Here is a 108,440-nt window from a genome sequence, read left to right as displayed (position 1 = left end):
ACTTTGATAGTCTTTGGCTGCTAGTTTGATTTCACTATTTAGAGATATTTATATAAATATACACTAAAAAAAATATTCAAAGATGATTCCTTGGATTTACTCTTTTTTTTACGTTAAGTGGTTGTAAACAATTTATTTGGGCTGAATTTAAACAAACAAATTAAGATGAACATTATTAAATTTAATTTGATTGTTTAAATACAACACAAATAAATTGTCTGCCACAGTTCTGCAAGCAACACTTTTTTCAGTGTACTATTAAGGAGAAAATCTAAATGTGTGAATATAAAACCAACTTTACCTCATTTACCTTAATTTTTTTAGTGTATGCCGTTGTCATCCACACCGCGGCTGGCTTGTTTTGGTATTGAGCATGAGCAGGCTACATACAGTATACAGTAGTGAGCAGGGCAGGGGGTGGTCCTCAATCCTCAAAGCACACTACAGTTAAACACTTGTCCTGTAGGTGTAGCCCGTCTGGATACACGTTCTTACGGGCAACTTCTTGTGGAGTTCCTGCCAGCACGGAGATCTAAGAGGCCAAAAAACAGACACTTAATTTAACATTACCTCAGAAGACGAGTCACAACAACTTACCTCAGACTGAAGGGAACTAAAAGCGGACATTATGCGAGTTTTGTCGTGAATACGCCGACATGTTCACGCGGGGCTCGAAGAAACGGCGCTCCAATCGTTCGGTAAGTTGCTCTCATGTCGTGGCATCCCGCTTTTAACGAAACCACAAGGCGTTTTTATCATTTCCCACAGTTTCTGGTCGATTATCTGAATGAACGCCGCGTGGTTTAACAGTCTCTTTAAAGCTATTGTGCCGTGTTGATGGCGAAAGTTATTGTTTGTTTGTTTGTTTGTTTGGTTTCTCGCACTTACTTTACCTGAAGTTGAAGACGCTTCAGTTCACACACACATACATTCACCTTCTTTCTGTAATACCAATGCGGGGTTTTTTTCTGCAGAATTTACATTTTCAGTCATTACTTTGCCCTTAAAAAGTATCAAATAATTCGTGAACTATTTTATTGGGGGGCGTGACTTATGTGGCTACGTCAGCTTTACCTGTGCAGGTGACGTCATCGGTCTAGGTTACAATTTCATTGTAAAATAAATAAATAAATATGTGTTTGTCCCATGACCAAAATAACAAATAAAGCTAATGCATAATAGTTATTCCCACTTGAAAAATCGATTAAATGCTGTAAAAAATGCAGGGTAACATAAAACATTTACGTTATAATTAAGATATATAGAGTGAATAACTCTGACATGCTTACAGCATGCCTCTTTACAGCTGAAATAATGTTTAAACTTATTCAAGCACTTTTCTGTACTTGTATAAGCAAATGCTGAGCCTACAAAAGTGCTTATATACAGTGCTCAGCATAATATGAGTTAAAGTTGTTTTTATATTCGCACATTCGTTCATTTAGCAGACTCTGTATTGTTTACCATGTTACTTTGAATATTCGATCGGGAATTAGCATGCAAGTATGACTTCAAAACAACATTAACACTATCTAATTTACTATGAACAATGCTGTACTTTGATAGTCATTTACTGCTAATATAATAAATACTTTTCTGAAATTATATTATTAAGAAGAAAGTCTGAATATCCAAACATAAAACCAACTTTACCTTTATCTCAGCATATAAGAGTACACTCAGTGTGCGAATCATACATTTATGATTGAAGGGGTCAGATTTTTCAGTAGTAGTTTGGTAATACATGCTTCAGTGAACCAGATTTTAAAAACATTTAAATTACATCTAATTTATTCATAAAATGTATACATTTTCGAAAGTTGCTTGGGAAGAAGACTTGGGGATTTCAATATCTGAGACTGATTGGGATCACTGACTTTTATCTGTGTATTCATGTTCTGTAAATTCAAGACACCGTCTTATTCAGTACAAAGTATTACACAGACTTCACTATTCTAATACAAAGCTTAATAAATTCTATCCCTCGATTTCCCCCACATGTGACAAGTGTAAAGCTGCTGAGGGTACTTTAGCACATCTTTGTTCTTGTGTTGAAATTCAGAATTTTTGGTTAGAAATATTTTAGTTTTTTTCTAAGGTTTATGATTGTGTTTTACTCCCTGACCCAATGATAGCAATTTTTGGCTGGTCAGATTTTCTTGAGACCCTCAACTGAAATGTACAATTACCTGTTCAGTATCATAGCTAAAAAAAAGTTATGCTTTGTTTTCGGAAGAAATATGGTAGGCCTCTTTTTTCTGACTGGCTTCTCGGACTCACCTCCAGTTAAGTTAGTTTAGTTTAGTTAGTTAGTTTATTTATAGCACATTTTTTACAACACAACTTTGCCCAAGTTGCTGAACACAATCAATACTAAACAAAGTAAAACCTACATCACATACATAACAATTAAAATATAAGGCAAACCCCTCAACATTAAAAAGGCTCAAATGCTAGAGAACAAAGATGGAGTTTCAAACGCTTTTTAAAAACAGATAGAGTTGGAGCATGTCTGATGTGGGGTGAAAGCCTGTTCCAGAGTTTTGGGACGATAACAGCAAAAGCCCGATCCCCACTTCGCTTACACCGGGACCATGTTACCAAAAGAATAAACTGATCAGAAGACTTCAGTGCCCTACCAGGGTTATACACATGTAGGAGGAAAGAATAAGATATACCACCTCTGGGGAACTTTGCGAAATTTGATAAAATGTGGGATCCAGTCTTTATCCAGTCTGATACACCATAAAGACTAATTGAGTCATTTAATTTCTGAAGATTTGTAAGTTTTTTTTTCTACATCCATTGCTGTGTCTTTTTGTAGGTCATGTATGTTTTGTATGTCGCCATTTTCTCTTGTTTCTTGCTTTATTTCACATTTTGCTCGAATTATTGTTTCATGATGGGTTTGTCTGTCTGTTCTTAGTTTTTTTTTTGTCTGCAAAAATTATAATAAAAATATAAATAAATATATACATTTTCAGTGAGGCATATTTAAAGACTATTTTAGAGGTTACTGTAGGTCAAACTATACAAATTATGTGTCTAATTTTTTTTTTTATGCTACATGCAGATATAAACACCTGTTTTACACGAAACGTGTTTTGTGAATACTTAAGATTTCTACCAGTGCTCTAGAACTGCCAGTTTCATATTTATCCTGCATTAATTGGCACGATTATGCATTCACAATGGTATGAACTGTTATGAGGGGGGTCAAATATTTATTTTATACATTTTTTATTATTAATATTTAAGATATAGATCAGAGATCAGAGAAAGCTATTTCTTAATATTAAAGGTCTGACCTCACTTATACATCTTGTTTTGATGTCCTTCAGGAGGGATCAAGTGTTAATTAGGGGCGTCAAACCCCCTGTAATCTGCACCATGAGTACACTCCATTTTGAAAATGAATATTTTTATCTATTTCTCAGTGACTGTGGGTAATATATATATTGTCGCACAGATTTATTAAACAGATATAATTATTAAAATAATATTTTAGTCACAGAACATCTTTAGAAATGGAAAGATAATACATTTGAATTCATGCAAAACATTTCAACAAAATTTGATATATTTTAGTTTCTCTTGATGTTTGCTTTTTTTGTAATTAATGAAATGTAATATTTTTGCCGAACATGTACATTTGGGCAAATGATTTTTTAAGTTGTTTTGTTAGATTAGCTCCAGATTTGGCTTCAGTACGGACTAAACTAAATGTTGATGCACAAATATAATATTGTGAAGCTTCTTTTAGAAAATATTACTTTAAAGATTTGTGGGTTGAGCTCATATATGCTGAGCACTGTAGATAGATAGTATATTCCTGAAGAAATAATATATGAGCAATTCCAGCGTTATGGAGGTGACATTTGAAGTAATAACTCAAAACATAAATGCGCATAGAAATTGTTAACATTAAATTGAAGAATCTGCTTATATTTTCCAGAACAACTGACCACAGAGTTAAGGGATCAGAAAAATATCGTTCTGTAAACATGTTTTAGACTTTAAATAAGGAAAATAAACTTGCGTTATGGATGTGACAAAGGCTGCGGGCTTACAGTATACAACATACTGTGAAGAAATTCTGTGAATTAAACTCCACAGCCCAAAAGAAGTAATGATAATTAAAACGACAAGAGTTAACTCACTATCAAACAGAAACAATTGGTTTTATTTAATTTAATATTTTCACATTTATGTGGAAAAAGTGTCGTTATGGATGTGACATCTCTCCGTTATGGATGTGACAGATGTGAAATAGCGACTTCTGTGACTTTGGTAAATCAAATAGAATATTTTAAAAACATTGACAGATGCAGTTTTGAGTATTTCTAAAGTACTGTAAAACACTTGCTTACCCAAAAAAACCCAGAAACAGTTTCTGTATTTTGGTGAAAACTTTTTTTTTTCATGGCAAGGTTGACATTTGCATAGAAATGCTCATATATAGACATATAGGGGTGATTAAAAAAATTGGGCCTGTAAACTTTCCAAAAACAAAAACTGAGAATTAAACAAACTATAATGCTGTATGTCATATCTTAAAAAAAAAACAATGTTTGCATGTGTATTTAGAAACATTTTGTCTCGAAAATATTACCTTAAAGACTCTCACTATCTGTGACCGTCTCTGCAAGGGAGTGAAGACGTCTAAAAATACAATTTAATGATTACTTTAATAAATAATATAAATCATTCTCATAATAACTACATTACTGTGAGGGCGAGCATAGGAGTAGACGTTAATAAAATACAATTCATGGATAATTTCATAAATAATACTGCATTACTATATACTGTAAATTACTTGCTTCCACAAAAAACCCAGAAATGGTTTCTGTATTTTAGTAAAGACATAATTTCTTTCATAGCAAGGTTTACATTTGCATGGGATTGCTCATATATAGAAATAAATCTGTACAATAACAGAAAAGCTACTGCTACCTTTAGTTTTTGTACACTAATTTACGTGGTCAACTCAGACAACATATTGTTTCAGTTGAGTAAAATGCATATAAAAATCACACAAGTTCGACTTTTCAACTTCAAAAGTTCATGATCAAGGTCCCATAACGCAATTCAGAAGCATAAATAAATGCAAAATATGGGACAGGAAGCTGTTACTTCCCTCACTTTTATTTACAGTGAAATATATTCATAGTTTAAACATATTCTGGAATATCACTGTAGAACAAAATAAATTCGATTTGACATTTCTTTGTTATTTATGATATTATCAAATGTTAGGCGTCTGAATCAGCGCTTCACACCGCTTTTGTGACTTCCTTCCTTTAAGGAAATGTTCCACAAATGTCTGGAAAAGGAAGTTGCTGGCAATGCAAATAGACAAAAAAAGTAAACACGAGATAAAACATCAGGACAGGCTTATATTCCTTGAAGATGTGAATTGAATTAAATGATGTTGAATGGATTAGAATACAACAGAGGCGCTCTTTGTTTCCTGAATCTGCTCTCTGGTCATTCACATGTGTACCAGATGCTCCTATACATGGAATGAATCTCGTTCAGCGCTCAGCATAAATTAAAATCTCTCTTTTAAATCCATATTTTCTATAGGAGACCTTACTTTAATAGATTTGTTGTGCATATACAGTGGTGGAAATAAATATTGAACGTGTCACCATTTTTCTCAGAAAACATATTTCTGAAGGTGCTGTTGATTTGCCCTGGATGATGGTAACAAACAAATAAACCCATATATGCAAAGAAAACCAAACAAAGCGAATTAGTTTACAAATGAAGTTGTGTAATATAATAAAATGACACAGGAGAAAAGTATTGAACACATGAAGAAAGGGAGGTGTAGAAAGGCAGTGAAAGCCCAGACAGCAGCTGAAATCTCTGAGTCGTTCCTAAGCAACCTTCTGCCTTTCGTCAGTGTAAGTGAATATCAGCTGCTTCAGTCCAACATCTACATTAGCAGGATGATGAAGATGAAACCAGGCTGGACATTTCAGCAAGACAATGATCCAAAACACAGCCAAGGAAACCCTCAAATGCTTTCAGAGAAAGAAAATCAAGCTGTAGAATGGCCCAGCCAATCACCTGACTTGAACTCAATAGAAAACACAAAATACAGATCAGATTTGATAAACGAGACCCACAAAACCATCAAGATTTCTACACACTTTTTAAGCTGCCATCACCAATAAAGTCTTATATAAAGTATTACACATATTTCAGTAGTTCAGCACTTTCTCCTTGTGTAATTGCATTGTTAGTACACATTTGTTTTGTTTTATTTTTATGTTTGCATTGTTTGGGTTTTTACCAAAATCTGGTTTAACTCCACGTCAACGGCTCCTTTGGAAATATTATTCCCAGGACAAAACATGACCCATTCAGTACTTATTTCCCCCACTGTGCATTAGATTAGTCTGAATTAAAGCCAAACTGGAACTAATATAACCAAAACAACATACTATGTCACGTCCAGAAAGTTGTACCAAAGCCAAAGGTAATATGTTGTGGGGAAAAATATCAAATAAAAATGTAATATACTGGAAAAATCAAGAGAAACATAAAAAACAAAACATGTAGTACATTTTTTCAGCAACTTGAGTTAAAATTATTTTTCAGTTAAAGTTATTTTTCAATTCCTAAAGGGGTTTAGTGACAACTCCTATTTTAATTCCACTGTTTTTTTAAGTGCGATAAAATGTTGCCTAAATTTACTAAGATATGGACAGAAATTTTCTAAACCTATTTATGCTTAGCATATATTAAAATGACATGAACGTCATCCTGAGATCGTCTGATGTTGCCCTTTTAATTTTGACCTGGAGTCACAGGAAAACAACTTGGCGTACAAGAACACACTGAGAGCTTTTGACATTCAGCAGTGGTGTTGTTGTTGTACACAGGTTATCCTCGAGGTCTTTAAATGTCTTAAATCTCGAAAGCTATTTCTTAGGCCTTAAAAAGGTCTTAAATGTACTGAAATATTGTGTTGTAGGTCTTAAATCTATTTTTAACAGGTCTTAATTTTCCTTTGTTCATGTATAGCTACCCAATCTAACACCCATACAATCCCCAACAATCTCAATAAAACTTTTAACTTTTTATAAAAAAAATGGCATTTAATTACTTTTCTTACTGTAACATTTGCTTAAAAGTTTTTCATTTATATGCTGTTGAGAATACTGACCTGGCCAGATTTTTATTATTATTAAATTATAATTATTTTAGACTGATGTAATTGGCAGCTTTGTTTTGTTCTGTTCTTGGTAAGAGTTATAGGGTTTGTAAATAAATATATTTGAAAATGTTCATTCATTCATTAATTTTCTTGTCGGCTTCGTCTCTTTATTAATCCGGGGTCGCCACCGCGGAATGAACCGCCAACTTATCCAGCAAGTTTTTATGCAGCAGATGCCCTTCTCTTCCCAACCGCAACCCATCTCTGGGAAACATCCACACACATATTCACACACACACTCATACACTACGGACAATTTAGCCTACCCAATTCACCTGTACTGCATGTCTTTGGACTGTGGGGGAAACCGGAGCACCCGGAGGAAACCCACGCGAAGGCAGGGAGAACATGCAAACTCCACACAGAAACGCCTACTGAGCCGAGGTTCGACCCAGCGACCTTCTTGCTGTGAGGCGACAGCACTACCTACTGCGCCACTGCGTCACCCAGATTTTTATTATTATTAAATTATAATTATTTTAGACTGATGTAATTGGCAGCTTTGTTCTGTTCTGTTCTTGGTAAGAGTTAAAGGGTTTGTAAATAAATATATTTGAAAATGTATTAAAATAAATATTCAAACTAAATTATCATTATTGTTGTATTATTAAATGTATTAAATTGTAATAATCTTTTGGATAGGGCAGGTGCAAATCTATTTGAACTGGGATATTCGAGAGAAAAAAATCCTTAACATTTCACCCTGACGATGTCTAATTTCCTTCATATACCGGTCTTAAGACTCTTAAAGTGTTAAACTTAACTTGGTGAAACCTGCAGAAACCCTGTGAATAATACACACTGCAAAAAATGCAGGTTTCACACAATTCATCGATGTCTCAACACAAATCGATTAAGTTAACATAACAAATTTAAATGGATTGAACATAAAACAAATAGGTTGACTCAAATAAATCTCAACAATTGTTTTATTTTAGCTCATTTTAAATAAGTAGTTTGAACAAACCGCAAAAATCAGTTCAGTGCAGTTAAAAATCTTCTTTCCATTAAACAGAAATGGGAGGGGGGGGTATAAAGGGGGGCTAATAATTCTGACTTCAGCTGTAGCTTGAGGAAACAGTGGCGCTGAGCCTCATAAAAGGTTTTGAAAGTGGATTTTGAGCTTTTGACCTCTTGTAGCCATTGTGACGGTCACTCTGGACAGGAAGTTTCCCCTGAGGGTGTGGACAGGAAGACACCCTGAGGCCGTCCTGTCTCATTGCCAGAGACGGGACGTAAACATGACTCACGCAACACATTTCTGCGTATAACCCTCAGGTCGTCCTGTCCTTGCACTATATCATGACTTCGTTCACATTGGTCTTTTTTTCTCTGCAAACATATGTGTGCAGTTATGGTGGCACAGGGGTTCAGTGGTTTGCACTGTCGCTTCAATGCAGGAAGGTCACTGGTTCAAACCCAGAGCTGGGTCGATTGGCATTTCTGTGAGGAGTTTGCATGTTCTCCCAGTGTTCAGGTGGGTTTCCTCCAGTTGCTTCGGGTGCACCCCTTCAGTCCAAACACATCCACCTTTTTCCTGGCTGCTGCATGGAGGGTGCCATAGCGACTAGCATCATCCGGTAGAATGGTTAGAACTTCCGTTTACAGCGTTTACAACATAGATATATACATTAGATGTCGCCTACTCTGTTGTTGTCTATTGGAAGAAATGCGTCAATAGAGCCGCCATTTTGGAACAGGGTAGCGCTCCTTTGAAATGAATTCGGGACCAAGGTACAGTGCAGGACTGTGGCCATCCAAAGCCAGAGATATACACATATACACATATATCTATGATCGGGAGTTTTCCTGGATGTTAGTGTGCTATTTTTTTTTTTAATTACGAAAATTTAAATTTTACATCACTTTTCTACATTGATGGATCAGTAATCGCACAGGCATTCCTGACAAAAAGCTTGTGTTTGTGTGTACAGAAATGTACTATCCACCCTCCCTGTTAAATTTGATCTAATCTGTGTCCTGAAACACAGCTCCTCTCCTGCTTTCACTTCTCATACTGACAGAGGGAGCGATTCACTTGTGAATGAATCTCCATTATGAACGACTTGTTCACTAGTTGACAATAATAATAGTCTGGCAGCGCAGCATCTCGTTGTCATATTTCTTTTGCATTGTTTGCTGATTTTATTCAACAAAACTAGCATAAGCCGAGTGTTTAGTGCAAGTTGGAGCTGCTTTGCCGTATGGTGAATGCAGTAAGTGACTGTTATCATCAATAACGTTACCTGTTGAGCACAAAAGTTCAGAACATACAAAAACTTAAAAAACGAAATATTACCTATGGAATGTTCTGCCTTTGTGCTTTGTTTTCTTTGTTTGCTCGTTACTACACCCGTAGACAGCGCTAAAGTCCCGCATCTTCACGTAATAACACTGTCTTGACTAGTGCGGTTGAATGACATTTGTCCTGGGAGCACTGTACCAATGTGGCGGAGCTTTTGACGCATGCTCAGGGTCCCTATGCAATATCTAGTGTATATATCTATGGTTTACAATAGGTGATTTTGCGCTCCGAAAATGGGTTTCAATAGCGCTTTTAATGGATTACGGAGTGTTTTTCAATTAAATAAATCTCAACTATTTTATACCTTAGAAAGGTGTATGTTAAAACCATTATATTCTGTCAGATGTGGTTCAAGCGTGAGAGAAAAACGTTCTTCTAGTTCAAGTGTCTGCTGTCAGAAATACAGTGTGTGTGTGTGTGTGTGTGTGTGTGTGTGTGTGTGTGTGTGTGTGTGTGTGTGTGTGTGTGTGTGTGTGTGTGTGTGTGTGTGTGTTTCCCCGGCTTGTCAGCTGTTAGCTCAGCTGCTCTTCAATACACACACATGCACGCACAATACTTCACTGCATTATAGAGCAAACCAGATTACTGGCATAAAACTTAACAGGTATGTCATGCAATTTACAAAAATGACCAATAAAAGTCTGTGACTGATCCTCTGCTGGCTGATTTGCTGTTCATTGTAATGACGAGCCGTTTATGTTTCATTTAGTGTGTTGTTTTTACCACAGTATGTGTTTTTCTGTCATTTCGAAATGACACTAGCCTTTATTTTCACTTTGTCACAGTTATTAAATCAGTTATTAAAACATTTTGGTGAATTACATTTGTTTGGGCTGGTTATATATTTGAAAGAAAGAGAAACTGTTGACTTTAGCGATGACGAGGCTTCATTTAAACTGCAGAAGATGCCGCCTGAGGAAAAAGGTGCCTCGCAGCAGCTGTTTTCCATCCTATTAGATCACATTTTTTGAAATGATCAGTCCAGGAGGTGGCGCAGATCGACAACCGTATTAGTTCAAAGATGATAAAAGCAAGTGAAACAGATTAAAACAATAGTTTCAAAGCTGTCCAAATGTGACTGTTTACACGCATCAGCTGCCGAGCGGATTACCTTAGCATTCTCCTTACGCATGCACGCAAAGCATAATGGGTAATTTTGCGTTTTACGAATAAGGTCTATAGATGAATAAGCTAAATTGGCTGTGGTGTATGACTGTGAATGATTGTGTATGGATGTTTCCCAGTACTGGGTTGCAGCTATCCTATATGCTGGATAAGTTAGGGGTTCATTTTGCTGGTGGCCTCTGATGAATAAAGGGACTAAGCTGAAGGAAAATGAGTGAATGAATCGATAATTATTTACACAGTTGGTATTAAGATGGAATATAGAAACTTTATCTGACTAACATTCAGCAGATAATTGTGTCTGGAAAAATATTCAGAGGCTTTTATTTTCATAAACCGCGAGGACGTCCAACTTAGCTTATTCAATTTACCTGTAGCGCATGTGTTTGTACTGTGGAGGAAACACTCGCCAACACGGGGAGAACATGCTAACTCCACGCAGGAATGCCAGCTGACCCAGCCGGGGCTCGAACCAGCGACTTTCTTGCTGCGAGGCGATCGTGCTACCCACTGCGCCACCGTGACGCCCCACATACAACACAATGAACACAAAACCCGAATGTGTTTTTATTTTCAGACCGACTTTGATCATCCCTCCGTCGCAGTCCTGCATTTTTCCAATTCACGGAGCTGCAATAAATCAATCTCAGACTTGCATAGCAGGTTTCCCCGTCTCTAACTAATGCTGTTTGATGCCAGATCTTAATTTGTGAATATGACTGTGTTGTTTTTCTCAGAACTCTTGGATTATCTCTCTCTTCAAGGCGACACAGAAAGCGTCTGCGTGAGGGAGGGTTGTTTTTTTCTCATACCTCCAGTTTCCTTCTTTTCTATTCATTCCTTAAACAGGCTAATGCAATTAACTATTCTGCAAAGAAAACAGCACTCAGAGATCCTGTCCTCTCTCTCTCTCTCTCTCTCTCTCTCTCTCACACACTCTCTCACTCTCTCTCAGCAGTGAATAGCATCGCTCTGGTCTCGGTTCAGTGAAGTGTTAGAGTTCACTGATCTCACAGGCGCTGTTTGTTTTAGCACGCGTGTTTCCATAGATCTTTCATTGCTGGCGACAAAAGGCCGCCGTCCGGGCTAAGTTTCTCTCACAGACTCGCTCATCCTGATTTTTTTTCATAGGACAAAACGCTGAATTGGTCACTCTTTAAAATATGGTTTATTACTTAAAGCATTTACTGACATGAACTAATTATGAACAACGCTTGTAGAGCATTTATTAATCAGCATTTACTCATGCATTATTAACATCCAAACTCATGCTTGGTAACATTAGTTATTGCACAGTGAGTTAGTGAGCTAATAATGAACAGCTGTATTTTCATTAACTAACATGAACGAATACTGTAATAAATGTGTTAATACCCAGGCTCATTCTGAAAACGTAGTCCCGTGGACGTTTCTGGAGACCGCGAAATTAGTCCCAGGAGGTACGTATTTTTGCAGTTTTTGTTTTCTCGAATGCGCAAGAGATAAAAAAAGGCTGTGTGCACTTTTTCGTATCTCAAATGTCTCTCGTGAGTGCCGTTCGCACCCGTGTTGTTCTCGCATAAACCCACCAGAGGCCGCTGTCTGACTGACTGACTGAATGATTGACTGTGCGACTGGCCAATCAGCTGACCCACCCTCCTCCTTCTCTAAACCCAACCAATTTTACCGATTGACCCGTCCGCTCACTTACTTCCCTAAACCCAACCAACAATTTACAAAAGCCGTCCAGAAAAAGAAAAGCCCTCGTCTGATTTTTTTTTTTACCATGTTTTCAGATTTTCACCACATTCTCACCCTGTTATGAACTCGTTCACTTTATTTTTTGGATTCTGTTTTTGTCTTACCTGATTTCTGGAACCGCTCTTCGCCGGACTCAAACCTGATCGTCGTGGTCAAGTCCTCTCTAAATCTCAAGTCTGCCGACGTACACGATGAGCTGACTAGACAAACTGGTTGCAGCGGGAAAGCCCTCCACATGGACGTAAGTGTTCACACGGACGTAAGCTTTCACCCGGTAAGCGCGAAAGGGAACAGCGTCACACCGCCCTGTAGCGTTTGCTTTAAAAAATTAAATGCAGCCATACATACCTCCTGGGACATATTTTGCAGTCTCCAGAATTGTCCACGGGACTAAGTTTTCAGAATAAGCCTGTGTTGAATGTATTGTTCCTTGTTTGTTCATGTTAGTAAATGTATTAACTAGCATGAACTAATTCAACCTTATAAAGTGTTACAGCTGAATCTTGACTATACTGATTAAGCCTGGTTTATACTTCTGCGTCAAGTGACCAGCGTAACCCACGGCGCAGGCAACGGGCGCAGCTGTGCATTTATACTTCTGCGCGTTGTCTCTGTTGGTCTGCATTAACACTTCCGAAACGCTAGTTGGCAGTGAGGTGTAAATGTTCCTCTGTGTCGAGTTTCTTCGCTGTTGTTTTGCTTTTCCTGAACACTTCCGGGATGTACAAGTGGCTAAAAATAGTCCTAAATATAGTCCTGAATAACTTACAATATAAGTGTGCAAGTAGGTGGAACATTTTCAGGTGCTGAACTATAATATGTAGCAATTACATGTAGCATAGCTAAAGAGCAAAAAGCAGCATGCTAAGACTCAATGATCCCCCTCCTCAGTTTTGTTTTCAGGTTGGTTCTCAGACTTTCACACTCTTTCTCCAGGTTTCTGTCTGTATGTGTGAGAGAGCAAACCAGGTGTTAAAGTTTTATGGCGTTGTCTTGCCATATATAGGCACGCCAAAGATTTCAAACACCCAAACCACGTCACTTGTAGGTTTTGAAGAACAAGTTCTCAGTTTTATTGCTTTATTTGTTCCCACAAACAAGCAGAAGAGCTTGAGGCTAAACTAAGCCTGGCGTGGAGTTGTAGTATAGAGCATGGACACTTGTACATGCAGACTTGTTGTGCTTTAACATTATTTGTGTTGGATTGTTGGACTTGCGGAATGAGTAATCAACTTATTTGGGATTAGGGTTGTAACGGTATGAATTTTTTAGGGTATGATAATCGTCTAAAACAATACCACGGTTTGACGGTTTCGCGGTATACGATATTAAATAGTAATTCTCATAGCAAAGACCCTGAAAAGAATAAGAACACGTTTTCTGACTGAACAAAGGTTTTATTTCAACAAACTTTTGAAAGAACCATTTTAATAGAACTATAGAAGTCTTTTATAAAAATAAACTGAAAAATTTCCCATTTTAATAAATTAAATTAGAAGAAATAAACAAGCAAGGTCTTTTAAGATTAGACAAAAATAAACTTAAACTGTCCTTCCTTATAAGCAGGATAAATGGGAGACCAAAAGTGCAATACCAAGTTTATGGCTGTAAACATGTATTTAAAGCGTTGTTTTTTTCAGTCTAGGTTGTGATGAAGAAATGTAAGCATGTTGAGATTTTCAGGACTTAATCTTGACCGCTGAGGTGAGAGAATGTGTCCACTTGTACAATGAACAAATAAAAAAATAAGAAAATAATAAATAATGTGTCAAAGTCCAAATAAACATGGTGCAAATCCTCAGTAAAAAAATAGATATAAATATTTACTATACTATAAATAGTTACATAACGAAACTAGATGTTTCATGTTTCTGTGCTGCTGTGCATGCAAAAGTAATTAGTATGAGAATTATTTCATGCAAAACTTTTTTTTGCGTTTTATTTAGCCGCGCAGAAATGTATGCCTATCTCTCATTCCGTGTTGTTCAAAAAGCTCATTGTTGGTCCACAAACAAAAGCGAAACCTATGCTTATTGGTTGTGATATAGCGAGTTTGAACCAATCTGGGCATGGAGGAGGGACAATGCATCAATGTATCATGTCTGGTTTGTCCGGAGACACAGTGACGAGCGTTTCTTTGTCAAATCAGCGTTGTCAAATTTTGATGACGTAACCACACTGATTCCGGAGCCTCTGAAAGTCCGCGAATGTTATGTGCACTGTAAAGCTGAGATTCTCTTCTTTATGTCAATCTTTGAATTGTATGAATCGGATCAGCGGATCAAAAGTTATTAAACATTTAAGAGCAATACTTATTTTTAGCCGCGGGCGGCTGTCTCGGTCTTTAAGGGTTAAAACCGTTGATATGCAATTGTTCATGGTATGATAATCGTGCACGTTCAAATCGTGGTAGACCGTCATACCGGTATATTGTTACAACCCTATTTGGGATATTTAATGTCAAATAAATATTGTAAAATAAACAACATGTCTTCAAATCAAAGACGGCTTTATTGTCAATTAGGCCACATGTACAGACCTACAGAGTGCTGAAATAGTCAAATCCCTGGGCGTAAATTTCATTTAACAGTAGGAGAGTCGTGCGTGCGTGTTGAGTAGGTGAAATGAAATGGGAAAGCAGGCATGGGTCAAACCACTGTGAGGAAGAGGAGGGGGAACTCAACTGTTTCTAAATGCATTTTTTGCGTTTGTTTTGTTTCTACTTACCCTTCCAGCTGCAACCCATCACTGGGAAACACCCATACACACTCATTCACTTTCGACACTTTAGCTTACCCAATTCAACCATAGCTCGTGTCTTTGGACTTGTGAGGGAAACCGGAGGAAACCCACGCCAAAACGGAGAGAACATGCAAACTCAGCTGAGACCCAGCTAAGGCTACAACCAGTGACCTTCTTGCTTAGAGGCACTCATGACACCTACTGCACCATCGTAAACCCTATATAGTTATTTATAAATTTATTATATTATTATTTTTTTTATACAGTTTTAATGGGCGACGCACTGGCGCAGTAGGTAGTGCTGTCACCTCACAGCAAGAAGGTCGCTGGTTTGAGCCTCGGCTGGGTCAGTTATCGTTTCTGTGTGGAGTTTGCATGTTCTCCCCACGTTCGCGTGGGTTTCCTCCGGGTGCTCTGGTTTCCCCCACAGTCCAAAGACATGCTGCAGGTGAATTGGGTAGGCTAAATTGTCCGTAGTGTATGAGAGTGTATGGATGTTTCCCAGAGACGGGCTGCAGCTGGAAGGACATCCGCTGCATAAAACATATGCTGGATAAGTTGGCGGTTCATTCCGCTGTGGCGACCCTGGATTAATATAGGGACTAAACCAAAAAGACAATGAATTAATGAATACAGATTTAATACAGACTGTAGTTTGCTGTTCTTGTTTGCAAAATTTTCTCTAGATTGACTCCATATGTTCCGTACACATTTGCTGAAATTACTCTGCTTTAAAATCAACCCTTACAGCTTTCCATGCAATAGTTGCCACTCTCTTGTTCAACAGCAGCTGCTCCTGACATGCGAACTAAAGCTCAAAACTAAATGGACGTTCGTTTAAATGCAGGGCCTTGGAAAAGAGAATCGGCCAAAATGAAAGCAAAAAAGCCTCATTTTCGAGTCTTGATTGATCACACCTGGTGGTGAGGAGTTCCATAAGGATCTATTGTTTTGATCTGAATGCATCATCTTTGTACATTCACACGGTTTATTCATGCTCAGTGTGAAAGGGCCTTTATTTGTTGTCGCACACTGTGTGTTTGTCTGTAATTGTGACTTGGCACAGATCAAGTTTAATGACCAGTTTATGCAGAAATCCAGGTAAATGCTGTAAATACGGGGTACATTTTGTTACAGCCTTTACTGGAAAAACCACCTGAGCAAAAACATGTTAAGATCACATTGTGAGAAACATACGTGAAATAGGATATTAGGGAAAAAATCAAACATTGCGATATATATATATATATATATATATATATATATATATATATATATATATATATATATATATATATATATATATATATATATATTAGGGATGTAAAGGTATCAGAATTTCACGGTTCGGTAATACCTCGGTATGAATGTCACGGTACGGTATTTATTGAATCATTTACAGGAAAAAACAAAACTTATGAAATTACTCTACAAAAGTGTCAATGACATACAAATTAGTCATCTATCTGTAAGCTTTGAAACAGGAACTTCAATTTTAATAACAAAAAAATATTAAACCATGTAAAAAAATAAAGTTTCAATTTAGTATTGTTGAAAACTCATCACATTCAACATTTAATCACTCACTCACTTAGATAGAGATGGGTTTAAAGGAAAATTATCATATAAATATAATCTGGTAAAAGCTGGTATCTCTGGGTATTTACAATGTCCCCTGCAACAGAAAAAAACCCTCCCATTTGGGACTGAGGTTTCTGGGACAAGAGAGATATGACTTGGCCCAGGTTGACAGCAGTGGGTAACGTTGTGCATTGCCTTTCCCCCACTTGAGAGGACAAACCATGAGTGAGATAGAGGTCTCATGTCTGCATCAATCTGAACAGTGTGCTGACAACACCGCTATTCAGTACGCGCGCGACAACACAGCTGATAAGAACTCGCGCGAAAACACCGCTATTCAGTACGCGCGCGGCGACAACACCCGCTTTAGAGTTTTCCAGCTCTTTTTCATCCCCGCTTCTAGCAGCACACTCCATTTCCGCATTACTGGATCTGTAGCGACAACAGACCGCAAGGGATGATGGTCAAGCATGGGCTGATGGGAATTGTAGTTTTCGCTACCTCCCGTTCGCTTCATTCGCCTTAGCAAATTTTCTCAGAAGACCTATAGTTTTACCGAGTCATGCGACTACGGTAATATCGAAAAAAATTAATATTGCGGTATGACGGTATTTACAATACCGTTACATCCCTAATATATATATATATATACACACACACACACATACATATATATATATATATATATATATATATATATATATATATATATATATATATATATATATATATATATATATATATATATATATACACAATTAGTCTTGTTAATATCACATTTGCACGCATATAGGGTCATCCTTTTAAGAAAACCACAATTTAAAAATGATTTTTAATTAGCCAAACAGGCTTTTGGGAGTGTCTGTCTAACCCGGCAAAGCTGAAATCTAGCGGCATTTGGTGGGTTGGCGGGTGTTAATGTCAAGCCCTGTATATACATGTTGATATGAAAACAATTACACCAAATAACTTAAATATTTGAAAAAAATTCATTCATTTAGATGTATTGTGCTGATTTTGTATGGGAGTGAATCATGCATAACATATAATAAAGACATTACAAGCGTACATAAATGCAATAGAGCAAAGATAAAAGTTAAATAAATAGTATTCAGGTACAGAAATTTACGTATCAAATGCATAGTAACACTGAAAAGTCTTTGTTGGATAAATAATACAATACAATTCATCATTATCAAAGCTCCAAATGGTACAATTTATTGTGCCTATATGCTTTATAGGCCTTAAAAGCACATGAAAATTAGAAACGTTCACTGCGTTATGGTTCAACTCTGCAGTGATTCCATAAATCATGCATTCAGACCTGTGGCTCCTGGTCAACTGTATAATCCTGACTCGACATGTGGGTCTGCACTTTGCGATATCGATGCTAAAAACGATGTTTTGAAGCCCTAATTTTAAACATGATCACATTTTTGACTTTTAAACATGATAAAGTTCCAAAACCAAAAATGTTGTTCAAGCAATTTAGACACATATTTGTACACAAAAAGCTTATGTGATGTTTTTTTTTTTTATATAAATGAATTAATAAAAATGTCTGTGTTTCTCTCACAGACTGAGGCTGAGGATCCGGACAGAGGTCAGCCATGTATGCGCTGTGGAGAACAGTGTCCTGGCTTCCGCATGCATGGATGGAGGTAAGACTGAGGCGATGAAACACTGTTAAAAGCTGAGGGAATTTCTCTGTCCTCTCTTTTTAGTGTATTTTCTTTTTACTTTTAATAAAATAAACACATTTGCCATGAGCACCACAGCTGACTGTGTCAAAGAAAAGTCTGCAAAAAAAAAATCTACATTAACAATAGTTTGTTTTACTGGTGCTGTATGAATAATTGGATTCAGGTTAGGACTTTGGCTAGGCCACTCCAAAGTTTTATTTTGTTTTTCTTCAGCCATTTAGAAATATACTTGCTGATGTGATTTGGATCATTGTCATGCTGCAAAACCCAAGGTTTGTTCAGCTTGAGGTCACTAACTGATGGCTGGATATTCATTTATTTTTGAAATCATGAAATCAAAATTTACAGTAGTTATTTTGCTAGTCCAGCGATGCGGTGTGGCACAGTAGGAAGTGCTGTCTCCTCACAGCAAGAAGGTCGCTGGGTTGAGCCTCAGCTGGGTCAGTTGGCGTTTCTGTATGGAGTTTGCATGTTCTCCCCGCATTCGTGTGGGTTTCCTCTGGGTGCTCCGGTTTCCCCCACAGTCCAAAGCCTTGCAGTACAGGCGAATTGGGTAGGCTAAAATGTCCGTAGCGGATGAGTTTAAATGAGTGTGTATGGATGTTTCCCAGAGATGTGTTGCAGCTGGAAGGGCATCCGCTGCGTAAAACATATGCTGAAAAAGTTGTCGGTTCCTTCCGCTGTGGCCACGCCAGATTAATAAAGGGTCTGAGCCAAAAGGGAAATGAATGAATGAATGAATTTTGCTAGTGCGCATTGTTAGGTTTAAATGTGTTGTATGTAAGTTTTTGAAGTGTTAAAGCACAAAAACACCATCATATTTTTGCAGACGTTTAGGAAACATGCTAAGTGAACATGCTAAGGAAAAAATATAGCATGAGAATTAATTGCTTCAAAATATCTTCTTTTGTGTACCACAGAAGAAAGAAACTAATTTGGAGCAAATGGAGGCTTAAAAATTAGCTAAATGTTTGGCTGAACTAATTCTTCAACTGAGATCTGACTCTTCTTGACTTTCTTTTACCAAGGACATGCATCCCAAGCTTGACAATCTGCAGACGGAAACACAACATTCTCAGACACAACATCTCGGAGTATTGTTTTAGGTTTGCGTTTTTTTTTTAAATGAAGTTGCTAGAGGAAAAGGAAAGGATGGAAGACGGCGTTGATAACCTGCAGTCTGTGAGGTCTAGATATGCTTGTGTGAGTCCTGAGATCTCTCATTGTAATGCGAGACGTGTAATCATATGTCAAGAACAGGTAATAAGAGCCGCACACTGTTTACACTGACCGCACTTTACTGTTACACCATTACGCTGAAGATCAGTGCAGCTGTAGTGTGTTCTTTCCTCTCATGGTGACTGTTCAGTAATGTCCCTTTCCAGGATTATAGATTAGTATTTCTCTCTTTCTAAGTATGAGGCACTCTTTATATTTATATGCAGTGGTGTGAATAAGTGCTTGCCTCCTTACTGATTTCTTCTTTTTTGCATGTTTAGTACACTTTAATACTTTAGATGAATGGTTCTCAAAGTAGGGGTCGCGGGACAATGAAGGGGGGTCGCCTGGTGATTTCCAAAAATCTATTTATTTTTATTAAACCATAAGAATTACCATATTTTATGCATAACCTACTGAAGAGAAAAAATAGTCGTTTATACCATATAGTTACTATAGTAGCTACTACTTCTATTGGATTGCAACCCCTGGGGTAATTACATTATATTAAAGACACAGCAATGGTGTCAGATGCAGCAGATTTCATAACATCTGGTAAAACTTTGTTGCCCATTTACAGCTCTCATACATTAAAAAAATTAAAAGAAGAATAGACTTGGGTTCATTGGTGTGTGTGCGCTCAATTGCATGCAAGGTTTCTGTATTTATAACCACCTCAGAATATATTGGGGGTCGCGACTCACTGGCATTGTCATTTTGGGGGTCGTGGCCTGAAAGTTTGGGAACCCCTGCTTTAGATGACAGAGCAAATTTGAATATTAGTCAACACATCATACAGTTTTGAAACGTTTTTATAATTATGAGAAAACAAAATACAAAACTACATAGCCCTGTGTGAAAATGTATTTACCCCCTAAACCTAATAACTGTTCGGGTCACCCTTAGCAGCAAAAAACTACAATCAAGCATTTTCGATAACTTACAATGAGCCTGTTATAGCGCTGTGGAGGAATTTTGGCCCACTCATCTTTGCAGAATTGTAGTAATTCAGCCACATTAGAGGGGTTTTGAGCATGAACCGCCTTTTTAAGATCATGCATCTCACTTGGATTCAGGTCAGGACTTTGATAAGGCCACTCTAAAATCTTCATTTTGTTTTTCTTCAGCTATTCAGAAGGGGATTTGCCCAAGTTCGCTTCAGCTTGAGGTCATTAACAGATGGCCAGATATTCATTTCTTTTTGAAATCATGAAATTAAAAATTACTGTAGTTATTTTACTAGTCCGCATTGTTAGTTTTAAAGGTGCTGTATGTTTTAATGGAAATATTTTTGCAGATATTTAGGAAACATGCTACAGTAGGTCCACATTAATAATAATACTATACAACATTTAGCAAAATTTTTTTTAAGAAATCCCACACTTTTAAAATCTTTCTAAAGTTCTAATATCTTTCTAAAATATAAATAAAATAAGTGCATAGCAATTTTACTTGAACAAAAATACACAAATAATTATAAAATAAAACAAATTTGATATCATCAGTATAATAATGTAGTAATGTCATTATGTTTACATAAAAATGAGCCCTGGTTTATTCGAAGAATAAAAAAAAAGTGTTAATACAATTCAAAATTTGCTTTATGTTGTTGTTTCTAATGTTGTTTACCAACAAATGACAGGTAAAGCCAAATTACACAAAATTTTGGACTTGTTAGTAGCCTTTAAAAAGCCATTTTTTCCACACTAAAAACATATATATTTTCAAATTAACTTTAATTTAAACTTGCATCAGTCAAATCAAACAGACTAAAAATAAAACATTTAAACATTTTTAGTTGAAACCTGATTAACTTATTAAAAGAGTTTTCGGGCATGAACCACCCTTTTAAGGTCATGTCACAGCATCTCAATTGGATTCAGGGCAGGACTTTGACCAGGCCACTCTACAGTCTATATTTAGTTTTTCTTTAGCCATTCAGAAATTGACTTTCTGGTGTGCTTTGGATCATTGTCCTGCTGCAGAACCTAAGTTTTTCTGAACTGATTTTGTATTTTGTTTTCCCTTAATAATAAAAACCTTCATTTAATAACTGCATGATGTGTTCACTTGTGTTATCTTTGACTAACATTTAAATTAGTTTGATGATCTGAAACATTAAATTGTGTCAAACATGCAAAAAAAAAGAAAGAAATTAGAACATTTTACACCACTGTATATTAAAACAATTCAGGCATCAGCTGGTAAATGTGACTATTTGGCTGTCCAAATTATTAACAATTCCATACTTTTAAAGTCTTTCTAAAGTTCTAAAATCTTTCTAAAATTTAAATAAAATGAAGTGCATAGCAAGTTTACTTAAAAATACACAAATAATAATAAAATAAAACAATTTGAGTATTATGAGTATAATAATGTCGTAATGTCATTATGTTTACATAAAAATGGGCCATTGAAAGTAAAAAAAAAAATGATTAATGCATCTCAAACTTTGCATTATGTTCTTGTTTCTAATGTTATCTATTAATTATCAGTAAAGCCAAATGACAATTTTTTTTGGACCTTTGGACCTGCAGAACATTTTTTGGTTGAATCAAAAGAACTTTTAAAGTCATCTCAACTTAAATCAATCAAACTGACTGAAATATTAAGTTACACTTTATATATCTTGTATAACCTGATCAACTTATTAAAATAAGTTAAAACAATATAATTAGTTGTCTTGAATTTTTGTCATTGCATTGTTTATAGTGGAGTAGATGCAATATCTTTGATATCTACTGAAGTGTAGATTTTGAAATATTTCTGTATTTCAGAGCTGTAGATTATGTTTCCATCAGATTAAGTTTAGATGGCAGAAATAAGAGTCCAAAGGACAGTTTGTGACATTACCATATGCCAGCTGTTGATCCTTCTTTCTGTGGGCATTAAAAAAATCACCATGTGACTGCCATGTGTCATTCAGATCTTTTGGATTTCCCTTTTTTTCTGAAAGATGTAATATAGTCTGTAATAAAACTGATTGTTTTGATTGATTGATTGATTGATTGACTGACTAATGAGCTGGCTAATTAATTATATTGAAACCTGTCTAAATACACACAAAGAAAAAAGGAAATAAAATAAAATAGCAGTTGCTGAATAAACCAACACAGGCTCTGTGTCTTACATACCCCTGTATACATGTCTGGAGAGCATGAATTATGTAGACTGAGTAGATATGGGACGATAACCGTTTATAAGGTATACTGCGGTTTGGAAAAGTCAAGGTTTTAAATCCGCCAACATTTTCTGTAAAGCCATTCCTAAAGTATGTGTACGATTAATTTTTTTACTTTTTTTTTATTTAGGACAACAGCATCTCCAGCAGAAAAAATATCCAAGGTGCTGTTTTAAATTATAAGGAAAACAGTCAATCAGTGCTTTTGAAAACACTGTCGGTTGGGTTTAGGGAAGGAGGTGGATGGGTCAATCAGTGCTTTTGAAAACACTGTCGGTTGGGTTTAGGGAAGGAGGTGGATGGGTCAATCAGTGCTTTTGAAAACACTGTCGGTTGGGTTTAGGGAAGGAGGTGGACGGGTCAATCAGTGCTTTTGAAAACACTGTCGGTTGGGTTTAGGGAAGGAGGTGGACGGGTCAATCAGTGCTTTTGAAAACACTGTCGGTTGGGTTTAGGGAAGGAGGTGGATGGGTCAATCAGTACTTTTGAAAACACTGTCGGATGGGTTTAGGGAAGGAGGTGGATGGGTCAATCAGTGCTTTTGAAAACACTGTCGGATGGGTTTAGGGAAGGAGGTGGATGGGTCAATCAGTGCTTTTGAAAACACTGTCGGTTGGGTTTAGGGAAGGAGGTGGATGGGTCAATCAGTGCTTTTGAAAACACTGTCGGTTGGGTTTAGGGAAGGAGGTGGATGGGTCAATCAGTGCTTTTGAAAACACTGTCGGATGGGTTTAGGGAAGGAGGTGGATGGGTCAATCAGTGCTTTTGAAAACACTGTCGGTTGGGTTTAGGGAAGGAGGTGGATGGGTCAATCAGTGCTTTTGAAAACACTGTCGGTTGGGTTTAGGGAAGGAGGTGGACGGGTCAATCAGTGCTTTTGAAAACACTGTCGGTTGGGTTTAGGGAAGGAGGTGGACGGGTCAATCAGTGCTTTTGAAAACACTGTCGGTTGGGTTTAGGGAAGGAGGTGGATGGGTCAATCAGTGCTTTTGAAAACAGGGAAGGAGGTGGATGGGTCAATCAGTGCTTTTGAAAACAGGGAAGGAGGTGGATGGGTCAATCAGTGCTTTTGAAAACACTGTCGGTTGGGTTTAGGGAAGGAGGTGGACGGGTCAATCAGTGCTTTTGAAAACACTGTCGGTTGGGTTTAGGGAAGGAGGTGGACGGGTCAATCAGTGCTTTTGAAAACACTGCCGGTTGGGTTTAGGGAGAGCGGTGGATGGGTCAATCAGTGCTTTTGAAAACACTGTCGGTTGGGTTTAGGGAAGGAGGTGGACGGGTCAATCAGTGCTTTTGAAAACACTGCCGGTTGGGTTTAGGGAGAGCGGTGGATGGGTCAATCAGTGCTTTTGAAAACACTGTCGGTTGGGTTTAGGGAGAGCGGTGGATGGGTCAATCGGTGCTTTTGAAAACACTGTCGGTTGGGTTTAGGGAGAGCGGTGGATGGGTCAATCAGTGCTTTTGAAAACACTGTCGGTTGGGTTTAGGGAGAGCGGTGGATGGGTCAATCGGTGCTTTTGAAAACACTGTCGGTTGGGTTTAGGGAGAGCGGTGGATGGGTCAATCAGTGCTTTTGAAAACACTGTCGGTTGGGTTTAGGGAAGGAGGTGGACGGGTCAATCAGTGCTTTTAAAAACACTGTCGGTTGGGTTTAGGGAAGGAGGTGGATGGGTCAATCAGTGCTTTTGAAACACTGTCGGTTGGGTTTAGGGAAGGAGGTGGATGGGTCAATCAGTGCTTTTGAAAACACTGTCGTTTTTGTTGAGAGAAGGTGGTGGACATGTCAATCGTTGCTTTTAAAAACAATATCGGTTGGGTTTAAGGAAAGCGGTGGGGTGGTGGGGGTCAGTCAGTCAGTCAGTAGTCGACATCAGCCTCTCATGGGTTTTTGTAAGAACAGCAGGCACGATTGGCATTTGCGAGAGAATTTTAAGACCTGAAAATCTTACACAGCGGCCTCTGCTGGACTCGTGAAAACAAAAACTCCTAAAAAGTGTACCTCCCGGGATCTTTGCGCTCTCCAGAAATGTATACAGGGGTATGTATCCATAATGAACCTGGGTTGAAATAAACAGAAGATTTATCTGCTTTCCTTGATTTAGCTTGACTAATAAACACACAACAATGGAATCGTCTCACAGAAGGATTTATTTCAAACACTCAGCTGTAGTTTTGAGGCGATTTTGGAATAAAAACATGCTATTATATGTTGTAATTTCACGTCTGGGATTTACTACAGCCGTAGTTCATTGAGAAGCGATGCCAATTGCTGTTAAAATCACAGAATGACTATTTGTATCGATTAAATCAAATTGGAATTTAAACCGAATTATTGTATAGCTTTTAAGTGTACTATGAGTCTCTGTATTAAACTCTGCTTCATTTAAACGCAGATGTTTACCAGAACCAGCTTTACTCTCATACCATATGTTGTAATGTTGTAATGTAACATATCTGTAATTATTTCTCCACATTATGTTCATCAAGATCGGTCATAAGATGAAGAACAGTCATGTCAGTGATCATCATAAGTTTTACTTTATATAATAGAGCAGTGGTTCTCAAACTGTGGTACGTGTACCACTAGTGGTACGCAGGCTTCCTTCTAGTGGTACGCGGAGGAATGAAATATGTCATGTACATGCTACACGCATTTCAAAATTTATCAAAAATGATGTATATAATATGCCATATATGACATATATCCTATATTTCTGATGTAATCTGCCACATTTTTTAACTGTGTAGAGTTGTAGCTTCTTTACTGGGCGTACTGCGCTACTGTATTTCAATACTTCTTATTTTGGTGGTACTTGAAGAGACTATTTTTTTCTGAGGTGGTACTTGATGAAAAACGTTTGAGAACCACTGTAATAGAGGATTGTGTGGCCAGCCCATATGCCCCTGGTTTTCTCCCATTAATAAGATAAATCTGAATGCAGCATAAGGTGAATGTATGCGTTTAAACAAACTCACACACATAAATATACTTAAACAAACACACACATGCTTCAGGATCACTTGCCTTCAACTGCCAGCGGGTGCAGAAGCCAAACATTGACCTGAAACAAATGCTAAAGGACATGACACATTCCTGTGAGTTCAAAGGTGTGTGTGTGTGTGTGTGTGTGTGTGTGTGTGTGTGTGTGTGTGTGTGTGTGTGTGTGTGTGTGTGTGTGTATGTGTGTGTGTGTGTGTGTGTGTGTGTGTGTGTGTGTGTGTGTGTGTGTGTGTGTGTGTATGCATAGCTATACAATGAAGGGAAAAGTGCCTCGAGTAGTTAGATTAAACCTTCAGCTGAGGTTGAAAATGATTCTTGAATACAGTAAATAATAGTCATACTATATCAGTCTGGAGGAGTGTTGCTATTATTAACTAAAACTATTCAAGTGTATTTTAAATTCATTTTAGTCCTAAAATTTAGTACTAAAATACTGAAAACTGACAAAAAGAAATGGCAATTTATTTTTTGATATTAAAATTGAAATAACTAAAACAAATGTTACTTTAATATATTATCTACTGAATAGTATCTTAAATAGTATCTCAGTAACTATTTTTAAAACTGAATTGAAGTATGATGATAAAATTAAAAAAAAAACAGCTATTTTAAGAGCTAATGGAAAACCAAAAAAATATGTTAAATAAAAATCTAAATAAATACATAATAATAAATGAATAATAAACATAATATACATAATAATAAATTTTATATATGATAATAAATATATAAAATAAAGATATCTACATGAAAAAATGTGTTACATGTATTTTAATGAAATATTTTAATATATTTATTAAATCTAATAAATGTCAAATAAAAATCTTAGTAAATATATCAAATATCTATGTAAAATGTATCTAAATAATATACATTTATTAAATGCCGATATAAACATTCAATTAAATAATATATCAAATACAAATCTGAATAAATATTTAAAATAAAGATATCTACATTATCAAAAATAATATCTGTGTATTTTGTATAAAATATTTTAATAAATTCCAATATAAACGTTTAATCTAATATATATGCTAAATAAAAACCTCAATACATATATCAAAATGCTATTTTACAAACTATCCAAAATCACATCAATTCATTTATTAAAATGTGTATTTTTTACATAAATAGCTAAACATTAAATCAAATAAATATATCAAATAATTTTTTTTATAAATATATAAAAGAAGATATGTAAACTATCAAAAAATTTATCAAAATATATTTTCATAAATATTTTAATGAATGCCAATAAAAATATCTAAATAAATATCATATAATTATATATAAATAATCCAATAATACAGCAATTTATTTATTTAAACGATTATTTAAAAATAAATATCTATATAAACATTAAAAGAAAAATGAATGTATTACCTAAAAATCTTAAAAGATTTATAAAATAAAGAATATATATTATATAATATAATATATAAAATATTTTAGTAAATGCTTATATAAGCATTAAATATAATAAATATGCCAAATAAAAATCTGAATAAATATATAAAATTATCAAATATATATATATATATATATATATATATATATATATATATATATATATATATATATATATATATATATATATATATATATATAAAATGTCTGTATTATAATTTGTGTTTTATAAAATCAAATTAAATGAAAATATATCAGTTCATTTATTAAAATGTGTATTTATTGTTAAATAAATGGCTATATAAACATTAGATTAAATAAAAATCAAAAAATCTATATTAAATGAAGACATTTAAATCATAAAAATGTATTATTATAAAACATTTTAATAGGTAGGTATATATATATATATATATATATATATATATATATATATATATATATATATATATATATATATATACATTAAAAAACTAATACATTTCAACTAAAAATCTAAATACATTAAAACACTATATGCAAATTATTAAAAAATTATTTACTTAATGCGTATATAAACATTAAAACTAATAAACATGGCAAATAAAAATCTAAATAAGTAAATTAAATCAAAATTATCAAAAAAACATTTATTAAAATGTGTATTTTTTCAATAAATGCCTATATAAACATAAATAAATAATAAATGTATCAAATTAAAATCATAACAAAAAATAATATAAAGATTTCTACATTATCAAAAAATACATCAAAAAGTGTTATTATAAAATATTTTGATAAAGCCCTATATAAATATTCAACCAAATAATTGTACCAAATCAAAATCTTAATAAATAAGTTATATATATATAAATGAAATAAAAATTTTTTTAAATCGTAATAAAAATATAAAATAAACATTAAATAAAATAAATATATCAAATAAAGTGGCCTTTAGACTCTATACTAATTCTGCAGAGTGAATGAAATGAAAATGAAATGAAAGTGTGTGTGCATGAGCTATTTTCTCACCTTAAACTAGTGAGACAACAGTAGCTTTTGGCATTGTCGGTCTGTTAAACTCCCCTGTGTGTGTAACTAAATTTACAGAGCAGAAAGCAAGCATAAATCTTCCCCGTGCTTCTGTCCAACATCACTCCAAATCTAATCTGTTGGCCATTCTTCAGGCGAAACGCTATTCATACGCCACAAACTAATCCAGAGCGCTGAAACAATCACTTCTACTTCTGCAACAACACGACTTTAATCTGACAATGTGTTCTGTAATCTGCGCTCAACAAGCTCTTCAGCGTTGCGTAAAATAATCATCGATGCAGGGATGTTACTGTCCGTGCAGCATTTACTTTTCAATCCTTTCTACCTCGTTTTTTCTTTCCTTTCGCAGACTCTTTCCTCCATGTCCACCCGTCTGGCCCCCTATTTTGTGTCCTAATCCCTCCTGTCAGACTAATAAGATTAGCCCTTTCAGGTCCTGCTGCCAAGACTGCAGGAATAGAGCCATCAGAGAGTCTCTGTTTGTATTTCACTCCTCTGTCTCACTGCTTTTACTCATTAGCTGCGTTTTCATGCACCTATTTTTATTTTGCAATATCGCATTTAAAAAAATCTTGATAAAAACGTCAAGACGCGCATCATTTTCGAAAATGCGCATTAAAAAGTTATGTAAAACCAAGGTGGACAATGAGCCAATCAGAGGACAAAACAAACAGTGACGATACACACAGGCCATCTATCGGCCTCTTTTATCATGTTTTTGTATAATTCAGCCTTTATCCACATCTCGTGAGCAAAATAGGTTAACATTACTCAGATTGGGTTTATATTCGTCCATGTTCAGCATACATCATGCAAGGAAAGGCAAGTTTATTTATAAAGCGAAGTTTTTTTTTCCCTCTCTGCTGTCGCCTCTGGCTTGCATAGTTCAGGATCGGTTGAGCTACGCATCGACGAATTTGCTCTTCAGTGTTTGGACTCTCAGTAATGATTTAAACCACACTGAACTGAGCTAAACTGAACTGAACTTAAACACTAAAAACTGAACTGCCCTGATCCAGTGTGTGTGTGTGTGTGTGAGTGTCAGGGGTGGTGGTGTTTGACAGGGTGCACGCGACGTGTCTGTAGAGCGTGGAAGGATGCGGTGGGGAGGGGTGAGAAGGGTGCGCGATGTATTTGAGGACCGGGAGGGAGACGCGCGATTTCCGGGAGATTTTATCACTCATTTGCGGGCATCCTGGAGTCTGTGTGCATTTGCGGGAGACTCCCGAAACTTCTAGGAGACTTGGGATGTCTGTTGAATGACCTCCCGCCCTACTCATAATTCTCTCTTCATATAGCCGTATGCCTATTACATATCCATAAAACACAATGATATAACCGGGCTCGGATCGTATTGCTTTCTCACTACAATCGATCCGCTCCAGAGTTCGTTTCAATCGAGCAGAGGCCACCTCATTCAAGCGATCTCGGATCGATTGATTTGCCACGGATTCGAGCGCGATTGGTGGTTTCACATATGCCAAACGAACCGTGCTAACTGAGCAAACGAGAGGGGAATGGGAGATGAGTCTCTGATTGGTTTAATGCATGTTATTCTCAAAACACACCCAGAACTGATTAAGAGAATAAGCACAACCCTGTTAGACCATGCAGCAGAGCATAGAATGTATTTTTCCATCCTTAAAATAGCAGAAGTGATTTCGGGCATGCCTTTTATGCTTTTGCGCCATGTGCTTTAGACTTTGCACCTGGGTTGTTAAAATAGAGCCCAATGAGTCAAACTTCCTGATAAACTGGTGCAAAACCATCCAATGAAAAATGGAATTTGCTGAGGGCCTTTTTTCTTATATAATAAATTACTTGTGCTTCAGAAGACAGAGATGAAATGCAATGAATGCTGTTATAATTGGCTTTCATAGGCGTGACACGGTGTCTTGTTTAAATGAGAGCAGAAGACAGAATATACACTTTCCATGCATAATACATATGTTTTGTTGCAAGATATGCACTTTTATTAGTCATTTTGAACCTGATTTGTTTAATGTATTTCTTTGTTTGCTCAGCGTTAGTAATGAAACCCCTTTTTAACCCTTGTGTACTGTTGAACTTGACAACCCTTTCGTTTTGTTTGGGGCTGTTTTTGCCCTATTGACTCATTTACAATTACATTTTTTGATCGGAAAGCCATGACTTATTATGATCATGCATTCTTGATCGTTATTGGTTTAAAGAGGTAAAATGTGTCATTTTTATTGTTGATCGTCAATTGCCACCATTAACTCTTTAGATGGGCCTGTGCAAATAACTTTCTGGCTTTTACATGGAGTTCTATGTAGAAAAACAGCAGATAGTATGTGTGCATAAATACACGTACAATGTTTACTATGTTCTGAGAGCTGAGCTGCATATTTTGATTTTATTTTGACACTACACTCGATATGGGAGGCAAAAACTAAGCTTTTTACACTGCAACTGATGATCAACAGTAAAATTGTAAAATTCAACCTCTTCCCAATAGGGAAAACCACCAAGAATCAAGGATGCAGGATTATATGGTGTCATGGCTTTAAAAAATGTGATTATAATGGAAGTCAGTGGGGCAAAAACAGCCCCAAACATAACGAAAGGAAAGTGGATTTGCCCTGTGTATTGGTAATTTTTTAAAATATTTTCAAAGCATTTCCCCAAAATATGTATCAAAATAAGATTTGTCACTAAAAATCATTCTATTTGCTTAAATACAGAGAAGGTTGTGACCAAATTAGTCTCGAAATCACCTCAGAGTGAATGAAAACATCCCCAACAGACTGGAACTAGTCTGGCCATTCTCCTCTGACCTCTGGCATCAGCAAGGCATTTGCACCCAGAGAACCGACGCTCACTGGATATTTCCTCTTTTTTTCGGACCATTCTCTGCAAACCTAGAGATTGTTGTGTGTGAAAATCCCAGTACATCAGCAGTTTCTGAAATACTCAGAGCAGCCCGTCTGGCAACAACAACTATGGCACGTTCAAGTCACTTAAATCACCTTTCTTCCCCATTCTGATGCTCGGTTTGAACTGCAGCAGATCATCTCAACCATGTCTACATGCCTAAATGCTTTGAGTTGCTGCCATGTGACTGGCTGATTGGAAATAGGCGTTAGCGAGTAGCTGGACAGGTGTACCTAATAAAGTGGCCGGTGAGTGTATGCATGCGTTTATATATACATACATATTCACAGTAGACGTAAATGATTATGCAAACCGAAGCTATTATTTTGAATGCGATTAGTCGCAATGAATCGTTTAACTGCACTATATCTACACAGTGAGACCGGGCAGCTTATTTTGTCATGCACATACATTTTCTTCGCGTAAGCATTCCGTGTGAAGCACAAGCACTAATGCATAAATGAACTCATGTTGTGCAGCTTATGGGTGAGAAAGTAAGTGAATGATGGCATCTACATTTTGATTTGTAATCTGTGTGTTTTTTCATTAATCCCACATAAAATAGGAGTAGCTTGAGTTGATGCAGCTTAGTTCTCACAACACATCTTACGACAGTCGCATGTTTGGTCAGTAGGAAAAAATACACGCTTAGAGCAGATCCTCGAATCAAATATCTTGTTTGTCGCGAGGGGCATGAATGAATTCCCTGAATGAAAGAGCCAAACTGCAGTTAAAGTCCAACATTTAATAATTTGGCAAATAATTCGACTACAGATGTCCATGTAGGTTAAACACCATCACTTTCTCCTGTGTGTGTATTTTGACTCCGAAACTCAGCGTGCCCAAATAGACACTCCCACACCCTCCCACTTTAGTTCTTCCGACACTCCCCCTAAACAGAGCTGGACACGCCCACTTTTCTGACTTTTTCCAAAGTAGAGGTGTGAAAACACCCTGCTGAAACGAGGGGGTTTCATGGCCCTTTAATAAACACAATTATGCCATCGAACTGTTGCATAAACGCAATATCACAATCGTAGCAGTGCTATAGGGCTGTATATCATCACTGGTGTGGGGCACTATATTTTATTATATATAATATAATTTACTTATTTTTTATAAGTAATAAGTATAAGTTTTTTTTATAAATATATCAAATAATTCAGACATTCATTATTCAAATGTGACTTTTTCAGAGTTTTTTCTTTAGTTTTTCTAACATGGAATATATATGTAAAACCTGACCTATATATATATAAACCTATATAGGTAAAATCTGGCTTAAACAAAATCCAATATGCAGCCACTGATTTGATTTCATTTTATTGATAATGATGTATTGCATGTGTTGTATTGTAAGTGTATAACGTATTATTATTTTTTTTTACGGTTAAATTTGTTACAACTTCCTACCAAGGGACTATAGATGTAAATTAGCTTTAAAGCTAACTCTGGCACAACATGTCATGTTGTACATTCTCCCTGTATAAATAAATAAAATAAATGAAAAAAAAAACTGTATAGTTCATTTTATAGAATGTGTTTTGTATTATTTTATAGTAAAAATACTTTGACGATAATAATAACACATATTGTACTTTGGGGAGCAAAGGTGGCTTCACATTAACGTTTTCTGTAATACTTTGCAAGAGTCAGCATTTAATTATAGCCAAACAATTTTAATAAATATGCAGCATCTGTGTGGAACATTGATTTTGGCTCAAATGTGACTTTTTCAGGGAGTTTTCTAACATTTAATGTATATTTAAAGCCGGTATAGTTCATTTGTGTCCTCATTATCCTCCAGAATTCTCCAGAAGATATGACTTAAAATGTAGCCGTTTAAACTAGAATTGTGTGTTTGTATAATAACTGTGGGATGTTTTTTATAGCTTGCAATCTTGTTTTGCTGTAGTTTTGTCTTCCATTATTTTTTCCATCTGCCAAACACTGGGCTTGGATCACTGTCGCCAACTTGTGGACAAACTAGTTAGTGCAGGAGGAAAAAAAAAATCATTGTCCATGAATGTTATGTGTTTTTATATAAAACACTTGTGGTTAGAGAAATTGGTCTGCGTATTTCATTAAAAGTGCACTTAACACTGGACTTATCTGATTATAAATGATCCTCTTCTTGGCTTGTTTTGACTTGACTGGAGCCACATCAGAGATTCAGAAGATTGACAAGAATGAAGAGACCGCTGACAAACGCGCTGACAGAGGCCTTGTTAGAACATTACAGTTGACGGATGCTTTATTTGCTTTGATTGACAGGTGTATTATAGCGTTCTGCTTGCGTCCTGTGGTTTTGGCACAAGGTAGATTTCTGAAAATTCTGTCATCATTATCTCGCCCCATGTCAGATCGGATATTGTCCCCATGGACTACATTTACACTGTACAAGCATATCTGTAAACTTTCATTCATTTATCTAGCTTAGTCCTTTATTTATCAGGGGAAACCACTGCTGAATGTACTGCCAAACTATCCCAGCACATGTTTTATGCAGTGGATGCCCTTCTAGCCGCAACCCAGCACTGGGAAACACCCATACACTTTTACATTCACACACACTCGTATACTACAGCCAATTTAGTTAATCCAATTGACCTATAGCACACACAGAGAAATGCCAACTGGCCCAATTGGGACTCGAACCAGCCACCTTCATGCTGTGAGGTGACAGTGCTAACCACTGAGCCACTGTGCCGCCTTTGAATTGTCTTGTGCAAAAAAAAAACAAATGTAAATATTAATCCTGCTTGCTTTTTGACCATGGTCGGGTCAGTTCTTAAGGGTTCTTTCACACTTGTTTCAATTGCCTGGTCCGAACCCAGGTTCGATTTTTCCCTCCTTGCCATCTTTTTGGCTGGTTGGTGTTCACACCATCTTTTTCCCTTCTGACTCCTGGCAAAGAATACACAAAAGACATGTCACTCGAATAGTTTTGAATGGGGAAAAGTGTAATGTCAATATGGGGAATGAAGCCTCGTCTATTAGTGCAGAAGCCAATCATCTATCCCCACAGACTGACGTTTCTCCGGGGGGGAAAGCTCGGATCAGACGTGTGCTTTCATGACAATATGGTGGTCAACAAATGCACTGGAAGCTTAGCGGATACTTGCTTCACAGACAAGAAATATATCCAGATAAAGCTTAAAATCTGTACTTTTAAATGAACTAACTGCACTTGAAAGCACAAGTTTTCTGTGATCTGTATGAAATGAATGCAAGGTACAGTCCGTCCTGTCAAACGCATATAACATGACAGCAACTACTCAAACGCTTACTGTCACTGTCAAACAAAGAGTCGCTGTCATTTCTGAAGGAGATTCGCTATTAAGACCAAGTTGTGAATCACTTCAGAAGAGCAGCGTGATCTGACAAAGCATTATTCTGAGGATGATAATGGGTAGAATGGGTGTAAATGAGGTTGGTGTCGTGATCTCGTTCCTTTCGAGTGTGCATGCGTATCGGCTCTGACAACCTGAAAATAAGCATATTTTATTTGATTCGAACGTTTAGAAAATAAACTTATGCAACAGTCGTTGTTTAATTATATTGGTGATTCCAAATATGTAATGTAATCTTAAATTTGTCTTACAATGTTGGAGAATTTGATGTTTCCTCATTCAGACGGAATGCCTGAGCGTACTGCCCGAGAGGCGTTTCAGAGATGGCCCCCAAGTGAAATGACATTTCTTAAAGGGACTTTGACCTTTTATTTATTTTATATAATTGCAGACGTTACTGTAGGCTATTTCTCAGTGTCATTGATCTGCATTTATAATCAAGTCATGTTCATAAAAAGGTTAGTAATAAACATTTATACACAAGTATTTATGTGTATGAAGCATCTGTTTTGTGAGAAGTGCTTCTCATATGATATTTGAACGGCCTGTACAGCTTGACTGTCGACATTTATACGAGCGAGAATGACGTCGACTGAAACTCTGTCGTACATCATGCCCACCAAAAGGATACCCTTGCTAGTGGAAATGAAAGCCTGATAAAGGTGACCCGTACCCTACCGTATTGTGCCACTCAATGGAAACGAGACATAATGGTCAGCACTGTTTGCCAAACAGTGACACTAGCCGCGGTTATCACAGACAATCCATGACAAACATACCCAGTTTTTTTACATTTTTCGTATTTACTATTATTAATATTATTATTTATCATTTTATTAATGCTTTTGAGTTAACTTATGGGACCTTAATCTTTGGCCCCGTTTACACTAATGCGTTTTAGTTTGAAAATACGTAAGTTTTGCTACGGTTACGCCATCCGTCCACACTACGCCGGAGTTTTCGAGCGCTGAAAACGGAGTGTTTTGGAAACGCTGGAGAGGCCGTTTTCATTCTAAAACGCTGCTGCTCCATCTCAGTGTGGATGAGGGAAAACGGAGACATCTAAAAATGGAGGCGGGGCTGCTGAGATTCGCTAGCTGATTGGGGCTTTTGTGTCATTGCGTATCCTTCCCTTATTCGTCAAGCCCCTATCACATGACTATAACACACGGCTTTAACACTACCGGAAGACAGCAGACCAGCCTTCACCGTAAACAACAACATTGACACAGAAATTTGAGCTTTTTTTGCACTATTGTCTGTTTTAGGCGCCATTGTTCAGTTATTTGTTTGTAACGTTTAATAAAAACTCGACTTCGTCATCTGTCCACAAAAATACCTCTCTTGCTTTCTTTGCCATCGCGTTCATTGTTCAACTGACGTTTGTTGACTAACAATAACCAAATGCCGAGCGTGACGCATGCTTTCTGTTTATACTAGAACGCTAGTTCTAGTTCTAGTTTATACTAGTTTCTTATATATTATATTGTTTCAAATGACTAAAATAGTTCACTTTGTTAACATAAAAAGGCCCAAAATGCAATACATAATCCTAAATAAAATAACAAACAAACACGAATCACAATATACTGAGGCAGATTTTTTTACAATGTACGATATGAGTATTTAAATGTATTTACCCATATCTCACTGTAAGCCAGATTTAGTTTTTAATAAAGAACGTGAAGGACAAGTGGAAACACATTTGATAATCATATTAACCCATATTAACTTCACACTATTGTTTAGATGATTTGAATAGAAATGAAGTGGTGTAAACACTATACATAAAAGCTTCATACTGTACATATAAATCCCATGATCTGTAGTGGATGAGAACGTGTTTGAAGATTGAAATGTGAGCCGTGTTGTTGGTGAGGGAGGAGACAGAGGGCGGGACTGTGAAGGAAATCACCTTTTGTTTGGGTCCTGCGTTGGCCTGAGGCTCAAGAGTCAAGCAGAGAGCGAGAGTGTGTGTGAGTGAGAGAGAAAGAGAGGGGGGGGAGCCGTCATTTGACTCGAATTCACCGCCATGACGTTTTCTTCAATGCTGGCTCATCGAATAATGGCTAACCTCTTTAAAATGCCTTCGGTTTGAGGACGTCTGTGAGTCATGACTCTTAAAACCTAAGCTGGATTTTGCAGAGTCACGGACTGTGCTGTGATCAAGGTAATGTTTAACTTGATGCCGATCGCCTGGTGTTTGGTTACCTAGAGTACAAATGGTATGTATCAGCAGTGGAGTTTGAAGTTGTGCTGGAAGTAATCTAACAGGAAGTTCAGACTGACAGGCGTAAAGCAACAGGAGTGATGATGATGGTGATGATGATGTTGATGAATTGTCATATTGACTTTAGTTTGTTTAGTAGTTTGTTGCTAATGTTTAGTTCGTAGTTGCTTTATTTTAAATTGTTAATTCGGTTTTAACAGAATGTTAAAATTTTTATAAACATTTTACCTGGTATTTTTCTGACGAGTAGCTTTTCAATAAGTTGAGTTGTTGTAATTTAATGATAATAACCCACATTGTACTTTGGAGAACAAATATGAGGAAAATGTGGGAGAAAGTGTCATTCACATGAACATTTTCTGTATTACTTTGCAATTTATTTAGTTAAAGCTAAACTGTGTAAATAGATATGCAGTATTTGTGTGCAATGCTGATTTTGGTGAAGTAAAAGTGCTTTTTTTCTCCCTAAAATGTTTCATTCCTTAATAGTCTTGTATAATAATCTTATTATAATCTGATGCTCAGCAGTTTTATGGTTTTTTTGTTTTGTTCAAAGAGAGGAATAAAATGGCTATTGTGTTTATATTTAGCTTATTAAAATAACATGTAAAATAAAGTAAATTAAAATATAAAAATTAAAATAAATAAATAAACTAACTTACTAAATAAATAAAACATAAAATAAATAAATAAAACACTAAATAAATTAAAATTAAAACATTAGAAACAAAAATAAAACTTTTATATCCCTTAAGGGCCTTTTAGCATTGAAATAAAATGTAATTACATTTAAATAATAAAATAAAAAAGATGAATGAATTAATAAATTATATAAAAAACTAAATAAATAAATTTGAAAATGTAATCAAAATAGCACTAAAATAATAAATAAATAAAATAAAATAAATATAAAATAAAATGTAAAAAAATTATTAATTAAAAAAATAATAAATTAAATTAAATTAAAACATTACAAACAAAAATAAACTTTTATATATATTAAGGGCATTTTAGCATTAAAATGAAATTTAATTAAATTAAAATAATAAAATAAAATAAATAAAAAATAAAATAAATAAAAAAACTAAATAAATAAATTTGAAAATGTAATAGAATTAGCTTTAAAATAAAATGAAAAATAAATAAAATGATTAAATAAAAAAGATAAAACGAATACATTAATTAAAAATAATAATAAATTAAATGTAATTAAAACATTACAAACAAAAAATCAACTTTTATATCCATTAAGGGCTTTTTAGCATTAAAATAAATAAATAAATAAATAAAAATAATAATAATAATAAAATAAATAATAAACATAAACTTAATTAAATAAATAAAAAAATTTATTTAAAAAAAATTTAACATTACAAACAAAAAACTTTGATATCCATTAAGTTTCTTTTAGCATTATTTACTTGAAAATTAATTGCTTTATTTAAACTTTTTTGATTCTGGTGAGCACTATTATTTTAGCTAAATAATTAATGGGAATAATCATATATTAATCACTTTTTATAGCTTGTGACAAACATTAACTGACACATTAATATAAACATTAAGACATGAAGGACACCTAATTTTAATTTATTTTTTTTACATTTGCAACAATATCTTAAGCCATCTGAGAAATTGCAAAAATGTGACTATTAAAGTCAGGGAGAGTTCACCGATTTCATACCTAGATTTTTTTGTTAAGCGCATTAGTTGACATTAAAGCTTATTTCTGTGTAGGTGTTTGCATAGGGTGAATTACGGCACTGGCAGCTGTGTGTGGCGTCATCATGTGCAGCTATACAGTACCATCTGCACACACGGCGTGTATTGTGACGCATCCGCTGACAGATTGTTGATGTTGATCTGATTTCAGGATGGCTTTTCCCAGCAGAGCTTAACCAGCGTTGGTGAACCTGCTGACCAGTGCTTCTGCCCGAGTCTTAATGTTTCCACGCTGCTTTTGTAGCGCGCTAATCTTTGTTTGACCCTTTCTGGGAACAATAGGACAGAATACCCTGATTATATAATCTGTCTTGAAAGTTGGCATTTAAAGCAGAATTTAAAACCCACGGTAGCTGTTTTTGGGCAGACATGCTTTAGATTTCAGTTTAACTAGTCAATTTGTACGTCTATTGTTATGTAGAAAACTGAATAGGTGTCATAACAATTAATAAACAATGTTATAATGCAAATATTAACATAGCACACATGTAAAATAATCTGTTAGCAAATATGCAATTGGTTTATCCACAATAGTAAATGTGTATAATACAAGCTAACAACATATTAGAACATGCTACATCATGCTAGCTCTATGCTAGCGCTTACAACAACTAAAATGTTAGCTATGAGCCAGAAATGCTAATTCTACTAGCTAGAACCATTGTTTTTAATTTAGCATTAAAAAACATATAGGATGCATCCGAAACTGCCTACTACTCAGTAGATACTGCATTTGAATTTAAACGTACTACTCGGCCGTTAGAAAAGTACGTTCTATATAGTATAATTGTGGAAATTATGAATGGAATTCGGACGTACTACATCCGCCATTTTGCCATGGTCACGTGACCTACCTGCGTCAGCTGCGTCGCTTCTGTTCCATTCAAAAATTCTCTCGCGGGGCATCATGGGATAGCATAGCGTGCATGGAATGCGCACTTCAGAATCTCTCCGGAAGCACTTCTCGCATACTGATTTTAGCGTACTGTATAGTATGGAAGTATGCGGTTTCGGACGCAGCCAGAGTTAAAGCTAACAATGTATCAGAACATGATTGAAACATGTTACTTCATGCTAGCACTGTGTTTAACATTATAAGCATAACTACATCAGCTAAAATGTTTTATGCTGGGTTCACACCAGACGTGGTACGCACGGATAAATCGCGATATTCGCAGGTAAATAGATGCGTGAACATTTAGAGTTTACTCGCTTCATTCCCACATCAAATCAGCTTCATTCGCGCGTCAAATTCACTTCACAACAGATGCGGATTCGGCTCATGGGCAGGGCTTCTGTCTGCCCGGTGACTCTAGCTTTGTTGCTAAATGGCTAACATGGATTTTATTGAGAGAATAGCTGTGTTTGTGTGCTTTATGAAGGCTGAAAAGGCTAAGTCCAATAGATCCTTTCAGAGGTGCACCCAGCTCTGTGAGTTCAGCTCCTCCAGAAACTATACCTGGATGATGGAAGCTTTCAGATGTGCTTCTAACTGAGCTAAGCCCAGTTTGATCAACTGTTGTCGTCAGGAGGATTTTACCCCGGGACACCAACAACAGGCGGTACGTCATAATCACGCCCCCACAAGAGCAAGCTCCTAAATGGTTAGGGTGCACGAATGTTCACTAAAGTTCAGATTTTCGAACTCCAGCGATTTGTACAATACATTTGTTAAGTGCATCAATCGCGCAAAACGCTTGACTCGCACCACTTCATTTGTGCGTATCGCGTCATTTGCGCTGCCTCATTCGTGCGTATCGTGCCGCAGGATGTCTATTTGCGTCTTTGCATTGACTTAACATGTAAATCATTCACGCTTGATGCTTCTTCCACCTCTGATGTGAACGCAACATTAGCAAATGCTAATTTGTTTAACAAGCTAGAACCATTGTGCTTTAAATTTAGCATGGAAAAACAGTTTGTTAATACAAGCTAACAATGTATTAGAACATGTTAAAAACATGCTAAATCATGCTAGCACTGTGTTAAACATTATAAGCATACCCGAAATAGCTAAAATGTTAGCTATGAGCCAAAAATGCTAATATTACGAGCTAGAACCATTATGTTTTAAATTTAACACTGAAAAACGTATATAGTTAAAGCTAACAATCTTACAATGTTAAACATTATAAGCAAAACTACATCAGCTAAAATGGGATTTTAAAAAACTGCTAATTCGTTCTACAAGCTAGAACCATTGTGTTTTATATTAGGCATTGAAAAACATATATAGTTCAATTGTTAATAAAGGCTAACAATGTATTACAACATGCTAGAAACATGCTACGTCTTGCTAGCACTGTTAAACATTATATGTATATCTACAACAGCTAAAATGTGTTAGCCATGTGACAAAAATGCTAAGTTTTTTTTACAAGCTAGAACCATTGTGTTTTAAATTTAGCATTGAAAAACATATAGTTAACTATATACGTTTTTCAATGTTAAATTTAAAACATAGCCATGTGCCACAAATGCTAAATTGTGTTAATTTAATGTAGTACAGTGTAAACATGTTAGCAGCGTGTTAAACATATTAAAAACATGCTAGCAACATGCTCATTAATACTAAACATTTTTTCTCAAGTGAAGTGAATTATGGGTAATGTTGTCCGGGAAGCAGTATAAATGACTGGGTGAGCTTAGGGGAGAAACGTTTTGTTTTCTCTGTTTTTTTCTACCAAAGCCTAGCAGCTAGGGTAGAATATAAAAACTTTAAATCATGCTAGCACCATGGTAAAACAGGATATCAGCATGTTAATGCTAGCTAGGTTAGTATGCTAAAAGTATGCTAAATTAGTATGCTAATACTAGCTAAGAATGCATTAGCACATGTTAAAACATGCTATACCTGCACTGTGATAAACATTATATCAACAACAGCTAAAATGTGTTAGCCATATGCCAAAAATGCTAATTTGTGTTAATTTAGAGTAGCCTAGGATTAATATGCTACCAACACATTAAACATATTAAGAACATACTAGCAACATGCTAATTAATGCTAAATATTTTGTCTGTGACTAAAACATGTTGAACTACGCTAGCAGCATTTGACTTCATTGTAGAAACATGTTAAACATGTTAGATGATAGTTTTAAGCTAAAACATGCTAAAAGTTGCTATCAACATGATTAAACATTATTAAACTGTTAGGAGGTGTAAATTAAAAGGAGCAACACATTAAAACATGGTCCTTGTGTGTAAAACATAGCTAGCAACATGTTAGTGAGTGTTAGCATTGTTAACTCCAAATTAAAATATGTTAGCGGCATGATTAATAATCCTAGCAATGTGCTTAACATGCTAGGAACTTTCTATAAGTAAACTTAACCATTATCACTAATAAAAAATGGAATTAATGGGAAACATATATTAAAACAATGTGGTAAAACAGGGTAGAAACATGCTAGCAATATGTTATAAAGCACTAGCGTAGTGTTCAAATTAAAATAGTTACCAACTTAGCATGCTTTTTTTTAATGCTAGCAATGTGTTAATCATGCTAGAACATGCTAGCTTCATGCTTTTTTGTTTTTCCTGAATTTTGGATCATAATTTTGGAACATAAAAGCCTTGTTTACATACATTCTAATACACATGCAAGTTGTCCTGAGGACGTGGAGCATCAGCTTATCCAGGGAGGGAGGGATTGGTAGAACAGAGCGATGAAGGAAAAGAGTGAAATCAGTGAAAAGCAGCTTTTGTTTTCCATCTGTGCTTGTGAGTTTCTATCCAGCCACCAAAAACCCGTCTGAGGTGTTACGCAATACTGAAACACACACACACACAGACTTGTTTCTATATCCCAGTGAGGACTCTCATAGCCATAATGATGCAAACAGTACACTAAATAAAACGATTCATTGCATTTACTGAGTTTATTTAAGCTAACTAGTTGCAAACAATTTATATGGGATGAATTTAAACTATTAAGTTAAATATATTACTAATTACTAATCTGTTTGTGTACATTTGGGACAAATAAATAGTTTCCTACAGGTTAACTGAACAAAATGAGTAAATCCAATGAATAATTTTTAGTTCTGTGTGATTTATAAGGATGTTCAAGGATGTGACCTCGATTTTGGTCCCCTCTTTGACTCAAGTCCCCATGAGCCTGTGTGTGTTCAGGTTTAAGTCCCCACTTGGATATTAAATCAAGCACACAAACACACAGACATGCTAATAAAGTGATGTATTTTAGCATCCACTCATCCGCTATCTGTTTCTCTGTCAGACACTATGGTTATTACTGTCCATTAATGTCCGACTTTAAGAGAACAGCAGTGTTTATCCCATAACTGTACTGAGAAGGATTAAACCCCCATTCAGTCCACACACACACACACACACAATTCCCACTTCACCTCCATGTGGATGTAAAGACCAGGCTTTGACCTGATTTTCAGCTTCAGATGAAACTGAGCTGAGGTGTGTTTTCATCAGCGATCGACCGTTCCGACAGCGGAGATCAGACGCAGCGGGATGTTTGTTTTCAGTGTGTTGTGGGTCAAAGTCAGGACAGAGGATTAGCCAAAAGTGTGTCGCACCTGGATGTTTTCCGGCTAACTCGTATCCAGTAGGTATAAATTTATTCTCTTTTATCGCGTGATGTTTGTTGTTTTCCGATTTAAGGAGGTAGTGCTCTAATGCTTTTATTGAGGATAGTTCACCAAAAAAATGCTGATTTTCTCATTTACTCGCTCTCAAGTGGTTCCAAACCTTTGTGAGTTTCTTTATTCTGTTGAAAACTAAAAGGAGATATTTTGAAGAATGCTGAGAATTGGTAACCATTGACTTACATAGTTGGAAAAACACAAATACTACAGAAGACAATAGTTACAGATTTTCAGCATTCTTCAAAGTATCTTCTGTGTGTTGGCGCCAGTAGCCTAGTGGTACTGCACGCTGACATATAGCACCAACGTGCCCACTGCGACCCGAGTTCGATTCCCGGCTCGAGGTTCTCTGCCGATCCTTGCCCTCTCTCTGCTCCCAATGCTTTCCTGTCTGAATTCTCTACTGTCCTGTCATAATAAAGGTGAAAAAAAAAACCAAAAATAATAAATAAATAAAAAAGTATCTTATGTGTTCAACAAAATAAAGAAACTCATGTAAGTTTTAGATGAATTACCCTTTTAACTTTATAAAGCAGTTACTACATGTATTTTTTTTTTATCAGGAGAAGAACCATTTGGTAACTTCACTAGCATTGAATTCAATATACACTCACCGGCCACTTTATTAGGTACACCTTGCCAGTACAGGGTTGGACCCCTGTTTGCCTTCAGAGCTGCCTTAATCCCTCGTAGCATAGATTCAACAAGGTACTGGAAATATTGCTCAGAGATTTTGCTCCATATTGACATGATAGCATCACGCAGTTGCTGCAGATTTGTCGGCTGCACATCCATGATGTTAATCTCCCATTCCACCACATCCCAAAGGTGCTCTGTTGGATTGAGTTCTGGTGACTGTGGAGGCCATTTGAGTACAGTGAACTCATTAGCTTCGTCCCAAATCGCATACTTATGCACTATTTTATGCCATTTTGTAGTATAAATAGTGTAAGTAGTGTGTTCACATTGAAAACTCTCAAAATAATAAGTGCACTTTAATTACCCGGATGACGCACTCATTCAGCCGCTAAAATGAAGTGTGTAATGATGGAAACTTCACGCACTCAACGACCGCAGGTTTGCTTACGTAGCGGAAGGGGCGGAGCGATCAGACGCACATGTTGAATAACTTTATTATTTTGGATGGTGAAAGCAAAATTCTCCTACGAGAGTGATTACAGCGCCTCCGGATGGTAAATGCGGCAATACTCACGGCAGGTATTACTTGATAATTCAGTCGTTTATTTCACTGATTTGGCAACAGTCAAACGTCATCAGGGAAACAGTTTGAATTTCCGCTTAGTAAAAAAACATTAGTGTGCCATTTGGGACAACACTACATACATATACTATCCTGTTGAGTGTGTAAGTGCATAAGTACATAGTGCATGAGTGCATAGTGTATAGTGTGCCATTTGGGACGCAGCTATTGTCATGTTTAAGGAATCAGTCTGAGATGATTTGCACTTGGTTATCCTGCTGAAAGTAGAAGATGAGTACACTGTGGTCATAAAGGGATGGACAGGGTCAGCAACAATACTCAGGTTGGCTGTGGCGTTGACGCGATGCTCAGTTGGTAATAATGTGCCCAAAGTATGTCAAGAAAATATCCCTTTACACCATCACCACCACTAGCCTGAACCGTTGATACAAGGCAGGATGCATTCATGCTTTCATGTTGTTGACGGCAAACTCTAACCCGACCTTTCAAATGTCGCAGCAGAATTTTTAATAAGTTATGCTTTTTTTTTTTCAAATTTTGTATTTCATTGAGTCCCCTAGAAAGGGGTAAAAATATAAATTGTAAATGCATTTTATTTCATGAAGCAAAAGTATATGTTTAAATGCTTGAAGTTGTATAGTCATTTGAAGTAAGCTCAGCTCATGCTGCCGTGACTCCAGCCATTGTTCCTGTAGTTGTCACGGATTAACCTGCTGTGCTTGTCTTCATCAGCAACATTAGATCATGATGTCCTTAATAGATGCCCAAATTAGTGTGACAATGCCAGGGTAATTCCGTCAGGGTGAGGTGTCAAGCCAATGCTTGTGGGTTTATGTTTGCACTCTGTGCCTTGTTGTTACTCATTATCTGATCATTTGTGTCCATGTCTATGTGTTTTACCTTATATTCCTTACCAAATTTCCCCACAAGTAAAGAAATGCCAGTACATTTTGACCTTTTGGCGACATTTTTTTTGGTCCCCATAATGAACACGGCTCATAAATCACACAGAATGACATTTTTTTAAAGTGTAAAAAAGCTAAATGCTTCCTGTGAGGGTTGGTTGAACTTACTTTGAAATGACTACACAACTTGAAGCTTCATAAAATTTACAATAATATTTATGCCACTTTCTAGGGTGCTCATTGAAATACAAATTGGAAAAACCCTGTACTACTGGAGGTTATTACAAGACTTTTTTTAAACGCCTTTAAATTATATTGTAATCCATGTTTACCATATGGTTCTTCACCTGATTAAAAAAAGTACAGTAAAAATCATCATGTCTTTGGGTAGTCCCCACAAAGATGGTTACAAATGTGTGTGTCGCCTCACAGTAAGAAGATCTTTGAGTCCCAAGCCAGTTGGCATTTCTGTGTGGAGTTTGCATGTTCCCCTGTGTTTGTGTGGGTTTCCTCCGGGTTCCACCACATTCCAAATACATGCGCTACATTGGCCGTAGTGTATGAGTGCTTATGTGGACGTGAGTGTGTATGGGTGTTTCCCAGTTGACACTAGAAGGGCATGCTCTGAGTAAAACATATGCAATAGTTGACGGTTCATTCCGCTGTGGCGACCCGTGATGAATAAAGGGACTAAGCTGAAGGAAAATAAATTAATGAATTAATGTTTTTGTCCGTTTTTTTTAAATTGATTTTAACTTTGAATTTGTTTGATCGATCAGTTTTATTTTATTATGATTTTAGATTATTTGTTCACCTGAATGTTATAAAATTTCTAGTATTTTATTAGAATTAATTTATTCATAATAGTTTTATCATTTTATTAGTTTGTGACTTTTCTAATAATTATTTTTCATCTTAACATGCTTAGTTCTTTTTATTAATGAATTATTTAATTTATTAGTTATTATATATTATTTTTTAAAGATTTATTATCGGGAATTTTTTATTGACAGGAAATGAAGTTGGGAGAGAGATGGATGGGATCGTGAAAGGTCTGCGTATTGGGACTCGAATGTTTGGTGCCTGCAGGACAGTTGTGCTATATACCGTGCAACAATTTCACCTTCATTCAATTCTATTGTAGTTAGCATCTATTTTGTTGTTGTTGTTGTTGTTGTTGTTGTTGTTGTTGTTGTTGTTGTTGTTGTTGTTGTTGTTGTTGTTGGTAATGCTACCCTGTCCACATTCTGTGAGGTCTCTATGACGATGATTTAAGGTTTTGCGTAGTGGCCCAGAGGAATTTGAGCACCAGACCCAGGATGAGAAGTACAGCGCTGCGTCATATATTTAAAATTAAAAAGTGTTGATCACGTCACCTACAACCGTCTTATCTTTTGTTGTTCTGAGTAAAACGGATAGTTGGTGATTAAAAAAAAAGCACAGACAGAACAAGTTAACATTTTGGTTTGGATGATTTAGAAGAAAATTGGAATCTTTGATTTTTGGAAAATTGAATGTACAGAATGTAAGGAGGGTCAATTTTGAAACGTCGACAGGAGTAGATGCAACACCTTTTATACAAGCACGTGTTTTCAGTTATGAATCACCTGCCTGACGTTATTCTAGTTATTATTAATAATAATATATATTTTGAGGAGTAATGATAGTTATCATGAACACTGGTTTCGTGTTCAGGAATGTTGGTGACAGGGTTTGACCAAAGTCAGAGTCCAACAACTGGATTCCTTCTAAGTCACAAAGTTCATGTTGAGTTACATTTGAATGACCAAACACGTCAGGATTCTGTCGTAATGACAAGAAGAAAAATTTAGTCATTGAATTAATCTCTCTAATTGATTTTTGTGTTATTTGAATCATTTAACAGGGCATATCGGAACTGATTGCGTAACAAATTATGTTACATTTATTTTTTGTTGTACCGTCAAATTTTCGCAACACAGGCTCATTGGAAATACATAACACACTTTAACATATGTTTGACAGCAGTTTCTAGGTAAAACAAACAGTATGACACCAGCAACTTTTGTTTCTTTTCACACTAATGATATTTTCAGGGACAGATTGTTGACGAATAAAGGGTTATTTTCATGCAGTATTTTTTTTTTTTTTTTTTTTGCAAAATACCAAATAAATACCACAAAACAACTTAACAATGGTTATAATTTGTAATCAAATACTTTTCTGCCCTGCTCAGAAGTTTACTTTGTACAGTGTTGCACATGAGTACACTAAACAAAGTATTTAAAGATGATTCCTTGAATTTACTAAAACATTTTAAGTGAAGTGGTTGTAAACAATTTGTTTGGGCTGGATTTAAACAAACAAATTAAGTTGAACATTACTAAATTAAATTAGTTTGCTTAAATTCAACACAAATAATTTGTTTGCAACAATTTTGCAGACATTTTTTTCAGTGTACCGCGTTTTTAGATAGTGTGTCGAGATAAAACAGTTTCAGCTTTTACACGCAGTGGCGTTCGTTACTGTGAGTTCCAGAGCAGTGGACCAAGGGGGACAATGTGGGACGAGGGTTGCACACTTCTGTGTACTGTAGCTAGTTATTACGAAACAGCAACATGGCGGGACCATTTCTAAACACTGCATCTTGCGTTTTCAGAAGCAAAGATGTGCTCTTTCTTGTCTTTTCTCTCTTACTCCAGTGATTGCTCATCTGGACTGCAAGGTTATTATAGTTAACGAAAACTAACGAGAAAATGAAAACTACAATTTATAATAATTGTCGTTAACTGAAATAAAAATAAAAACGAGTTTAAAAAAAAAATAGAACAAAATGAAAGTGTGTGGTGTACATACAAAACTAATTGAAATTAAATAAAATTATAACAAAAACCTCCTTTATTTTCGTATTTGTAAATGTATTTAATACATAATATTACTGTAAGCTTTTTAGAAGTAAATTTATTTACTGCGTGCTGCAGATGTTTGACTCGTAATGTTACGGCACCTGAGTCTGAAGTCCTGCTGCCATTGGCCAGATCGAGCCGGTTCTCTTCCAGTCATCCTCGTTGTTGCTCCTGCGACAAAAACAATGAGTGGACATGACAGCAGCACGGTAACAGAATTACAGGGATTTATAACTATTACTTTAACAAATTTGTGCCCAATAATGGGTTTTATTTCTGTATCGCAATCGCAAACGAATCTTCTAAGTGAACCGGTTGCATCATTTGAAACGATTCGCGTCTTCAGTAAGCACTTATCTGACTTACTTTATAACAAGCCTAATACCCACCTCTGACTCGAAATAATCCAATATTTATTCTTATTCAGTTATTAGAACAGTAACGTTACACAGATTATATTTGAGAAGCGATGAACCGATAGCACTGTGCATGTGTAATACAGTGAACCAAACACAAACAGTACATGACAGGCTGCTGTGACTGAATTAAACTTGAACAACAGCAGCACTGGTAAACCGAGGGCTTAAATGACAGGATCTAGTGAAAAACGTTTATTTCATAACAGAGAATAGTAATAGAATTTAAATAAGGGAATCATGCTTCAGTTGGGTTGCAAAACTTTACTGTAAGACATTTTTCAGATCATAGTGCTGTTTTAACTGACTGAAATTATTATTGCTGACTACATAATTTTGGCATGTTGAGTCCAAACATCAGCGTTAAATATCTGAACTTCCCATTACTACTGTGTATTTAACCTCCGAAGCAGCCTTGCATTGTACTTAAGGCTGCTACTGTATCTTGGGGTTGTATTTGAATTAGAGGATGGGTAGATATTAGTGGTAGATGATAGTGTTCATGTATCCTTTAAATACAGGTTTCAAAAAATGTATGGCTGAGTTTTTTTAATTTATTCGACTTATTTTGAATCTTGATTCAATATGCTGATTTAGAAAAAAAAACTAAAACTAATACTGAAACTAATAAAAAACTAAACGAAAACTAAATAATTTCGAAATATTGAAACTAATAAAAACTAGTAAATCTCCATCTAAAACTAATTAAAACGAACTGAATTTGAAAACAAAAAGTCAAAATGAAATAAAAACCAAAACTAATCAAAAATCCAAAACTATTATAACCTTGCTGGACTGACTGTGTTCATTGTGGCAGTGCATGAACCGAACCATGACGATACAAAATACAAATACCATTGCAGTCCTAGTATAAACGTATTGTTTTTCCTGTCATTTAAGATGACCAATGACCATGTACAGTGGCGGAAATAAGCATTGAACACGTCACTTTTTTTTCTCAGAAACAATATTTCTAAAGGTGCTGCTGAGTTGAAATTTGAACCGAATGTTGGTAACAACCATTGAAAACAATATATGCAAAGAAAACAAAACTAATAAGTTTACAAGTTAAGTTATGTGTAATAGAATGAAATATCGCAGTGAAAAAGTATTGAACACATGAAGAAAAGGAGGTGTAGAAAGGCAGTGAAAGCCCAGACAGCATCTGACATCTCTCAGTTGTTCTTCAGCAATCATCTGCCCTTCATCAGTGTAAATTATTATCAGCTGCTTCACTCCAACATCTACATTAGCAGAAGGATGAAGATGAAACCAGGGAGGACATTTCAGCAAGACAATGATCCAAAACACAGCCAAGGAAACTCTCAAATGCTTTTAGAAAAAGAAAATTAAGCTGTAGAATGGCCCAGCCAATCACCTGACTTGAACCCAATAGAAAATAAAGCTCAGATTTGATAGACAGAAAAAAATGCAGTGATTAGCAAAGTGGTTTGGGACAAAAATATGATATATAATGAAATATCAAGCCATGTGCTTTGTAAATGCAGACTAGTAGATTCCTATTTTAGATTTTGTGACAACATTCTCGGCAACACATTCATGGCCTCAAATTATTTGTGAAGTGCTCTTGCAGTGACCTATAAATCTTGTAATCTTTTTAATCTCCTAGTGTACAAAGCTATTCTTGTTATGGTGGTTTTTAGGAGACATTGCTCAGACATTACACATCTTTAGAGCACCCTGTGTTAACCGTGTGTGTGTGTGTCATTGCCTGAGAATTTTCTATATTTTAAAATACAGAATGTAGATGCATTTACAGAGATGCATTTAAAGTGTATTTAAAGGGATAGTTCACCCAAAACTGAACATTCTGTCATCATTTACTCTCCCTTCACTTGTTCAAATCCTGTTTGAGTTTCTTCATTCTGTTAAACAAAAAAACAAGACATTTTGAAGAAAGTCTGTTAAAATTTTGAGTCGATAATGGTGTCAAGCTATTTATCCCAATTGCGAGACAAAGAGGGGGTTGTTGCTTGGTGATTTCCAAAAATCAAATATATATTTTTTAAACTATTAGTATCACCATATTTTACGCACAACCTACTAAACATACAAAAATTGTAGTTAATACTTACATTTAAAAACAACTGCATGCAAATAAAAAGCCATCCGTTTCAGTATTGACTATTCCGACAGTTCAGTACTTGTTATAACACATAACATTAACACTTTATCATTACCACACACTATGAATCTTTTATTAAGCATTACCATATTAAGCATTAAGCATTAACTCTAAATTAATAGATGTTAGTAAGTAGTTTATAACTGCAGATACAAATGCTCTATTCTTGACTTTAAAACACATTTAAAATGTGCTTAATAATTGTACCTTAATACTTTGTGACTGAATAAATTTTCATTACTAAGTTCTAGGGGTGTCACGATTTAGATTTTTAATTGAAATCGGTCGAAATTTATGCTCAATTTCGATTATCGAATCAAAAAATAGAATCGTCGATGCTGCCACGCCCCCATGTCACGTCAGCTTGGCTTGCCAAGCGGGAAAAAAACAGGCTTGTTGAAGTGCTTGTTAAACTGCAGAAGCAGGAGACCCGTCGACAGAACTTAAACCCTCTCCTCTTTCAATGAAGTCGCCGGTGTGTAAGCATTTTGGATTTCCAGTGAGTTATGTTGGCAACGTTCGTGTTGTCGACAAAAAAAAAAACACAGTTTTGCAAGCTCTGCTATGTAGGTATTACGTACGGTTCGTCTGATAGACAACACCGGCATCGTGATCCTCCGCCTGCCCCTGTTGCAAATCTGCTCGCGAAAAGTACACACTCAGGCCCTGTTTACACTGTCTTTGTTTAAATGGCATTTTAGAACGACAACGATTTGACATCCACAGTGGCGTGTAGCATTTCTGAGCAGCCCTCCTTCCTCTCTACCTCTGAAAATGCACATCACATGATCACAAAGACACAGACGCACACACAGCCATGCGCTCGAGACAGCAGGTCCAGGCAGTCAGAGGACTGCTTCAATCTTTCACTCACTTGTACTTAGTCATTTTAGCGAACACTTCAGATACTGTTGGCTGGTTCCTGTTGGTTGTGCGTCTTTTTTTACCGACGCCATTATAACGACACAGATCACTGCCTATTCACGAGTCCCGCAGAAAAAGTGATTGACAGGTGGTAATTATATTTGTATCTTGCCTTTATTCATTTACTGTATGATTTGTTTATGGGTAAAACAAAGACCATGCAGGTCAGGTAGTTTAAACGGTAGGCTACGAATAATTAATTGTTCAATAATTAATTATTCATAATCGAAAATCGAATCGTGCCTTTAGAATCGAAAATGTAATCGAATCGAGGATTTGGAGGATCGTGACACCCTTACTAAATTCAGTTACGCATTATTTACAAACCTTTTGTGTTTCGGAGTATTTTTTTATCTTTTATTTTTAGATCATTCAGCCTGAGTTAGTAAATGATTAATGAACTATTGAAATCAACATTTATATATCTCATTCTGGCATATAATGACAGTTACTATTCAATGCTTTTTTAACTCAGTTTTATGCAGTTTTGTGACCTAAAGCGAAGACCATTTATGCTTTATAAATCTCTTATAAATTACAGTTAAAGGCTCAGTATTAAATGGACATTAAATCTAGGAAATCTTATTTAAAAAATAAAATAGCTGTAAAGTTTAACCATTGCTGAATAACAGGAGTGTCATAAAATTGAACATAAAACTGGATAAAACAACAACAACAATATAATAATTCAACAATATAATATGATACAACATTTCAGTGTCATTTAGCAATGTTTGAACTGCACAGTAATTTTATTTTAGATAGTTGCAAAGATTTGTTTTTCATTTAGTTTGTGTGTCTTCAAATAAATAGAAATTAATAAAGTCGTTTAATTTCTTTTTTCCTGTTTAGAATAAAACTGAGCGTTTAATTGTCATTTATAAGGGATTTGTAAATCATAAAAAGTCCTTACTTTAGGTCGCAAAACTGGATGAAGTGGAGTCAATAAAGCATTTATTAACATACAAATTCACTATTAATATATGCCCGAATAATAAGAATTATAGATGTTCATTTGAATAGTTTATTAATCATTTACTAACTCATTCTGAATGATTTTTAAAAACCACCAACTATTCTTAAAAAAACTCGTTTGTAAATAATGCAGTACTTAATTTAGTTATGCAAAATAATAAAATAACAAAATTTGAAAATACAATCATCAAGCACATTTATAATATATGTATATATTTATAAAATATGCTCTTTGTAAAGTCAAATTAAAACAACCTCAGTTTTTCGCAATATGATGGTGACACAATGTTTTATTTAGGGTGGACTTTCCGTTTAAGGAAATGCTGACTTTGCACAATTGTATTATGGGCATTACCATCTATCCTTTGCATCATGAATATAAAATCGCTTTCCTTTTTTAACCACAAATGCATGATTTACCTTGTCTGGAAACTTCAAATGTCTCTTTTACGAAACTTGTATATTTATTCATACATTTCGTTGTTTTCCAGATCATAAATGCGAAAAAGTTGTGTAGAAAGAGTGAGTTTGTGTCTGTAGTTTTCTCTCATCGCTCCTGTGCCTGTGTGTTTCCTCAGGAAGATCTGTGTGCACTGTAAGTGTGTGCGTGAGGAGCATGTGGTGCGCTCGGTGCCCGGCCAGCTGGAGAGAATGATGATGAAGCTGGTGTCCGACTTCCAGAGGCACTCCATATCAGACGACGACTCGGGCTGCGCCTCTGAAGAGTACGCCTGGGTGCCGCCCGGGATCAAGCCTGAGCAGGTGACCAACAACAGTCTGTAGATACGCTGACATATAATGATATAAGTTATATATCATATATATATATATATATATATATATATATATATATATTTCCCCAATTTCTGCTGATAATCCAAAACACACCAACAAGTCCACTTCTGAACGGCTGAAGAAACACAAAATTAAGAATTTGAAGTGGCCTAGCCAAAGTCCTGACCTGAATGGAATTAAGATCCTGTGACTGAAATACAACAATTCTGCGAAGATGAGTGGGCCAAAGTTCCATCACAGCCCTGTAACAGACTTATTGCAAGTTGTTAAAACCACTTGATTGCAGTTTTTGCTGCTACATGTGGCCCTAACAGTTATAGGGCTCTATTTTGACGGTCCAAACGCAGGGCGCAAACGCTTTTAGGGCGTTTTTTCTCATTTAAGGAACGGGAAAACCTGCTTTTCGCCAAGGTGCATGGTCTAAAAGGGTTGAGTTTATTCTCTTAATGAGTTATTGGTGTGTTTTGAGAATAAACCAATCAGAGTCTCATCTCCCATTCCCTTTAAGAGCCAGTTGCGTCGCGCCAAGGGCGCATTCGCTGTTTACAGGACGCAAAGTAAGTCTAAGTGGAAAAAATGAGCATTTCACTAGCAAACAGTTCACAATTGACAGTTTTTTAACACAAAACTGTTAAACAGAGCATCTACTGCGTGAGAATAAGAGAAAATGGATCACTTTCGCTCTTGGATAGGGAAACCTTTACGCACAGACATCAATTAGTCTATAAATAAATACTTTTGTTTGTTAAGCGCAAATATTCGTTTCAAAACTATTTCTAAATTCAGTTCTAATTTCCAGCAAACGAATAAATGAATAATAATAGCAAAATGTGCTCTAAAACCTGAGTTATATCCTAAAACACATGCTGTGCCCCATATAGTCTAAAACCTGACAGGTGGGCAAATCTAAGCTTGTTTTTAATAAAACAAATATAAATATGGATATAATAAATAATACTGCTAATAATAATAACATTATACAAAAGCAAATTGTTATGAATGAACTGAAAAAGCCTCCCGAGATGAAGAAGACATAAAAGCAGTGATTTTTCATATTTATGTAGGCTAGAAAATAATATGTTTTGTAATATTTTAATCCTTTATATTTATATCCTATATCTATTCTTATTATATCCTATATATATCCTTAATATTTTCATTTTTTCATATGTAAAGATATTTACCTATTGCTCTCTTGTGTGTATTAAGCAGTGTGTAAGCGGTGCAACTCTGCGCTGGAGTTAAGACCGGGTTTGTTTTGGTCTAATGAAAAATCTATTATAGTTTCTCAAAATAGCAACGCGCCAGCGGTCCACCTCAGAACGCCTTGCTTTTTAGACCAGAACGCCTATGGGCGCACAAATGAGCGCTAATGCATTTGCTATTTAAACAGCCTAGTGCAACGCCTCAAAACGACTCTTGCACCAAGCTGAAACTACCAAAAGACTATTGTGCTGCGCCTTGCGCCACACTTTCCCCCGGTGTATGATAGGGCCCATAATGTTTAGGGGGTAAACTCTTTTTTACAAAGGGCTATGAGTGTTGGATTTTAATAATGAAAACCTTTATTTCAAATCAGGATGATGTGTTTATCTTGTGTTACTCTCTGCGCTCTTGTATGTCCAGGTTTATCAGTACTACAGCTGTATTCCTGAGGACAAGGTTCCCTACGTCAACAGTCCAGGAGAGCGATATCGTATCAAGCAGCTTTTGCACCAGCTGCCGGCCCATGACAGTGAGGTGAAACCCCTTACGTCCTTACACTCATGCTCTTCATGAGAACTACAAACTCAAAGACATCTTCATTGAGAATTAGATAAAAGCATGAACCCTACAAACATCATGTTCTTTTTAAGAAACAATGCACAGCATATTTTTAGTGTAGTTATTATCTGCTTTATTTCTTAGCGGATTACAGATTTAGCTCATTTTTAAACATAATAGTTTTAATAACTCATTTATAATAACAGGTTTCTTTTAACTTTGCTATGATGACAGTAAATAATATTTGACTAGATATTTTTTCAGGACACTTCTATACAGCTTAAAGTGACATTTAAAGGCTTAACTAGGTTAATTAGGCAAGTTAGGGTAAGTAGGCAAGTCATTGTATAACAATAGTTTGTTCTGTTGACAATCGAAAACAAATGGTTATCATAAAAATAATAATTATTATAATAACCTTGTTTTGCTAAAATGTTAATAAAAAATTTAAAACTGCTTTTATTCTAGCTAAAATTAAACAAATAAGACTTTCTCCAGAAGAAAAAATATTATCAGACACACTGTGAAAATTTCCTTGCTCTGTTAAACACTTTATAGTTATTTATTTTTATCTACTTATTTAGCTTGCCAATAATTTGGCAAGTGTGTATATTAATAAAATATTTTACAGTTAATATTAACAGTTCTTACTTTATTTGCCTTTATATTTACACTTTAATTATACAAAAAATGTACAATGTGCCAGAGATGGTTGAAAGGCCATTTTTCATCTACAGTCCCTGGACTGATGTTAGAACAGTCACCCTAAAAACAACATGATTAATCAATACTTAATATACAAACATCAAAATACATATAAACTTACAACATTCCTATAAATTAACAATGCATTAAAAAGTACACTATACCTAAGACTAACACATCTACATCCACATCCTACATTTTTATTGTCTTATTTAGCTAAAATAATGCTCAAAATTAAAAAATAAAATCTAAATAAAAAATTTAATCTTCATTTTTTTTTCTACTAAGTAAATTCTCTTAAAAGAGCCTTAATAGACAATTTTGATTTGTTCAATAAATATGTTTAATTGAATTTAAATCAGTCATTCATTTTCTTTTCAGTTTAATCCCTTTATTAATTTGGGGTCGCCACAGTGGAATGAACCGCCAACTTATCCAGCATATGTTTTACGCAGCGGATGTCCTTCCAGCTGCAACTCAACACTGGGAAACACCCATACACCCTTGCATTCACACACATACACTACGGCCAATTTAGCTTATTTTATTAACCTGTAGCACATGTCTTTGGACTGTAGGGGAAACCGAAGGAAACCCACACCAACACAGGGAGAACATGCGAACTCCACAAAAAAATGCCAACTGACCCAACCAGGACTCAAACCAGCAACCTTCTTGCTGGCGACAGTGCTACCCATCGTGCTGCCTAATTTAATTTAATCTGTTTATCTAGCTTTCAGCAAGTTTTGCCTTCTATATTTGATCACAACATACAGCGGGGAAAATAAGTATTGAACCATTTTTCAGGTGCCTTGAAAGCTTTTACCAAATGTTGGTAACAACCAAAGAAATTAAAATATGCAAAGAAAACAATCTAATCTTATAAATCAAGTTGTGTGTATTAAAATGAATGACGCAGGTAAAAAATATTGAACAAATGAAGAAAGGAAGGTGTAGAAAGGCAGTGAAAGCCCAGACAGCAGCTGAATTCTCTCAGTAGTTCTTTAGCAACCCTCTGCATTAATATCAGCTGCTTGAGAAGTTCAGGACTTTTTCCTTGTGTCATTCCATTGTTTTTGTTTTTATTTTATTTTTTAATGTATGTCTTGTTTGGGTTTTTACCAAAATCTGGTTCAATTCCTTGTCAACAACTCTTTAGAAATTTTATTCCCAGGATAAAAACATGACGTGAAATTTCCCTGCTGTATCAGTGAGCTTAAAAAACAATGTCATGTTTGCATTGATCCTAACAGCTTTTGTAAATGTGTTTCCAAAGCCTCAGTACTGCAACTCTCTGGATGAAGAAGAGAAGAAAGAGCTGCGGTTGTTCAGCCAGCAGAGGAAGAGGGAGAATCTGGGCCGCGGCATCGTCCGGCTCTTCCCGGTCACTATGACTGGAGCAATCTGTCAACAGGTGAGGAACAGAGACACGAGAATACCAGACTGTCCTCAAATCAGTCCAAACAGCTGCTTTTCAACTGACTGCATGCTTAACCAGGAAATCACAGTATACTGAGCTCAATAGCACACTTGACTCATTAGTAGGGCCAGACAGAATCTGCTGACATTTTTTGCTATTTCTGCACAGAATTTTGTTTAAAATCTGCGGATTTATCCGGAATGATTTTAAGAGTATCATAACTAAAACCTTAATATATAAAATAAAAAATAATACCTTTTTGACTTTTATTTAATGTTTACAATGCAAATCCAATTAGATCCACTTATTTGGTAAACAAAGCCAGTCTCTCAAATAACAAATCTACTGAAAGGCAGAAAATATAACTTTACAAACTATATTGTGCATAAATCATATAAATATTATCAAATTAGTCTAATAATTAGTGTAAAAAATTAAACATTTTACAAAGGCCTCTCTGAAAAAAAAAAAGATTTTAGATATTTTCTAAAAACAATAAACACCGGAGGAGGTTTAAAATATTATTTAAAAAGTATTTGGATACGATGATATTAATCAAACCGTGTAAACAGGGCATTTTTGGGGTGAGTGAAAGCAGAATCTAGCCTACCTTTTTTTCTGTCACTCAGTCATGCTCAGCGCCGCTTTAAACGCATTGGGGAAAAGTCTGAACACAAAATGTGTCCTATATCCTTAAACAAGTGTTTATATTTTTTATATGACGTGGTAAAATTGATAAATGAAACGTTAAATGTAGAGCTTTATTAGTGAATAGCTGCTGAGCGCAACAAATATTGCTATATTTTATTAGGCTACTTGCTTCTTATGTTCTGAAACACTTAAAGTCTATCAAAACAAGGATGTTATGAAATACATTTTATACCGAGTTATTAACGAAGAATATCTGTGGTGTTATATTATGTATGGGTGCGCTCGCTGCGCTGGGTCCCTCCGTTAGTGGCGAGAGCACTCGATGCCAACAGTCGGTAGGTGAGTAACCGTATATAATGAATGGAAACACACAGGCCCATGCGTATAGACATATAATGTAATGCTGTACAGCACAGGTGTCAAACTCAGTTCCAAAAGGGCCGCAGCACTGCACAGTTTAGTTCCAACCCTAATTAAACACACCTGATTAAACTAATTGAGTCCTTCAGGCTTGTTTGAAACCTACAGGTGAGTGTGTTGGAGCAGGGTTGGAACAAACTGTGCAGGGCTTCGGCCCTCCAGGAATTGAGTTTGACACCCCTGCTGTACAGTAACGTGTCATTTGTTTGTTTCGGTTGTCTTTATTTTAATGGTTTTGTGATGGTGTGCTTTAACTGCCTGATTCCCGCTGAGGTGGGCGGGTTGTGTGACGTTTGATTCGGGGAATGTTCTGGGGGCGGGGTTTGTGTGATGCGCTGCGAGCTACTAGCCTGACAGTGGAAACGCGACATGATTTCGGCCTCACTGCTCAACCTCCCGGGCGATTGGCCCAGCCCGATAAAAGCCCAGGCTCGTACTGGTCCGATAGTGGAAATGCGGCTAATGACAAAGTCTAACGGGACCTCTGATTCTGGAATATATTTTATCTCAATACTGGGAAACACCCATATAATCTTACATTCACAAACATTCACTTCAACCAATTTTACTGTAGTCGATTCACCTATTCACCTTATTCTCCGCCGACGAGCGGGCGCAGCCATTTGAATCTTTTTGGCTCGAGACTTCCGGTTTGATTCACTTCCATTCATTTTTAAAAATTGCTCGTTACGCTGCTCGATGTTGCAAACTGATATTTCCTTATTATATTATTCTACTTGGTCTGTATAGTCATGCAAACATTTGTTTGTAGAGCAAGTAGTTTGACCGTTTTCTGCCGTTTATTATTCCTAGTCATTTCTCCCATAGCCGACTGAATCGGACGTTCTAAAACAATCGCAAAAACAGGCGCAACTTCCACATATAGAATTCAGAATTCATTCTGTGTGATATTAAAAAAAGTCTTAAATATAACTCTCAGAAACCTGCAGATATCCTGATGCACTTATCACAGTATACTCGGCTCAATAGCAAGTATGGAGTGTTCGGAAAACTACTTGAGCTGAAGAGGCACTCGTCTGGCTTCAGGAAGCTCAATTCAAACTCCAGATATCATATGTACTAGATAAAAGCGCATACTTTCCATAAACCGCTGCCATATTTCAACACCCATAATGCACTGCAGCTGATGAGTGGCTGCCAGCAGGGTGTGACTGGCGGTTTGTGTCTCGTCGAGTTGATTTATGTGAATGCTTAAACATACAGAGACGTAGCAAAGTTAGAACGCAGTCTTTTTCATATTTCTACATGCCATGTTTCTCATTTGGACTTCATTATAGCTGTTTATGATGAAGGTGTGGCTCTGCTGGAGAACAAGATGTTAAGATGTTAACTAAAGGGTGGTAGACGTGTGGTGAAGAAGATTTATCTCTTCACTTGTGGTAAAATCACTGCAAACCCTACATCTTAGAAATCATACACTGTGAAAAATGCAGGGTGTTCCACACAATTCCGTCATGTTGTCCCAAAACAAATGAATCAATTAAATTGATAAGTTAATGTCATCGTTTTTACAAATTTAATTGGATTTATCATAAAACATTTAGGTTGTCCCAAAAACTCATGAATTGTTGTTTTTTCAACTCATTTTAAATACGTTGTTTGAACAGGCAGCAAAAGGCGTTTTTAACGTACAATTTTTTTCTATTTTTATTTATTTATTTTATTTATTTATGTATGTAATTATATAATTATTTTAATCAACTTATATTGAAATTATCAACTTTTTTTTTTTTTTGAGCAATGTGTTTATTCTTTTTGATTATGCAAGACAGGTAACAGAAAAACACAAAGACATTTCGTTGTAATTATTTCCCAGCCCATCAAAAGAACGTCACTCTTTTCTCCCCTAAATAAATACACAGAATTCTCTTACAAGAGACAATTTAAATGCAAAACAAATATTGCTAGGCACCCAAAAACCAAGTATACATAACTGAACTTTACACATAAAAGTTACATTATCCAACAAAACAAAACGAAACACACACAAAAAAATAAAAAAATATAGATAAAAACGCTATACTTGGTTACACCTCTTGTAATAAACTACGAATATTATTGTTGTTAATGTAGTAATTAAATGGCTTCCATATTTCTTTATACTCATCCATTTTGTTTTTGAAATTGTCAACTTACTGAAGTAATTATTCTTCTTATTATTATTTTATTCAACTATTTTTATTGTTAAACAGCCAAATACAAAGAACGCACTTCACACTACACATACATGATAGATGTTACATATTCAGCCACCTGTCACACCAAGAAAATTCTATTATTATTATTATTATTATTATTATTATTAGTTGCTCGCTTCCAAAATAAGTTCATATTTACTAAATATATTTGTGCGTATTTTTGTGTTTAAATATATGCATGACTATATTATATATGACTATATATCTTTACACAGTTGAAGTCAGAATTATTAGCCCCCTGAATTATTTGCCCACTTTTTTTCCCCCAATTTCTGTATAACGGAGAGTGGATTTCTCCAACACAGTTCTAAGCACAATAGTTTTAATTACTCATTTCTAATAACTGATTTATTTTATCTTTGCCATGATGACAGTAAATAACATTTGACTAGATATTTTTCTAGACGAGAAGAGCATGCAAACTCCACACAGAAATAGCTTGAACCTGCGACCTTCTTGCTGTGAGGCGATTGTGCTACTCGCTGCGTCTTTCTGCTGCAGTTTCCCCCACAGTCCAAAGACATGCTCTATAGGTGAATTGAATAAACTAAATTGGCATTAGTGTATGAGTATGTGTGTGGGTGTTTCCCAGTACTGGGTTGTGGCTAGAAGAACATACGATGTGTAGAACGTGTGCTGGAATAGTTGGCGGTTTATTCCACTATGAAATAAAGGGTATTACAGTAGAACATAAAACAAATACAGTAGAGACTGAGCCAAAGGCAAACGAATGAATGAAAATTCTATAATTATTTTTTGAAATGGTTAAAATGGATCATAAATGATAGAATATGTGCTGGGAAAAGGTTTATTATGGTTAATTGCATCCAAAAAAGGGGGTTGCAATGACTAAAAACGTGTCTTCTAGGGGAATTTTAGAAAATTCATTATTGATCAAGTTGTGATCTAATGACTTTTTATCATGTTGTTGTGTTTGTATGTTGTTTTGTGCAATGCTTGATTATTAACAAACAGTTCTGACTGTAATTTATATATTGAATATAATATGTCTGCTGGAGAACAAGATGTTACTATATGTGCATAGACACCTGGTGAAGATTTGACGTTTCACTATCGAATACTTAGTACGTGGCGCCATGAATATAGTCAATGCTGTTCATAAGATAATAAGCATACGACGTCACAGTACTCATCCAGGATTCGCTCAGGGCTTTCATTAAAGGGAACACCCCCCACTTTCGGTTCAGGTCTACCTCAGAATATTTTTAATAGATGCATCATAAGGGGCGTGGAGCTCCGCGAGCAACGGGCAGGAGTGGGCGTGGCCAGCAGCAGGGGAGAAGGAGGGGACCGAACTGTTGTCAGTTAGCTCACAAAATGAGACCCAAACCATGAGGAGACCCCAGATTTTATAGTTTACAAAGTTTACATGCAAATAAACAAACAGTAATTTTATGTCTTGCTACATTTGTTATTTGTTATTTCATATACAGATAACCACAATTTATATCATTATAAAGATAAGCATGTTCATATAAACACTATAAATGAGGACTTTTCCCTCAATCCCCGGGTCTGAATGCAGACTCAGTGCAGCAGGTCTCTTGCCCTGTCTATTTTAACAATTAGCCCTGCTGGTAATCTAGAGAATTTAGACAAACACAGCAGCACGGCGATGTGTCTAAATGTGAACAAACTCCTGATAAAAGACAACGTCCACCATTCTCCAATTCTCGTACTGCTCTCCCGACAAAAATGCTTGCTGCACAGAAACCGCTTTGCTGACCCTGATAGGTTCACAGGGAAAAACAAGCAACAAACCCCGTAGATCATAAAAACAAACACATACGAGCCTTCATGAACAGCTAAATACTGTGTGCCGTGGGTTCGTGAACGCGGTCTCTCCCATCAACGTAGGATCTCACAGCTTGGCACTGGCAGGTCTGTCTTGCCTTCGGAAAGCATGTGCAGTCATGAATAATTAAGAAGCCGGGTCTTCTCATAGGATAAGAAAACTTTGCTATGAATAATAATGAGAAATCGACGTGTCATCTTTGCACTTGCAGTTTTGCGCTATGACGACGATTTGGATCCCACCCCAAAAATAATTTTAAACCCGGAAGCTGAAATTAGCTGACAAAATCTCAAAATTATGCAGTTTTTCCCACGATTAAAGCTAACAGATGCTAACATTGTCTTAACTGATGCTCAATACACACAAATCTCTTAAAATCTCAACAACAAAAAAATACTCGACGGTTTCGTGAACCTTTAAAGAGATAGTTTACCCAAAAATGAAAATGCACTTACTATTTACTCTCCCTCAAGAGTTTCTTTATTCTGTTGAACACAAATGAAGATATTTTGAAGAAAGCTGAAAACCTGTAATCGTTGACTTCCATAGTAGAGGAAACATACTGTTGAAGAAGTCGATAGTTGCAGGTTTTCAACATTTTTCAAAACGTCTTCTTTTCTCTCATAAAGATTTGAAAGACGTAAAGAGTGAGTAAAGGATGACAGAATGTTCATCTTTGGGTGAACTTTCCCTGTAAATATCGATTTTTCCAGCTTGTAATCATGAGTAATCGTTTCCCTCACATTTTGTTCCCCCTTTTGCTTTCAGTGTGGCAGGCAGATCTGTGGCGGAGACATCGCCGTGTTTGCGTCACGAGCGGGTCACGGCTCTTGCTGGCATCCGCAGTGTTTCCAGTGCGCCTCCTGTAATGAGCTGCTGGTCGACCTCATTTATTTCTACCAGGACGGACACATCTACTGCGGACGGCACCACGCAGAGCACATCAAACCCCGCTGCCAGGCCTGCGACGAGGTAAACGCTTCACTGCAGCTCATTAATTTCCCCCAGTTTAATGTTTGGTGTCACATGCACCACTGGTCTGATGTTAGAATTCATTAAAGTGACATGAACTCAACACAGGCTCATTGGAAAAGAGTGCTTCAGCCTATATTTTTTAAACCCGCAAAAAAGTACCAAAACATACATTCGACTGTGGTTTCTATGTAAAGTGAACACTAGGGGGCAGCAGCTTTTGCTTCCTTTTCACACTAATGATATTTACAGGGACATAATATTGACGAATAAAGGATTATTCTCATGCAGTTCTTTGCACAACACCAAATAGATACCATAAAATAAAAGAGTCTAGGATTTGTAATGGGATACATTTGCCTTTTATTATATCTCAGTTTACTCGGTAGTTTACTTTGTACTGTGTTGTACCTGTGAGTGCTAAGGTTCGAGTCTACTGAAGCATTGTTCAACAAAAGAGAAAAAAAGCTATATAAAATCTATACAAAACTATATCACAGGGTGCTTTTCTCTATGTAAACACTATTGGTTGGGTTTAAGGAATGGTTTAAGTCAGTGGTTCCCAGGGTGATCTGTACAACAGGCCGGAACTGGAAGCTTCAACAAAATATACACTAAGGCCCAATCCCAATTCTACCCCTTAGCCCTTCCCCTTAGCCCTACCCCTCGTTTTGCGAGTTCACGTCAATGGGTAGGGGTGTACCCTCTTTAGCTTGACTGTTTGAAATGCCTATTTTTTTATTATGTTTTACTCTTCACCATTTATATTTTCACGAAGATTGCCACATTAAAAAAACATTGTCATTTAGAACCATAGGGCTATTTTCTGTTCTGTTTCATCCCTTTGCATCTGAACATACTGTTTAAATAGGTGTGGATTATAGACGCAGAAGTAAATGCCCACTGGTCTGTTTGGCTAAACGTTGGAATAATTAAAATGTTCAAAACTTGTTAGGAAGAGCTGTGCATATATTGCCACTTTATTAGGTACACCTGTCCAACTACACGTTAATGCAAATTTCTAATCAGCCAATTACATGCCTGCAACTCTACGCATTTAGGCTTGTAGACATGGTCAAGATGATCTATTTCAGTTCAAACCGAGCATCAGAATGGGGAAGAAAGGTGGTTTAAGTGACTTTGGTTGTTGTTTGGTTGACATGGTTGTTGGTTCCAGACAAGCTGGTCTGAGTATTTCAGAAACTGCTGATCTACTGGGATTTTCACGCACAGCCATCTCTAGGGTTTACAGAGAATGGTCCGAAAAAGAGAAAATATCCAGTGAGCGGCAGTTCTGTGGGCGCAAATGCCTTGTTGATGGTCAGAGGAGAATGGCCAGACTGGTTCCAGCTGATAGAAAAGCAGCAGTAACTCAAATAACCACTCGTTACAACCGAGGTCTGCAGAAGAGCAACTCTGAACACACAACACATCCAATCTCGAGGCAGATGGACTACAGAAGCAGACCACACCGGCTTCCACTTCATCTTCTGATGGCGACTTCCAGCAGGATAACACTCCATGTCATAAAGCGTGAATCATCTCAGACTGGTTTTTTGAACATGACAATGAGTTCACCGTACTCAAATGGCCTCCACAGTCACCAGATCTCAATCCAATAGAGCACCTTTGGGATGTGGTGGGATGGGAGCTTCGCATCATGGTTGTGCAGCCGACAAATCTGCAGCAACTGTGTGATGCTATCATGTCAATATGGAGCAAAATCTCTGAGGAATATTTCCAGTACCTTGTTGAATCTATGCCATGAAGGATTAGGGCAGTTCTGAAGGCAAATGGGAGTCCAGCCCAGTACTTGTAGGATGTACCTAATAAAGTGGCTTTTTTGTTTGATCATTTGTTTACTTTTTTCCAACAACAAAAAATTTGACCAGAAGTGTAAACACTGTAAAAAATGTTAGGTTTCATACAATTTTCTTTATGTTGTCCCAATACAAATCGATTAAGTTAACTTATTCGTTTTTACAAATTCAAGTGGATTCAACATAAAAACAATTAAAATTAGAATTGTGTTGTGTCAGCTCATTTTAAATAAGTAGTTTGAACAAGCAGCAAAAGTCATTTTTGGGTGAATTGCTGTAGCAGTGAAATTCTGATCAAATCACTGCCAAAAATTCCACACCATCCTATTTACTTGACTAAAAATGACTGCCTATTTTTTAAATATGTTCAAACAGCAAACAGTAGAAGGCTACATAATTTAACGTGTGATGTTGTTGATCAGATCATCTTTGCGGACGAGTGTACGGAGGCGGAGGGCAGGCACTGGCACATGAAGCATTTCTGCTGTTTCGAGTGTGAGGCAGCTCTGGGTGGCCAGCGCTACATCATGAGAGAGAGTCGACCGTACTGCTGCCGCTGCTACGAGTCTCTGTACGCCGAATACTGCGACACCTGCGGAGAGCACATCGGTGAGTGCACGAACACATGGAGATTTCCATTTCACTACGACAAGAGAACTAAAAATACACTGCCTGGACTAAAACGATTTTTGTGGTAGACTATTATGGCGTGTGTCCACCGAAGCATTTTTGCACTGCAGAAATGCTAGTGCTGTTTTAAAATTGCTAAGCTGCGAGTGTTATTTGCAGTGCAGTTGCTATGATACGGATACAGTGATTAACATATAGGAGTTCACCCCTTACAATTCATTCATTCATTTTCTTGTCGGCTTAGTCCCTTTATTAATCTGGGGTCGCCACAGCGGAATGAACCGCCAACTTATCCAGCAAGTTTTTACACAGCGGATGCCCTTCCAGCTGCAACCCATCTCTGGGAAACATCCACACACACATTCACACACACACACTCATACACTACGGACAATTTAGCCTACCCAATTTACCTGTACCGCATGTCTTTGGACGGTGGGGGAAACCGGAGCACCCGGAGGAAACCCACGCGAAGGCAGGGAGAACATGCAAACTCCACACAGAAACGCCAGCTGAGCCAAGGTTCGAACCAGCGACCTTCTTGCTGTGAGGCGACAGCACTACCTACTGCACAACTGCCTCGCGCCCTTACAATTCTCTCATTTAAATTCATTTCCGGCTTAGTCGCTTTATTAATCTGGGGTGGCCACAGCGGAATGAACCGCCTACTTATCCAGCATATGTTTTACGCAGCAGATGTTCTTCCAGCTACAACCCATCTCTGGGAAACACCCATACACTCTCATTTACATTAATAGACTACGGACAATTTAGCTTACCCAGTTTGCATGTTCTCCCCGTGTTGGTGTGGGTTTCCTCCGTGTGCTCCGGTTTCCCCCCACAGTCCAAACACATGCGCTTTTGGGGAATTGAATAAACTAAATTGGCTGTAGTGTATGAGTGTGTGTGAATGTGAGTGTGTATGGGTGTTTCCCAGTGCTGGGTTGTGGCTGGAAGTGCATTCGCTGCATAAAACATGCCAGAATAGTTGGCGGTTCATTCCGCCGTGGTGACCCCAGATTAATAAGGGACTAAGCTGAAGAAAAATGAACGAATGTATGAAATAACACAGAAAAACAACAACCTTAATATAAAAGCTGCTACATTTTTATCCGCTGGAACATTTGCGATTATATAATATGCCACGCCAGGCAGCATGTGATGAAGTAATGACATAAAGTACAGTTCAGAAGTTTGGGATCAGCGAGGAAGATTAAATAGAAAGTGACAGGAAAGACTCTTACATTGTTACATAAAATTCTGTTGCAAGTTAATGCTGCTCTTTCCAATGTTATATTACTCTAATCCTGAAAATGCTTTGTAATATCCACAAAAAGGCAATGCCGTGGCGCAGTAGGTAGTGCTATCGCCTCACAGCAAGAAAGTCGCTGGTTCGAGCTTCGGCTGGGTCAGTTGGCGTTTCAGTGTGGAGTTTGCATGTTCTCCCTGCGTTTGCGTGGGTTTCCTCCAGGTGCTCCGGCTTCCCCCACCGTCCAAAGATAAGCAGTACAGGTGAATTGGGTAGGCTAAATTGTCTGTAATTGTATGAGTGTGTGTGAATGAGTGTGTGTGGATGTTTCCCAGAGATGGTTTACGGCTGGAAGGGCATCCCTTACGTAAAAACGTGCTGGATAAGTTGGCGGTTCATTCCGCTGTGGCGACCCCGGATTAATAAAGGGACTAAGCCGAAAAGAAAATGAATGAATAAATATCCACCAAAAAAAAAAACTGAGCACCTGGAGGAATCCCACACTAAGACGGTGTGAACATGCAAACTCTACACAAAAATGCCTCCTGGCCCAGCCGGGACTCGAACCAGCGACCATCTTGCTGTGAGGCGACAGTGCTAACCACTGAGCCACCGTGCCGCCCTTCAAACTACATAAATATGACTTTTTTATATTTATACCTGATGATCTACCCATATAGACTGTATGTGTTGTGTTTGCTGGGCTTCACCATCAACCCATTTCCCTGTGTTTGTATTTCTGGACTGGAGCTCTGGTGGAAGTGATTTTGTGTGAGAGTTGCAGCTTTGCTCCAGATGTGCTGCTCTGAGCTCAACTCACATTCCTGTCGATGATGGCAGCGAAAAGCCCAGTAATTACTGAGAAATGCTGCACTTCCTGATGGAGATGTTCCATGATTGAAGGGCTTGTCCTGTGCTTTATCTAACGCTGTGTGTGTGTGTGTATGTGTGTGTGCTTCATCTTACTCTTTCTCTCTCTGTGTGTGTGTGCAGGTATAGACCAGGGTCAGATGACGTATGAGGGCCAGCACTGGCATGCGTCTGAGCAGTGTTTCTGCTGCGCCTGCTGTCGGCTCCCTCTGCTGGGTCGTCCGTTCCTGCCGCGGGGAGGACTCATCTTCTGCTCCCGCTCCTGCTCGCTCGGTGAAGACCCGGAAAACTCTGACTCCTGCGATTCAGCCCTGCAGAGCAAATCAGCAACACACAAACCGCTTCAGAGTCAGCAGCGCAGCTCCACACCACGGCCACAGGGGGGCAGCAGCGACATCAGCATACAGAGGACACCAGCAGCTAATGGAGGACAGATTACACTCCAGACCAAGGGTACACTGCTATTATGACTCTTTTTTTACCTTCATTATTTATGGTGCTTGCTTCACACAAATGCATTAGTACCTAATTTATTCAAAATGTAGAATATGTAAACTAGAAAGCATGGTTATAAAATGTACAATAATAAGCAATAAATAAGTATAAGTGTATATGATTATATGTTAAATAAGTATAAGTATAATGTAAATATTTGCTGTATTTACTTTTATGTTGACTTTGATTTAAAGAAAAGTGCTTTTCTGTTTCTCAGGGGTTATTTAAATACAATTAAGCATGTTTTCGCCATGAATTTTTGTTATTGTATTTTTAAATATTAGAATATAATTGCAACTATTAATACTTATTGATAAGGTTCTAATTTCCTCTGGAAAATATCTTATTTCTTTTACTTCCTTAAATATATATATATATATATATATATATATATATATATATATATATATATATATATATATATATATATATATATATATAAGGGATGTAACGGTATCAGAATTTCACGGTACGGTAATACCTCGGTATGAATGTCACGGTACGGTATTTATTGAATCATTTACAGGAAAAAACAAAACTTTTGAAAATACTCCAAAAAAGTGCCAAAAGTGTCAATGACATACAAATTAGTCATCTATCTGTAAGCTTTGAAACAGGAACTTCAATTTTAATAACAAAAAATTATTAAACCATGTAAAAAAATTAAGTTTCAATTTAGTATTGTTGAAAACTCATCACATTCAACATTTAATCACTCACTCACTTAGATAGAGATGGGTTTAAAGGAAAATTATCATATAAATATAATCTGGTAAAAGCTGGTATCTCTGGGTATTTACAATGTCCCCTGCAACAGAATAAAACCCTCTCATTTGGGACTGAGGTTTCTGGGACAAGAGAGATATGACTTGGCCCAGGTTGACAGCAGTGGGTAACGTTGTGCATTGTCTTTCCACCACTTGATAGGACAAACCATGAGTGAGATAGAGGTCTCATGTCTGCATCAATCTGAACAGTGTGCTGTGTTTCTGCAGTCCCCATGACTGTTATTAGTCCTATTCCCCAACTTGCAGGCACGTGCACACACAGTGCTCAACCTGTGCAGTGCACATGCCCTTTTTAGTCTTGGATAAAAAGTTCCCTTCCAAAATGATCAAAAGTGCCCCCGCGACGCGACATACCCTCCGTCCCCGCTTTACAGTACGCGTGCGACAACACAGCTGATAAGAACTCGCGCGACAACACCGCTATTCAGTACGCGCGCGGCGACAACACCCGCTTTAGGGTTTTCCAGCTCTTTTTGATCCCCGCTTCTAGCAGCACACTCCATTTCCGCATTACTGGATCTGTAGCGACAACAGACCGCAAGGGATTATGGCCAAGCCTGGGCTGATGGGAATTGTAGTTTCCGGTACCTCCTGTTCGCTTCATTCGCCTTAGCAAATTTTCTCAGAAGACCTATAGTTTTACCGAGTCATGCGACTACGGTAATATCGAAAAAAAAATAATATTGCGGTATGACGGTATTTACAATACCGTTACATCCCTAATATATATATATATATATATATATATATATATATGAGCAATATCACACGAGTAGCAGTGCGATATGGCTGTATAACTGCAAACTGTGTCAGCAAACTGTGGTAAGTGTACCACTAGTGGTACGCAGACTTCCTTCTAATGGTACACGGAGGAATGAAATATGTCATGTACATGCTATATATATTTAAAAATGGATTAAAAATTGTGTATATAATACGCCATATAGGATATATAGCCTAAATTTCTGAGGTAATCTGCCAGTTTTTTTAACTGTGCAGAGTTGTAGCTGCTTTACTGGGCCTTCTATGCTACTGTATTTCAATACTGCTCATTTTGGTGGTACTTGGAGAGACAATTTTTTTTAAGGTGGTACTTGATGAAAAACGTTTGAGAACCACTGATCTACAGAGTTTTCCCAGTATTTCTCTGTTGCAGTCAGGAGATCAGCATAAGTAACCTCAAAAAAGCCAAAGCAAACACTGGCAGATTACAATGGTATAAATACAGCACTATAACATACAAATGAGAGAGATCGACTTAGAATGTCACGCAACTGTTCTGTAATGATTTCTTCAGCTGTAGTTTGAAACATACACTGAGAAAAGGCTGTTTTTCTCCTCCGAGGACGTATTATGTGGTCTCTGTCACCATCTTGTGGCGGAACGTCAACCATTTTTGCTCTGCTCAATATGGCAGGCTGACTGCCAGCGCACTGAATTTATGAATATTTTAAATAGGCACTATCCATATAAACACACTGCGTAGTTGCAATCTAAACAACTTTGTAGGCGTAGTAATACAGAAGGGTGAAGAGTTCTGATATTGCAGAATATTGCACTGCTGTCAGCCAATCAGATTCGAGAACCAGACAGAACTGTAAGCCAGGACTGCACTGGATTGACAGAACAGTTGCAAAAGTCAACATTATTAACCCCTTTAGAATGGTGTTTTTTTTTTTTTCGATCTGCTACTGAAAACAAACCACTGTTGTCCAATAACTGGCTTAATCATCCTAACTAATCAAAAATCCCCGTCAACATATTAAGATTTATTTATATATACATAGAAATATACAGTAAGTATACAGTAAAATATTACTATTTCAAATAAATTATGTTCTTTTGAAGTGCATTTTCACTAAAATGTCATAAAGAAATATTGCCCAAAAATGTTAACAAGCATGACTGTTTCAGACATAAGGAGAAATGCTTCTTGAGCATAGAGTCAAAAAAATTACCTTTTTATTAAAAATTTCTGAATAAAAGCATTGTGAGTTTAAGACTCTCAAAAATTTTTGCAAACTCATATAATTTTAACTCTATGATTTTATGTGTATTATATATTATTACATTATTTCATGTCTTACTTTGTCTATGAATTTTGTTGTTAAATATGTACTCACCGGCCACTTTATTAGGCACATTTAGTACCAGGTTGGCCCCCTTTTGCCTTCAGAACTGCCTAAATCAGTCATGGCATAGATTCAACAAGGTACTGGAAATTTTCCTTAGAGATTTTGGTCCTTATTGACATGATGGCATTATGCAGTTGCTGCAGATTTGTCGGCTGCACATCCATGATGCAAATATCCCGTTCCACAAAAGGTGCTCTATTGGATTAAGATCTGGTGACTGTGGAGGCCATTTGAGTACAGTGAACTCATTGTCATGTTCAAAAAACCAGTCTGAGATTATTTGCACTTTATGACATGACGTGTTATCCTGCTGGAAGTAGCCATCAGAAGATGGGTACACTGTGGTCTTAAAGGGATGGATATGGTCAGCAAAAATTCTCAGGTAGGCTGTGGGGTTGACACAATGCTCAATTGGTACTAATGGGCCCGAAGTGTGCTAAGAAAATATCCCCCTCACCATTACACCACCACCACCAGCAGCCTGAACCGTTAATACAAGGCAGGATGGATCCGTGTTTTCATGTTGTTGATGCCAATTCTGCCCCTACCATCTGAATGTCGCAGCAGAAATCGAGACTCATCAGAGCAGGCAACGTTTTTCCAATCTTCTATTGTCACTTAAATCACTTTCTTCCCCATTGCTCAGTTTAAACTGCAGCAGATCGTCTTGACCATGTCTACATGCCTAAAAACATTGAGTTGCTGCAATATGATTGGCTGATTAGAAAGTTGTGGCTGGTGTGTGTGTGTGTGTGTGTGTGTGTGTGTGTGTGTGTGTGTGTGTGTGTATATATATATATATATATATATATATATATATATATATATATATATATATATATATATTAGCGCTGTCAAAATTAGTGCGTTAACGCATGTGATTAATTTTAAATAATTAACGCAGTTGCAATTGCCGGATACTCCTAGTCTTAGCAACTGGATGAATGTAAAGGAGGGTTAAGCAAAATTGTTTCTACTCTATAATTAATGTTCTCAACTCACAGCAATAAAACTTTACAATGAGTGCAACAGTTTGTATTCTATACTTTATTATTATAATTTTAAATTTTCCATATCTGCATTTCCTGTATTTTGGCATTTTTTTGCAGTCCACTTAGAATCCAACATGGAAATCAATGTTTTCTTTATTTAAATGTCATTAACTTGCCTGTGTTTTAATTTCTGTAATAAATATGGCTGTCAAGCCAGGATTTTGATGGTTTATTGTGGGTATGTTGTTTACATGAAGAAATCTGTGTTACAAGTTAAATAAAAATTCTATTAAAAAATTATATTTAGAATTTTAATTCTGATAAACAATTATATTTTGAATTTAAATAGTTTTTGTCTTGCGTTTATAATAATTTAACATTTGAAAAGCCAAAATGACAAGTTTCAGTATTTTAAATGCGATTAATCGCGATTATTTTTTTTAAAAAGGTGCGATTAATTAGTTAATTTTTTTTAATCGATTGACAACACTAATATATATATATATATATATATATATATATATATATATATATATATATATATATATATATATATGAATTTCTTTGTGTAATTCACCTATATGGTCTAGAACTGCTAAAAATAGAGTTGATATTATACTAATAATTAATCTTTAATTTCTAATTGAATTGCTTGTTTCACAGGCGTTCACACATCATTCCCTCCTCTAGTGAATGGAGACCCTCCCCCATACGGACGAACAAGCACACCACACCCTCTTCCTTCTGCTCAGCTCTGTCCTGTAGCCAATGACAGAGCAGGGTCACTCAGCAAGGACCAATCAGAGACTCCCAGTGCAGACGGTCCTTACAGCGCTCTGGAGTTTACAGTGGAGCTCAATGGATACGCTGAATTCGGCCCTTTCCCTCCAAGCTGCACGTCTAGAGGCACGTCAACTGTAAAGGACTGTGGGAACATCATCGAGAGCAGCTGTTCAGGTGTGCTTAAGATTAATCAACAAGGACGTTTCAAGGAATATAGTATCAAAGCTCATCCCAGAAAACATGCAACATTGGTTATTTCATATAGTTTCTTCTGGTAAACACAAAAGAAGATCTAATGCAGAAGACAGGCAGACAAAGCCATTTTTATAGTTTCTTTGATTCATAAAAGTGTTCTTGGAGCTTCATATGAATACTTTGAGCATTTAAATCATAGTAAACATCTGGACAATGTTTGAATGTGTCAAAGAGAGCTCTCGGATTTCATGTAAAATATTTGTGTTTCAAAGATGAACGAAAGTCTCATAGGGTTGATACAACATGAGGCTGAGTAATTAATAATAGAATTGTCAATTTGAGTGAACCAACCCTTTAAAGGGCCATGAAACCCCCTCGTTTCAGCAGGGTGTTTTCACACCTCTACTTTGGAAAAAGTCAGAAAAGTGGGCGTGTCCAGCTCTGTTTAGGGGGAGTGTCGGAGGAAGAAAAGAGGCATGGTGTGGGAGTGTCTATTTGGGCGCCCTGACTTTCAGAGTCAAAACACACACACAGGGGACAAAGTGACTGTTTACTTGGACATCTGTAGTCGAATTATTTGCCAAATTATTAAATGGTGGACTTTAACTGCAGTTTGGCTCTTTCATTCAGGGAATTCATTCATGTCCCTCGCGACAAACGAGATATTTGATTCGAGGAACTGATCTAAGCGTGTATTTTTCATGCAATGTTTGATACCGCACGGCGAATGAGAGAAAAAAACCCTCCGCATTTCCCGGAAACTTAGATGCACACGGCAGGTAGCGTCAGAAAGCCGCGAGTGTTATTCCGGTCACAAAATGCGGTGAAAATCCTACACGAGGTTAAAGTTTGGTTGTAGTGCTAACATGTTTACACTCTGTGCAATAGTTAACTTAGTTCGATACGAACAAACTGAATAAACAAAGAGCACTGCTCGCTCACTTACCAAATCTGTAGAGACAGGACAATCACCAGCAACTAGAGCCGCGTCTTTATGAAGAGAACACTACAAGCGAATCCGGATTTCAGCGTTTGCAGATGAGAACAGCTCTCAGGTAAACAATGTTCCTCCTTAGACACGTAAGTTATTGTTGTCGAGCGTCGCGTACACTGTTAATCCACACGTGACTCCAGCTGAGCTCTCACAGAGAAAAAATGAAAACAAAACTTAACGGCAGCAAACTGTAAAAGCAACACTTCACGCTTGTTTTGCCAACACAACGTGGCATCTCTGTCGTCTAAACACTATTACAGTAATGAATATTAATGAAGTTGCACAATAGAGTGCGCTGATTGGTTTGAACCAAGCCTTACTCGTGCATTAATGCATCACACTGTAAGACGTAATAAGACACACTCTGGCACAGACGTCCAGTCTGCACGCTGGAATACACGCTATTATCTCATGGCCGTGACGCAGCTTCAAAAATTAGTTTCAAACCGGAAGTACGAATTTGCTTGAAATAACGCAAAAACAAGCAATTTCCACTTTTTAGTGAAATATAGGTGTCCTAATAGTGTTTTTAGCAGTGTGGGACACATATACGACTGTCAACAGCTCAAAAAATGTGTTTTGGTGTTTCGTGACCCTTTAAATTATGACCTTTGATTGATCTGAAGCTGTATTTCTTACTTTGCGCTCTCTGTTATAGGCATTTCCTCTCAGCTTGCGTCATTGGACGATCTGAATGACTCGGACTCTTTCCCGCCTCCTCCGCCACCTGTGTTTTTCGACCCTTCTGATTCTCCGGACCCTCTGGCCTCGGTCACTGAAGCTGAAGATCTGCCAGCAGCACCGGTACGCAGCAGCACAGCCAGAGTCAGCTTCAGAGAGCCCATCAGCTGCAGCTACTCAGTGGAGGAGAACGAGTGGGAGGACGAGGACCAGCCGGAGATGCAGAGACGAGACAGAGATGAGGACGAGCAGGAGGAAGATGGAGAGGAAGCGGAGGGGAGTCTGGGACACAGGCTGCGCATTTGCAGTCAAGTACCGTCTCGAATGGACCTGCTGGGTAAGATCATAATGCACTTTTAAACTGTTTGCTGCTGTTAAAGGAACACTACACTTTTATTGGAAATAGGCTCATCTTACTAGTTAAACAGTTTTAACATTTTTTTTTTTTGTATATTCAACTGATCTCAGGTCTGAGCAATTTTAGCTTAGCTTAGCATAGATCATTGAATCAAATTAGACCATTAGCATCTCCAAAAAGTCAAAGCTTGACTTTTCTGTAGTTGCATCATGTAGTAAGACAGATGTTAATGTAAACTGTGTAAATATAACTATTTGTTCTGTTAACTAGAAATAATAAAACTGAAAGTAAATATATTAGGCTAAGTAGAGACGTGTTTACACAAAAAGCTAAACTAAAACTAGCATTATCATTAATGATAAGCTAAAATGAAATGAACAGCAAGTTTTAATGTGAAGGAAAACTCCACTTTTAATCCATTTAATTCAGTTTTTAATCCATTCAACTGATCTCTTGGTCTGACAGGGGAGCACTTTTAGCTTAGCTTAGCATAGATCATTGAATCTGATTAGACCATTAGCAACTCCAAAACAGAGGTTTGATAATGTTCCTATTTAAAACTTGACTTTTCTGTAGTTGCATTGTGTAGTAAGACAGAGGTTAATGTAAACTGTGTTAATATTACTATTTGTTCTGTAAACTAGAATTAATAAAACTGAAAGTAGATATATTAAACTAAATAGTAACTAAATATAATAACTAAAACTAACAAATCCATTAATGATACAATCTAAAACTACAATGAAATGAACAGCAAATATTAATATGAAGTTAATATGCAACTGAAGTTAATATTCAACTGATCTCTAGGTCTGACAGGGGAGCACTTTTAGCCTAGCTTAGCATAGATAATTTAATCGGATTAGACCATTAGCAACTGCAAAAAATTTTTAATTTTCCTATTTAAAGCTTGATTCTTCTGTAGTTACATCATGTACTAAGACAGAGATTAATGAAACTAGTAGTGTAAATATTACAATTAGATCCGGTCGGCACTGCACAAAAAAGCTGAACTAAAGCTAACAAAACCATTAATGATACAATCTAAAACTAAAAGAAATGAACAGCAAACTTTTATATGAAGGAACACTTTTATTGGAAATAGGCTCATTTTACAAGTTGCCTGAAGTTAAACAGTTGAGATTTAACTTTTTTTTTTTAACCATTAATCTGATTTCTGGGTCTGACGGGAGCACATTTAGCTTAGCTTAGCATAGATAATTGAATCGGATTAGACCATTAACATCTCCAAAAAAGAGTTTTGACCGTTTTCCTATCTAAAGCTTGACTCTTCTGTAGTTACATCGTGTACTAAGACAGAGATTAACGTAAACTGTGTAAATCAGGGGTGCTCAACCCTGTTCCTGGAGATCTACCTTCCTGCAGATTTCAGTTGCTAGCCATTTCAAACACACCTGCCTGTAATTATCAAGTGCTGTTCTGGTCCTAATTAATTGGTTCAGGTGTGTTTGATCAGGGTGAGAGCTCTGTTTTGCAGGAAGGTAGATCTCCAGGAACAGGATTGAACAGCCCTAGTGTAAATGCTACTATTTGTTCTGTTAACTACAAATAATAAAACTGAAAGTAATTATATAAAAGCTAAATAGACACGTGTTCTGAACTAAAACTAACTAAACCAATAATGGTACAATCTAAAACTAAAATGAAATGAACAGCAAATATTAATATGAAGGAACACTCCACTTTTAATCCATTTAATCCAGTTTTTAATCTATTCAATTGATCTCTGAGACTGACGGGGGCTCGTTTAGCTTAGCTTAGCATATATCATTGAATCGGATTAGACCATTAGCATCTACGAATAAGGAGTTTTTTTTTTTTTTTCCTATTTAAAGCTTTTCTTCTGTAGTTGCATCATGTAACTCTCAGGTGAAATGAAAATTTTCAGTTTTCTAGGGCAATAGGAACTATATCTGGCATAAAAATCATGGGACTGCTACCGTACCATGTCTGCAGAAGAGCCAATGAAATTACACAGCGCTAATACTATCAGTCATAGTAAAAGAATTGTCACAACCAGGGTTATTTTAGAAAACTAAGACTAAGGGCTCTATTTTGATGGTCCATGCGCAGAGCGCAAAACGCAGGGCGCAAATGCTTTCAGGGCGTGTCAGAACGCATTTTTGCTAATTTAAGGATGGGAAAATCCGCTTTGCGCCGTAGCGCATGGTCTAAAAGGGTTGAGTTTATTTTCTTAATGAGTTATTGGTGTGTTTTGAGAATAAACCAATCAGAGTCTTATCTCTCATTCCCTTTAAGAGTCAGCTGCGTCGTGCCAAGAGCGCATTCGCTATTTACAGGACGCAAAGTAAGTCTAAGTGGAAAAACTGAGCATTTCACAAGCAAACAGTTAAGAATTGACAGTTTTTTTAACAGAAAACTGTTGAACAGAGCATCTACTGCGTGAGAATGAGAGATAATGGATCACTTTCACTTTCGCTCTTGGATAGGGAAACCTTTACGCACAGACATCAATTAGTCTATAATTAATTAATTTCGCTTGTTAAGCGCAAATATTCATTCCAAAACTATTTCTAAATTCAGTTCTAATTTCCAGCAAACGAAAAAATGAACAGTAATAACAAAGTGTGCTCAAAAACCTGAGTTATATCCAAATACACCTGCCATGCCCCATATGGTCTAAAACCTGACAGGTGGGCAAATCTAAGCTTGTTTTTAATAAAACAAATATAAATATGGATATAATAAATAATACTGCTAATAATAATAACATTATACAAAAGCAAATTGTTATGAATGAACTGAAAAAGCCTCCCGACATGAAGAAGGCATAAAAGCAGTGATTTTTCATATTTATGTAGGCTAGAAAATAATATGTTTTGTAATATTTTAATCCTTTATATTTATATCCTATATCTATTCTTATTATATCCTATATATATCCTTAATATTTACATTTGTTCATATGTAAAGATATTTCTCTATTGCTCTCTTGTGCGTATTAAGCAGTGTGTAAGCGAGGCGCAACTCTGCGCTGGAGTTTAGACCGGGTTAGTTTTGGTCTAATGAAAAATCTATTGTAGTTTCTCAAAATAGCGACGCACCAGCGGTCCGCCTCAGAACGCCTTGCTTTTTAGACCAGAACTCCTATGGGCGCACAAATGAGCGCTAAAGCATTTGCTATTTAAACAACCTAGTGCAACGCCTCAAAACGACTCTTGCGCCAAGCTGAAACTACCAAAACACTATTGCGCTGCGTCTTGCGCCACATTGCGCCGGGTGTATGATAGGGCCCAAAACCTTTTTGTCAAAAAACATTTTTGTTAACTAAAATAAAATTTAAAAAAAATACAATAAATGTTAAATAAAACTGATCAAAACCAAACGTGTTCGGTTAACTCACAAACTAGAATTACTAAAACGAAATCTAACATAAAAACCTATACAGAAAGGTGTTCACAAAATAAAAGCTAAACTTTAACAAACAAAACCACTATGGAAATAAGAGTAAGCTGAAATATACGGCAAATTTTAAAATAGTCAAAATAAAAATGCCAAACTATAATAACCTTGGTCACAAAACGCTTATGTTTCCTCCAGATGGGTCGTACCACTGCAATTTTCGGCGGGGGAGCGGAGGACACCATTCCTCAGAGAAGCGCTACAGACGATCGCGGGGTTCACGGAGCGACAGGCCTCGTCTGGAGACTCTGGATGTGGAACGACGGCGGTCCAGTAACAACGCGGATGGAAGCAGAAACACCAGCCTGACCCTGTACTCCAGCCGCTCCAGACACGAGGACTCCTGCTCCACCTGCTCCTCTTCCTCAGACTCAGAGGAGGAAGGCTTCTTTCTGGGCCAGCGCATTCCTCTGCCGCCCCAACTGACGGGACAGAGAGCAGATGAAGGACAGACTGAGGATGAGGAGAAGAGCCGGAGAGGAAGCTTCAGAAGGAGGAGGAGGACGCAGAGTCTCGGCCAAAAAGACAAGGACAAGAACTGCATACTGTCCTGAGAGTGGGACGTACAGTCAAACCAAAATTCATAATATCTAGTGTCTGATTAATTTTTGGTTTGGCTGTATGTGTGTGGGAATGACTGTTAAAACCTGGAGATCAACAACTCTCTGGATTAACCAGCTGCTCTATCAAGAATAAAGTTTGAGTTATATTTTCATGATAAACACAGACCCTATCTTACCGTCTGTGCATCTGTCTACCAGTATTTTAATAGAGGTGATGAAATATAATCTAATATCACATTCAGGATCAGGGTGCTGGCCTTATTATTACTAATGATTGAGCCCAGGAACATTTCTAATGCAAAAAAGTTGAACTTTTGTTTCTAAAAGTACTCGAGAGACAGATTTAACTGTCAAAAATTTCATTTTACATATTACATTTAACAAATATCCTGCATGAAAAATGATTTGACCAATGCATTAAAACATGTGTTTTTGTTTGGACTGTTCCAGTTAACTTACATTTATTTTATTTTATTATTATTTTCATTTGCTTACAAATAACGTAATAGGGTATATGCTAAAGCATGCTAATAGGACCTTCAATTTGCCAGTAACCTTGTTTAAGCGCTTCGGTGACCTGTATGCCACTGCAAAGATCGACGCGTTTAAGGTCTGTTTTCTTTAAAAATGAGCGATCTCCACTGGCTGAGTGATATCTGATATAAAGTGGGTCTCAGATTGTACAAGAAGCACTGCATTAAATTACATTATTCCCCGGCAAGTCTTATATGAGCATTTATTTTACCCCTGTATATTCAATGGAGCTTCTGCGCTAGCCTGCCGATTCTAACGGGCGAGTACGAGTAAACGGCTTTTTGTCTCGTTTTACGCTTGATTAACTAAATGAATGCCAAAGTTTATTTAACTGATTGTATTTTAAAGACATTACAACATCGATGCTGTATAAGAAACTGTATAAAATGGAAAAAAAATCACAATAACGGGTCACCGGAAATTTATTAGTATGGGAACAACACTAGCTCAGCATATACCCTATTAATAACCTTACAAAAGTATATGGGAAATTTTTTTTGTTTTAAAATCAATCCAAACGAAAACACTACAAAAGTGCTGTTAGACCCAGCACTTATAGTCTGTGTGAAATTAAAATGGACAATGTTTATTTTGCAAATGAGGTGTACAATTAATCTCTACGAGTTAATCCACTGGAAAAAAGTTTGCTTCTGCATTTGGAGTGCCTGTGTCCTGACACTTTATCCTTCCCATCAGATTATGCTACCCTCACTGTATTTGAATGGTTATGAGATTGGGGGTTAGGGATTAAAAATTGGGGCCGGTATAAGATTCTGACGGTATGATAACCTTGGATAAAAATTCACGGTTTCAAGGTATTATGATTACTGCTCTAAAATATATTTTCTTTTTAAATGTGTGGGTAAAAAATTATATTTTTTCTCCTTTGAACGTAATATATTTTATTTTGAGATACATTTAAGATATTTTGGAACAGTAAACTTGTCAGGCTAAATGAAGTGTTCACTTCTTTTGTCAATTTATTTTTCTTTTTTACAAATTAATCTTTTTTGCTGGAGATACTGTTGTCCCAAAAAAAAAAAAACTAAAACTAAAAATCTTACTCATACCATAGGAACGGTATTGCAGAAAAAAGAGACGGTTTTAAAACCTTGACTTTTCCAAATCGCTGTATACGGTTATCATCCCATGCCTAGTATGCTCCAGTACAGCCTGCGCGTGTATCCATATCCCACCTCTGATGCGCACCTCTCAAACAATGTAACTACACGTCGACGTGAAGCGCAAGCTCTGTGATTGGTCGGTTTGGTAGCGATGACGAGTGTGGTTGGGACCGAGAGGCGGGCGAGGACGATGTAGCAAGTGTTTACAAGTGTCGAGTCTCTTAAAGGAGCTCCAAATGGGAAAGTGTGTTTTTGTGCTTACCTTATGATTAAAGTTGTTGCACGTCCGCCAGTTCCCACCTCAAAATAAGCGAGTTTTAGCTATTTGTACATTAAGGTTTAGAAGTAACAAAACACCTGCGAAAAAACTCGATACAGAGGAACGTAAACACCTACTGCCGCTGGCGTTTCGAAAGTATTATTGCAGATCAACACAAACAGCATGCTGAAGTATAACAGCACGACAACGCGCAAGGCATGCGCCGTGGGTCACGTGATCACCCGACACAGAAGTATAAACCAGGCTTAGGTGGGTAATGCCCCATTCACATGGGGCTTCAGCGTCAATGCTTGACAGAGGGTGTGTCTAAAGTTGGGGCTGACGCGATCGTCATATCAGCGTCAGCCAATAAGAGTAGTCAGAAATAGGCCACTGTCTGAGCTGGTGTTTTTGCATACAGCGATCTGGTTGGCTGACGCTCACGTTGGCGCTTGAAAAATTGAGCAAGTCCCAACTTCTGCAGCGAGCAAGACCTCTGAAGCGGCGCCGACAGATCCACAATGAAGTTCGGCAACGCCTGACGTCACCCATTCAAAGTGAATGGGAAGCATTGAAGGTGACGCCTCGTCCGAAAGGGGTGTTAGGGCGATATAACAGCTTCATGTCACACAACTCTGCATTAAAATTTACACTGGTAGCAAAATCTGATAGGTAGCGTATTGTGTCATCAAAATGTGCCACCTACTTTTTAAATGGGAGGTAGGACGATTTAACAAAGGTAGGACAAATCGACAGAACACAGTTTCTTCCATATTGACATCAGTTTGACATTAACCACACCCTCTTACCATTGATACCATGATACACAAAAAGAAAGTCTTGCCCCCTACCCAATATTTTGTTTCAGTTGAAAGTACATCAACACTAAAATAAAAGTCCCAGTTACTTCATGCAGTCTTAGCAGCACGCTTTGCTCAATGCAGTTTTCTGATTGGTGGATTGTCTGTACAGCATCATGGGTAATGTAGTTTTCTGCACTGTTAAACATTATTAACAAGCTCATTGCTCACATGTCTGTTTTTAAAGGGATGGTTCACCCGGAAATTAAATTTCTGTCATCATTACTCATCTTTATGTAGTTCTCTCTTTTGTTAAACACAAAAGAAGATATTTCGAAAAATGCTGGCAGCCTGCAACCACTGACTTCCATACTTTTTATTTTTTCCAATGGAAGTCAATAGTCATTTTGCTTTCTTCAAAATATCATCTGCTGAACAAAGAAACTTGTAAATGTTTGAAACCACTCGAGAGAGAGTAAATAGTGAGTACATTTTCATTTTTGGGTGAACTATCCCTTTAAAGGAAATTTTTATTGTTAAAAATCGATTTCCCTATGGAGATTTTACTATTGTTTCACTCTTCAGAGATTAAAGTCAGTCTGGGTCTCGTATATTCATGAATATTCGTGTAGGTTTCAACAGATATTTTGAGAGGGGTCTGGATGCAGACCTGGTGCAGAGCAATCTGAGCTGCATCCAATGCTTTTTAATGGGCTCACCTAACCCCACCCCTCAGAGTGACGTCACTCGCTCCATTTGAGTGCATTGTGTCTGACATTGCATTGCTGAGTGATGCAATCTCAGCTTACATCATAAAGGCTGCATCCAGATACTATTGGATATTTTTGGCGAACAATTCAAAACAAGATCACAGAATTCAGGATTAAAGCAGTTGTGATTGGGATGCTGTTCCTAGTACAGTAAATACAGTACAGTTTGACAAAATATTCATCCTATATTTAATATATGATTAAAGATCATTGCAGTCATTTAGCAAAGCCAGTTTAAAATCACATACTGTACTTTTAATTTTATTTAACCCCTGAATCCCCAATAAAGCCATAGTACAAGTTAGCACATTAGTGCTTAATCTGAACCAGACTATTTTAACAAGTGTATAGCTGTTGCTGGTTGGACTGGTTTTGAAAGGACTGTGTAATTTGCACTTGTTTGTGGTTCAAGAAGTGAAACTTTTTGAAATGCAAATACAGTGTTTTGGTGTTATTGGATTTAGTCAAAACTACAGGCCATATCGTAACAATGTGGGAAAGACAATATCATCTGTGTCTCCTCATCGACTGTATTATATGTAAATATTGACACGCGAAACCTCTCTGTGTGTAAATGAGAGCTTAAAAAAGACACGTGACTTCAGATCAAAAATACAGATCAAACGATTGTATGCTAGAATTGTATTTTTATATAAACAAGGTGATGGTTTTATATTCTTGTTGAGATGCTTTCTGGCTTAATATAATTTAGAAACTTTTAAAAAGTTTTCTTGTTGAATGGGAAAAAATAAAACACCAAAACCTAAACATTGCACTTTTTTTGTTGTATTTCAGCTTTTTATACTTTAAGCTTTTTAACAAATCATATACGCTCACCGGCCACTTTATTAGGTACACCTGTCCAACTGCTCGTTAACGCAAATTTCTAATCAACCAATCACATGGCAGCAATTCAATGCATTAAGGCATGTAGACATGGTCAAGACCATCTGCTGAAGTTCAAACCGAGCATCAGAGTGGGGAAGAAAGGTGATTTAAGTGACTTTGAATGTGGCATGGTTGTTGGCGTCAGATGGGCTGGTCTGAGTATTTCGGAAACTGCTGATCTACTGGGATTTTCACGCACAACCATCTCTAGGGTTTACAGAAAATGGTCCGAAAAAGAAAACATCCAGTGAGAGGCAGTTCTGTGGGCGCACATGCCTTGTTGATGCCAGAGGTCAGAGGAGAATTCAATCAGCTGAAACCAGTCTTTCAGCTGATAGAAAGACAACAGTAACTCAAATAAGCACTTGTTACAACTAAAGTCTGCAGAAGAGCATCTCTGAATGCACAACACGTTCAACCTTGAGGCAGATGGACTACAGCAGCTGAAGACCACACCGGGTGGCGCTACTGTCAGCTATGAACAGGAAACTGAGGCTGCAAATCACACAGGATCACTAAAATTGGACAATAGAAGATTGGAAACGTTGCCTGGTCTGATGAGTCTTGATTTCTGCTACAACATTCGGATGGTAGGGTTAAAATTTGGAAAGCACGGATCCATCCTGCCTTGTATCAACGGTTCAGGCAGGTGGTGGTGGTGGTGTAAAGGTGTGGGGTATATTTTCTTGGCACACTTTGGGCACATTAGTACCAATTGAACAGCCTGCCTGAGTATTGTTGCTGCCCATATCCCGCCCTTTATGACCACAGTGTACCCATCTTCTGATGGCTACTTCCAGCAGGATAATGCGTCATGTCATAAAGCGCTAATCATCTCAGACTGGTTTCACTGTGCTCAAAATGGCCTCCTCAGTCACCAGATCTAAATCCATCAGAGCACCTTTGGAATGTGTAAGAGATTCACATTATGGATGTGCAGCCGACAAATCTGCAGCAACTGCGTGATGATACTATTATGTAAATATGGACCAAAATCTCTGATATTTTCAGTATCTTGTTGAATCTATGCCACGAAGAATTAAGGCAGTTCTGAAGGCAAAAGTGGGTCCAACAAAGTACTAGTAAGGTGTACCTAATAAAGTGGCCTGTGTGTGTGTGTGTGTGTGTGTGTGTGTGTATGTGTGTGTGTGTGTAAATATATATATATTTTACAAGTTGTTCAATTTTTAATAAAACGTAAGTCATATGTAGGGTATTAAACAAATATTATTTTTCCATTATATTTAGTATAATGATTTATAGTCATAATTATATTTTTAATAAAAGAAGTAATAAGTAAAATATACTAAATTACTTGATTTAAAAAGTCATACATTTATGTATGCATAAATGTTAATGGACAAATATAGTAAATTATATATATATTTTTTTTTACATGCAAAACTGCATAAATAAATATGAATATGCATAAAATAATTATGAATGGTTAAACAGTGTTACATCTTATGCAGAAATGTATGGGTTGCTTTTATTTATAAACTTTTATAAACATATTGAATATATACATATAAATTAATAATAATTAATTTGATTATAATTAATATAATTATGTACATGAATAAAAATCAATATAAGCAAATATTTTCCCAGTGTTGGGTTGCAACTGCAAGGGCATCCGCTGCATAAAACGTGCTGGACAAAATTGGCGGTTCATTCCGCTGTGGCGACCCATCACCCCCAACCCCCGAATTAATAAAGGGACTAAGATGAAAAAAAATGAATGAATGAATGAATGAATAAACGGATATTAATAAAATAAACATGATTGGTTTTGTATTCAGTTTATTTATTTGACAGCATCGGGCTCATTGACTGATTTTCTACCTTCTTTGTCAACTTCTCGTTTGTGTAAATAAATAATAAGTGATAAATAATCACAAAATATAATTTGAATCCAAGTTTAAGTACCAGTCTTAAATAGCGCATTATTTGATGTGAAACGGCTTTAAAGTTTCTTTTCTCCATGAATTGAACAGCATTTGACAATTGCAGACAAAAGGTGGCACGAGAATATTCTCAAGGAAAAAGTTTTGTGTGTGTGTGTGTGTGTGTGCGTGCGTGCGTGCGTGCGTGCGTGTTAGTTATCAGGTGGCTCACACGGCACACACTTCCTGCTTCCCTAATGAATTTCTGATTGGATGGAGCAAGAAAAAGGGCAGGAGGAGTGTGTGTGAGGAAAGAGTCAAACCGGTCGGGCAAGTTTTACTTTCTTCTTAAAACACAAACACACGCGTCCACCATCTGTCCTTTGCAATACTGTTGTCAGACATCTTTAAAAGAACACACACATTACTGACAAACAACAAAACACACATTAACATTACAGGTTAAACTCGGACTCACAAAGTGTCAAAGGAATCCCGTGCTGTGGAGTTTCTGAGGAGACACAGGTAAGTGCTTGGCTGCGTGTGTGTTTAATTAGTGTTTCAATGCTGCCTATCTTCAAACAACGTTGCTTACACTTTCTTCACTCTGTTGTCTGTCTGTTTCTCTTTCTAATTCCTCATAACTGTTGTTGTGATTCTAGACATAATCCTGGATCATGTAGAGACATGTTGTGTCCCGTCCCGACAATCTGTAAGTCAAATCTTGTGTCCCATTTATTCGCTGACCTGATTTTGTTTCTCCTGCCTCAAGGGGTTGAATTAATATTCACTGAATATCTTGAAGTATACGAGTGTTTTTGTTTGTAAAACTGACAGAAATGAAAGAGTGAGTCCAGAAAGATCGATTAATTTATTTGTTGATGGATTAATCCTCCATGTTGTTGTAGATTTTGGTATTACACCATTCGTCCGTCGTGTCAAAAAATTACCCGCCTTCACCAAACCTTTAAAATAAAGCAGCTAAATTTAATTTCAATCCTCAATTTTTTTTATTTTTTATAAAGAAATAATCCTATCTTCGTCACAAACTACAAATATTTAGGTTTTCCTTCATCAGTGGAGTTTTTCGCCAATGTTTACTTGGTGGGCAACACTCGTTTTTGACGAAAGTAAATAATATATTGTCTAATGCTAACAGTACCAGCACAAGTGAAAACGTTTTAGTAAGACAGTAGGCCTATTATTGAGGTAAAGTTGGTTTTATATTTGGACGGTCATTGTTTTTTGAACAGTGGCAACTTGCGAGACGTTCCCATAGTTGTTGAGGTCAATTTAGTTTTGAGCAATTCCATGCAAACGTCAACATTGCCATGAAAAAATGACGGTTTCACCAAAATACAGAAACTGTTTCTATTGTTTTTGTGTAAACCAGTATTTTACAGTACTTCAGAAATACTCAAAAATGTGTCTGGTAAATCAAATATAAAAGTTTGAAAACATTGACAGTCACACAAGTGGCTATTTCACATCGGTCACATCCATAACGGATAGACGTCACATCCATAACAACATTTTTTCCTCATGAATGCAAAAATGTCAAATAAAATCAACAATTTTTGTTCTATAGTGAGCCAACTCCTTTCCTTTTGATTAGCATCATTAGGGACCGAGCACCGAAACGGTGCGTAGGCCCTATTGGAATTGCTCCGTTTTTAGGGACCGAGCACCGAACGGTGCAAGGCCCTATTGGAATTGCTCCGTTTATTAGGGACCGAGCACCGAAACGGTGCGTAGGCCCTATTGGAATTGCTCCGTTTATTATTATTATTATTATTATTATTATTATTATTCTTCTCTCCAATGAATCGCGATTTAGAGGGGCTAAACATGCCCGAAAACTCACGCAACTTTGCACACACCTCAGAAGTGGCGAAAATTTACGTTTGTTATGGGCTTCGGAAGTGGGCGTGGCAAAATGACTCGACAGCGCCACCTAGAAAAATGAAATGGACGAGCCCCCGATCCACGAATCACGCACATGCACGAAAATTGGCACACACCTCAAACATGCCAAAACAGACGAAAAAGTCTCTTGGAGCCATATCTCAAACCCAACAGGAAGTCGGATATTTTTGACTTCCTGTAGTGAAAAAGTGGCGTTTTTGCCATTTCCAGGCGTTGTATTTTAACGAACTCCTCCTAGGGATTTTATCCGATCGACACCAGAATTGGGTTTTGTCATCTAAAGGCCTTGGCGATGTTAAATTGCGAAGCTTTAGAGTTTTCGTCGATGGGCGTGTCCGTGGCGGCCTCGCAAACTTTGACGATTCGCCACAAAACAGGAAGTCATTATAACTCAGACATGCATTATCCGATCTGCCTCAAAATTCACACGTTTGATAAGAGTCCTGACCTGAACACGTTTACATGCCAATATCCAGATACAGTTATAGCGCCACCAACTGGCCACAGGAAATTACATGTTTTACAAAGTAACAAACTCCTCCCACAAATTTTATCGTATCAGCACCAAAATTGGGTAGTGTTATCTGAAAGCTCTAGCGATGTTATATTGTGAAGATCTAGAGTTTTTGCAGAGGGGCGTGTCCGTGGCGGCATGACAAACCTCAACGCTTCGCCATGGAACAGGAAGGCTTTATAACTCAACCACACAATGTCCGATCTGCCTGAAACTTCACATGGTTGATAAAAGTCCTCTTCTGAACACATCTACATAACAATATTGAAGTGGGCGTGGCAAATAGACTCGACAGCGCCACCTACAAAAATTAATCGGACGAGCCCCTGATGTACGAATCACTCACATGCACGAAAATTGGCAAACACCTCAAACATGCCGAAACATACGAAAAAGTCTCTTGGTGCCATATCTCAAACTCAACAGGAAGTCGGATATTTTTAACTTCCTGCTGAAAAAAAGAGGCATTTTTGCCATTTCCAGGTGTTGTATTTTAACGAACTCCTCCTAGGGATTTTATCCGATCAACACCAAAATTGGGTTTTGTCATTTAAAGGCCTTGGTGATGTTAAATTGCGAAGATTTAGAGTTTTCGCTGAGGGGTGTGTCCGTAGTGGCATGACAAACCTCAACGCTTCGCCATTGACCAGGAAGTCCTTATAACTCAACCACACAATGTCCGATCTGCCTGAAACTTCACATGGTTGAATAAATTCCTCTCCGGAACACAACTAGATGCCAATATTGAGTCACAGTCATAGCGCCACCTGCTGACAGAAGGAATTTTGGCTTATAACTCAGCCACACAATGTCTTATCTGCATGAAACTACACATGGTTGAATAAATTCCTCTTCTGAAGACATTTAAATGTCAATATTGATTGACAGTCATAGTGCCACCTGCTGGCAACCAGAAGTTTGGCTTATAACTAAGTTAAACAATATTCGATCTGCCTGAAAATTTACACGGTTGATAAGATTCCTTTATTGAAGGCATCTACATGCCAATCTTGACTCACAGTCTTAGCGCAATCTGCTGACAGGAGGAAGTTTGGCATAAATCTGTGATTTTCTCAGGTTTTTTATATATATATCGGCTTAAATTATTTTTGTTCGCTGTTCTCCATCATCCTGAGGCCACCGGGCGGCGGTGAGCCCGGGTGCGAGGTCCCTATCATCGCTGCTTGCAGCTTTAATTAGGGACCGAGCACCGAAACGGTGCGTAGGCCCTATTGGAATTGCTCCGTTTTTTATTATTATTATTATTATTATTCCGCCCCCTATCGGGGCACTTTTGAGGGTCTAAACATGCCCGAAAACTCATAAAAATTTGCACACACACCAAACGCGGTGTAAATAGCAGGTTGATATGGGTCTCGGAAGTGGGCGTGGCAAAATGACTCGACAGCGCCACCTAGAAAAATTAAACGGACGAGCCCCCGATACACGAATCACGCACATGCACAAAAATTGGCACACACCTCAAACATGCCAAACCATACGAAAAAGTCTCTTGGAGCCATAACTCAAACCCAACAGGAAGTCAAATATTTTTAACTTCCTGCGGCGAAAAAGTGGCGTTTTTGCCATTTCCAGGCGTTGTATTTTAACGAACTCCTCCTAGGGATTTTATCCGATCGACACCAAAATTGGGTTTTGTCATCTAAAGGCCTTGGCGATGTTAAATTGCGAAGCTTTAGAGTTTTCGTCGATGGGCGTGTCCGTGGCGCCCTCGCAAACTTTGATGATTCGCCACAAAACAGGAAGTCGTTATAACTCAGGCATGCATTATCAGATCTGCCTCAAAATTTACACGCTTGATAAGCGTCCTGACCTGAACACGTTTACATGCCAATATCCAGATATAAATATAGCGCCACCTGCTGGCCACAGGAAATGACATGATTTACGGAGTAATAAACTCCTCCCACAATTTTTTTTGTATCAGCACAAAAATTGGGTAGTGTTATCTGAAAGCTCTAGCGATGATATATTGTGAAGATCTAGAGTTTTTGCAGAGGGGCGTGTCCGTGGCGGTATGACAAACCTCAACGCTTCGCCATGGAACAGGAAGTCCTTATAACTCAACCACACAATGTCCGATCTGCCTGAAACTTCACATGGTTGATAAACGTCATCTCTTGAACACATTCACATAACAATATTGAAGTGGGCGTGGCAAAATGACTCGACAGCGCCACCTAGAATAATTAAACGGACGAGCCCCCGAGCTACGAATCACGCATATGCACGAAAATTGGCACACACCTCAAACATGCCAAAACATACGAAAAAGTCTCTTGGAGCCATATCTCAAACCCAACAGGAAGTCGGATATTTTTAACTTCCTGCGGCGAAAAAGTGGCGTTTTTGCCATTTCCAGGCGTTGTACTTTAACGAACTCCTCCTAGGGATTTTATCCGATCGACACCAAAATTGGGTTTTATCATCTAAAGGCCTTGGCGATGTTAAATTGCGAAGCTTTAGAGTTTTTGTCGATGGGCGTGTCCGTGGCGGCCTCGCAAACTTGGATGATTCGCCACAAAACAGGAAGTCGTTATAACTCAGGCATGCATTACCCGATCTGCTTCAAAATTCACACGCTTGATAAGCGTCCTGACCTGAACACGTTTACATGCCAATATCCAGATATAAATATAGCGCCACCTGCTGGCCACAGGAAATGACATGATTTACGGAGTAATAAACTCCTCCCACAAATTTTTTTGTATCAGCACCAAAATTGGGTTGTGTTATCTGAAAGCCCTAGCGATGATATATTGTAAAGATCTAGAGTTTTCGGAGAGGGGCGTGTCCGTGGCGCCATGACAAACCTCAACGATTCGCCATGAAACAGGAAGTCCTTATAACTCAACCACACAATGTCCGATCTGCCTGAAACTTCACATGGTTGATAAAAGTCCTCTCCTGAACACATCCACATGACAATATTGAAGTGGGCGTGGCAAATTGACTCAACAGCGCCACCTGCAAAAATTAATCGGACGTGCCCCTGATCTATGAATCACGCACATGCACGAAAATTGGCACACACCTCAAACATGGCAAAACATACGAAAAAGTCTCTTGGAGCCATATCTCAAACCCAACAGGAAGTCTGATATTTTTGACTTCCTGCGGCGAAAAAGTGTCTTTTTTGCCATTTCCAGGCGTTGTATTTTAACGAACTCCTCCTAGGGATTTTATCCGATCAACACCAAAATTGGGTTTTGTCATCTAAAGGCCTTGGCGATGTTAAAATGCGAAGCTTTTAAATTTTCATCGATGGGTGTGTCCGTAGCAGCCTCGCAAACTTTGACGATTCGCCACAAAACAGGAAGCCGTTATAACTCAAGCATGCATTATCAGATCTGCCTCAAAATTCACACGCTTGATAAGAGTCTTGACCTGAACACATTTACATGCCGATATCCAGATAGAGTTATAGCGCCACCTGCTGGCCACAGGAAATGACATGATTTACAGAGTAACAAACTCCTCCCACAAACTTTTTCGTATCTGCACCAAATTTGAGTGGTGTCATCTAAAAGCTCTATCGGTGATATATTGTGAAGATCTAGAGTTTTCACAGAGGGGCGTGTCCGTGGCGGCATGACAAACCTCAACGCTTCGCCATGGAACAGGAAGTCCTTATAACTCAACCACACAATTTCAGATCTGCCTGAAACTTCACATGGTTGATAAAAGTCCTCTTCTGAACACATCTACATAACAAATTGAGTCAGTCATAGCGCCACCTGCTGACAAAAGGAATTTTGGCTTATAACTCGGCCACACAATGTCCGACCTGCCTGAAACTTCACATTGTGGATAAAAGTCTACTCCTGAACACATAATAATATTGAGTCTGTCATAGCGCCACCTGCTGGCAGAAAGTGGTTTAGCTTGTAAGTCGGCCACACAATCTCTGATCTGCCTGAAACATCACATGGTTGATTAAAATCCTCTCCTTAAGACATCTACGTAAAAATATTGAGTCTGTCATAGCGCCACCTGCTGCCAGAAGGTAGTTTGGCTTATAACTCAGCCAAACAACGTCCTATCTGCCTGAAAATTCACATGGTTGATAAGACTCTTCTACTGAAGGCATCTACATAACAATCTTGAGTCACAGTTAAAGCGCCACCTGCTGACAGGAGGAAGTTCGACATAAATCTGTGATTTTCTCAGGTTCTTTATATATATCGGCTTAAATTATTGTTGTTCGCTGTTCTCTGTCATCCTGAGGCCACAGGGCGGCGGTGAGCCCGGGTGCGAGGTCCCTATCATCGCTGCTTGCAGCTTTAATTATTATTATTATTCTCCTGCGGAATGAATCGCGGTTTTGAGGGGCTAAACATGCCCGAAAACTCACGCAACTTTGCACACGCCTCAGAAGTGGCGAAAATTTACGTTTGTTATGGGCTTCGGAAGTGGGCGTGGCAAAATGACTCGACAGCGCCACCTAGAAAAATTAAATGGACGAGCCCCCGATCCACGAATCACGCACATGCACGAAAATTGGCACACACCTCAAACATGCCAAAACATACGAAAAAGTCTCTTGGAGCCATATCTCAAACCCAACAGGAAGTCGGATATTTTTAACTTCCTGCGGCGAAAAAGTGGCGTTTTTGCCATTTCCAGGCGTTGTATTTTAACGAACTCCTCCTAGGGATTTTATCCGATCGACACCAGAATTGGGTTTTGTCATCTAAAGGCCTTGGCGATGTTAAATTGCGAAGCTTTAGAGTTTTCGTCGATGGGCGTGTCCGTGGCGGCCTCGCAAACTTTGACGATTCGCCACAAAAGAGGAAGTAGTTATAACTCAGGCATGCATTATCAGATCTGCCTTAAAATTCACACGCTTGATAAGAGTCCTGACCTGAACACGTTTACATGCTGCTATCCAGACACAGTTACAGCGCCACCTGCTGGCCACAGGAAATGACATGATTTACGGAGTTACAAACTCCTCCCACAAATTTTATTGTATCAACACCAAAATTGAGTGGTGTTATCTGAAAGCTCTAGCGATGATATATTGTGAAGATCTAGAGTTTTCGCAGAGGGGCGTGTCCATGGCGGTATGACAAACCTCAACGCTTCACCATGGAACAGGAAGTCCTTATAACACAACCACACAATGTCCGATCAGCCTGAAACTTCACATGGTTGATAAACGTCATCTTTTGAACACATCCACATAACAATATTGAAGTGGGCGTGGCAAAATGACTCGACAGCGCCACCTAGAAAAATTAAACGGACGAGCCCCCGATCTACGAATCACGCACATGCACAAAAATTGGCACACACCTCAAACATGGCAAAACATACGAAAAAGTCTCTTGGAGCCATATCTCAAACCCAACAGGAAGTCAAATATTTTTAACTTCCTGTGGCGAAAAAGTGGCGCTTTTGCCATTTTTAGGCGTTGTATTTTAACAAACTCCTCCTAGGGATTTTATCTGATAATTACCAAAATTGGGTTTTGTCATCTTAAAGCCTTGGTGATGTTAAATTGCGAAGCTTTAGAGTTTTCATCGATGGGAGTATCCGTGGCGGCCTCGCAAACTTTGATGATTCGCCACAAAACAGGAAGTCTTTATAACTCAGGCATGCAATATTCGATCTGCCTCAAAATTCACACATTTAATAACAGTCCTGACCTGATCAGGTTTACGTGCCGATATCTAGTTACAGTTATAGCGCCACCTGCTGGCCACAGGAAATGACATGTTTGACACTGTAACAAACTCCTTCCACAAACTTTTCCGTATCAGCACCAAAATAGAGTGGTGTCATCTGAAAGCTCTAGCGATGATATATTGTGAAGATCTAGAGTTTTCGCAGAGGGGCGTGTCTGTGGTGGCATGACAAACCTCAACGCTTCGCCATGGAACAGGAATTTCTTATAACTCAACCACACAATGTCTGATCTGCCTGAAACTTCACATGATTGATAAAAGTCCCCTCCTGAACACATCAACATAACAATATTGAGTCAGTCATAGCGCCACCTGCTGGCAGAAGGTAGTTTGGCTTGTAACTCGGCCACACAATGTCCGATCTGCCTGAAACTTCACATGGTTGATGAAAGTCCTCTTCTGAACACATCCACATAACAATATTGAGTCAGTCATAGCGCCACCAGCTGGCAGAAGAAATTTTGGCTTGTAACTCGGCCACACAATGTCAGATCTGCCTAAAATGTCACATGGTTGATGAAAGTCCTCTCCTAAACACATCTACATAATAATATTGAGTCTTTCATAGCGCCACCTGCTGGCAGAATGTAGTTTGTCTTAAAACACAATCTCCACACAATCTCTGATCTGCCTGAAACTTCACATGGTTGATAAAAGTCCGCTCCTGAACACATCCACATAACAATATTGAGTCAGTCATAACGCCACCTGCTGGCAGAAGGTAGTTTGGCTTATGACTCAGCCACACAATGTCCCATGTGCCTGAAACTTCACATGGTTGATAACATTCTTCTCCGGAAGACATCTACATGCCAATCTTAAGTCACAGTTATAGCGCCACCTGCTGACAGGAGGAAGTTTGGCATAAATCTGTGTTTTTCTTAGATCTTTTTTTATATATTGGCTTAAATAATTATTGTTCGCTGTTCTCTGTCATCGCAAGGTCACCGGGCGGCGGTGAGCCCGGGTGCGAGGTCCCTATCATCGCTGCTTGCAGCTTTAATTATTATTATTATTCTTCTCTCCAATGAATCGCGATTTTGAGGGGCTAAACATGCCCGAAAACTCACGCAACTTTGCACACACCTCAGAAGTGGCGAAAATTTACGTTTTTTATGGTCTTCGGAAGTGGGCGTGGCAAAATGACTCGACAGCGCCACCTAGAAAAATTAAACGGACAAGCCCCCGATCCACGAATCACGCACATGCACGAAAATTGGCCCACACCTCAAACATGCCAAAACATACAAAAAAGTCTCTTGGAGCCATATCTCAAACCCAACAGGAAGTTGGATATTTTTGACTTCCTGCGACGAAAAAGTGGCATTTTTGCCATTTCCAGGCGTTGTATTTTAACGAACTCCTCCTAGGGATTTTATCCGATCGACACCAAAATTGGGTTTTGTCATCTAAAGGCCTTGGCGATGTTAAATTGCGAAGCTTTAGAGTTTTCATCGATGGGCGTGTCCGTGGCGGCCTCGCAAACTTTGACGATTCGCCACAAAAGAGGAAGTCGTTATAACTCAGGCATGCATTATCCGATCTGCCTCAAAATTCACACGCTTGATAAGCGTCCTGACCTGAATACGTTTACATGCCAATATCCAGATATAGTTATAGCGCCACCTGCTGGCCACAGGAAATGACATGATTTACGGAGTTACAAACTCCTCCCACAAATTTTATCGTATCAACACCAAAATTGAGTGGTGTTATCTGAAAGCTCTAGCGATGATATATTGTGAAGATTTAGAGTTTTCGCAGAGGGGCGTGTCCATGGCGGTATGACAAACCTCAACGCTTCACCATGGAACAGGAAGTCCTTATAACACAACCACACAATGTCCGATCAGCCTGAAACTTCACATGGTTGATAAACGTCATCTCTTGAACACATCCACATAACAATATTGAAGTGGGCGTGGCAAAATGACTCGACAGCGCCACCTAGAAAAATTAAACGGACGAGCCCCCGATCTACGAATCACGCACATGCACAAAAATTGGCACACACCTCAAACATGGCAAAAAATATGAAAAAGTCTCTTGGAGCCATATCTCAAACCCAACAGGAAGTCGGATATTTTTAACTTCCTGTGGCGAAAAAGTGGCGCTTTTGCCATTTTCAGACGTTGTATTTTAACGAACTCCTCCTAGGGATTTTATCTGATAAACACCAAAATTGGGTTTTGTCATCTTAAAGCCTTGGTGATGTTATATTGCGAAGCTTTAGAGTTTTCATCGATGGGCGTGTCCGTGGCGGCCTCGCAAACTTTGATGATTCGCCACAAAACAGGAAGTCTTTATAACTCTGGCATGCAATATTCGATCTGCCTCAAAATTCACACATTTAATAACAGTCCTGACCTGATCAGGTTTACGTGCCGATATCCAGTTACAGTTATAGCGCCACCTGCTGGCCACAGGAAATAACATGTTTGACACTGTAACAAACTCCTCCCACAAACTTTCCTGTATCAGCACCAAAATAGAGTGGTGTCATCTGAAAGCTCTAGCGATGATATATTGTAAAGATCTAGAGTTTTTGCAGAGGGGCGTGTCTGTGGTGGCATGACAAACCTCAACGCTTCGCCATGAAACAGGAATTTCTTATAACTCAACCACACAATGTCTGATCTGCCTGAAACTTCACATGATTGATAAAAGTCCTCTCCTGAACACATCTACATAACAATACTGAGTCAGTCATAGCGCCACCTGCTGGCAGAATGTAGTTTGTCTTAAAACACAATCTCCACACAATCTCAGATCTGCCTGAAACTTCACATGGTTGATAAAAGTCCGCTCCTGAACACATCCACATAACAATATTGAGTCAGTCATAACGCCACCTGCTGGCAGAAGGTAGTTTGGCTTATAACTCAGCCACACAATGTCCCATGTGCCTGAAACTTCACATGGTTGATAATATTCCTCTCCGGAAGACATCTACATGCCAATCTTAAGTCACAGTTATAGCGCCACCTGCTGACAGGTGGAAGTTTGGTATAAATCTGTGATTTTCTTAGATTTTTTTTTATATATCGGCTTAAATTATTATTGTTCGCTGTTCTCTGTCATCGTAAGGTCACCGGGCGGCGGTGAGCCCGGGTGCGAGGTCCCTTTCATCGCTGCTTGCAGCTTTAATTTATTATTATTATTATTATTCCGCCCCCTATCGGGGCACTTTTGAGGGTCTAAACATGCCCGAAAACTCATGAAAATTTGCACACACACCAAACGCGGTGTAAATAGCAGGTTGATATGGGTCTCGGAAGTGGGCGTGGCAAAATGACTCGACAGCGCCACCTAGAAAAATTAAACGAACGAGCCCCCGATACACGAATCACGCACATGCACGAAAATTGGCACACACCTCAAACATGCCAAACCATACGAAAAAGTCTCTTGGAGCCATATCTCAAACCCAACAGGAAGTCGGATATTTTTAACTTCCTGCGGCGAAAAAGTGGCATTTTTGCCATTTCCAGGCGTTGTATTTTAACGAACTCCTCCTAGGGATTTCATCCGATCGACACCAAAATTGGGTTTTGTCATCTAAAGGCCTTGGCGATGTTAAATTGCGAAGCTTTAGAGTTTTCGTCGATGGGCGTGTCCGTGGCGGCCTCGCAAACTTTGACGATTCGCCACAAAACAGGAAGTCGGTATAACTCAGGCATGCATTATCCGATCTGCCTCAAAATTCACACCTTTGATAAGAGTCCTGACCTGAACACGTTTACATGCCGATATCTAGATACAGATATAGCGCCACCTGCTGGCCACAGGAAATGACATGTTTTACAGTGTAACAAACTCCTCCCACAAATTTTTTCGTATCAGCACCAAATTTGGGTTGTGTTATCTGAAAGCCCTAGCGATGAAATATTGTGAAGATCTAGAGTTTTGGTAGAGGGGCGTGTCCTTGGCAGCATGACAAACCTCAACGCTTCGCCATAGAACAAGAAGACCTTATAACTCAACCACACAATGTCCGATCTGCCTGAAACTTCACAAGGTTGATAAAAGTCCTCTCCTGAACACATCCCCATAATAATAATGAAGTGGGTGTGGCTATATGACTCGACAGCGCCACCTATAAAAATTAAACGGACGAGCCCCCGATCTACGAATCACGCACATGCACGAAAATTGGCACACACCTCAAACATGCCAAAACATACGAAAAAGTCTCTTGGAGCCATATCTCAAACCCAACAGGAAGTCGGATATTTTTAACTTCCTACGGCGAATAAGTGGCAATTTTGCCATTTCCAGGCGTTGTATCTTAACGAACTCCTCCTAGGGATTTTATCTGATTGATACCAAAATTGGATTTTGTCATCTAAAGGCCTTGGCGATGTTAAATTGCGAAGCTTTAGAGTTTTCGTCGATGGGCGTGCCTGTGGCGGCCTCGCAAACTTTGACGATTCGCCACAAAACAGGAAATCGTTATAACTCAGGCATACTTTATCCTACCTGGCTCAAAATACACACGTTTGATAAGAGTCCTGACCTAAACACTTTAAAATGCCGAAATCCAGGAAAAGTTATAGCGCCACCTGCTGGCCGCAGGAAATTACATGTTTTACACTGTCACGAACTTCTCTCACAAGTTTTATAGTATCAGCACCAAATTTGGGTGGTGTCATCTGAAAGCTCTAGCGATGATATATTGTGACAATCTAGAGTTTTCGCAGAGGGGCGTGTCCGTTGTGGCATGACAAACCTCAACGCTTCGCCATGGAACAGGAAGTCCTTATAACTCAACCACACAATGTCTGATCTGCCTGAAACTCCACATGGTTGATAAAAGTCCTCTCCTGAACACATATACATGCCAATATTAGTCAGTCATAGCGCCACCTAGTGACGGAAGGAATTTTGGCTAATAACTCAACCACACAATGTCCGATCAGCGTGAAACTTAACATGGTGGATAAAAGTCCTCTCCTGAAGACAACTACATACCAATCTTGAGTCACAGTCATAGCGCCACCTGCTGACAGGGGGAAGTTTGGCATAAATCTGTGATTTTCTCGGCTTCTTTATATATATCGGCTTAAAATATTATTGTTCGCTGTTCTCTATCATCCTGAGGCCACCGGGCGGCGGTGAGCCCGGGTGCGAGGTCCCTATCATCGCTGCTTGCAGCTTTAATTTCATTTGGGTTGTGCAGTTTAATTCACTGAATTTCTACAAAGACTTTTTTTTTTTTTGTCACATCCATAGCGCTTGTTTATTTCCCTCATTTAAAGTCTTTGCAGATTGATATTTTTTCTGATCCCATAACTCTGTGGTTAGTTGTTTTGGAAAATATAAACGGATGTTTCAATAATACTTTCTCTGTGAATTTATGTTTTGAGTTTTTACTCCAAATGTCACATCCAAAACGCTGGAAATGCACTCTTATATTCGCTCATTCGTTCGTTTTTTTAAATAGTGACAACTTGTGATGTTGTCCCTATATTGTTTTTGAGGTAGAGTTGGTTTTATATTTACACATTCCTTATGTTTTTAACAGTAACAACTTGTGGCATTGTCCCTGTGTAGTTATTGAGGTAAAATTGGTTTATTATTTGCACATTCATTAATTTTTTTAATCGTGACAACTTGTGACGCTTTCCCTATATTGTTATTGAGGTAAAGTTGGTTTAATATTCGCACATTTGTTCATTTTTATAACAGTGACAACTTGTGACATTGTCCCCAAGTAGTTATTGAGATAAATTTGGCTTCGTATTGGCACATTCGGGTTTTTTTTAACAGTGGCAACTTGTGACATTGTCCCTACATAGTCATTGAGGTAAAGTTGGTATTATATTCCCACTTTCATTCGTTTTTTTAATAGTGACAACTTATAAAACTGTCCTTATATTGTTATTGAGATAGTTAGTTTTATATTCGTACATTCGTTAATTTTTTGACCGGCAACAACTTGTGACATTGTCCCTGTATTGTTATTCAGGTAAAATTAGTTTTATATTCACACATTTGTTAATTTTTTTGAGCAGTGACAACTTGTGAGGCGTTTCCTATAGTTATTGAGGTAAATTTGGCTTTATATTCCCACATTTGTTCATTTTTGAACAGTGGAAACTTGTAAAACTTTCCCTACATAGTTATTGAGGTATAGTTATTATTATATTCCTACATTTATTTGTTTTTTTAATAGTGACAACTTGTGAAACTGTCCTTATATTGTTATTGAGGTAGTTGGTTCTAAATTCCCACATTCGTTCATTTTTTGACCGGCAACAACTTGCGACATTGTCCCTGTATTGTTATTCAGGTAAAATTAGTTTTATATTTACACATTTGTTAATTTTTTTAACAGTGACAACTTGACACATTCCCTGTATTGTTATTGAGGTAAAGATGGTTTTATATTTAAACATTCATTTACTTTTTTGAGCAGTGCAACTTGTGAGATGGTTGTATTGTTATAAGGTAAAATTGGTTTTATACTAGCACATTTGTACACTTTTGAACAGTGACAACTTGTGATTTGATCCCTGTATTGTTTACCACACTACTTTGAATATTCTGCCTGAAATTGAATGTCAATAAGAAACCACATTAGCATTATTTAATTGACAGTGAACAATGTTGTGCTACTTTGATAGTCTGCTTATGATTTCCCTATGTAGACTTGGCAAAGAATCCCTTTCTGAAATTATATTATTGAGAAAAGTCTGAATGTGCAAATATAAAACCAACTTTACCAATGTCAAAAATTGCAATGAAGGACAACTGTTGTGTCCTAAATGTGTACAGCCTATGTGAAAATAGAAAACTATACTTTTTTTTTCCCTAACGTTGGGATAATGTTAAGAAAAGTCACATTTCAACATGGAAAAAAGTTGTTTGTTTGTTTTTTCTGCTGTTAAAATGATGCATGGGTCGTTTTTGACCCATTAGTCAACAGGATAGAGGAGGATGTAATAATAACGCACAGATCATAAAAGACAGGAAATGATAAAGAGTGGATGCACTTTAACCTGAGGTGGAGTGCAGGCTACATGTTGAAGGAATGTGAGCTGGTATGTTCATGTCCTAAGCCTAAGTGAAAGTGTCTTCGGTTATATGATAAAAGAAGGACTGGTGTCATTTATTAACACCACTAAAGGGTAAATATCCCGTGTGAGACATTTTAGAAAGTCCCTTGGGTTAACCAGTGACTTCAGTGTTACATTTCTACCGGAGGTCACATTCCTGGGTGAGCATGTAAAAAGTGTCACGGTCTCAGATAAATGTTTTCATTGTGGGATGCTGATTTGATGAATGGAGCTTAGAAATGGATTTCAGTGTGTCTTACCATAACATTATACAGTATTCACTTACATATTCATCGGAAATAAAAACAGTCAAGGGTAGGGCTGCGCGATTCTGTCAAAAATGTGAATCACAGTTTTTTTTACCGCTTAAAATCAAGATCACGATTTTCTCAGGATTCTGTAAATGTAAAATAAAGGTTAATATGATAAGCCTGTTATTATTATTAATTCTCAAACATATGGTTTGATAATGATAATATTCGGCCTATGTGTAGGTCTACTGTTGGTTAAAATGCTAACTTTTGTATAGTCATTATAGTGGACTTGAACAGACTTTCAATATGTCCTGTTTTGTTAATTCACAGTAAAATTATGACATCAGAATACAACTATACATAATTATAAAGTAGATTTATTATGTTTAAGACATGCATCTGTCATTACCAACATTATTAGACCATTTGTTAAAGTTTGTCATTATCAGATTCCTTCTTGTATTATATTCAACATTTTATATAATGTATGAAAGAAAAAACATCAAATGCTTGTCGTAATCATAATTGTAAAATGCGATATAATCATTTAAATGTGCGCACAGGTTTCACTTTCACTTCCGAGTATGGCTCATGGCTGCTGTCACTGTGAGAAAAAACGCATGCATGCAAATCAAACCTCCCGCACGGCCCTCAAACAATCGCTCTGTGCAACAAATTGAACAACTTCATTACCTGTTATTTACAGCCTATGCAGGTTGTTTTCACTAAAGTAGGCGTCATGCATGCACGGCACGTTCTCTGTTGTAAACAAACAGTTCGCGGTCAACTCGTATGTGATTTAGGATATACCTTATAAATACAGTATTTGACACTTAAGCTGTCATTGTTGCTGCGAAGACTTGTGCGGCTGCCTTGCCTGTCTTCTGACCTTGAAAATATAATTGGCTGAATTGTAGAAAAGCAGAATTAAGATCGTGTGTAGGTTCGAATCGAGATCGTGATCTTTTCTTCGATTGTTCGTGCAGCCCTAGTCAAGGGTGTGTTTACAGTGTGTATACGTTTGGTTCAGTTAAATGGTCATTAAACAGAAACGACTTCTTTAATTTTATTTATTTTTTTGTTCTCAGTTAGCTTGATACTATTAATTCATCAATTGCACTTGTTTATTACCTTTATGTATTTTATAAGCACTTCATTAGCCAAGGGAAGTATATTTAAGTGGCACATTATATTAACAATGGTAATTCAAAGTGCTTTACATAGAAATGAAAAGAAACAAGTATAAGAAATAAAAACGGAGAGTAGAAATGATTAAGAACATATTAAAATGTGTTAAAGGATGGCATAATAGTGTGATCTATCGGAAGTAGCACAGTGCTCATTCAGTAAAGGCACAGCTAAACAGATGAAACGTCAGATACCAGTTGATTAAACTACCACCGCATGACTAACTGTTTTGTTTTTCCAGAGAGAACCAGTATAGATAAGTGAGCACACTAAGAGAATGTTGTTGTTTTGTTTTTCATTAATATTCTAGATGATACTAGTATCATTTTAGCCACTGCTAATGGAGTCTTCTGAGAAAGGCTTCATAATGGTTAAAGGCCATTCCTGACTACACATCAACAGACTTAATAGCTCATTAGGAGTGTTTGCTAAAGGAAGTATTTCTTTTACTATCACTCATACTTTGGGTTGAAGATTTGAACAAACCCCTGAGCATGAGTATTTCATTCAGTCATATACTGTTGGTGCCACAGACATGAGTGAAAACTTGAGAGGGGTCTGGATGCAGACCTGGTGCAGTGCAATCTGAGCTGCAACCCCACCCCTAACCCTACCTGTCACAGTAACGTCACTCACTCCATTGAGTGCATTGTGTCTGACATTGCATCGCTGAGTGATGCAATCTCAGCTTGCATCATGAAGGCTGCATCCAGATACTATTGGAAAACTCCCAATTAGCAGCTTGTTGAAGAGATGGGAAATAAGCCTTAAGCAATATATGATTTTGAGATGGAAATTCAAGCTTTGAATGGATATAACCATAAGTGACCAAAGCAATTTAAGTGTCCTGTCAGTATGACTTCTGAGCCGCGCTGTGAAAGGTTTATAGTTGGATCCAAAAATGTACATTTTTTTTTATTACAAATTCTTTTAATGAAGGTGTGACTAGTACTTTTACTCTATGCTAATATTTAGTTAAAAAGTTCTTATCTGCTTAAGTCTTTACAAGGATTACTGATTTAGGGTTGTTCAATTGAAAATACCGTCTAAACCAATGGTCTGCATAGTTTAACTCCAACCACCTCCAACTCACACCTGCCTAATAGTCTCTAGTAGTCTTGAACACCTTAATTAGTTTGATCAGCTGTGTTCATTTAGGATTGGAGCAAAACTGTGCAGATCTGTGACCCTCCAGGAATCCAGTTCAAGACCTATGATTTAAACATATGAAGGGTTCAGATGCAAAAACTTCTAAATGCCATTTGATATTTTCTTCTAAACTGAGCATTTTTCTCCTGTATCTGTGGTTGCACTGCAGTAAACAGCAGTGAGTTTGTTGAACTGATTACCTTCACCGCCAATCACGGTCATTTCTGTTGAGCATGTTAACGCCATGGCAGAGCTGTTTTAGAACGAGCTCAAAAGCGCTCAAATGTTAGCGGGAAATTGATGTTTTTAAAATTTCAGTACCGATTGGTATCGAATTTCAGCATCACAACACTAGTTGCAACACACACAACAGGTTTTACTTCAGATAAGAAAGTAAATGGATTGTAATTTGTTAAATCTTTTGTTTATCTTGATTTGTCGCAACTTATGTTGATTTTCTGGTAAAGTCAGCATGGACTGCCTCACTGTTAGACCCACATGCATCCACAGTCATACACGAAGACAAACCATCTAGTTTAGGATTTTTGCTGAATTAAAACTACATTCAGATGTTCTTATGTTTTTTTTTTTCAAACCATATTGTACATCCCATTTGCAATACACGTAAGAAGGAACCATTCTTTGATATATTTGCATCTTGAAAATGAAAAAGAAAGATGAGCAGCACTAGAACAGCACCAGGATGAGGAAGTAACTCCGTTTTTATTTTTGTGTAAACAACCTCATTAAAGCCCTCTAATAATGACCCTGATTTATCTAATGATCCCCAAGAAAACTAGTCCTGTACGAATAGGGTTAAATGTATTTATTTTTGTTAAGTTAGGGTCTCTAGGCTCATGGCGTCCAAGAAACCAGTATTTAATAAGTAATAAACAATATGTTACAGGGCTCGAAATTAACTTTTTTACTTGGTAGCACCGGTGCTCCCAACTTCAAATATTTAGGAGCACAAAAAATTTTTTAGGAGCACCAGAAAAAATTTAGGAGCACCCACCAAAAAAGAATGAGCACCGCTGCAAATTGACTTTTTAAAGGGATTTATTGTATTTTAAAACAACATTAATAGGACTGACAAAAACCAGAAACAGCTATCTAACTAATGCTGCGAAGATATTGATATTTGTGTGCAATAATTCCAAAATGAATGTCTAATAATTAGGCCATAGAATATTAATGATGATAAAAAATGACAATAATAGTAACAATGAATTCCATTTCTCATTATGATACTGTCTTGAATGTGCATGAATGTAGGTTATCTGCTATAAAAAGTCTGTTACTTTATGAAAAATAATTGTATAGTTTGCATCAAACAAAAATGAAGCAATATTTATTTTGTACTGCTGTTTTTATATGCATGTCAATTTAATAAATAATATTTCTGCTACAAAACAAACAAAAGATTATAATAAATCATTCAATTCAATGATGAAAGCTGCAAAGCAGCCATCAGTAAATAAATATAAAAATAATATACAACTCAAACAAGAATAGACAAAATAAAGTAAGTAAAGTCTCACTTCTATCACTCTTTAAAAGTTTTGGTTTCAGTTTGTGTCAATTTAAAGGTTCAGTCTGAGCTGATCTTCATTTTTCTGTGTTAGTGGAAAAGCTGGCGAGTCAGCCGACCCAATTTATGAGCAGGCAGAGCAGGATTCTTGCACTAACCATCGGCGCAATACTGGTCTTTGTTATGAGCCGCAGTTTCAGTGTAAACTTAGTAAAGACGAGCTTCTTTGGCGATGATATGTACAGTATTAGATTTGACTTTTAGCGGACATTTGCGCTGAACACGCAGTGAATGCGACGCATGGAGATTCGGACACCTTCTCCAAGAAGCGCGTACTCGATTGATCTCAGCTGGCGGATCATTATTCACCACGTGACGTGTCATGATCACTTTCATCTGAGCCTCAACTTTAGGTGGGGTTTGCAAACCTGTGTGCTTGAAGTTTTTACTCTTCAGCCGTTTGCATTTCCCGTGGTCATAAAAGCTCCTTCCCTGTCATCTGACAGCGGAATACCTTGAGTGAATGACAGCTAATATGAACCAATATAGCGGCAGGGAAGAGCGATTCAGCACGTTTTTAGAAAAAACCAAAACAGGTCGCACTACAACCATTATCTGCAGTCGCACTAATGCTCCCATATATATTATGAGGTCGCATAGATTAATTTTCGGGCGCATATGCGACCAAAATGGTCGCAATTTCGAGCCCTGTGTTAGCAGTTTGATTTTAGGGTTTTGGAATGTGAATGCATGTTTGGACCTGGAAAGCTTGACATTTCATCAGACTAAACAACCCAACACAGACTTTAGAGTGGGCTTGGGCCATTAAAGGTAAATTATTACTCATAATCAACAACTTGGCCACATTATAAAAACCCAATACCTTAGCAACCACATTGCAATGCCCTGGCAACCACCCACAAACTACTCCTTAATATTGTGGTTTCTGACTTGCGCAGGCAAGCAGCACACAAAATTCCTACAACAAATGTAAGAATCTGCTTTATATAACCAGTTGTTGAAGTGGGTGTACCTAGAAAAGAAAGCAGTCTTGCAATGATCTGTTTGTCATGATAATTTCTGTTCCCGCAGGTATCAAAACATGAACCCAGTGTGTTTATTGCATTAATGTGGAAGCTTACTGATCCATTCATCTACCTCCAAGCAAGCCTGTGCTGAGAAAAAAAACCAAGGACATTTTTCATTTTTAAAGATGTCAGCTGACACTCTACAGCCTTCTCCAAGGAGAATAACAAGGCTGGCTCCAGCTCCTGGCACACCAAGTCGCAACTTAGAGTTTGGTTGTCCTGTCAAATCATCTCCTGGGACACGCAAACCAAGTGCAGTGGAACGTTTGGAGGCAGACAAGGCCAAATACGTCAAGAGCCAGCAGGTGGCTTTAAATAAGCAGCAGCCAGTGATTTCTTCCACCAGCAACAGCCAGAATGCTGCTCAACAGCCATCCAGAAAGATCCTTGCTAGACCCGTCAAGGCAGAGACACCACCCCTTAACATGGAGCATCTCTGCAAACTGATTAATGGAGTTAGTGATACCACCACCATCCCAGTAGTTTCTTCGCAAGTCAACGACACTAGTAAAGCCCAAGATGATGTAGACCAATCCAAGAACATCTCTGCAACACTGGAAGACACTTCTGTTGGGTCAACTACAATGAGTCAGGGAAAACCTGCAGTGGAAACTCCCACCATGACCGTGCGGAGAGTCGATGTCAGGCCGCAGTTGCCTCAAATGAGGATGCCTAGTAGACCACCAATCCAGAGCCGCTCACCGGCTCAACAAACCATCCCAATACAACTCCTGCGCATGCTCAGACCGTACACACAACCAAATCAGCAAACATTCGATTTCAAAAGACTCCATAATGTTACAAATGTCACCCGAGGACCTATTAAGCCACCAAACAGCCCTGCGCTAATCTCACCTTCTTCTAACTCTCCATCTCTACCTCCCTCTTCAAACTCTCCATCTCTACCTCCCTCCACAAAAACAAACACGGAACCATTATCGTCTCCCACTCCAATTACTCCACCCGCCGTTGCTTCATTACTTGCCAAAAATGACTCCCAGTCCCCTCCATCTCCAGCCTTCACTCGACACTCCTCCACAAGCTCCAGGAAGCGTCCGTCATTGACGCGCTCGAAATCTGACGTCAGCGACTGCTTTTCACGAGCGGGGGCAGAACTTGAACGCTTCTTCAATTATTGTGGTCTCGACCCGTCGGATATTGATGAACTTGCAAGACCAGGTTCCGACATTGTGTCTGTTTCTCGTCTTCGTAGCGCCAGTGCTCCAGCATCCGAGCGCACAGCTGAGGGTGAAGATGAGGATGAAGAAGCTGCAAAAGACGACCGTCCTGCTTACGGTGTTTCCGTCATTGAGAGAAACGCTCGAGTGATCAAGTGGCTTTATGGAATGCGTCAAGCCAAAGAGAGTCCCAAAGTGGCCAGTATGTAGCAAACGACAAGCAACTGATAGGGCTGGGAGGATAAATTGATGCGTTGCGAATAATGATTCTGCATCGATTCTTAATCTTTCTGATGGCATTACAACTCTCTCTTGAATGGATTCTGAGCTTAGTGTTTACCACCAGTTGGCGCTGTATGCTTTATAAACTCTCACATCCAGCCAATCCTCCATGCCATCTCATGTAACTAGTCGAGAGGGCCATCTGTTGTTAAATACTAGCCTAAAGAGTGCCACCTGCTGTTAAAGACTAGCCTAGAGAGCGCCACCTGCTTTCAAAATTTAGTCTAGAGCACCTTCTGCTGTTAAACACTAGCCTAGAGAGCCTTCTGGTGTTTAAAAGCTGTAGCGCAGAGCAGCATCTGCTGTTTAAAATATAGCAAAGATCACCATCTTTTGTTAAACTAGCCTAGAGCACCATCTGCTGTAACTAGCCTAGATCGCCATCTGCTATTTTAAAACCTAGTCTAGAGCGCCACCTGCTGTTAAACTAGCCTAGAGCACTATCTGCTGTAACTAGCCTAGAGCGCCACCTGCTGTTAAAAACTAGCCTAGAGCGCCACCTGCTGTTAAAAACTAGCCTGGAGCACCACCTGCTGTTAAAAGTATCCTATCCTGCTGTTAGAAACGAGCCTAGAGTGTCACCTGCTGTTAAAAACTAGCCTAGCCTGCTATTAAAAACTAGCCTAGAGCGCCATCTGCTGGTAAAAACTAGCCTAGAGCGCCACCTGCTGTTAAAAACTAGCCTAGCCTGCTGTTAGAAACTAGCCTAGAGTGCCACCTGCTGTTAAAACCTAGCCTAGAGCGCCACCTGCTGGTAAAACCTAGCCTAGAGCGCCATCTGCTGGTAAAAACTAGCCTAGAGCGCCACCTGCTGTTAAACTAGCCTTGAGCACCAACTGCTGTTAAAAACTAGCCCAGAGCGCCACGTGCTGTTAAAAACTAGCCTAGAGCGCCACGTGCTGTTAAAAACTAGCCTAGAGCGCCACGTGCTGTTAAAAACTAGCCTAGAGCGCCACCTGCTGTTAAAAACT

At 37.6% G+C, this 108,440-nt stretch overlaps 2 protein-coding genes and 1 long non-coding RNA gene across 15 annotated transcripts in view; all 3 read left to right on the top strand.

The window, feature by feature from the left end:
• Nucleotides 1-465: 465 nt before the first annotated feature.
• prickle3 (prickle homolog 3) lies at nt 466-80,002 on the top strand. Of its 7 annotated transcripts, none has more exons than XM_087265423.1 (11): nt 466-698; nt 18,303-18,385; nt 53,149-53,332; nt 54,992-55,100; nt 57,111-57,248; nt 63,129-63,332; nt 65,575-65,761; nt 68,025-68,354; nt 72,975-73,268; nt 74,942-75,301; nt 78,905-80,002. In XM_087265423.1, exons 4-11 carry the CDS (start codon nt 55,095-55,097, stop codon nt 79,318-79,320), a joined length of 1,935 nt encoding a protein of 644 aa, XP_087121549.1. In that variant the 5' UTR covers nt 466-698; nt 18,303-18,385; nt 53,149-53,332; nt 54,992-55,094; the 3' UTR covers nt 79,321-80,002. The 7 variants fall into 7 exon arrangements, with proteins under 7 accessions (XP_087121549.1, XP_087121546.1, XP_087121550.1 ...); XM_087265420.1 differs by having other exon boundaries at nt 54,992-55,105; XM_087265424.1 differs by lacking the exons at nt 466-698; nt 18,303-18,385 and adding an exon at nt 36,462-36,690.
• Nucleotides 23,744-26,467, top strand: LOC147842879 (uncharacterized). Of its 4 annotated transcripts, none has more exons than XR_015498527.1 (3): nt 23,744-24,113; nt 24,562-25,380; nt 25,704-26,467. It is a non-coding gene; the product is annotated as an uncharacterized LOC147842879 (long non-coding RNA). The 4 variants fall into 4 exon arrangements; XR_015498528.1 differs by having other exon boundaries at nt 23,798-23,985; nt 24,490-25,380; XR_015498529.1 differs by having other exon boundaries at nt 23,992-24,153; nt 24,490-25,380.
• Nucleotides 80,003-85,836: 5,834 nt separating the features above from the next.
• The window catches only part of fam110a (family with sequence similarity 110 member A), a 23,869-nt gene continuing 1,265 nt past the window's right edge, over nt 85,837-108,440 (top strand). Inside the window, exons 1-5 of one of the 4 annotated variants that reach the window (XR_015498452.1) lie at nt 85,837-85,915; nt 86,052-86,115; nt 86,253-86,302; nt 106,014-108,090; nt 108,205-108,440. The exon at nt 108,205-108,440 is cut by the window's right edge and continues 1,265 nt beyond it. Coding sequence is in view for 2 of the 4 variants with exons in the window: in XM_087265494.1 (XP_087121620.1) it covers nt 106,135-107,397 (1,263 nt within the window). In the remaining 2 variants the exon portion in view is untranslated. Of the gene's footprint in view, nt 85,921-86,051; nt 86,116-86,252; nt 86,303-106,013 lie in introns of all 4 variants that reach the window. The other 3 variants (XR_015498451.1, XM_087265494.1, XM_087265493.1) reach the window with 3 other exon arrangements.

Source organism: Danio rerio, chromosome 8, assembly GCF_052040795.2.
Source record: "Danio rerio strain M-AB ecotype USA chromosome 8, GRCz13ab, whole genome shotgun sequence".
NCBI classification, from domain to species: Eukaryota; Metazoa; Chordata; class Actinopteri; order Cypriniformes; family Danionidae; genus Danio; species Danio rerio.
This window is presented reverse-complemented; position numbering and strand designations above follow the sequence as displayed.

Excerpts from the sequence above, each read along its gene's own strand:
- prickle3 (XM_087265420.1), top strand. The coding sequence starts at position 657 with ATGTTCACGCGGGGCTCGAAGAAACGGCGCTCCAATCGTTCG. Across the intron at positions 53,333-54,991 it reads CCGGGATCAAGCCTGAGCAG|GTTTATCAGTACTACAGCTG; the intron begins GTGACCAACAAC and ends TTGTATGTCCAG. Across the intron at positions 73,269-74,941 it reads CATCGAGAGCAGCTGTTCAG|GCATTTCCTCTCAGCTTGCG; the intron begins GTGTGCTTAAGA and ends TCTCTGTTATAG.